Raw genomic sequence first — 135,933 nt, forward strand, 5'->3', positions numbered from 1 at the left:
TGTTACCTGTTGCTTACATTAAACAAACAATAGCAATGAATTTAAAAAAAAGTATGTTCTTGACAACTTAGCATTGCAGCTACAGTAATTTGGACATAAGGGCAAAAACTTAAACAGTCTTGCTTTGCAACCCTGTCACTGTAATTAGATTAATATTAAAATAAGATAAATAAAATGATGGGTTTATTCAGCAATATTTTTTGTTTTTACGATCTTTAATGTAACAAGGTTGACAGTGGACAAGCGAGACACCGCTGAACAGATAGAATATCTTGTAAAAAGTGATTTGTTTATGGTTGAACCGGACAAATCCCATATAATGGTTTATTATAGAAGCCTGTAATAAAACATGAGTTTTGTCCGGTTGACAATTTTCATTTTTTTTTTCTCCCCATAACTGCAGCTTGTAATTTAAGCCCGTCGCTACAGATGGAAGTGGCCCTTTCTACTATTGTATATAGAAGAACATTTTACCTAGAAGAAAAAGAATGCTATCATTCACTGGAGAAAACATTTGAAACAAGCGAATGTATGGTCTTGAGCATTTATTGAATACATATGAGCATCAACCAGGTTTGTAGTGAACAGGGTGGCAGGAGAGAAGAACAAGAAGGCAATGTGTGTTGTGTTGTAAGTACTGGATTTTGTAGCTCAAGTCCACAGGGTCAAAGGTAAAAAGTTTAATTGAAAGGTCGGCCCTGATCTTAGTCCTCTCGTCAAAAGGCCACCCAGCGAGGAAGCACAAACACATTCAAACTCACCTTTGGGTTTGTCATGCTAAGAGATAAGACTTCATTCCAGTTATATATATTGTCTGTCTCGAGGGTTAAGCTTTTATGCATGTTATTATTTTTATAATTCCATTTTATTTTTTTTTATACTTGGCACAGTTTCAGAAAAAACAAATGCGAGATTATGGACTTTTTAAAATATTGTTTGTATACATTCGTGTGCATATGTTTATACACGTTTTAACGTTCCTGTTTAATTTTCTCAGCGTTATTTTATATAGTTTCATTCTTTCAACACAAAGTTTGGGTCATGGCATTTTCCTATGAAACCATCCTAGGCAAGATGGTGGATGTTTATATGTATATATCGAATTTAATTATTCTATTAATATCGTAACACAAATTAAACAGTTTTTAAAATGCTTTTGGGGCTCAGAATTTTCGGGCACATTTCTGTAAAAACATTAACGTCGACATAGTTACTGGTTGTATTACAGCAATGTCCCCCGCCCCCGTTGAGATCTCCATGTATATGTAAAAAAAATAAAACATTTTAATGTTTGAAAAATTCTGCGATGCACTGAACCCGCTATAAACGAACCGCGAAGTAGCGAGGGATCACTGTACTACGAGGTCGCGCCTATTCTCAAATCCCTCGACTCGTTACCAATCCAGTTCAGAAGACGCCATAATCGTTGCCTTCAGACTCACCCTCCGCACAAGCTACTTGAACTCTCCGCTCCACCTCCTCCATGTACTCAACCTAGAACCAAACTCTCCACCATGGGCGACGACAGGGCTTTCCAAACAGTCGCCCCACGGCTGTGGAATGCCACACTAGAGACCGTGAGGGTTCCACAAAATGTGGAGGTCTTTAGGAAAGGCCTCAAGACATTTCTTTTTCAAAATACCTATTGGATCTCTTAATGACGATTTCAAAGTTGATTTTTAAGGTGCTTGTCTAGATTATTTTTTAAACTATTTTTCTTTAGTCTTTATTGTTGCAAAGTTATATTTTAAGCGCCACGTTTTACCGGAATTGTCTTTTCTCCTGTGTTGCGCCATGCAAATTGTCGTTTTTTTTCTTCCCCCCACCAAAACCTCATGCGCCCAAGCAGCATTGGACAGTCCTTAGGTGTTGACATTTTCTTGGGGTCAGCGGGTCCACTTGCTTGAGGGAATGGGGGGGACGAGTTGAATTTAGTCTACTTTTAAAGGCGTGAAGAGCTCAAACAAATACATGAATAAATCCCCATTTGCTGGTTTCTTTCTTCCCGTTCATCTCCATCTTGGAATGAGGGACGGTGCAGGACACGCTTGTCGTGTTCATTCAGTGGAGGAACTGAGCCGCAATTAGCATGCGATTAGGACGCCCCTTCCAGTTTCTCTGGGAGGGTTGTTTAGGTGAGGGGCGGTGACAAAAAGATGTCAATCAACAGTGAATGGGCGGATAATCACCGACACATTCCAGAATGACAGCGTTTAGTCAGCTGTGACCTGGACTGCATGGCTGGGAGTTGGGAGGGGGGTCGATGTGTTACCCCAGGGCGAATTGCAATGGGGGTTTGGACATGACATCTAGAGTAAATATGCAGCAAACACCTTCAATAACCTTTAGCGACTATTCTGGCAATGTGGTGACATGTTGAAACATTTTTGTTTTCACGTTTGTAAATAAGGTAATGAAATTAATCTATGGATGTACCGTAGGGTAAATATTTTGTTGTATGCACTTTTACATACGTTTTCATTTACTTGTTTGTTTTTTTTTTCAGTTAAACAAATTTTTTGGTTTCAATATTTTGGACATCAAAAACTCGATGATGGCGAGAAAATTGTACAATGGTCCATTGAGGTACGTTTCACATGAGGTTTTCGAAATACTGTACAGTGAACTCAACCCACTTCACAAGAAGCTGTAGTTTGGCACATAGTGAACAATTCTTCAAAAAGAGAACGTTCTGATTTATTACCACTCCCAGTTGAAGAATACATTCTATATTTGATATTGCAATACATGCATACAACTTTGCCATTTACCTTGATTGATATAGTTAAACTAGTGTACGTCAACATCAGCTTCTAATGCAAATGGAATAAGCTGCTAACAGAACTCAGGAAAGCACCAAGTGTAAATGCTTTTAAATTCAGGTTAAAAACTGTTGTTTTACCCCCGCCATACCCATGGTGAAGGTGTTTTAGAGTACAGTATTTCGAAAATCAATTTTTCCTAAATCATGTTAGTGCGCTGTAATTTTAGTATACTTTTTATTTATTTACTCTGCTTTTAACAAATTGTTTAGTCTTTAAATGTTGTTTTCCAAGTACAGTATGTGAACCACATTGAGTTACCGTGTATATAAGATACCTTGCCCTAATAAATAAGATTTTCTTGATTACTCTGTGATGTTATTAACTCCCAAAACACCAGTATGGCATCAAAGGAATAATTCTGCAAAACTGTGTGCAGGAGAATGTGTGCAGTTTAGTTGTTGAATGTTAAGGTGGAGGTCATAGTTGAGCTAACTCTGCTCTGGTATGTGTATGTCAATATGAAACGGCACACTGACAAGGCTCGCATTCAGCAGCACATCTCAACGAAATGTTTAGTGAGTTTGTGCGTGGGTGCGCGTGCCCGCGTGTGTGTGCGCGTTTGTGATGCCACCACCGAAGTATACGTGTGATGGCAAAAAGGACTTATAATACCACTGAACAAAAAAAAGGATTTACTCATTTTCTTCGGAAAGCATCCGAATGCAGAGTACAATTTGGAGCAGTACAACACTGAGCAATGCTGTTCCATTCCAGTACTGTAGGTGGCAGTAATGTAATTGTCCAAATCTTCAGAATTTCACCCATTGAACAGTTAATGTTGTAAATATCTGTGGTCCTTCATGAAAGGAGAATGTTTATTCATTCATCTTCCGAGCCGCTTGATCCTCACGAGGGTCGCGGGGGGCGCTGGAGCCTATCCCAGCTGTCTTCGGGCAGTAGGCGGGGTACACCCTGAATCGGTTGCCAGCATTTGCGTTTAATCAAAATAACACATTTTCAAGCATCTGTTTTCACTTTGGAAAACAAAGATTTCCCCCCTTTATTTTCAGCTATTTTACAGACCAAACCAGTCACCGAATCATAATTAATGTTTGCCCATTTTCTGAACCATCCAATTTAAGTTATTTGGCCCGTTTTTTAATTGTTAGTTACAGCCCTATGCCTATGAATGCTTTCAGAAATTCACTGTGATGCTCTCACATCACTTTGATCGTGTGTGTGTTCGGAGAGGCAGAGCACCGACCTCTCCCATTAGTTTCCGTACGCGGCCTGTTATAATCCAAATAGCAGATGATGTTTCAAGTGTTTGCATCTGGATTGCCTGACGTACTGGACGCATTGTGTCCCCAGTCAGTGCGCCACTCTGAATATCCAAATGGTCATAGTGAAGCAGTGATTGCTTTGAGAAAATTCCATCCATCCATTATCTGAACCGCTTTATCCTCATGAGGGTTGCGGGTGAGCTGGAGCCTATTCTCGCTACCTACCATGCATGTCCTTGGAATGTGGGAGGAAACCGGAGTACCCGGAGAAAATCCACGCAGGCACAGGGAGAACATGCAAACTCCACACGGGGAGGCCGGAGCCAAATACGAGCCCATGACCTCTGCACTGTGAGGCCAACGTGCTAACCAGTCAACCACAGTGCTTCCCTATTTAACTGTTGAGTAAGTAACTGACTGCCTCTCTGATTAACTAACTCATGGCCAAGATGGCTGATAAATTACTAACTGACAGACTGACTGACTTACTAAATAAATACCGGATGGGCTAACTAACTGACTACAGTCCAAGAAAAGCCTCTTGCGTTGCAAAATTTGCATCTGCAGTGCCCAACCACATCCAGCAGATAGCTCTGTGCTTCCTGTCTTTCCAATACATGACTATATTACGCACTGGTGTAGTGGTACATGCTGCAGGCTTTCGTGCAAACTGGGGAAAAAGGACGGAGGGTTTCAATTCACGATCCATTGCTGGTCCCAAGCCTGAATGGAAAAAATGTGAGTTTCGTCAGTCATCAGGAAGGTATGAAGCCCCGAATGTGCCATGGAAGGAAGGGGCACCCGGCACACTGAAAGTTGCAACACAGTAGCCTACTTTAGACCTTTATGGAAGACCTGTACGGAGCAGTGACACTCCTGGCTTCTTCCTCCAAGGGCACTGTACCATTACCATGATCCATCCATCCATTATCCAAGCCGGTTATCCTCACAAGGGTCACGAGCATGCTGTAGCCTATCCCATTTGACTTCGGGAAGTAGGCGGGGTACACCATGAACTCGTTGCCAGCCAATCACAGGACACACACAGACAAACAACCAGTCGCTATCCCAATCAAACGTAGCGACAATAAAGAGTGTTCAGTTATGCTACCATGCATGTTTTTGGAATGTGGGAGGAAACTGGAGGAAACCTGGAGAAAATCCACAAAGACATAGGGAGAACAGGTAAACTCCACATAGGAAGACCAGAGTCTGGAATAGAACCCCGGATCTCTGCAGTATAAGGCGGATGTGCAAATCAGTCGACCACTATGCCTTCAACAGGTCATGGAGTGTGTTGGAGCTGAAGTGTGTCTTCTGCTGGAGACTGTGGAGTTGATACAAGCTAAGAATCGGTTTAGGGAGCCACTGAAGTCTCGAGGTCGCACCACAATCTCCGTACCGCCCTTCTGATGATATAAATATGTTGTGTGTCCGTGATGTGGGCGCACTCGGGATCCGCAGCCATTGTCTGGAAACCATGGGTGCCCGGAATATTCTGCAAATAAAACCTTCGAAGGTACTGTTCGACTCCAGCCTGTATTTGGATAACCAACATCCTCATCATCCGAAATCAACGAACACGCGGAGGAAAGAAGGCCACCCTCCTCCAACAGAGCCTAATCCAACAAAAGGCCATTACCACTATGTCTGGCATAAGCCTATTTCTTTTTAGTGTATGGGGCTGTTATGCATGTGCCCTATGAACTCCGCTTGGCAACAACTGACTTGGCAAGAATCCATGTAGCTGTTTTCACTTGTTTATCTTTTGGGCCTTGTGCAAAGCTATCAAAACCTCTATCGTACTCAAAGTACAAATCATAAATTGCAAATCCTTGTCAACCTATGTTCATTGAGGTCAGTGCTTTCAAACACCACAAAGGAAAGTTCTTTAATGCTTGAACTGATGAATGATTTTTATTATTATTTTTTTGCCAGTATTGTCCCATTTGAATTTAGTGCCTGCGACACGTTCCAAAGCTGGGGCAGGGGCAACAAAAGTCGGGGAAAGTTGAGGAATGTAAAGAAAAAACATCTTTGTGAAACATTCCACAGGTGAACAGTTTCATTGGAAACAGGTGTGTGTGATGGGCCATTTTGACTGAAACCATATAAAGAAGTCAAGAATAACAGTTTATTCACCTATTGTTTAGGTTACTGCAATGAGGGGTTTTGTAACAAAAAATGCTGGCAGAATCACTCTTCTTTATTACAAATGAGAATGTCAAATTCTGGTAGAGATTTTTGCAAGTATCATGAAAGTTGACATCTTTGATTTGCTCTCGCAGGCCACATAAAATGATTTGGTGGGCCAGATCTGGCCCCCAGGTCTTGAGTTTGACACCATGATTTAGAGTACATTAGACTGTATTTTTATTTAGAGGAGTTGAATCTGTACTTCGTGTTTTACTGGAGTATGTATGTGCTTCTTCTGAAGTACAAGTGAGACTATTTTTGCGATAATTATTAGTATTTTTTTCATGATAAAGGGCTTCCAAGTTTCCAATTTGACCCCCTTGTCCCCTGCATGACAGCCCCCCAGGCCCATCTCGATTAAAAAGCGGCTGTGTTGAATTTAACTCTCTTTAAGACCCGGCGGCGCGGCAGTAGGGAACCCTCACCCCCTCCCCTCGCCCTTCTCCCTCCCTTGGCTTGGACTCTCCTCTCCAGTCTGGTGTTCCGCGGACCAGGCTGCTCCTGCTAGTTAGTCGTTAGTGAAGAGCCGCCGTGTGGATACTTATCTCAGTGGAGCGCCCTGGAAGCCAATCGCTTCGGAGGAGCCTCCGTCTACTACTGCTACCACAGGAGTGAACTTCCAACTCTCCCATGTGGACATTATTAGAGCTTTGAGGGTAAAGGGGAACTTCCCACTATCACCGCTACCCTCCGTCCGTTTCTCGGTCCTACTCTCTCGTTGTCCCGCTTCGGCCGTCCATGTGAGATCCGTGCTCCACCGAAGTTAGCTGTTTTTATAGGGGGAAGAAAAAGAAGAGGAGGCGGAGGAGGAGGAGAAAAGAAAAGTTAGCGGGGGGAAGATGGTCCGCCTGCTGTGCGTCCTGGCGCTCAGCCTCGGCTTCTTCACGCCGCCGCCGCCGTGCCACGCTCGGATTTACACCAACCATTGGGCGGTCAGGATAGCCGGTGGGGCTGCGGTGGCCGAGCGGATAGCGGAGAAGTACGGCTACAGGAACATGGGACAGGTAGGCGACATTCCTCTCCTTTTCCTTCGCTCGTACCAAGTTGTCAAAGTGTCTCGGAGGCGAAGCCGTCAAACCAAAACCAGTCAAAATGTTTTTGGAAGCGACTAAAAGTCCGCCCCGAGGAAAGCCGCGGTGGGACGAAGCCGGACCGCACAACAGGTGCCTCAGCCTCGCCGGGTCGGGAGAATTCTCATGTGCTTGGCCCCTTTCGCCAACCGGGTTGACGCTTATTGGCCAGATCTTCATGAAGCACATCTATGAAAAACAAAACCATTCTTTTCCTAAAACAAGGATATTATCATGCACGTGTCAAACAAAGTGCGTTACACAGATTGAAGAAGACTACAGTACTTCGAGTTTTTGATTGGAGGCTAAATAGTTGCACTACCTAGATGCGACCTGCGTAGGCGCTCTTGAGTTACCCACAATTAGTTTTCCAGATGAAGAATAACAATATAAGGCAGTTGATCCACGAACGTCTTGAAGCAACTTGAGTGGCCTCTGGCGGCTGTGAACAGACATCCTGTGTTGCCACTGCTTCTGACATCTTCTGTTTGTGTTTCAGTGAAAACACTGTTATCAGTGCGTGCTTTACGCCAGGATCACTGTATGTAGTCATGAGAGCCGCGCAAAGAATTTACTTAAATGTTTGCTTCGACCATTCAGACTATCGAGCGGTCTGACCTTTGTGCTAAAAATAGTAATATAGCCCACAAGCCCATGCGCAGAACCATACTGAGAGTCATCTTTGCCTTTTATTTGCAAATGCCGGCACACTGGTATGTATAAGGTATTTTGGTTAGTTTACACAACAAGAAGTTTTAAGTGGACTTGACAATTTGTAGTTATGGAGAAGTGCTGAAGTGACTTAAGGCTGGCAGGCGATGAATGTATGAGAAATTTGATTTGATTGGCGATTTGGATCCTTGGAAAACAGGAAGGCTGGATTATTGACCTGAAGATACTGCTCAGCGTGATTTATATCGAACTTGTCAGTTATGCACAGTATCCATGTCTCTGCAAAATAGTGAACTGAATGAGTTGTCATTTATCTACGACATTCAAGAGTACAATATCTTAGGGTAGCACTCTTTTCAACCACTTCTTTTAATAAGAGGCAAAAGTTCTTATCTTAAGTTATTAATTTGTCACTCCCAAGTTGTTTAAAACAACTTTCATAAATTAACCAATGATTATCCACTAGCTAAATGCTATCATTCAGTAAAAGATAGACATGCTAACCAAAATTAGCACCAATGTTATGGTAAATTATAAAGCTTCAAACAACACGCAGAGAGGACTCCAATTTGTTGTGTACTTTTCTTTTTCTATCATAAGTTTTAACAAGAATACATGAAACAACAGCATATCTGCATTTAAATGTGATGCTCTCTTCAGAATGCTGATGCTGTTAGCGGGGCTTGACAACCAATATGTCTGCCGCCAATGCATTAATAATCTGAAGACCTTGAAGCACTCTGGATTATCTCAGTCTCGTGAATTGTCACACACAGAGGTTAAGTTTACATTGAACAGAAATTTTTCCCCTCATGGGCTTTGCTTTCATTTGATTGCTCGTTGTTCTAACGTGGGAATAAATAATTAAATAAATAAACAAACAAACAGGGATGTCAAACGATTAAAATATTTAATCTAATTAAAAATGCAACTGCCATAATTAACTCAAATGAACTAAAAAATTAATCGTGATTACTCACATTTTTATATTGTTTCTGAATTTCCTTTTACATTTTTTGTCCTATTTTCCCCCATTTTAATGCTCTCATCAACATGGAATCATGAATCCGTTTTCTATGTGCCAAATGCAAATATTCACTGAAATAACAATTTCGATTTTCAATTTTACATGAACATTTTTCACTTGGAGCAGTTATTCACACATAATCTCTCACACAATATTACTGTCCATCAACAACAGCTGCTTTAACAGCATTTTTTATGAAATCAAAACAGAGCAATGTAACATTATAAAGTGCAGATCTAAGGTAAACTAGTACTCAGCCTATAGAGGATTTAAACCATGGTTTCATACTTCATTTTTCTCAAGTTTGCTTTGAACACAGCAGTCTGTTTCTTTATGTTTGTTGAACAATAACGAGACACCGGACACCAGTGTTCATTATGTGCCGCTGTATTCAAAACTGTCGGCCGTACAAAAAAGCGCAAGGACTTCCCCCGTGCTGCTGGGGCAAACCATTCTGAAAGGGGGGGGGGGGGTTTCACTCCCCCTAACACAGTCAGGCTATGTTGATTGTGTTGGTACATCTTGCGCGGAAGTCTACAGTTTTGTGTAGACATCATTTCGAATGACTACACTTGGTTCGATGACAACACTGGAGACGTTTTATTTTCGCTAGGTCGCTACCACTGCAGCGCACTGTCACTGTCAGACAACACAGAGAAGCTCCACCCGCTCTATTTATATGGACACAAAACACTGTAACCGTCCACACAAAATAGTTCCAAACAAGTAACAATCGCGTCAGTGGCATACATCGCATACCTGTATGATACAGAGAGAGAGAAGAAGAGATAACTTTTGTCTTGTCAGTGGAGCAATCTGGCAACTTTTTAAAAGTAAACTTTCCATTCATAAACTTTTTAAGTATCCGTTTTCGGTGTCTCGTGCTGCCGTGGCTGGCAAAACAAACATGGGCATGGACTTCTGCAGCGTGCTTGTTGTTTTGTTATGGTGTATTTATAGAGCAACGTACAAGCGGGACGTGTGCCGCGTTAATCTCGCAAGAAAAATGTAATGTAATCCCGTTAAAATTCATTTAAATTAATGCCAATAAAAACGCGCTAAACTGACAGCTCTAATATATATATATATATATATATATATATATAATTATTTTTTTAGCAACCAGCCTATATATTATAGGTTGTCCACGATAAAAGGATCCTTTTTTGTTCTCGTCTTTTTTTGCTAGCCGTGTAATGATTTTGTTTTTATTTATTTACTAATTAAAGCCTGAATTTTCAAGGGAACAAGTAGTCATTTTTCAAGAAAATATTTTTTTAAAACATCAAAATCTAATTAGAATTTTGGAGTATTGCTGGAAGGACAGGTCTTGCCATCGCAGGGTGTTGACTGGACATTTCAATTTTTCGACGGCTGACATCTCTATCTTCCTTAGACAGCAAATTAGTTAAGACTGGGCAGTGATATCCATGCAGTGCATTTCATTTTGCCTTTGTCTTTTCAACAACTCGCAACCGAATGATAACTAATGACAAATTTGTTGTAATTGACCCCCTTACTTATGAGCTTTGTGTGCTAGTTGCAGCATGGCCACATTTGGTTTCTTAAATTAGACAAAGTTTGTGACTTTCTTCATCTTGCTTGAGCTGGCCTAAAATGCACGATTTGCTCTCATTCCTAAATGGGTCATTATTTCCAAAAAGATGGACACATTCACATTTTTTCAAGGTTAATTTGGAAAGAGTCCTGTAGTCTATTTGCGCTACCATGTTGACTATTGTCAGTAAAGACCACATTGAGGCATACATCCATAAACAAGAGCTTTTCATTGACAGTGGAGGTGTTGTTGGGTTGCGGGTTGGTGGGAGGGTGGGGGCGTGTTTGGACACAGTTAAAGAGCCTTTCGTGGGGGGTGGGGGAAAAGATATACACCCCTCCAGCGTGGACCTCACACTAACTCCTCACACCAAAATATAGTTCAAGCCCGCACTTGCCGACATTGGGGGGGGGGGGCATTCTGACAGGTTGTTGTGGGGTAGCCTAGTCAACAGCTATTGAACCCCCACTCATTGCCTCCGCTCTTCTACTAGCTCCGCCTTGCCCACCCAGCCCGCCCACCCACTACACTCCCCGAGAGAAGAGCCTTAATGGCCTCGTTTATCCCCCTCTCTCTGATGAGAACTAAACATGTAGAGCCCACCACCTCCCCAGCATCACCACTCACTCACCCATACCCTCGTTCATGTCCTATTCCAGCTCATCATAGGAATTCCCCTGTGGAGTGTAACACCACCCCCAATCCATTCGCCCTCATTTCCATGTCAATATGGTGTGTTCATTGGACATCAACACCTCATAGATGAGCATTTTACTTCTCTTCTTGGTGTGGGCGTTATGCGTGCGTGTGCGTGTGTGTGTGTGGAGGGGGAGGGGTCTCAGGGGTGTAACTCTTTTTGACTCCCACCCACATGGAATCCTCCACTTTGAGTAGCGCTAATGGATCACGACTTTAGATGTATCAATCGAGGTTGTCAGCCATGCTTTCTTTTGTTTATGTTCAACTGGGGAATGTTCTTTTTGCCCGCAGTATAAAATGTCAACATTAAGGACCCGCCACGAAAAATGTAGAACAATTCGACAGGTTGCAGAGGAATGATCAAAAAATTCTGAAACAAAATTATCTGATGAGAATTGTTATATTAATTCAGGGGAAAAAAGTTATGAGACTCATAAGAGAATAAAGTCAGTTTTTCAACCTTTATTTTTGTCAAGATAAATTTATAATGTAGGAAACATTTTTTTTTCTCTGAAAAAAAAAACATTTTTGAGGAAAATATCCCATGATAATTAATTAATTACTTTTATTTTTCATATTTTAAAAAAATCAGTGGTTTAAATATTTTTTTGTTTTTTTAAAACCAACTTATTAGATCAATTATTTATTGATTATTTGATAATTTGTATTTTTTCAACAATAATTATATATTTTCAACAATCATCCTGTGAGAATCAAAGTATTTTTTGTTACGATTTAGTACGAATCTTTTTAAGAAATATTTTTTGTCATGATTTACTGTGGGAGCAAATTTTTGAGACAATGACATCACATTCACCTGACACTATCTAGTATCTACAAGGGCTGAAATAAGTAATTTGGATACCTTGGTTAAAAAAATAATGCTGGAAGCAATTTTTTTCTGTCTCGAGTACCCACTTATGAAAGTATACACTGTCAGGAAGAAGAAGTCAAGCTGACAGCTTATATTACCATCATCATAAGTGGTAGCTCCCAACATCAGCAACACGCTGTCCTGAAATCATGTTCAATCACTAACTGAGGGTGCTGAAAGCAAACAACTTAAACTCTCATGATATTGTCGAGTGCCTATTTTAACTGCAGCCGTTGCTCGGACTTATCGGTTCTCAAGTGCCCCATATAGGGTAGTAAAAGCCAGTGGATGATTTTTCAAAGGCAGTGCCTGTAAATGACTGCACACTTTGATGCTGCCAGCCTGACACAGTTATCGTTCCAACTGTTCATTTTGAACAAACCAGGCTTAAGTTGCTTTTGCCGGCAAAATCGCTGCTGTGGCACTTTGTCTCATAGAACAACATCTACGGGGAGAAATTTGTCCAAAATCTCGCAAATGTTTCTCAAGAGGAAAGAAAATAGTGTGCGGCTATGCAGACATTTAATTTCTGTATTGAATGTTGATTATCTAAAAACTGAAAACCAGTTTGTTGTTCATTACTCAGTGGAAAGGTGTGTTTTTGACTTGGTATTTCATAATTTTTCTGTAACTAATCAAACAACAAAAGTGTTTATTTTTATCCAAATACCAAATGATTCAAAATAATTTTCAGTCATATATCTGATTACCAAAATATTTGATAGCTGCAGCCCTAATATAATTAAAACTGGATGGATGGATGCAACACACGAGACACATAAAAAATGCCAACATTGTTGTTTACCAGAATTCTACAATGTTGTTGCTACTACTTAATTTTTGAGTGACGTTTTTTTCATAATTACAATGCAATTTTTTTAGAATCACCTTATGAGAACAGAGTTGTAGTTTTTGAGGCTTTTTTGGGGGAAAAACTACAAAAAGTTTTCAGAAAAAGTTTGAATCCTATGAAGTCAATTTCAAAAATAATTTTTTTAAGAATATCGTTTGGATTTTTCTTGACTAAGCTCATATTTTGGAAGATCAAAAAAATCATTTTCGAGAATTTCATTATTAAAATAGTCTTTTTTGTTCAGGAAAAATTTACCGGTATTTTGTCCACAAATAGGCCGAAACTTGTTCTCTCTAAAAAGAATAAAAATAAATTGAGTCAATCGTAGCAATCTGGAATGTTGCATCCATTTTTTTGTGTCGCTGTTCTGTAGAAACAACATTGAAATGGAATGAGGAAGTGGGGCAAAGTCATCTCACATATATTCTGCCTTTGGAGGTAGTAAAACAGCTGTATAAAAGAGCTGTAACAGTGGCAGGAATTGCATGGACTCGGGGGTATAAAGTTGAACACTTGGAGGTCACTAAAGTTAACCCGTGATGCTTACTGTATTGAGGTCACAAAGAACAGACCTTGAAGTTGTGCCGGGAAGCAAGATGCAAGTGACGCGATGGTGCTTGTGGGGTCTGGATGGGAAATGTTGACAGAAAGACAAGATGAACTCCGTCACAGGACGAGAAGGGGGCAGCACACACACCGATCTGGCAACTAAAGAATGGAGCGATGGTGGCAAGATGGATGAATGGATGAAAGGAGTTGGCATCCAGAGAGTGAGCACCTTGTTGGGGAATTCTGGGTAATCCACTTAAGCGTGGAGCCCCCTTCCCAGACTAAGACAGTGGCTCAAATGGAGTCTAAATCAGCTGACAAGGTCACGGGCACAATGCACCTTCAAAGTGTTATTTTTGAAGTGCTTGGAGATATGTGGGGGTCTTGGGGAATGGGGGTGTGTGGGGGGGGGGCGTCAGTCCATGGAAAAGTAAACAATGCCAGGTGTTTTTTACCATTAGATTCGATGGTTTGTCATACCTTTTCTTCATTACTTTGTTACTGTTTTTATCATGAAAGATCAAGTTGAAAGTTATCTTTGAATTTTTCATACATATTTTTCAAACTGTCCAGAGATCATGGGTATTTGTTGTCTTGCGTGTCCGAAAACCGCCTCAACCAATTTTTGTTCATATCCAACTGTCACTTCAATGTTAGTATCTTCTTCGATCGCAATAATGCAGAAGCTATGTCACATTACGTCATCCTTGTGCCTCACTCTCTTGGCGTGACCAATCAGTCCAGGCCTAAGCCAACTCTTACATTTGTGTAACACAGGGGTGGGTGACTGGGCCCTTGCTCAAACTTGGAGTGGCTCTCGCTTAATTTTTGAAAATAAACATGTTTACTATAGCTGAGCAACCTTAAGTGTTCAATACTGGGTGGCAATTATTATTATGTCATTTTTAGAGTTGCCTTTCAAGACATATAATAAACAACCTCTAAAACTGATGTGCCGCCCCTTCACTCACACAAAAAGATGTGTTTTTCCCGGTGTGAACCACTGCTCCACTAGACATATAAAAGTTACCATGTCGGGATAGTTTTTGGATGTGATCTTTTTTTTTCTTTTTCATACATTGCCGATGTATTGGATTGGGACTCGGGTACAAAAAAATGTGATTGGGTCATATCTGCTTAATAGTGTTACAAACGGGCCTGAAGTCAGTCTGTTTAGTTTGGCACACGCCTATCATTCTGTTGTATGAATGGCAACGTGTAGGTAAAGAGGCTAATCCATACCATCTGCCATCTAGTTTAGCAACTTTGAGATTATTGTACAGGTTACAATACATTTCTGGCATAAACAGGTGAGAAAAGATATATTATTTGTTGTAAAGAATTAATTTCCAAATTAATTCAGTGAAACTGGACAATTGCCCCCACAGGGGCTGGGAATGACAGTATTCAAGTACAGACCTCCCAGCGAAGCCAAACAATCCTATTTCACATCGTCATCAAACCTTATCAGGTGTCCTAAATTTGAAGAATCGATTCAGTTATTTTTATTCACCAATTCGGCAAAAACAACCTTTTTTGGTGGGGGTATCATGCAAAAAAACATTGTTAAAAGTAAACCTCCATGGTGGAAGTAACAAACAAGATTTGGAAACCGAAAGCACCTTTGGTGGACATACATTAAAATATGGAACAAATGAGTAAACATTCACTTGAACACCATTCCCTTGGTGTAAGTAACCAACGAGAATAGTTTATAACATAACCTTCCGGTGAAGGAAAGGTCATATACACACAATGTCGACAGTATAGCCGTGACTGGTTGTTCATTTAGAATGGAGGCACAGTTACATGTAAAGGCAGACTCTGTGCTTAAAGCGTCAGCGCACTCGTTCAGGCAAATCCCCGACTTGTTGCTCCAGCTCGGAAAGCCTCATTTAAATACACCCAGTGGGAGGTAAGACAAAAGAGAGAGCTTTTTTTTTTTTTTTGCAATTACGGGATTGTGATCAAAGTGACGCATAATCCAGTATCAGCATGAAGGCACGTGATTGACTTCCCAGTGGTGATAGTTGCGACATGGTTCCAAGAAAACAAAGAGTCAGGCTTTGCCTCTGTGGCTCAGTTCAAAAGCACTTTGAGAGATAAACAGCTCAAAATGGCTTCATTTTTCAGCGATGATTAGAGAATTTGAATAAGACCTACTGTTAGAGGTTTTTTTTACTTTGGGGATACCAAGTTCATGAAGTGTGCATTAAGTAAAAATTTGACCTTAATCATTTTTATAAAATGGGAATCTCATGTTCCAAAGTCAAGCCGCAACTGTCATTAAACCTGTTGCTCTGTGAGATTCAGGCTTTAGCGTCAAAGCCCCATTTGAACATATCACACTAATTACAGATTTTAATGCCATTGAGACGCAGGACACTAGGAGTGGAACGATTCGATTTGTTTGAACAACGATCCGATTTGTCTCACAATTCATGGTTGCTAATTCAATTCAAGGATGATATAATTCCAAACGATTCAGTGGATTGAAATTGATTCAGTAACTTTTTAGCTGAAAATACCATCAGCTTGACTTTTGAAATAAATACCTTGTTACTGAGCTGTTCAGGTGAAGTTTCCGAGATTCTTATTTCTTCAATGAAAATGGGTAAAAAAAGTATTGTTTGCATCAAACAAGTAAAGAAAATTATCTGGCAAATGCATTCCTAATTTATTTGAATGAAGTGCAAGCAATGCCTCTTTAGGTTGAATTAACTGTAGGTTTACCTGTTACTTTTTTTATCAAGATAACACAAATACGACATTTGTAAGATGAAAAAAAAGCGCAACCAATTACTCTGCTGGTTAAATGAACAGTGGTGAACAAATTACTGAAAACTCGCCCTGCAGGTAATACGCAGGCTCTTGCACCAGTCGTTGAGAATAAGATGTTTTGGGTTTGTGTTGACATCTAGCCTGAAGCACTCTGTTGAGTGAAAGGTGACAGTGCTCATGAGTTGCTCTGAAATTAGTGTGCTCCTCATACACACAGATGATGCGGCATTCATTTGCAGCAAACTTTTTTTTTAAACCTATGGAGCATTTTTTTTTCTTTTTATGAAATGAATCAACCAAAAATTTGATTTTTTTTTTTTTGGTTATTTGATCCATCGACAGCAGGCTACAGTCAACACCGGGATGTTTATTCCTAACTTTTTCGTAATGACCAGCGATCTTCAGTCGCAGTGATTTCAAACAGAATGACAAAAAAGGTCTCCGTGTAAATCCGACTGTTGACTTTGTGCATACCTCTACAAAGTCTGGCTCTGGTAGAGATGCTTGCAGCATGCCAATCATGAAGAGTTGATTTGGGGTTAGATTCTGGATTGTATTGCATAAAATGTACTGGCACTCCTATACAATTCCCTCAGATTTTTGGACACTTTTTCCTGCGATAAAACTGCCGCGACCTGTTCATGTACATTAAATTAGCATTCAGCCGTGATGATATTTTCTACCCCCCGAACGTTCCTATGTTTCATCCATATTAACAAATGGGGTATTGAAAGACGAGCACATTTTTGATTTGTATTCATTTCAAAACATTACATGAAAATAATCCATTTTTCATTTTAGGATTCATAATTGTATGACAATTGAACGACTGATACAATCGTCATGAACAACTTTTTCCTGTCATGCACGTTATTTAATACTGCAAAGTAAGTCGAGCTGGGCTTATTTCATACATATTTATTTCCCCATCATGATATTGCTGGGAGCCAATGTACCGTACATGATTTGAAGCGAGTAAAATCTAATCATTACAGTAGCTCTCTCAGTGAGGCATTTAATAATGTGTGATTATGTAACTGTAATGGTCAGAACAAAGCACTGGATAAATGACAGATTAAGGGTTGCTTTTTAGATCTAAATAACTAAGACAGAAAAGTTAACAATAACCATAGCAATTAACTAATGTTGACCATAGCCCGCTGTCAGCAACTTCGTATTTTTCTCGTGAGGCCACAAGCTGCCACAGCAGCATTCCAAATTGACCATTGAAAGTTGTTTCACAACCAAAAGTCAGCAGTTGCAAAGAAAACTCCAGAACCTGCAACCAAAATTTCAAAATTTGCAAATTAACCTTCAGAATATGCTAACAAAATGTATAGTTTCATGAGGACTTTTTTTTAAATGTAGAAAACAAAAGTGCAACTTTTTAAAAAGTTTGGAAATAATATTTTTGTTTGCAAATCTTTTTTTTTCTCAAATCCAGAATTTTTGTTTGCAATTATTTTTGTTTGGAAATACTTTTATAGATATTTAAAATTTGGAATCCAATTTTTTTGTTTGACTCCATAAAAAGAAACAAATTTCTCTCCATAGCGCTGCTGCTGTAGCGGGAACACTGCAGGAAGTGCCTGGACTACTGGTGGCATTGTGCGAAAATCCCATGGCGCCTTTAGGTGGTAAGAAGTGTAAATCGTTGGTGTAGATCATATGCAAGTGAAATTTTTTTGTGAATGTTAACGGCTTCAAACATAGACGGAGGGCTTAGCAGTATTGCAGTATGTACATATTTGCCCGCTTTTCTTTTATGTCATGAAATAAATTTAATGAATACAAAACATGCAAATATTATCCCTTAGCAAAACTAAATTGATTAAAAAAAACTAAGATATAATGTAATTTTCGGCCTATCTTTATGTCTATCTGAAAACTCACAAAATTCATCACACTTCGGTCACAAATAGTGTGAAGAAACACAAACAGTATGATGATTTTATAAATTTCTGTCATTAATATGCAGTATACTTTGATAGCTTCTAAGCTAATCGTCATGGTTGACGTAATGGGAACTGATTAATTTTCGGTTTTCGAGCGTGCGCTTACTACAGAGATATTAAGATACGAAGATACGCCTGTATTTGGGATTTTTCTTGTAACTCATGATTTTTTTTTCTTTTTTCCCCGGGGGGATACTGATTATTCATAGTCAAGGAGGCTGATAACGATAAAGCGATATTCAGAGCACAGATTAATTTGTGCTGAAAAGGATAAGATTGGCCTCAAAAGTTTTGAATGATATAAAGTCAACACTGTACAATATTTCACTCAAATTTTTATATTCATGAGAACTTAAAGAAAAAAAGTCCCTCCCTATACTTTTCTACCGTAAATATTTTATCAAATTTCGACTTTCTCATGCTCACAGTTTGCCACTGGCAGATTTGCATATTTGCAGATTTTTTAATAATTTTTTTGGGGGGGTTGTTTCAATATTTTCTCCATAATTTAATGTACCTATTTTCATACTTTTAAGGGAAGTTTCACCCCACATTTATCTATTTATTTGCTTTATTTGTATTTATTCTTGGTGTTTTTTGAAGATTTTTTGTAATTTATATTTTCTTTTTTTCTGTTTCACTATTCACGGGCCGGCCCCGTCCACAGGCACGGCTTCTGGATTTTTCTCTTCTCCCTGGGGTGTGCATCTCTCCACAAAACATGATTCAATGTGATTTTCCATACACTGGTTTCGATTCCAATTCCATGAAGGTTCGATTTGAAAGTGGCATGATTCAATTCGGTTTGACTCAGTGGGATTACGATTCAAGTCAATATGGTACGGCTCAGTTCAAGTGGGTGTGATGCAATTATTTTTTGCTGACATTTTACATACATTTGATTGAACTTGTCACCACTAAATGTGCCGTTTCCTTCAGATATCTATCTCTCCAATAAAAGACGGTTTGATACGTAGCTCAATATATTTCAAAATGGAACGATTTGAGACACCTCTTGAACTACATAACATGCAGCAGTCAAAACACAAGGCATTGTTTTTTTTTCTGTCTTTGTATGGGGCCTTGCTCTTTCCCTTCAGCGCTTCAGCACAATCCGGCCTAGTAGTAGCCACTCCTTTGCCTTGTCGCAATCCCCTCGCTACACCGTCGTATTCCACGATGGCCCTGCAGAAGTGGTGGGCGGCGGTGAGCAGCAACTCATTTGCATGAGACAGTACCACCTTCTCAACCTTCCAAGATCTTTCCTTAGAATCTTACGTTTAATACATTCTTTTTTTTTTTTTTGGCCAAATAATTGAAATTCCAAAGATTGTTGCAGCTCTTATTTGAGTCAAAGAATTGTGTGTTGAATGAGCTGAAAGATGATCTCATGTACCATGTGGGACTGGCCATGGATCAGTGACACACCACAGGAGCCTTGGCAGCCATGACACTCTGATCATGTGAGGGATTGTGTGGTCTTTATCAATTATTAAAACTAATTACCTTCTGAGCAGCTGGCATCCATTTCATTTCCTCCTACTCACTGTGTATATATTATTATTATTATTAATGATCAGCTCAAAGATTGTTCAAGGTCTGAGTCTGTTTAGGAAAAGGCTCCAACTGAGTTTTTTAAATAAGCATCGAGATGAAAATAAGGGGGTATATTAACACAGGTAGATAGGTAAACATGATGATTCATGGTGTGTGTGTGTGTGTGTGTGTGTGTGAGGGGGTGGAGGGTTAAAACAAAAATCTGTTGTTTTTAATGTTAAAGACTCACAGGATCATCATCATTATTACTGTTAATGAATAATACAGTATGGATAGGATTAAATCAATCAAACATTTTTTAACCAACTCTGAGGTCATTAGTTGTCACAATTTGCTAGTATGAAATAATTGGCTCAACAAAACACAGCTTTATGTTTCGCAGGATTGTGTTGTATGGAATTGTGATTTCGTTTCAAAAACGATACATCGTTCAGCCTTATTTTATAGAATCTGTCATTCAAATACGAATTTAAAAAAGTTATTTACCAAGACACTGACTGAAGTCCTGTTCATAAACAGTAACTCAGTGTCCACAATGTTGTTTGTTTGCGTGTATTTGTGCCTGTGTGTATTTTGAATGCGCGTGTCATCGTGCACGTCCGCGCGTATCCATGTTTGTATTCAAAGATTTGATTTGTTCCCCCGGGCTCTCGGGAAATCTCTAGGACAGTCTTTTTATATTTTGTTTTAAGCGATATCTTGTGGTATTACAGATTGGGGATTTGAAAGACCACTACCACTTCTTCCACAGTCGGACCATTAAGAGGTCCACTTTGTCCAGTCGCGGTCGCCACAGTTTCATCTCCATGGAGCCCAAGGTAAGCACATTGTCTTTCTCTGAATGCTCTCAACTACTCTTTTCCAGCGTGTTGTATTGATGCGAATGAGAGTTTTGCCATGGCGGGGGTTGTTGCAAATGTGCCTATAGTTTACCTCATTTTTATACGGCAAAACTCTTCGAGCCTGCAAGCTCTGCTACTCTGTCAAATAGTGCCCTCCTTTTAGTCCCAAAACCTGATTAATCAACAATTGATCCAGTATTTTGTCCACCCCTGTCGCTACCCAGCGTTTTTCCTTTCTGAATTCTGATTGTAATTTCCCCATTGCGGGACAATAAAGGATATCTTAATCTTAAAATCGCACACAAATATGTAAAGTAACAAAGTCAATATTATTGACTACTTAAGTGAGTTACTGGAGCTCATAATTGGCATAGTGAAACCATTGTAGTATTACCTTGCATGTAAATTCAGCGCTTCGTTTATACAACAGCGCATTGCCAAAGCTTTATTGACTTAATGTCTTATTTAAATTTGCTGAAGTCTCTGTTCATTTCTAGCATGCCTAGTGGTAGTTATCACAATTGGTGCAATGAACAACAGCTTTGTGATCAATTCCTCATGATGCAATCCTTCGTTACCACAGCTTTGTGGCTCATTTCGAGGCATTCTGTTCATTTCCATTGTGCAAGGTTACGGCTGTGAAGGCCGGATTAAGCCAAATAAAGGAAAGGTGGCGTGCCGAAGGGTTAGGCGGGCAATGTCTGGCTAATCTGCTGGATCAGCTAGAGGGCGAGTCTGCCACCCCGCTATGACGTCCCACTCTGTGTGAATGAGTCAGATGAGGTGGAGTGGCGCCGTCAACTTGTTGCAGCGCATATAAAGCGCTCCACCTTGGTTACCATGACAAAGTGCCACTTTACAGCACAGGCTTTACGCTGATGTCACCTGCCCCTGTCAGGTCAAAGAGCATTTCTGTGTTGATGAGTGCGGGTTTTTACCCCCATTTAATGACTGTGAGGAATTTATGGTTGGGCTAAGTAACAGAATGTGACAGGCTGTAGGAGTTTAAAAAAAAATACCATGATGGCTACACCCCCCACACCACCCCCCCACCCCCACCATGTTCTTTATGAAAGGTGTCTGAAGTTCATCTTGATACCTACTCAATTTGTGTTGAAAGCAACAGTTGCTTCCCTTGTCATGGCCAAACATGCACTGAAATCTGATATATGCGTAAGCGCCAAAAACTTCTCCATTTGACAAAGCACGCTAAAGCACTTCCTTCCGGCGAGGGTAAATAACGGAACCCTATAGAAGGGAACTGGGACAAAGCACCTGTAGGAATTTGATGTCGACGGTGCCTTTTGTTTTACAAAGTATACAAGATGTCTTCAAGAACTTCCAAAGATAACAGTTTCTGCTTTGTGTTTTAAACACATACTGTATCGTATACCTATAAACAAAAGAGACACATGCACAGTATTTAATTTTTACCTGAAGACACCAGCCATAAAGAAAGCAAAATTATAGCAAGTTCTTGATCAAAACATCATGTTTTGGGGTTAGGATTTTAGCATTCGGTTGTTATGCTAGTAATCGCGGCATGCACAGGAAATATGCAGAACATTTTTTTCCAGGTTTGGACACATGATGTTGGGCACTTACCAGGTTATCCAAATGCATGAAGCTGCAATGACTGTATGAACGTAGACTTCATTTTTTCCCCCCTTCAGTAGTAAAAGGTACCAACATGGAATGCGTGGTTGTCATCAACCTGCAAATTTTCTGGCTTCTGAGGTAGTAAGGCTGTGTGTAGGGAGCCGTGACCTGCTGCCCACGACCTTCTCTGTCGATTTATCTTAACGTAGACGTCACCGACTGAAGGCAAAAGAATCGAAGCGGCATATTGCGAGCAGTCAACCGAGGAACGAAAAAAGGTCTTTCATGGATGATCGTTTTTAAGAAACCGGGGAAAAAGACCCCATAGTACTTTGTAACATTTTGAAACTTGGAGACAACGGTTCCTTCATCGCCGCTCACCAGTCACTGGTCAAATGCTTCATGTTGGATCTGCATTTAATTGTGAAGCCAATAAACGTCATAGATTAGCTACCATGGAGACTAATATTGAAACGTTTCCTTTTAAAACTGCGGTCGTTATTCATGCATAGACATCGATACATTAGAGTTCGTACATGAAGACCTTTCCTGGCATACAGTCCATACGTCCATGTGAAAAGGACTAAAGTTACACAAAGCACTGTTGAACATCCACCACGAATGTTTTTAGGGCAAATTACCGAAAGTAAGCTTTTTTTTAAAAACATGTGAAATTGTGGAGTCTTAAATGGCTGCATTTTTTTAGTTTAATCAAATGTTATTTCATCAAGTTGCAATGTGTTTAATGCATTATCAGATTAATTCTTACCAACAGTTTGTGGTCATTACGTCTTGGCCGCGCGACCTCCTTTTTTTAAAGTCTGTGCACATTCAGGTTTGTGGTGGGTAAAAAAAAACAAACAAACAAACAAAAATCCAATTGGTGATTGTTTTTTGCCGCAGGACATTTGCGTCTCGGAGGGTTTGAGTTGTCAAGACCGAAAGTCATCTAGCATGGTACTACGTGGTTTGCACTTGAATCGTTGCCACCCCACACCTTCAACGCTCTCTTCGTCATAATACAAACACTGAATGCAAACTACTTTAATTTTTCATCAAACCAAATGCGATAATCAAACGTGGAAAGAATGCTCAGAAGGACTCGTGAGCATACGAATAACAGGCAACCTGAAAGGTTGTTGTGTGTAAAACGATAAAAACTCCACCAGAAAAACAACAGTGGCTCAATTTGTCCTTATTTGCTCGACTCGAATGAACTCTTCCCCACTTCCCCCCTGGTTACTGACCCAGGCGAACCACCTGCAATCGTATAGTGTATGCGTGTGCACGTCCGTGCATGTGTGTTATGTTTGGAGGTGGGGGAGGGGGTCTTTTGAGGCAACGCAGACAAGGTAACAAATAAATAAAAGATGACAAAATTGGAGGGAATCGAGCTGACCCAGCGGAAAGGCGTTGCTAGAGTAAAACTAAAACAGAATGAAGCGTCTGCAACGGGCGAGCCAATAAAGGGTTGCTGATACTTGGCTAGGAGACAAGCATAATGTTGTCTTTGCCTTTGAACATGGATTGTGATAACGTGTCGTATCCAAATTGCTATACGTGCTGACTCTTATCGAGGGGGAACAAACCGTGTCATCGCCATACGATACTTTGCTGAAACAGCGGAAGGTTTTTCTCTGCGGCGGATCACCTTTCTGTTTGAGCCGATTGTACCACCGACTGCACCTTTTCGGTGGCCTAAAACCACTCAATAAAGTAAAACAGTTATTAAAGCCTCTCAATGCCTGGAACAGAACAAAATTATTGTAAATAAATATAAAAGCACTTGAACCTGTTGCAAAGGTTTTAAGGTTTATCCAGACTTATCTTGTTGGTGCTGGGGGGGAGGATAATGGCATGAATCCGGTCACGCTCATGAGCCATGATGTTTGTGCTTCCTTTTTCTACCTCTGTTAAGATTCGCTGCCAAAGATGAGGGCTTTCCAAGAAAACAATTGTTGTAACTGCACCCAAAATCTCATTTTCTCGAGTGTACATGACTAGCACCTGAGGAAAGGCCTGTCACCAGAATTACTATATCAACGTATCGCTAGATGATTTGAAAAAAAAAAAAAGACACAAAGTTTTGGGGGGGATGGGTGTTTGTTTACCTTAATTTTTTTTTTAATTAACTCGTGCTGCTCCTCCCCCCTGTTGTCTCTCAACTTGTTCACCGTTGTGGGAGTCGGTAGACTTTACGTATACTTTGTCTTTCCAGCATCTGTAATTCCCAATCGAAAGGCAGGCTGGGTAGCTGACCTCTGCCAAATTAAAACTACTGAGAATAGACTTGAGGTGCTGTCAATTTAGTTTGTGGATGTCGCAGTTGACTATGCTGAAAAAGCGATGCCTTCACTGTCTCCCGGAATTATGGCATAAATAGAAATGAAATGTTAATGTATGCAAATTGCAGTCATATACCCGTGGTTTTAAGTAGACAAGCGAATCTTAATCTATTGTGTTTTTGAGTTGGCTACACAGATGTAGCGTAGCAGCATTAGGCTAATAATGACTATTTGAGTGGGTATTTAATGCTTGTTCCCTCCCTGGTGGCCTCGTCTTCATCTTTTCCCGCATAGAAGGGACCTGAACGCCTCTGTAAAGAGCTACCCAATTGAGTTAAGTCACCCTTATTTATGAAATCAATTCTCTTTCACCAGCTATTTCTTTTCACTCCAGTGGAGACTTCTTTTCTTGGACCCTCCAGGGACTCGTTCTCCTCAAGCCTCCTCTCCTCCCGCCTTTATCTCGTCTCGCCGCCTACCAACCGTCCCGAGATGCCGGCAAATTGTTTCTGTGCATGAAAGCAGATAATCACGCCGCAGTAATTATGTCAGTCTCACACTCGATTCGTATCAACGCGTTGAAAAACGCGGCGGCTTTTTATGCACACATGCATTGTTCGGCAAGAAGACAGTTGTGCTCCCTGGAAATGATTCTCTTTGTAGTCTCAAGTTCTGTGCCAGCTTCATCATTAGATGCCATGACATGCGGCATTGTTGAATTGTTGAGTGAATAAAGATGTGGAAAAATGTTTAAAAAAGAAAGAAAGAAAAAACGGTAACAAAAACATCCCAACAACATCAAGGTTCCTTTTTTGTCTATTGATCTGAGTTGTTTCTACTTATGAACAGGCTTTCCCAAAGGAAATAATGGAAATGAATGTCTGTTGCCATCATTAAAACATTTTGTGCACATTTCAGATTTTAATTAAACCAATTTAAAAAAAGTTAAATGGTATCATTTTTCAGTTCTAATTGATTGACCTTTTAAAAATATTTTCTAAATTAAATATTTTCTAAATTAAATAAGATGTGTGTATTATATCTAGCTCTATCCATCCATCCATCCATCATCTACCGCTTATCCGGGGCCGGGTCGCGGGGGCAACAGCTTTAGCAGGGAAGCCCTATCTAGCTCTATTTTAAACCAATTGGTTAGTTTCACACTTAAAACAAAATCACTTCACCCCTGGAATGAATTGAAAATTTTAGGACGCGAAATCTGTTTCACTTGGCAACATGAAATTTGGTATATGTGTCTATTGTGAGTATACCCACAAAAAAAGTACCTATGCATGAAAAGACTTGGAAATCTTTTGGTTTGGAATGGCATATTTAGGGTCATTTTATCAATTTCCGAGAGACCTTAGAAAGCAAATTTAGCCTTTAGTTTTATAATTATAATAATAATAATAATACATTTCATTTATAAGCTTTTTGTGTAATTTTCATCAAATTTGAAACACAAATATTCAGACAGATGGGCGACCCTAAATTGCAAGAAAATAGACCTTTCACTTATCTTGGGTGACAATTTTTCGGTTTGCGAAGAGAGTCACAGAACGAATGAATTTCTTGAACTGTGGTTATATTCAATGACTTTGCATTCTAATGGAATGTGTTAGGTGGAGTGGATCCAGCAGCAGGTGGTGAAGAGGAGGATCAAGCGGGATTACAAGCAGGCTCCGCCCCTCTCTCTGTCCAGCCACACCCACAGCAGCCTAACCTTCCCCAGCAACATCTTCTACAACGACGCCAAGTGGAGCAGTATGTGGTACATTGTGAGTACACCACGGCCCCCAAACGTTTTTTCCCCTCAGTCAACTGTAATGCTAGTTTGTAGGTCAAAGTTCAGATGTGGTTGTTGGTTTCTGATTAGTGCTGGGTCAGAGGAGCTGAGGGATCTGTTTGTTTTTTTTTTTTGTGAATGGAAGACGAGTAAAGCCGTAGTGTAATGACAGTCGAACACCATTTGCTCCAGGACAGTGGTGGACGTCCCCACAAACAAAAATATTAGGACTTGTTTTTTTGGTGAAGTACACAAATATTAGGAAGAAAAAAACAATAAGCAACTATGCTGTAGTCTTTTCTGCTTTAAATGAGTCACCGTAGGTCGACACAACAGAGATTTGAGCTGCTTATCACAAGTTGTTTGCACACCCCTTCAGATCATTACTCTTTCTCGGCTGTTAGTGGTCCTCAGCTCTGTCAATGGTTAATGTTGTGTAGATAAATGCTAATACTTTGACCATCGCTTTAAATTGTTTTCTGGCTTTTGAACAGAACTCCCTGAACTGAATTGTGTGGGGGTAAAAACCTTCCATACACATTTTGATGCTAAAAAATGCGTGGTTTAATGGTTAGACTTTTTCGGTTCATTCAAAAATATTTTTATGTTCGCATACTGTGTGTGTTACAATAAAAACTCCAAAATATACCTCACACAAAAGTTCTCGGTGTACCTTACTTGAGCATTTAGCTTTTTCTTTGGCTTTTTTTTTTGTCGCATGCTGAAAGGAGCAGCCTCAACATGAAGCGGAGTGACATTCTCACTAGGGCTTTGTGATTATGGGTAGAAATTGTGATCATGATTGATATTGAATTCCTGATTAATAAAAATGTATATTAATTGTTCCAAAAGTTCTATTTTTTTCAACTGCCAAAACTTAACTACCCAATACTTTACAACACTTTATTCTTTAACTTTCTTTCTTTTTGTCAAGTACAAAATGACCTTGTAAATATGTCAAATTCAAGCTTTTTGTATTTTCACTCGTTTACACTCACAACTTTGCTGCATTGCATCTCTGTGCACATTCAAACCATGAAAAAGCATCTCCCTCCTATGTCGTTATCGTGTTTATTTTTTCTGACATAGTTCTATTTTTATTTTAACAAGTGTTGGGACTTTCTTGGCTAAACTGGGGCCTTGGGAATCATGTTTTGTGCAGTATTATGTGAACATGTGTGTTTTATATTTATATTTGGATTTTATTTGTATCCTTGACCATTAACACGCAATCATCTTTGATGTATTTTGGCTGCTACAGCACTGCAATGATGATGTGCACAACTGCCAGTCGGACATGAACATCATGGGAGCATGGAAGCGGGGCTATACAGGCAAAGGTGTGGTGGTGACCATCCTGGACGACGGCATCGAGCGCAACCACCCAGACCTCGCTCAGAACTACGTGAGTGTGTATGTATGCTATTTTGTGTGTGTGTGTGTGTGTGTGTGTGTTTGTACGGACAGTTATTTTGCATCAACCCATTCAGAAATATAGACATATCCCTTTTTCCATGAGGAAAAGCCAGGGAGTAACTGTAGTGTTCTCAGTGCGTAGATGCATATCATTGCTGTTATGTACTTCAGGTAGTTCCCGGTTTGAATTCTTTTGCTAACCGAAACAGCATCAACTACCGACGTGTGAAACAGTCCCCTAATGAACTTAAGAACCATTTTTCCTTCTTTTTTTTTTCGTGAAATGTACTTGTGCCTCAACATATGAGTAAAGTTCTGAGCTCCTGATGTCATCTGACCACACCCGTAAAAGGCACACATCAAAACACAAATACTACTCTGCGTGTATTTGCGTGCGTGTACACGCACATACATGCATACATACAGGAGTGTATGTCTAAGAGACAAAATTTTCATTAAATGCGGTTCATAAAATGAGTTTGTCTGTACATTCTCTGATGTTTTATGTTTATAAATGACACCAATATCAATGAATTTGGGACATTGTTGAAAAAGTATATAAAAACAGAATACAATAATAATTTCCAAATTCGTTTCAATCTATACTGACTTGAATACACTAAAAAGATATTGAATGTTCAAACTAATTAAGGTTTTTTTTTTGTTTGTTTGTTTTTTTACAAATATTCTCTCATTGTGGATTTGATGCCTGTTACATGTTCCAAAAACGCTGGGAAAGGGGCAACTAAAGTCTGGGAAAGTTGAGAGATGCTGGAGAACCCCCCCCCCCCCCCCCCCGCCCCAAAAAACAACAAAACACCTACCTGTTTGGAGAATGCCGCATGTGACCAGGTTAATTGGAAACCGATCAGTCTCATGATTGGGTATAAAAGAGCAACTCCGAAAAAGGATTTCATCTCCAATGGTCCATAATGACATAACAAACGTCAGAGAATCTGGAAAAATCTCTCCTTGTAAAGCCGAAAACCACATTTGCCTCTGACCTTGGACGCACATTGAATTATGTAAAGAAAGTTGAAGATGACTAAACAGCGGTAACCCTGGACTGTTGAACACTGAAGCTGTATGTCAAGTAACAATAGCAAAGTCTTCAATCTACAAAGTTTCAACAATTAGTATACTCAGTTCCCAAATGCTTATTGAGTGTTTTTAAAAAGAAAGGTGATGTAAAACAACAGTTAACATGGCCCAATGTGTTTGCGGCATCAAATTGTGTGAATATTTGGGATGAAAAAAGTCCATTAATTTGAACATTTAATATCTTGTCTTTGTTGTGTATTCAATTGACCAAAGGTAAAAAAAGCAAATAATTTCATTCAGTTTTTAATCCGTTTCACACAACGTCCCAACTTCATTGGAATTGTCATTGGAAATTACCTGCAGAGGCTTTTGTAAAACTTGAACTCTTGCAAACTGTGTGTGTGTCTTTATGCATGTGTACATGCGTGCCTTTGTTCCGTTTACCTCGAAAACCTTATTCAATTTATAACAATCTATCTTTGCAAGCAATTGTCTTTGATGATAGTAAACATTCAAATTACAAAGGGAATATATTTCTTTAAGGAGAATTATATGAGAATGGCTCTTGCCAAGGTACAGCTCAGCATTCCTGAATGTATGTGGCAAAGGCAACATAGATTTGAAATAAATATTCATTAAGTTAGGTTTTTATTTTTGAGAGAAATTCATATTTAGCTTGTTTTATTCTTTGAACACAATGATTTTGTGTGCAACTGATGCGTGGTTCATCATGTGCACTCATATAATGGACCTTTGTTTTGAAATTGGAAAAAGGCATTTTGTTTTTCCAAGACCGAAGGGTTCGATGAATGCCACTGTGCCCAGCAAAACAGCAACACCAAAGTGCAGTATGGAAACTGCTATAGTGTCTTACAACATTAATGTGTACCATGCACAATAGTAAAGATAAAGATTTAATATGTTGTGTATAGTATGACGGAATCCTTAATTTATTGGAGAACATGAAGACAAATTATGGATGTCATTAATTGTGTTGTTGGACCTTGGTCCCCAACTGTACCGAATCGGAACCAACTCCTACCTTGAAACCATAACACCCAACACCTCCCCTTTTTTTCCAATGGATAAAATTAACATGGTCAGATTGCTTTATTTTGAATTACAGTAAGTGCCGTCTTACATTACATTCCTCATACTTGTGGGTGTGCAGGTATGTGGCGTTTGCCTCCTCGTGTGCGTCTGTGGTTACGCTGTACGTGCATGTTGAGGTATGCTTAATACACGCGCATACACATTCACACCGACAGGCTCAATCGGAAGTTGTTGGCCCGAGGCTGCAGGTGAGGCGAAAATGATTCATACTCCTGTTTATGAATTTGTTAGGCTAAGCTTTAGTTTGATGCCAACAAAAAGCCGCCTTTTTCGATGACGGCACACGTGCAAATCATTGGTGGAGGCACAGCCTTTTCCTGTTTTTTGTCCTTGTTCTTGTTCTCATTGTTCTTCTTCTCCTTCTGTCCATTTACGCTTTTTCATTTTTTCCTCCTCCTTCTAACCACTGTGTCTCCTTCTCCAGGACCACCAGGCCAGTTTTGACGTGAACGGCAATGACCTGGATCCCATGCCACGCTATGATGCAACCAACGAGAACAAGTAAAGGAAAAAAAGCCCTTTTAATCCCAAATTGAAATCAATATATATTCTGTATTCCACTCATATAGTGTCACTTGCATATTGCTCATTTGCAGCGGTTGCAAGGAGTCTAATGTGGGCTATCTCAATGATAAATAGACACCTCCCTTACTTAGAATAGACCATGCCCAGCTGCAAATAGTGAAAAACTGTGAGTACCGGTAATTGACATGCACCAGACCCCCACCCCTCGTACTGGGTTATACGTGCCTATATAAATGCTCAACTTCTCAAGAATAACTCCCCCCCCCCCCCAAAAAAAAAATCAAGCCAAAATAAAGAGTGAGTATTACACATGCATGAAATTCTCCACATTGTATACTATTACCGGTATCTAGTGGTTTACTTTCATTCCAATATGATGTGTAATGTCTAATGTTACAAGCTGTTATATAAAAACATGATTGTCACTGCTCAGTGCTCACAGAGAATCATGATGGTGACGTGATTTGTGCCAAAGTCGGCTTTTGTGATACTAGTCCCGGAATTTTATGACACTACTTTCCTATTTAGAGAGGGCTTTGGTGCCATCTTGTGGCATCCTACGTCATTACACAAACTGCATACAAATTGAAATGTTCGATTATTTCAAAGATTTTAAAACTGAATGTGGCCTGAAATTAGGTGGTCACCTACAAATTTTACATGCAGGTGAATACCGTACATGTTACACAACTAACCAGTTGCCGTAGAACGTGGGAATTAACTCAGCAGTCTAGATTTCTACTGTGTGTGTGTGTGTGTGTGTGTGTGAGAGAGAGCGCGCGTGTGCGTGCGTGTGTGTGAAGAGACATGCGGCACACAGATGCCACTTTAATTAGCCTGGTTTTATTTTGTGTCTGTGGTGTTTAATGTGCCTAGACAAAATAACTTTGTCTGTGGCTTTACTGTAGTTTCCGCAAGTGAAGGGTTTCCCCCCCCCCCCTTTTTTTACGAGCTCGAGACACTGTAAGATGACACAGCACGGCATAAGAGCGACGTAGCTTGCTGCGATAGGAGTGTGCCTCTTGTTCCACTGACTGTAAATCTATGGCAGCCCCAAACTCCATTCTGGCTTCAGCCATCGAAACAAGTGAGACGCAGATGTGCGGAAAATGGAAAATACGAGCAAAGTACAAAGAGCGAAACGATGGCCAGACTGAAGATTTTATGGATTAGTAAAGTGCAATGAAGTGAGGGAAGACGACTGAAAGCCAGTTTGGCTCATTAAGCACCGCCAAGGAGACTGCTAGTGATTTAAATTTGTTACAAAAATTCTAAACTTTCATTCAAAATAGGCCTCGTGTTCATTTTTCCCTATGCGGACACCAGTGAGTCAACGCGTGACTGCCAGCATGATCAAAGCGACGTCTGCTCGGCAAGCGTCATCGTCGATCGAGTGCAGCATCACGTCTTCCATCCCAGATGCTCAAATGGGAAAAATCAGTGCAGACATGTGGGAAACTTTAATTATTGAGGCCACACATGTATAAAGCAATACCTCGAAGGTGGAACACATTCTGTTTCAGGATGCTGGTTCACCACTGACAAAATTTATTCAGTTCCAGTTCGAGTTGAGGCTTGATTGATTTTTGGCTTTGCGTTTGGGGGAATGGGCAAGCTTCATAAACGCTGCCACTCGAGTGAAGTGAAAAAAATAGCGCAATTACTGAAAGGTGATGTAGTGCTGATGCACGTGGTCAAGTAGAGCTGCAATTGCTGATGCACTTTATTCATTGAACAAGACAAACATCCATACCCACAAACACAACATGCAAAAAGTTGTTGTAGGCCACAAAACTCATACCCAGGTGCTCACTTTACTCCTGATGTCACTTATGAAGCCACATCCCTTCAAGGCACACCTCTAACACATGAATACTAAAGTATCTGCAGTAAATACATTTTACAAAACTTGTTTCTGTCATTACATTCCTTTATATTATGTTTTTGTACAATACAATGCTATTTTTATTGATTGAAAACAAGTAATCCTGGTTAGTGTGCGTGTGTGCTTGTGTGTGTAACAGTGAGCTGGAGCTCAGCGCCGAGTGTGTATACTTCGGCTGGCATTTGGCCATCTTCCACGTCGCTCAGCATTCTGGTTGTCATCTTCTTGCCGGCAAGTGTATGCAAAACGATGGGCTGGATCTACTCAGCGAGTGCGTGCCTCACAGTAGGCTGCATCTCGCTCGCGAGTGTGTGGATTCCGGCCAGCTTTTGGCCATCTCCTCCTCTGCATTGCTCAGAAGGCATTCTGTTCAATGATAACTTCCAGTTGTTCTCGGAAGTACACTACAGATGTTTTATTCATCAAGTGACAGTGTATCACTTTTTTCTTGACTACCTCTGGTGATGTACCTTCAGAATATGATCAGTGGGAAGTTTAACTATTACAGCAGCCATAGCTCTCCCTCTCTAAGTGCACCATCAAAAAGACTTAGCGTAGGTGTGACATTGGGACACAGCATGAAACTGCTCTGGTTGTAGAGTAAGCCATTTTAAACTAAAAAGAAAAACTTTCATAGGTAGGAGGCGTAAGTTCGGTTTGCATGCAGATGTTCTCTGCAGAAGGTGTGTGTGTGTGTGGGGGGGGGGGGTCTAAATGGGATTTCTTTTATTGCTCATTTCTACCTTCAAGGTACTCAAAGCACTTGAGTATTCATTCAACTACTGATGATGCAGCATCAGGAGCAATTGGGGATGGAGCATCTTGTTCAGTGAAACTTCAACATTGTCACAGTGGCTCAAAATGAACAGCAGAATCTTTGCGTTGGGCGATGAGCACTCTGCCACTTGTGCCATGCTACTGTGTGTCTCTGCATCTTGGAAGTAGCGTTTTTATTTGTTTTTAAGGTTGTCTTCCATTGCCATTGCAACATTGACCGGTGGTATGTTACTCTACTGTGTACCTGTGTGTTTTTGTGTCGACATGTTGGCGTGTATGTAGTATTGCAGTTGTATATACACAGTTGGCCTCATGTGACTCGCCGTTTGTGCCATGTGTTAAACGGTGTAATAACTTGCATGTGGTCTCTTCCCCAGACATGGGACACGGTGTGCAGGAGAAGTGGCTGCGTCAGCAAACAACTCGCACTGCATTGTCGGAATTGCCTACAACGCCAGAATAGGAGGTGGGCCTAATAGGGTTTCATATATTTGAATGTCATATTTGTGTTATTCAGCAGAGAGATGTCCTCAATTTTGACAGATATTTTACACCACGGTTGTAGTGAGCAAAATGAGCATGTGATCATTAAAAGGTTGTGTCAGTAATATACTATACAGATAGGTGCAAGTCTCAAATCTTAACCTTGAATTTTCAAGTACCGGTCAGTCCCAAGTTATTGTGGCAAATCTCAAGCAATTCAAGCAAAGTCCTGACTACATTTCAAGGAAGTCGAGTCAGTTCCTCACTTGGGTAAAGCAGGTCATAAGTCAACTCATACAGTCCTGCTGAGTCACACCATATGTATACTATATAACATACATAAATGTATCTTTAGCTATATAGTGTGTATATGCTTGTAGTCACAAGGATTTGTTTGGGTTTGTTTGTTTGCTTTCCTGGTGTCAAATAAAATTGGATCTGTAGCTAACTCGACTAATGGAGAATTACGTTATATTGTAAACATTATCCATGACATAAAAATAAAGCCAACCCAAATTTATGTAACACATTTTAGAAATAATCATAGAGCAGTAAATATGAAAACGATCCTCCATTGTTAGAAAATTACAAACATTCTGTTTCTTATGCTTTGGTGACCATGCTAATACATTTACATAGTACAGTACTTAACTAACGTAATGCACTGTCTGAAAATGTTACTGTGGTTTATTGATAATCATCCCTGCGGTGTGTTGTTCTCTGCGTCAGGTGTGCGCATGCTGGATGGGGACGTGACGGACATGGTGGAGGCCAAGTCACTGAGCTTGCAGCCGCAGCATATTGACATCTACAGTGCCAGCTGGGGGCCCGATGATGATGGCAAGACGGTCGATGGACCCGCAGCTCTGGCCAGGCAGGCCTTTGAGAATGGCATCCGCATGGTGAGGAAATGTTTTTGCAACACCAAATAATGAAAAATATGAAAAGTGCAGCAGTATTAGAAATATGTATTGAATATCTGGGAAAAATGTGCTAACATAAGAAAAAAAATCTAATACGGTGGTAGTTTGACTTTGGGTATAATAAGTGTATTGAGTTGGACTGTACATACTGTGGTAGTCGAAGGTTGGATGTGTGCCTTTTAAGAGCTGGGGCCTTGTCTGCGACATTAGTAGGTAGAGCTACTTGGGCACAATGTCTGATGTTGGTTGAGTCTGACAGCAGCTCCTTGCAAGTGTTCTCAGTTTCTTTTTTTTGTGTTTGACTCGTTCAATAAATGGACAAAGAAGATATATGTATTGCATGTGCTCAAGAATGTTTACATAATATGCATAAATCTGTGCAAACGCAAGAGAGATTCACGCAGAGCTTCTTGAAGTCCGGTGTTAATGCTGTTAGCCACAACTCCTCACATGCCGGTTTAGTGCCGCAAGTACATTATCTGAAAAAAGACCGAATGTTCCCCTTGCTCACAGCCATGAGGGACTGGTAGACATGTCTCCTCCTTGCTCAACTTTCTTTCCCAGCATGACATCCCAGTTTCTTCTTCCTCAGCTCACAGGGAATGCCAGGTCACACTCCAGGAGCCGTTGTAGTGTTAGCAAGGAGTGCTAACAGCTGATCCTGACTGTAAATAAAAGAACCATGGCTCATGATTCACGCTAGTACAGATTAAGATTAAGATATCCTTTGTGCATCCATGTAGAAGAAGCACACTGAGATTCTGAAATACAAACAAAGGCACGAGGTAAAAAAAAATAAAAAAGAGAGAGAAGCCCAAAGTACGCTGCAGTTGCTGAAATATGTTGCCGCTCTCATAGCACTTGTGATCAAAGATTATTTTTATTAAGATTATCATGATTAGACTGCTGGTTACATGCTTTGTGTTGCCACGTTGGTTAGCAAAAGTTAAAATGGGTTTGGCAGTTAACTTTTTAATGTTTCTACCTCAAGAGGATCACTTTGTAAGATCTCAAAATCTCAATTTCCCCGGTAATCAAAATTTCAATATGGGTTGGCGCTGCTTCTCTCTATGGTGCTCCTTTGACAGACAAACGGCACGGGGGAAAAAATCGAGGAAAAATGCCTAACAATGTAAAATGGCTATGTGTATTGCTGGATCTTGGCTCACTTGAGTTAGAGTTGAAAAGAGAATTTCAAATGAAACATGGAGACGATGTTGAATATGGTTTGCGTAATAAATAATGTAAAACAGATGCAAAAGCTTGTCATTAAGAGTCATCTATTATTCACAGGGAAATTAAGGAAAATGTTGAAGATTGCCTGAAGTGTTAACACAAGTGGGGAGAAATCATTAGTGAAGTATTTCTTGCCAAATCCTGCAAAGAAACGTTAAAGGGGCCATATTCTGTGGTTGGGAGTTTAAATCTGGGCGGTGGCCTTCTTCTGTGGAGTTTGCATGTTTTCCCCGTTCTCACGTGTGTTTTCTCCAGATACTCTGGTTTCCTCCAACTTTCCAATCACTTGTGTGTTAGGTTTGTTTAACACTCTAAATTGTACTTAAGCGTGAAGGTTGGTGGGAATGCTTGTTTGTCATGTTCCCAAACATTGGTTAGCCTCGACAAGATGGATGGATGGGTGGGTTGATACAAAGTTCAGTATTAGTGGAATGCCCACCTCTAGTATTTGCATTTGATGATGTATCTGCTGCATGCATCACATGCATGGATCAACTCCACTAATTAACAAGTGGAATTTTGTGTCTCGGTGACAAAGTGCTTTATACACGTGTGAAAATGCAATCCTCGTGTTTATTGTCTTTCTGGGGGTTCACTTATAGCACACTTGGGCAAGGCTTAAAAAATACCATAAAAATTGTGCTTTGATTATTATTGGCATATTTCATGAGAAAGACATCTTGGGACTGTTTTAAGTGATGAAAAAAGCATACTGTCTCCTCTTAATGTAACAATGCTTCCAAATCTCAATGTCTTGGCATATCCAAGAAATAATGTAAGCAGCACAGATGGCAAGTACACATTTTCTGTATCCATCCATCCATCCATCCATCCATCCATCCATCCATCCATCCATCCATCCATTTCCTAATCCACTAATCCTCACAATGGTCGCGGGCATGCTCGAGCCGATCCCAGCTGTTTTTGGGCAGTAGGTGGGGTGCACCCTGGAATGGTTGCTAGCCAATGACAGGGCCCCCCTAGACAAACAACGATCCGCACTCACAGTCACACCTAGGGACAATTTGGAGCGTTCCATTAACCTGCCATGCATGTTTTTAGAATGTGGAATGAAACCGGAGTACCCAGAAAAACCCCACACAGGCATGGGGAGAACATGCAAACTCCACACAGGGAGGCCGGAGCCGGAATCAAACCTTTTACCTATGCACTGTGAGGTGGATGTGCTAACCATTTGACCCACCGTGCTGCCCGGATAATCGATAGTTAAGTAAAAGTACAAGTACTTGTGCAAATAAAAACTGGTAAAAGTACTCATTCAACTTCATTACTTAAATCAAAGTAAAAAAAGTACACTGTCTGAAATGTATTGAAGTACAAAGTACCTGCATTCATACATACGCACACGCACACATACACGTGTGTGTACGACATGTATGTGTAATTGTATGTATGAATATTACCAAACTGGCTAGCATTGGCTTTCGAAATCAGTTACTGAAGCTTTGCTCATGTTTGATTATTTTGAAGGCCAGAAGCTCTCGATTTTTAAGATGCAATTCTTCTTGGCACAGACACAACATCAAACAATTCTCTTAAATCAGGCCACAGATGGGGAACACTCTGTTGCGACTTTGTTGTTGGTTTATGGTGCTTGATGTTTCCCCTGTTTTTTTCCACCTCATGGGACCTTGTTTAATCAAGATCCCACATGTGGTTGACTTTATATTCTCAATATACGTATGTTTTGTTGTGTCATGTCCAAAAGTAAAAGGCCAATTTTGACAAAGTAAGGAGTATCGTGTTTTTAAATGTAGGGTGTGAAAATAAAGTTGTCAGAAAAAATAAACACTTTCGTACAAATGAAAAATACTGCAACCAGACATGTATTTGCTATTTCCCTCAACTGATTCTCAGAGACACTTTTTTTTTTGGTCTCATAAAAAAAATAAAAAATTGAACATTATTTGAACAGCATTTCTTCCAAAGGTGACTCGATAATATATTTTGAGTATTACAGCTGAATTATTTGTTAAACCTACAGGACGTCTTGCCAGCGAAAGTTGCAGACCCCATGAAAAATGCATCCCGCTAACAACAAGCAATTCAAAAACAATCTGCATTGTTGCCCCCCCTTCCAAACCTCACCGGAGAGTTCTGATCTTTCACTTTCAAAAGTCTTTGTAAGACACAGATACCACAAACTACTCCCCGGGGCCTTAAATAGACCCCTGCTCCAGTCTGTCCTACTAACAGTGTCTGTTCTGTCCACGACTGTAATGGGAGGAATGCAGAGATCAAATTTGTGTGTATGTATTTGACAAATGAAGATGATTCTTTTTTTTCTTGATTGCTATTGAGCCAGTAACCTCCCTCTGAGCATCTCTAAAAGAATCCCTAAAAATTGAATGATGAGTAAGCAAGCTTGTTTTTTCAAATCCCCCATTCCTAGGGGAGGAAGGGCCGGGGCTCGATCTTCGTGTGGGCCTCAGGCAACGGCGGCCGAAGCCGCGACCACTGTTCCTGCGATGGCTACACAAACTCTATCTACACCATCTCCATCTCCAGCACGGCTGAGAGCGGGCGCAAGCCCTGGTACCTGGAGGAGTGCTCATCCACGCTCACCACCACCTACAGCAGTGGCGAGAACTACGACCGGAAAATTGTAAGCACGAACCTTGGGCTGGAGGGGTAATGAGGGGCTTTGAAGTCCACCTACTCAGACTTGGTTGTTCACCAAATCAACCAGTAACCATTCAGAGAAAAAAGTGGTCTTTGAATGGTTACAAATGACTGTGGTGAGTCGGGCCCAAATTTACGAGTTTTAGGCATAGGTATCAAATTAGGACCTTGGAATGGGATGTTGACCCATGAATTTTAAACCAGAAATAAATGTATCTTCTAATTAACAAATCTATCGGACTTGTTTTAGTTCACCTAAGTGGATTGAATTTTTTTTCCCCCAAAAAAGGTTGATGGTTGAACTTCTTGAATTGTAGCTCAAAGCTTTAGTCGGAAAAGCTTTGGACCAAAAGGTATTTTTTACTCCACTTGGCTTGACCCACTTCCACCTCATCGTAACTACGGTCCACAGGGATGAAAAATGCAAGTTAGTCTGGCACAGTCCCGCTACATTCCTCGCACTGATGCTACAAGCGGACACACACAGTAACCTGGTTGCTTTCTACAAATGAGCCATTTTTGCGTGTCACTCTAATCTACTCCAAAGACATTCTGTGCTGCAGCACATTTTTAGTGCTTGTGTGTTTGTGTTGGGATAATCCCTCCAAGTTTTCAGTTCAGCAAAGGTCCTTTGATCAGGGCTCAGACGAGGGGCTTGCCAAACTTTCTCTTGGCTTGCAGTCTGCCTTGCTCTAGAAGTCCATATGATTTGGCCAAAGCAGACCATAATCCAACTACAATGAACCCTCGCTTTTCATGGAGGTTAAGGACCAAGACCTGCTGTGAATCGTAACATCCACACTCGGCACTGCATGTAATGCAGCCAAGCCAGCCCTTTATTTCTCGCACAAATTAGTTTGATTTCATAACAATTAAGCCCTGAAAATTTGAGCTCTTCAAGGCCGGATCTCACTGAGTGACGAAAGTTTGCAAGTGTTTGCGCTCATAGTAAAGATTGTTTTTCTTCGGGGATCGGTCAAGGTTCTAAATCCTCGCAAAATGTTTGCCAACAATTTGAATGGTCTCAAGCAGTTCAAAATTTGACAGTGACAAGAAACCGGTTTACAACCATTAAAACTGTTCGGGAATGTATGGCAACATTGAACAGTGAACATTCAACAGTGAACAAACCCTGTCCCAAAAGAAACATTCGCTGTGTGCGCACCCTCTTGGAAACCTTCACCTCTCAATGAGACTGGTTTAAGTGTAGAATTTTTTTTCTTTCCAAAATGTGCTCCAAATGTAAACCCTTGGTGCCTGACACACGCTCATACCTTGGAAGGGCCCTTCTCTTGACCGTAATTTCTGTCTTCACATGACCAAAGAGGCAAATTGAGCCTTATCTGAGAACCACAAATCATCGAGAAATTCCGGGTAGACATGATTATTTTTAAATCACAAAACCAACAACATGACAACTATTATGTTTGATCTGAATTTTGTAAGGCTACATACAAATTTAGGTCCATAATCAGAATTGCCTCAGTGATTCCAGGGGAATGTCTAGCTCCAAATTGACTTCTTAAGGCTTTAAGTGACTGAGTCCTTGACAGCATAAACACTCACAGCCGCCTTAACACTCGAACATCTTCCAGGTTGCACCCCATCCGCTTTAGAGCTCAGGACAATTCCTTTTGTCCTTAACTTGCTCACCCCACTGTAAATCAAAGCTTGCCCGGAAAACAGTTGAAACTGAACTGCCTTTGAAATTTTAACCTGGTCTGAAAATAGGTCTCCAGGCAGAAAGTCCTCGGCTCAATTGTCCAAAACATTTTCAGAAAAAAGCAATCGACAATTCTTTTTGTTATCCTTTCCTTTAGAATAATCTGAAAAATGAGATTGAAAATCATTATTAGCAACAATTTCATCAGCTGTACTTTGGGTTGCAGTCATTGTATTGTTTACTGTCTGGCAGGCCAGCTATCAACTGGTCGCCGTGGCTAGCTACTATTTCCCATCGCACCTTAGAAAGATCTCAGTGTTTGGGCAACATCTTAAAACGTTACAGAAAGAGCACAAAAATACACGACAGGTGTGAATATGTGCACTTTGCAGCAAATTGTTTGTTATAGTCTTCAGAAAAAGTCTCAAGTAGGTGAATATGTGAATGGTGAACCCTGACTCGGCAGCAGTTTACCGTTTTTAGATGCACATTTGCTGTTCACAAATGACAAATTCACTTATTCAGCGCGAGACAAAATTCACATATTCTTATTGTTGGGTTTTTTTTTGGGTGGTCTTTCTGAAAGATCCTAAAATTGCACAGGATGACTGTCTAATGCCAGGTTCAGACCAAACGGAAAATGTTTGCCTTTGCAGAGGTAGTTGCGCCGAGACAGGAAAAATAAGTGTTTTTCAGTGTGTGTGTTTTTGTGAAATGGATTACCGGTAAGTTGGCTTTCGTTTCCGATTGGCTGTCACAATGCAATTTGGATTTTCAAAACGCAAGTGAATGGGCGATCAAGCAAATTTTCGGGTGCTTCGCCACCAATTGTCAAACGTATCCTCCACTCTTCCCAGCACGGATTTGTGCTTATTCGGGCAAACGGCGTTGACTACGGTATATGTAATTGCGCCACGAGAAATGTGCAGCTTGCAGCATTAACTACTGAAGTAGTACAGTATAGATTGGTATCAGTATCATTTGTTGGTGGTGCATCTCTTCTGAAAGCTTAGCTTGGACTGATGGCTTGAATTCTTTGGAGGTATTGGGTCGAGAGAGTCACTGTATCAAAGATAGAATCTGAGGTTTCAGGTGCATCACCATTGTTTCTCCCTCACCATGCAGATCACAACAGACCTGAGGCACCGTTGCACGGACAGTCACACCGGTACGTCGGCCTCTGCTCCCATGGCTGCCGCCATCATCGCTCTGGCTCTGGAAGCCAAGTAAGATCCACTTAACTGCATCCCTTTCGCTTCATTCCTTTTTCACTTTGCTTACATTCTTATGTCTCGCTGATGGAGAGAGGGAGATCATTTGCCCGGAAGTCTTGTGTTGGTCACGGCATCCATTTGAGTTGAAGGATCCATTTGAACCATCCTCCTGCCAGTTGACACCTAGTGTCCAGTCAGCATTTTTCTTGCTAGCCTCATTCGAAAGTTGTGACAATGTGAATATAATGGATAATAATTGGGCTGCCTATGAGACTCCATAATCTCCATTTTAGTCACTACCCTTAGTCTCCTCCTGAATGAAATGTCAATTTACCACGACAAACTGCCAATACTGTTATTCAAAATAAATACCACTTGTTGTTGTTTGTAAAGTAACATCAGTGTAAAATAAAGTAACATTTGTGTCTCCCGTAGCTCTGCTTTGCTAAAGCAATTTTCATCTCCTTGTGGATAAAATCTGACTGGAGAATTCAAGAGACCTTCACTGATGCTCTTTTTTACCGTTTCTTGTTCTGATTTATGCGCTTAATGGGGATATGTTTATTCACAAATTATGAATTGATTAAGCCGGTCCTAGACGACTTCAATTTTCGCCCGTTGTCACGTGCCGAGCTGCTCAATTAGTTGAGGTCATTTAGTTTAACCCGGATAATCTGCTTTTAATCTCCAGCAGTAGAAAATATTCTGGCTTTCCTGGTATAGTGGACTGGGCACGTACTCTAAGCCTGTTTCCTCAACAAGATTATTGACACACGGACTCTCTGCTCGCCTGCCTTTCCTTCCTCCCCTTATCTTTTTTCTTCTTCTCTTCTTCAAATCCACTTGGATAAACTTGCATGCACATGCAGAATAGGAAGCATCAATCGCTTTCAACAGATTCTCTGATAATATCAGCTGGTAACTGATGAACCAATGCCATTGCGGTGAACCAGCTGTTGTGCGGTTTGCTAGTGTGAAAGAGCTTTTCAAAGTTTGGGTGAAACGGAAAAGGCCTCGGGCATAGAGATGAGCTGATTACAAGGTCACAATGACCTCACAAAAACATCTTTTTGTACTCTAATGGTAGACGTATACATCAAACTACTTCAAACTCTGGGTTCCCTCAGCACAACAGCGGTACGGTGCGACTGAATGAACCGCACGATAAAATAATTATCTCAATATTGTGGCAAGTTGGCAAGATGGAAAAGCTCCTGATGCTTTGTAAAAAGTCATGACATTGTAAATAAAAATAAAAGCACAAAATTGTGTTTTGGAACATAACAGCAGTGACAGAGTAACTTTTATTTTCAAATGATCCTATTGGCTCAGCGATGCAAAGTATCATGGTCTATGTATTACGTCTGATAACGTAATAACACTTGAGGCACTTACTTGCTAACGTACTCATACATTGTGAATTGAGTCGATTTGTGGAGGAACTCAAACAGGTTACGTTCCCCTTCATCCGGCGATTAGTGTGGATCTTAAACAGGTGGCCAAAACACGCAAAATTCATATCAAATTGCATGAATACACTAACCTCCAGAGGGTGCTGAAACTGCACAAATGGATCAATAACCTGGCCTATTTAAAAGATGTGGTGCTTTTAATATCGTGACATGATGACGACGATATCGTGGCAATTTTAACATCGCAAAATCACAGATATCGTTCCAACCCTGTCATCTATGTCAGTGTAAGTAATTAAGTTGTTTTTAGCATCCTTAATTTGTGATTGTACATGATTGTTGATATTGGTGGTAACAGTTAGCGAGAGCAATATTATAGACTGGCCACAGCTACAGTCAGGAAGATGATTCAGTCCGTGTGCACACCAAATAAACAGGTTTGTGAGGCGAGGAGTCTTTCGCTTCGAATTTTATTATTTTTAATTAATCAGAATTATTGAACAAAGTAATGAAATGAAAATGTTTTAAACTGTTTGCTTTGCCACCAGTAATTTACTGATTTTCATTATATACAACAAATCAATGTATTATTTCATGAGATAAAGGAATAAAAAAATCAATTAAAATGCATAGATTTGAATGAACCAATTTTAGAATAAAAATAACTACATTTATGCTTGCCTTCTCTGTGCCCACTTTGCCCATCACTACTCTATGCTGTGAAACCTGTTCAATTGATAAAGGTGTGATGTGGCAACAATTTGACCTGGAACTGATTATTTGTTGCTAATCTGCATCACAGGAATATTGTTTGTCTCCCCGCGTATTAGTTAATCATATTTTTTCTTAACTTAATTACCCGTTACCGTAGCTCTAAGGAAGCCACATTAAAACCTTCATAGTTGTTGCCGCTGCCGGTGGTTTAATTACTATTTAGTTGTTAATTACTATTAGGTTGTTTATGAGAGGAACACTGTTGTGACCTAGATAACGATGCCATTCCACTCTTAATTAATGACCATAAAACATTTATGGGGCCATCATTACTCTTTGCCAGCTACTCCGCCCCCACCGCCCCATTAATATTGATCTTTAGCACTCAAATTCATTTGGCCTTCATGGCATCTACTTCTGTTCAGTTAAAGTATACTTGGTATATTTAAAAGGAGTATCCATATATATTTTAAACAGTTCCATGACCAAGCTCATACATTAAATCTATTTACTTGTGTATAAAATCCCATTTTTTGAGCGTGGTCCTCAGAGTTGAATGTTTCTCTCCTAAAAAAATCCCAAACAATTCTATTTCCCCGCTGAAATTAATTGATAAGCCATTAATCTGCTCCTGGATATGTACCTTTAAGGGGCGTGGCTGACTGAGTAACATCAAGAAATTGAATCAGTTTGCGTTAATTGTGGCCTACTTTAGCACTTTGCAAGTGTTCTCATCTTTTATTTGGTTGTTTCATTCAATTAAACGGCTGAAAATGCATCAGCGATGATGGCTCGCCTTACCCATATGTGAGGGTATTAAACTACCCTAATTCGAAAGAATTCGTAAGAATGCTGATGGTGGATTCCAAAGCAAACGCAAACAAAGAAAATTCTTTCAAATCTGCTTTTATAAAAAGAGCATCTAAGGTTGAGGGAAAGGCCAAAAAACAAACGCAACATGACAAAACATCGATGTGATATAAATGACAAGCAAATAAGAGGACAGAGTGCGATGAAAGGAAGACACCAATGCTAACAAAAACACAGTAGTACTTACACAGTAGTACTTGTAAAAAAACAAAACAAAACAAAAAAACCTGGAAAAACAAAATAGCTACTGGGAGAAAACAAGATGAATGCAAAACAAGCACTTCGGTAGCAAAATTGTTTTAAATTCCATTCTATACGAGTTGACTTGATGGCACTCCTAGCCAAAGCGTTTTCTGAACAGAGGACTGGCTTCATTTGGACACTAAGATCTCTTTTTTTTAAACAATGAGGTTTTTTCTTCCTGTTTTTTTGGGGGGGGGGGGTTGGTTTTTTTTGTGCTGTATTATGGGGCCCAATGTCCTCAGGTGTCAGCCCTTTTGTCTCGACTGTCGCAATAACACTTCATTCTCATGAAAAACAATGCTTGGCTGACAAGCGCTCTCGGATGGCGTAGAAGCATCTGGATGACATGCGGATGTGGAAGGGAATCCCAGGAAACACGGTGACCCACTTGCCGGTTCTCCCCCACTATTTAATGTAGTGTTGGGGACATGAAAGAAGTTGTGACACATGGTTGCCTGTCCTGTAATGGATCTCATGTGAGAACACAGAGGCCGGCAAGTGGGTGGGGGCTGCACAGATGAATGAGCCTCAACAAGCTCCAGCCAAGCCTTCCTGTAATTTCCACCTCCATTTTGCGGTTGCATCGTTTTAGTTTCAACCTCTTTTCTCCCTCTTATCGACCATCTTTCCGTCCAGTGCTTTGGGAGGCCTGTTTTTCTGGCACCTGTAAAACTGAATTAATGCTGACATTTAAAAAAAGAGGGTGCATTCTGGAAACAAACGCTGCTAAACATTTTGATATTAAGACCTATTAGAGTCAGGATGTGTGTATTAGCATTTTTTTTTACATTCACCACTTCCTGTTTAGAAACGTGACATCTGTAAAGTTTAATCCATATTGGAATTTAAAGAGAAACAGCAGTACCAAGTCTGTGAACAGTCTCTGAATTAGCAAGTTTGAATTGTGTGGAGATAGCGACTTTAACAACAAAGTCTTACCTGACTTGCGGGCGCTCCAAATTGTGTGCGACCATCCTATGTTTACAAATTAGTTCATGTTTCCCATCTTCTAGTCCTCTTCTGACTTGGAGAGATGTTCAGCACATCATTGTGAAGACATCCCGAGCTGGACACCTCAGCGCTCCCGACTGGAAGACCAATGCAGCTGGTTACAACGGTATTTACACAGCATATTATACTGTACACTGCAATGTCCAATTTGTTGCAACTGCCCGTACTATCCTTTTAGATTAAAATGGTCTCTTAAATGAGGGGATTATTGCACTTGTGTACTTGCACACTTGATGGGTGGGCTGTGCCTCGAGGGACACAAGTGTTTACAGCAATAAAACAATAATGGTCTGTGTGTGTGTGTGTGTCATGACCACAGTTAGCCACTTGTATGGCTTTGGCCTGATGGATGCGGAGGCCATGGTGAAGGAGGCAGAGCGATGGAAGCAGCTACCCTCGCAGCATGTTCCGCCTCAACACGTCTGCGTGGAGAGCGCCGACCGGCAAATCAGGTACATGATCAAAAGCTGGCCATTTTGGGAGCGCAGGCATGGATTTGCTCGTTCTTTGTATTGTGTTTGGTGCACATATTCCATGGCAATAATCAACCAAGGCCTCAAAATAGGCTGTTAAAAGTGGAAGTATGCAGTACTGGTGTTCCTTGACGTAGGAGTGCCCAAATTTGCCAGTTTTGCACGTTACAAGCTGTCACCTGGTCATTTATTTTCCTCCTCGGTGTGAAACAAAAATGTGAAAAATGTTGCTTCCGCCATAATTGAGCCCCTTTATTTTCTCTCTGGGCGCCACGGTGGTCGACTTGTTAGCACATGGGTGGACTGGTTAGCACATCCACCTCACAGTGTATAGGTGCAGGGTTCGATTCTAGCTCCGTCCTTCCTGTGTGGAGTTCTCCCCGTGCTTGCATGGGTTTTCTCCAGAATCGCCTTGATTGTCATTTTATAGCATACAACAAAATTTGGGTGCCACTCCTTAGTGCATTTCGAGAAAAAAAATAGAATACAATAAATACAACACACAACAACAGCAGCAGTAGTGGTAGTGTGGACTGAGGCTTATATTGCACATGAAATGAAATGGCTCAGATATGAAATGAAAGGTACTCTGGTTTCCTCCCTCTTTTCAAAAACATGCATTGCAGGTTAATGGGACACTCTAAATTGTCCCTAGGTGTGAATGTGAGTGCGAATGGTTGAGGTGTGAGTGGTTGTTCGTCTGCGTGCCCTGCGATTGGCTGGCAACCGGTTCAGGGTGTCCCCCCGCCTTTTGCCTGAAGACAGCTGGGATAGGCTCCAGCATGCCCGCGACCCTCGTGAGGATAAGCGGATTAGAAAATTGAGGGATGGATCCCCCCCCCCCCTTTTTTTTCCCCCTCTATTCACCAGCCGTCATGTGTTTGAGAATGTGCTTGTGCAAGCTTGTACATTGATAGGGGCCAAGCATTAGTTCCGGCAGGGTGGTTCTCACATAAGACTTTTACTAAACACACACACACGCGCACGCACGCATGCGCGCACGCACACGCACAGACACAGACACACACACACACACACACACACACACACACACACAGGAAGCCAGGGCTTCAAAGCTTGTTATCCTTGATGCAGCTGGAAGCCCAAGCACTGTTACCGGTGCAAGGCTCAACTGGAGCCAAGCGTTCGATTGTGAGGGGCTCACTAGGCAGCACCCACCACTGCTCCCCCTCACCCACCTCCTCCTCATCATCATCACCACCGTCCTGTCTGTTCTGCTCTGATGCACAAATCAGCCAATATCAGGATTTTGTAGTTGTGCCTGCTGACAGTGTGATATGGTTGTATTTGACTCTATTGTTGAACGAATGAGTAAAGTGAGTTACCTCTCCAGTTTTGAAGGCAGGGAATCTTGAACATGGACCTCATACAGTGGTGACATTTTTCTCAGGACCCCATTTTAATGTGACACACAACGACTATCAAACCTAACTATGCACTCTAACCCTAAATGATTTAAAAAAAAAAACAATTTTCAAGGGGGAGGAATATCTATACATTTTTAATATCATTAGAATTAAATTGTATTTTTACAAGAAATAAAAGAACAAGAACAAAGATGCATTATGTTGCCATAAAGTCAATATATACTGTGTAAAAAAAAAAAATCCTAATCTCACCCCTCAGTGGTGTCCGTCCCTCATTCAGCTCGGGTCCTCTACCAGAGGCCAGGAAGCTTGAGGATTCTGCGCAGTATCCTTGCTGTTCCCAGCACTTCACATTTCTGGACTGAGATGTCCGATGTTGTTCCCGGGATCTGTTGCAACCACTCATCTCGTTTGGGGGTCACTGCCCCGAGTGCTCCGACCACCACAGGCACGACTGTCACCCTTACCTTCCAGGCTCTCTCCAGCTCCTCTCTGAGCCCTTGGTATTTCTCGAGTTTCTCATGTTCCTTCTTCCTGATGTTTCCATCACTTGGGACCGCTACATCCACTACAACGGCTTTCCTCTGCCCTTTATCTATGATCACGATGTCTGGTTGGTTCGCCATTACCATCTTGTCAGTCTGGATCTGGAAGTCCCACAGGATCTTCGCTCTGTCATTCTCCACCACCTTCGGAGGTGTTTCCCATTTTGACCTTGGGGTTTCCAGTCCATACTCCGCACAGATGTTTCGGTAGACTATGCCAGCCGCCTAGTTATGGCGTTCCATGTAGGCTTTCCCTGCCAGCATCTTACACCCTGCAGTTATGTGTTGGATCGTCTCAGGTGCCTCTTTGCACAACCTACACCTTGGGTCTTGTCTGGTGTGGTATATCTGGGCCTCGATGGCTCTGGTGCTCAAGGCCTGCTCCTGAGCAGCCAGGATGAGTGCCTCTGTGCTGTCCTCCAGGCCAGCCCTCTCTAGCCACTGATAGGACTTCTTGAGATCAGCCACTTCAGTTATGGTCCGGTGGTACATCCCGTGTAGGGGCTTGTCCTCCCATGATGGTCCCTCTTCCAGCGCCTCATCTTCTGCTCTCCATTGTCTGAGACATTCTCTGAGTACGTCATCCGTTGGAGCCTTCTCCTTGATGTATTCATGGAGCTTGGATGTTTCATCCTGGACAGTGGCTCTCACACTCACTAGTCCCCGGCCGCCTTCCTTTCGGCTTACGTACAGTCTCAGGGTGCTGGATTTGGGATGGAACCCTCCATGCATGGTTAAGAGCTTTCGGGTCTTAACGTCCGTGGTCTGAATCTCTTCCTTTGGCCACCTTATTATTCCTGCAGGGTATCTGATCACTGGCAGGGCATAGCTGTTTATTGCCCGGGTCTTATTCTTGCCATTGAGCTGGCTTCTTAGGACTTGCCTCACTCGCTGGAGGTATTTGGCCGTAGCCGCTTTCCTTGTTGCCAGTTCGAGGTTGCCATTGGCTTGTGGTATACCAAGGTACTTGTAGCTGTCCTCAATGTCTGCTATTGTTCCTTCAGGGAGTGAGACCCCTTCAGTGCGGACTACCTTTCCTCTCTTAGTCACCATCCGACTACATTTCTCAAGCCCTATATATATATATATATATATTTTTTTTTTCAAGATTAAGTTTGTAGATGGCACTGAAGTCATGGTCTAACAAGGGGTAAGGTCAAATTTTAAAAAGTAAATTTCAAATATACAACTTCATTCTGGTAAGGTTAACTTCACAGTGTTGTATGTAACGTATGTGGTCTGTCTAATCTGTTTGGTTAATTGCTGTTTCTCCATAATAGTTTACTTTGTTGTAAACTCCACTTTCATTTACCATGAATTGTCATACCAATAACCTGTTTAAATTTATTCCAAAAATATGTTCAGTATGCGCTGGTGTGTGTTGTCAGTACCGTGTTTCCACATACACTTTGACTGGCTTTTTGGACTGCATTCGCTAATGTCTGTGTGGAATACTGCACACGTTTATGCTTTTGTATGCATGCACACACTCATGACTTTGTTCAGTCTGGCTGCCAGTAATCAGCTGCGCGTCCACTGGGGGTTCTGTTGTCTGTGTTCTATCACGGTTGCGTTGCGATATCAGCAACCCCCCCCCCCCCCCCCCCCCCCTCACCACCCCTCTTGGCCAGCCGCCGCTTACGCAACCGTGATTGTTTTCCACATGCCTTTCTTTACTTACTTGCATTCATACATTTTTTTTTTAAATCGGCCGGCATCTTGCTGCTTTGTTAATTACTTCAATTAACTTGTGTTTATCCCTTCCTCTGGAAGACACCCCAGCCTGCTGTCGCTATTATTTGTACAGTCAATGCTTGTCATATTTCTAGTTGCAGGCAGTCCATTCGGTACCTTGGCCTTCAAAAAAGGTTTACCTGACTTGGAAGCCATCAATGCTATGTAAAAATGCCATAAACAGTCTGCAAGTGTACCACCTAAATCATCTTGAGCAGATCAGAACTAAAAGAATGACAACATTAAAAAAATATATATACAATACTTGACCTCTGATGATGAAATGCGTGCAAATTGCCACAATTTTTTTTTTTTTGCTTAGCCAAGTTAAATGGGACAAGTTTTGTTCTGGTGAACTGATCAGAAGACAGAAAAATGCTTATGTCATTGAGCTCTGGCCTTGTAAGGATGAATGGTGTATCTGCCATGGAAGGGGTAGGACCTCCAGCAAAAAAATATTGAAGCGGCCTGTGTATGTCCTGGACATAAAGGAACCAGCATTTGGGAGGCAGCATTTGTTTAAGAGATGCGCCATCCCTGTCTTGTTTAAGTGGAGCGAGTGTTTGGGAGAGAAAACAAATGCAACAGATATCACGCACAGATATCACACACAGATATCAGCACAAAATGGTCTCTCACCCATATCCCAAAAGACAGACGAAGTCTGCCATTTCTATTGGACGTCACAATTTTGGGGACATTTTGACCATTTCTAGGGATCCTTCAAAAAGGTATCCCTTTCAACATTTGTTGAACACATATACCAAATCCCCCCCACCCCCATTCTAGTTTTACCGTGGTACAGTACAGTATGTTTGCAGAACATGGCAGTAAACTTGAACAAATCAATGAATGACACAAAGGCCAGACATTTTGACCTCTTCACCCCCCGCCCCCCTTTGTAATGAGAAATGTGGTTGGCATGTCTATTATGTCTACAACCCCCAACAACTGGTGCCCGAAAAAATACTCAGTCTGCCATATTAGGATCATTTCTCAAGATTTTTCAAAGATAGACTTGTCCAAAAGATTTTGTCTGATTGATGCATTAAACAGTCTGTAATAGTTGTAATTATCCGTGTAAGCCAAGCTTTTAAGCTCAAGTTCTATTGTGACAGCAGTGTTGAAGGAAGCAGGAAATCAAGTTGAAAATCGAGTCTTGCGGGCCAGTCTGGAGGCTGTTCCGGCACACAAGGACTACTAGTACACACGTTAAAGTCATTAAGTGCAACAATCATAAGAACATCTGGCATTGTAAGGCGATATGTATGTGACAAGCAAAACAGAGCAGGTTCACCCTTTTTTTTTTGAGGTGGGGGGTTCTTCCGACGCTGAAGAAACACTTGGTCAGATACTCGGGTAAATTCGTAGCTTGGAATTGCCTTGAGCAATTTCCCCCTCAATGGTAAACATCTGCATTGGCTATATGTCCTCAAAAAGAGCCGGCGCTTTCTTGGGTTCAGGGAAAATAGGCTGTAATAAAGCAAATTAGAGCATCAGTCCGTGTTTTTTCCAGCCGTCCTGACACACACCAAGTGTTTTCCAGCAAGTGTAACTCCGCCGCTTTTCTATGAAAGATATGCAAAATTGGCTCAGCTGTTACTCCAACGCTGACAAGATGGTCTTGATTATCACAGCGTTTCATGAGCGCATGGTTTCACGGCCTCTTTCTTGACTGCTTTGCCTCTGACGCTGGTGAATTTGTTTGACGTGCGATGGAGCTGCACGCCTGCCCAACATCACACTTTGCTATTACGATGCGCTCTCACTTTTAAGACGCACTCGAAACAACTGATGGACGTTTGTTTCGTGACCAGTCACTTCAGTCATGTCGGGATAACAACCTCACACCAAATAGAACAAAAGTAACAGTCTCTTAAAATATAAAAATGAGTCAAAAATAGTCATTAAAAAATGACTGAGCTATTAGACACAAAAAGATCATATTAGTAAAAATATCCTTTGTAACAATATTAGAAAAACATTCCATACCCATAAACAGTATAACAATCATCCCTCATCAATTGACTATAACAGGCTCCACCCACCACCCATTGACTCTCCCACGATAACCCCACTGGACTACAAGTTTATCATTTGTGCCATAATGCTGCTGATGGTGCATTATAAGCAATGCTTTTACTCTTTTATTCATGCTTATTTGTGCTTGCGCCTACTCATTATAACGATTACATTTATTTCATACTGTGAGCTTAGATACTGGAGTTTCATTTAATATGTTTATTCATTGACAATAATAAATAATAAAATAACGCCAGTCTAGTCTAGGGCTAAATACTGTATGTGAAGACCCCACTCTTAATCACAGACAAAAAATACTCGGTCTTTCGACACAAGCAGATGCAATCCTTTGGAGCTGACTGAAATTAGTCTATTGAGATGCGCTGTCATTGTGCTTTTTGACATTTCTATGTGGACAATATATATAAACCACATTTATTTTCTTTGTACATCAGTGCAATCTAACAAACTAATGATCCTTGTGCTCCAGGACAATCCGCCCAGAGCATGTGGTGCGTTCGGTGTACAAGGCGACGGGCTGCACCGACAACCCCAACCACCATGTGATCTACCTGGAGCACGTGGTGGTACGCATCACCATCACGCACCCACGACGAGGAGACCTGTCAATTAACCTGACCTCACCATCGGGGACCAAATCTCAGTTGCTGGCCAACAGGTAGAAAAAAATGTGCTGTGGAAGATTTTGTGAAAATTATTGCGTATTATCGGTAATGAAAATACAAATAATCAGAAGTTACATGTCAATACAAATAATAAGAAATTACCTATCAATTGAATCTCATAATTGTTCTTTTTAAATTAAAAAAATATACTACCAAATCTTTTTGCCATTGTGTTAAAAAGGTAAAAATATTAATTCCATGCAAACACAATATGATTTTTTTTATTTTAAGGTGAATACGATCTAATCCCATTTTTTTCCCCAAGTCTAGTCTTCCTGCGTGGAGTTTGCATGTTCTCCCCATGCCCACGTTCGTTTTCTCTGGGTACTCCGGTTTCCTCCCACATTCCAAAAACATGCGTAGCGGGTTAATGTAAGACTCTAAATTGTCATTCGGTGTGATTGTGAGCACGAATGGGTGTTTGTCTGTATGCCGTGCGATTGACTGGCAACCATTTCTGGGCGCACCCCGCCTGCTGCCCAAAGACAGCTGTGTTTGGCTCCAGCACGCCTGCGACCCTCATTTGAGGATAAGTGGTTCAGATAATGGATGGATAATACAGAAGAAAGTCATTTTGGGAAAAAGTACCATAGCAACATTCATAAATCAAGGAAGGAAGCTATAGTAAATGCGGTTGGTCTAAAAATGCACAAATAGAACTTCAGAGTGGCTGTGCTCTTGCAAAATAACAAATGTGTTAGAAGAGATGTGCGAGGACACAAAGTGCATGAGTCCTGACCTCATCTGATGTAATAATACATAATAATACATTCTTTCTACATACATTCTTGCTGCTGGAGGCTGTAAATTTCCCCAGTGTGGGATGAATAAAGGATATCTTATCTTATCTTAATTTACAGCCTTTGTGTCTTTGATTGTACTCGACATGCAGGTTGTTTGATCACTCCATGGAGGGGTTTAAGAACTGGGAGTTCATGACCACCCACTGCTGGGGAGAGAAGGCAGCGGGTGACTGGGTACTGGAGATTTATGATTCCCCCTCTCAGCTGCGCAGCCAAAAAGTTCCTGGTATGGAAACACTGCTATAGAAGACACAAGTGAATATTTTACTGCATATTATTAATGTGTGTGCATGTGCGTGTGTGGCTCGGAATTTTTAAATTCCTAGAGCCTTTTCAAGCAATCTTATTGGCCAGAAGTACTTCACATTGTACCATGTTTGTTCTCTGGTCAAACGGGTGCCATTGCAATACTTTAAACATTTTTTGTCTTATGTCATAATACTTTGATACTTGATAAAATGATACTTTATTGTAGAATTACTGTTGCATTACATCACAATATAGAATGATGTATGATGTGCTATCTTGGCATGATACTGTGTTATAAGAGGTCACGATATGCCATCACTTTATATTCTTAAAGTTAAACCGCAGCATTATTTTGAGTCCCATTGAAGTTTTAGGCAGGACACACCCTGGTGCAATATGATTGGTTATTGCATTGCTGGAGCGCAGGCTACGCAAATGACATGTTCTCACTCTCCTGTTTGGAACTCAAGTGGGAATCATAACAATACGCAGCCGATCCGTGTGCGCAACTATCTTTGCTAGCATTAGTGCTACTAAGGGCTGGGCTATATATCTAAATCAAACCTTTAAGATATGAACATTTGTATTATGACGATATCAGTCAAATAACCTTGCCACGCTTGTGATACATATAAAGCTCAGTCCAACCAACCACATTTCCTCCTTTTAAGTTTGACATTTATCGACATCTAAAGCCAGACATTGACAATCATTTTGCGGAGGAAGGTAGGTAGCAATGGAGGCACTGAGGGAGACATGAGCAGCCACTCCTGGACATCACACAGGCGAGAAATCACCACTTCAGTGTTGGCGACAGTTGTGAGACAGCCATGTGCTGTTGAGCCACATATATTTTGTCCGAAAACATTATGTGACCATATTCATAATTTCACAATTACTGGTGGATAAAATAGTAGAGCTTGTAAAAATGCACGAGCGGCCTGCATCACACTAGTCCAATGAATTGAACCGAAGCGAGCCTCACCTTTCAATCTACTGACACTTTCCTCATGATTATCGCTCACTAACTTCTGCTGCAACGCGCATCTACCTTGACTGCCACTATCGTTTTGTGCATTAAAACAAGTCATGCAATGCAACATAATATACTGTATGGCGCCTCAAAACGCAAAGTTCATATCGCTGGGAGTCCACACTAAACATCGGGTGAGTGGTCAACTCTTATTTTCTCCCCAAAAGTCTAAGGAAGCGTTGTGTCCTGTGTGGCGGGCCTTAGTAGTAAAGTTATGTAATGCGTCAATGGCATGGACAAATTGCAAGAGAACACACCTTGTTGTAGATAAAACACACACACGCAAAGAAAACAAATGCTTATGTTGTAGCATAAAATTATTTCTCATTGAAGCACAGCTGCAGTACAATGTGAATTTAGTTCTTGTTTTATGCGTTGTCAACTTTGTTAATGTTGATGGCTGTGAGTAAGTTCTTTTGTTTTTTTTTCTTTAAAAAAGCATAGTTCTCACCGAACCAAGAGTACTATCGCTATTGCATTGATATCGAGATATCTGGCAAAAATAGCGACATGTTATTCTGTCCATATTGCACACCCCTAACGTTACTTTACAGTATGTCACGATTACTTAACCATACTGCATTTTCAAACATATCAACATGATAATCCACGATATCAATACTTTATTGGAACAGATACCAATACAATGTCAAAGTAGCTAAACTCTCTTGTGAAAGACAGGGTCTAAGATGAATTATGGGTGCATTAAAAGAGTTAACGGTTAGTATGATAAGTAACAATATTAGATAAAAACAGAACATGATTTCAAATTGTGGTCACCGTCATTTAAACTATAAGCTGCTATACATCACAATATTGATATTGTGTTGTGAGACTTAATGATGCAATACATCATGATAATTTTGAAATGTAAGGAATTAGTTTGTCACTATTTACACAGAATTGAAAGGGACCACAATAAGTTGCTACCACTTGTGAATTGTAAGAGCTAACAATCTGATATATGTCAAAGCATCCTGGCAGTGCGCAATAAGATGGTGTTGTTGTGTTCTTAGGCAAGCTGAAGGAGTGGTCACTGGTGCTGTACGGGACCTCAGTACACCCATACTCGTCCTTACGCAGCATGTCTGTTGAGACCAGATCGACTGACGCTGTGGCGCCCACCGATGAAGAGTTCACAGAAGAGTACAATGGTAGGTAAACTTTGAATATTTATTACATTGCATTGAATTGTAATTGGTTGTGTGTGTTTCTCGGCAGGTCCTTGTGATTCCGAATGCAATGAGCATGGCTGCGAAGGGCCCGGCCCACATCACTGTATTAACTGTCTGCACTACTTCCTCAAGTTCAAGAACAACACCAGGTCTGAATACTCACTCTCATTAAGATTACAGGAAGTGTTTGTCTTGTATAGATGGAAAAAACACAGCAACACAAAATAGGATACTGTCATGTATTGTCACCATACAGCAAATACTCAAACATGGGAGAAAAAATACGTAAAAATGAGAAATTAAGCTTGTGTGATGTCTTTGCTCTTAGGCAAGGAAAGCCACAGTTGATTATGCCCTTTTAACTATTTATTGCAAGGGACAAACAATCAAACACCCATAACAAAATGATGACATTCGCAAGCAGCAGCTGTAGGCCACAACTCAGACTAACCGGCCAACTCGAGCCCACCTTGTGATGTCAATCACTGAGCTGCACCTATATATAGGACATCAAAACAGTTTCTTTACGTTTTCTTTTATTGTTTTATTTTGTATGGGCTACAGTCCTAGTTTTCCTTATGAAAGCATGTAACAAAATAATTGGTGGCTGGAACAGATTAATGGCATCTTTGCAAATGTTATTGAGGAAAATTGATTTGATATACTAGTAAATTGAGGTACGGCCAAGGACACAGAACAAATTAAACTCAAGTTACCACGATAGTGCCGTGTGCGTGCGTGTGTGTGTGTGTGAATTTTTTTCAGTGTTCATATTGATGCAACTTTAGCATCCCTTCTGGATGAAAGTGTGAGCTAATTGCCATTGTGTCAGCTGGGCTCTGCTGTCATAAAAGGTAGAAAAGCTAGAATGAGGGTGCATGGTGTGCCGCCCCACCGTCAGCCTGCCCTGGAGGGGCGGTGCCCTTCTGCACCACTGCAGGGAGTGCTTGATGAGCCCTCATTAGTGGTGTGAGTGGGTGAGTGAGTGACTGCATGAATGAAAAACTCATCAGTACTAGCAATGATGGTTCTAGATCAGTAGTGGTCCATTTTCAGGGAATTTTGGGGGAAAATTACTGTTTTTAAGAAAAAAGAATTGTGCGGGTAATGTTTTTATTATGCTATTCATTATTTAGGTTGCATACCAATTCCCTGATAAAACATTTCAAATGTATATAAATTTTTTTCATAAAAAATGATAATTTAAAATAGATCAATTAATATGCTGTTAAAAAATTGCATCTCAAATTGTTTAAAATCAACTAAATGTTGAATGAGCTAAACTAATAAAATAAATATGCATACTTACCTCAAACAATTTGAGGAAGAAACAGCTGTGCAACATATATCTGGACTCTTGGTAATGTAAATGCTCGGTGGGGAGGTTGAAGATTGCAGCAGGTTGTAAGTGGCCTCCTGGCTGAAGTTTTCCCGCTCTTGTTGAAAACAAGAAATGATTACTTTTACTGTCTCTCCCACATGTAGCGCAACACTTGCTGTCGGTTTTAGCTCGTGTGTGTTCGCTAGTTAAATGGCATGTTTAGCGGTGCATTGTGCTTTTTACACATGCCATACCTGTATGTGATTCTTGGCAACGAGCACAAAAAATATGTGAAGAAGGCTGCTGTGTGATCCTGATGATGTCCTGAAGAGAGAAGGGAAATGAGGTGGTGACTGAGTTTTATCAAGTTATCTAGCAGATGTTCAACATATACAGTAACAGTCCTTCTCAAATAGTAGTCATTGCCCCACTTCATGTGGCGCGGTTGGATGGCAGAGTGTTCAGTCAACCTACAGTGATGCTCTTCAAATCTTTTCTGTGACAGACTTGTTAACATGAGTTATTCTTTGTTGTGGGTTGATCTCTATTTCGTTCTTTTTGATTATTTCTGGTCACGGTGGAGGGTTGGGTGGGCCGTGAAATGTTAAAATATTTGAGAAGCACGACCTTATCCACACAGCATGCACACACTCGGACACAATCTAGGGTGAGATAGCTACTCTTTCGAGGATGGAAAAAAACTTTTTCTAACGTGACTTTTTTTTTCCCAGGATGTGCGTGTCAGAGTGCCCCAGCGGCTTCTTTCGCGATGATAAGAAGCGCTGCAAGAAGTGCTCATCGTTGTGTGAAACCTGCATGGGCAGCCGCAGTGACCAGTGCACCACGTGCAAGCCCGGATTCCACCTCAACGAGGGCTCCCACACCTGTGTGGCTTCCTGTGGCGATGCTTTTTACCTCGACCACGGTAAGCGTGCGCCAGAAGCTACGGAAAAGGCAAAACACACCTGTACAATTAAACGGAACGAATCATACCTTCATACCTCACGTCATGCTACACTCTGCCCCCTTCCACTTTCAGCGCTGCATGTATTTGTGTATAACGTAAGAGGTAATGCTCTATTTATTACAACGATATCAATATGAGATTGAAACAGTAACAGTAGAATACTTCATGATATTGGTACGTTTTCATTTGCATTCACAATGCTATTCATCACAATTTAAGATGTAGGTGAAATTTAGTTTGACATGTGAACAAGACAATTCTTCATTTTATTTTGAATATGGGGCTGGGGTTGACAGGGGGCATGTAATGAGCCAAATCTTCAGAGAGAATGCTTGGGTTTCTTGTGTTTGTTGACAGATTGGTTTTACATTGTGAGTTGAGTATGTCTTTCAAACTTGTCGTCTATATACCTGCTGGATTAGCCTGCATTGACCCAAAACGAGATGGACTAACTGCGATAAAAGTGGAGCAGCCAGACCAAAAAGGATCATGCAATAATTTGCTCCATTTATTGGTCTGCTGCCGATCCAGCATCCTGGCAGCAGATGTGCCGCCTTCGTGTCCAAGTTCAATCATAACATTCCTCGGGCCAAAGATTTTGTAGATACTTTCCCTCTTTTTCCCCCCCGCACTGTCTTGCAGTAAATGACTTTATTTGCTTTGTCAGGCTGACCACAGTGTTGGACAGGGCCTTCCTTGAGGAAGGCTGTTCAAATATGTTAATTCGAAAAAGAAAAAGCATCAAATTTAGTTGTAGTGATCCGTGAATATCACATTTGTTACTGACTTATCTGAGGGTGGAGAGGGCGGGGGGCATTGGTGGGGGGTTATGTGGTTTGGGTGGACGGGTGAGGTCCGTAGTTCATGGCAAATTATCAAAGTTTGCTGCCAGGCAAAATGTTTCACAGAATAGGTTATTTATTGCTTGTTGTGCAGTTTGTCATAATGAACACATGTCGGGTTTTGTGTTTATCGAATACACTGTTGATGCCAAATCGTAATACCGGTATATTATAACACTGCAAGGGGGGCTTTTCAGTTTCGGAGCGCAGCGTCTGTGAATTTGGACTCAGTCTCTCTCGAAGTCCACCTGTCACGTGCACACGTCGGACAACATTGCTCTTAATAATCGCTCTTAATAATAATAAAAAAAATACAAATAAAAGAATTACAACAATGGTATATATAATTTCAAATATTTTGAAAATAAATTATATTTAGACATTGCTTCAATAAACTTAAGTTGAAATATGCTGACTGACTGATTAAAAGCCTGAATACACCTGTGATACTAGAGTGCACAGCTTGCTTAAACATGTTCTTATGGTCAAATTATTTTCATTTCTAGCGGTAACCATTATTTTTGTCCAGTCCTGTTTGTTATTAGAATTTTTAATTTCATGAACAGTGGGGTACCACCAAATGTGTTTAAGAGTCGCTCTCTCTGATGAATTCAAAAGCTCCAAATCAACCTGTTTATAGTTTCGGGGTGTGCGGGGACTATTGATGTGTTTTCGTGTTGCTACTGTGTATCGTGGTTCGAGTGTCTGTACCATCTTTTTAAACGCTGGATTTTCTAAAATGTGGTACGGTCAATGGTCATTGCACACATGTACATGGTCAGAGACTTATTTTCTGTGCGCAAACAGAGCTTGGTGGAAGCTTACAGGCAAATGTACAAGCAAATCCAAAATGAACCTAAACAAGTAAAGTAGAAAACTCTCACGTCTGGTTGCTGCTGCTGGCTTTTGTCACCATGTTGTGTTTGGTTGAACGTGACTTCTGTCCATACAATGCGAATGACATGCTAAGAGGACCTATGTCCTATTCACCCTTTTTTTTTTTTAAATCACTTTGTGCACTTTGTTAGTGGTAGTGAATACGAAACACTTGCTGAGATACAGACAATAAATTGCTTCGACGATTTAAAGTCCTGTCAGCTACATTTTGTTTTATCTGAGGGCGTAGCAATGGAATGTGTTTGCTAGCTCGCAAAATAACTAGTGTCTAGTCTTGAAACTTAGTGATGCTTGATTTTTGAGATATGAACAGTTGCTATGAGTTTCAATTAATGAACTGTCACACACTGCTGAAATTGATCCTTTCATTGTATTTGCTACTCGGGGAACCCTTTCTTCGATGAGCTAACAAATTTCAGCAAAAAAATCCACTAATCCTTAATTTGTAAATAAACTCATTAGAGCGGACAATCTAAGGTGTCCTCCAAGTGGACTCCTTAAAATTACAACGATGTTTCAAATGGCGTCACTTGCCATAAAAACTGGACTCGAGTTTCGCAAAGTGAACATTATTCGTGAGAAGAGCAGTGTGGGAGTAGAATAAGTCATGGGCTTTTGTCATCAATTGTGTTTTCATGGCTTTATTTGTTATGGGGGATTTTAGAGGTACCGGTATTTGAAATGCTCATTACATCATTTTTAGAACATTCCACCAAGATGGCGGCCACATTACTAGATTTATATTTTATAACTTGAAAAGTTTGTTTGGACTTTTAGGGCGGTTTAATATTCTTGCCCTGCTGTTGGGATAGCAGAGCAGCTCTAATGTTTTATGAATGCGTCTTGGAGGAGAGTGTGTATGACAAAGTTTGTCCGCGCCTTTTTAGTCTTTCCTCAGCTGCGTTCCCATCCTCCCAATGCTGAGGTCGTCATTGTCGTTCCCCAGCTGTTGCGCCTCTTTACTTTTCCACCCCCCCATCCTGACTCTTCCTGCTGTTTTGCTCATTTGCTGCTTCCTTCACTCCCCCCATGAAATATTATTTATCTGTGTGTGTGTGTGCATGCGTGCATTTGTGTCTGTATGTGTCTCTGTGACGTTCTTGTCTGGTTTCTTGCAGATTCCAACATTTGCAGGAGATGTCCGGAGAACTGCAAGAAATGCACCACCTCCAATTTCTGCACAGAATGTAAACAGGGAACCAGGTGAGCTACTCAAACTTAACGGAACAGTAATCAACTGCATATTCACAGTTCAATATTCACAAATTCGCCTATTTGCGTTTTGCTTGTGAACTCACCCATTGGTGTGGTGTGGGGGTTTGTCTTTCTGAAACACCCTAAAATTTCCCACAATGCCACCAAAGCTCGGTTTAAATAGGAACGTGTCCAGGAAGTATTTTAAAGAGATTAGTTACATTTTGACCGAGAGACGAACTTAATACGTCGGTGGGGAGGAGCTAAGTTTAGCCTGGGTTGTTAGTGGAAGTTCATGAAGGGACTTCATGATATGGCCACACAGACTTTTGGTGCAGTTTTTCGTGATCAAGTCTTCGATAAGAATTTTTTAAAGGTTAATATTGTAAGATTAGTGTTTTGGGATCTTAGTTTGAATTTTTAAAAATAACAGAGGGAGTCAATTACTTACTTTGGAATGGTTTCTAGAAACCTTGTTGGATCTAGAACAGGGGGTTACCAATGTGGTGACCACCTGGTAGCCCCCAAGGACCACTTGAGTAGCCTGCAAGCCTGTTCTAAAATGAGTTTACCAATGATGGGGCATTGTGATTGTCTAGGAATGTTGTAGATGTGATGATTTGGAAATGTGAACATTGGCAGAGATTTATAAAAATTAAGTGCTCCATCATAATATTTATACATTTCCTAATTATTGTGAAAATAATTAAGATGATCCGTGTCTTCACATAAGTTAACATGATGAATTATTAATATTAAATGTAATAACATCCTCATTAAAGGTAATTTGAGTATTTTTTTCTTGGAAGCGTGGGTCAAACTGGTAGTCCTTTGTACCTATCAGTAGCCAATAAGTAGCTCTCAGGTTCAAAAATGTTGGTGACCCCTGGCCCAGACTGTCTGCTCACCCTGCGAGTGTAAAATAAATTAGCCCTTTCATTTCTCCTTTATTCACTGCTGTCTTTATTCAAGACTCAGCACACAGTTCAGATTACATTCTTAAAATCACACAACTCAACTTTCCCTCTAATTTCTTCTTCACCTCTGATCTATTTTTACATTGTGCCCCTGGTGTCCAGACAGACACCACAGTCAGATAAACCAGGGCATTCAGAGCAATCTGACAAATTTGCGTTCCCTACAAACCCCAATCCCACTTAAGATGGGATGTCATGTAAAACTTAAATAAAAACAGAATTCAAATTTGTCTACCTATATTCAACTGAATACACCAGGAAAACAAGTTATTTAATATTAATAAACTTTGTTTTTGCTGCCCACAACATAGCCAACTAGCACCAGCCATGTTAATTAGCAATACATTTTACATAAATGTTTTGACAAGAGGAAGCATTTTATTTTCACATTGTATGTAAAGAAAAACATATTCCTATTATTTCTGTGGAAGTTGACGCAAGTTAATTCTGTGGAAAACTGTTTCAATGAAGACTCCGGGGAGCTGTTTAAAATTGGGAAAAGACATTGTCAGCAGCGGCTGGGGCGTCTCTATTAAGTGGACTGTCTTTCACCCTATGTCTCAGCAAGTATTAAAAGCCACATCAAGCCCGGACCCACACACCAAGCTGAGCCACTTTGTGTTGTGCCCGTGGCTCTTTTGAAGACGCTCTCATCGCTTAAGCCGTTTAAGTTAGCCACGCGGACTAAGGAGCCGTCATTTCCCCCAGTCCGACACATTCACACACACATATGCACACATACACACTATGTCGGAAAGTCTCGGCGAAGGGGGCGAAGAGGGGTCCAGATGATTTCTTGGAATTCCCGGCTAATGCAGAGCAGCTGTTTTTCAGCTCAGCACGGCGCTGAAAGATGTCCTCACTGCAAACTCACACCAGGCATCACTGGCTAGACTTGCTTCCAAAAGCTGGCCCATATGGCCAAACATTTGTAGCGTTTTTCAAGTGTGGAAATGGAACACCTGCAAAGTTAAACATCATCCAACACAAGAGCTGTTTGACAAGTTCTTTTAAACCTCCTGTTAGTTTCTTTGGTACAATGTGAATGTTTGTGGGTCAGTATGACCTCCTGCTTGCTTTTAAAAAAAGTCAATAAAAACAGCAGCATAGTAATAGCATAGCACCACCTTTATTAGTATATTAAGACAACAGGATGGGCCAGAAATCATGAGTCACTTGTTAAGTGATATTTCAGAATAATGTATTGCCGTAGTGTCCATTTGTCTTGCCTTTAACCTTTTACAAGTGAACACACATGCTGCAAAATGGCTTACCTTGCATGCTGCAATATTGCTCTCCAAAAGTGTCCATTTTGCTACAGGGGTCCTTAGGCTGGTAACTGGTAATATAATTTACCATGTTACCTAAAATGCATTTTGTCCAAAGGTCTCCACCTTAATAGGTGCCCCATTAGTAGACTTCCTCGTGTGCACTTGAGTAAACAGCCCAGAGACACACAAAATATGAATGAGTGTCTCCTTCTTTTTTGTGTCCAGTTTACAAGGCAACAAATGTCAGATGACATGCGACGCTGGTTCCTACTACAATGGCCACCGGAGGACTTGTGAGCCTTGCCACCGCGCTTGTGCCACTTGCGCGGGTAAGGCGTTAAGATTCGCAACTCAGTGAAACACCAATTTGCCAAAACTGCTTTATTTTATTTTTTTGAAGGCACAGGCATCGAGGCATGCACCAAGTGCGCGGATGGCTACCTGCTGGAGGACTGGCGCTGTGTATCCACATGCACTAAGGGCTACTACTTGTCAGAGACGACGACCGACGGAGGCCAAGTGCAGAGGTCCTGTAAGAAGTAAGTTGGGCTCGAGGTCTTTTACACCACAGTGACCGTGTTGCTGCAATGGCCCTTGGTCTCATCTCAAAAAAATCAAACAGACCTGCTATAACATGAGTTGAACGTGTTGTGTAATACACTTGCTTCATTTTGCTAGGATATGCTCCAAGGCATTTGTGACCCTAAGGACAAGCACGATGCAAAATGATGGAAGTTTGAAATACTCTACTACCAAATGTTTATCGTGAGCCATGACATCCACTGGATAGAGGCTGAGCTTTGTTTACAGCACCTGTGTCAAAGTCAAGGCCGGGGAGCCAAATATGGCCCGCCACGTCATTTTATGTGGCCCGCAAAAGCAAATCATCTGTCAACTTCCATGATCCTTGCCTAAACCTGCATCGGAATCTCAAATTGTCATACATAATAAATAACGGTGACATTTTGCAATAATTTTATTGCCCTGTTTTTACCCATTTGAACAATAATTGAACAAATACCTGACTGATTTCAAAACTAGTGCGTGATCATTTTTTTGGTGTACAAGTAATAATATAATGTGTTGATTAAACATTTATTCGGTTAGACTGTCTTAACGGCCCTCCGAGGGAAGACGTAACTCCAAAGTGGCCCGCGAGAAAAATGAGTTTGACACCCCTGGTTTACAGAGTAGTGGACATTTTTTTCCCCTCACTTAATTTTGCATATGGGAATCATGTAATGCTGCGTACGGTTCCACACCTAATGGATGCCACTGTCCAACTGTATTTCCCTCAGTGGGTTTTAAAGTCAATTAGATCTAGAGCGAAGAATCCAAAGTTTAAAGATACTATGGCGTCCCAAGTGAGCACGTTTTTTCCCTGTTCAGGTGTGACCATAGCTGCTACGAATGCTTGGGGCCCGGTGAGAGGAACTGCAGCAGCTGCGTCAGCGGTTACAATCTGGAGGTGGGAGCCTGCGTGGTCAGCACCATCTGCAAAGATGGTGAGTTTTCATCTTTCTCTTATCCCACTCGTCATACGCAAAGCTTCTGCTCGCACCTCCAAAAGGTGTTTAACAAGCTCACTCAAGTGCATGCTTCTAACGGTCAAAAGTGGACCCTTGAAACTCCAAGACTGTTAAAGGAAGATTTTTTTTCCCGGTTCATGTACTTTTTTTCACAATTGAAAACAATTTGTAAGTATCTTAGAACACAATTCAAAACGATTCATTTAGAGACATATTTTGGGAAATGGTTTGCTTTTCTTAGTTTTGTCAACTATTTATAAAAATAAGATCTTAAAAAGTCACTCTTCGACATATAAATAATTTTTATCAATTGACGTTACTTTTTAACTAAGACATTTCAAACATCTTCATTAATTTGTATGCAGATTTATTTATTCAAATGTATTAATATTTTAACAGTTCCAGAGTTTTAAATTTGGTTTGTAAGTGCAGTAGTGATAATGTTAGAATGAGCCTTTTAACTTCGTCACAAACCAAGTGATACAAATAGTGACTGTAATAGAAAACATTTAAAACAGTCAAATGTGCAATTCTTGCCATCGCAGTTGCTTTTTCAGTTTGATTGAAATATATGTAGATTTCAGAATTTTATCTTCTCTCTGGCCATCAAAGCGTTGTAGTTCCGAGGGTCCTGACTAACCAAATACAGCTGCGTTACTTGAAGTGTGAACAGCCATTTATTTTTATTTTTTTGGGTGTGTGTACTCACGTCTTGAATGTCTATCTCCGACATTGCTTGTGTGCCTACAAATATCACTAACATCGCATCCATCACTGACACGTGTTGTGTTGTTATTACTTATATTAAGACAACCACTTCCTGGTACTCATTGATAGTGTCTCGACAAGGGGGACTTATACTGCATCCCTGAAATATGCTTTAACTATTTACTTCTGCTTCTAACTTCTGCCTCACACTTCCACCAAGTAGTTCCATTTTTTTCTGTTAGTTGTCAAAAGGCACTTTTGGGTTACCAAAGCAGCTGAAACACAATGCTAGGTTAATGTTACTAAACCAAGGCAAAGTCTGTTGTACTGTACCGCTTGGTGGAAGCATGGCTTCACTTTCTCTGTGTGTGGTGTTTCTTTTAGATAATATATGTCGTCCCCCCCACCGCCCCTCCCTGTGTTTCTTTTTCTTGATGTTTTCTTAAAAATCAATCTTAGGCTGGATTTACACTACATTGTCAGAAAAAGGTGCTAAACTTTACCTTTATGGGTTGTATGGATGATCACTGGGCCAGTACCTTCAAGGTTACACCGATTGCACACTTTAAACAGGGTACTGATTGGGACTCTTCCGATGTGTACCTTTTGTAGGCATGTATGTACCTTATGGTACATATTACATGTACCTTTGACATATTTTGTTGTCCTTTACGGACCAATCTGTACCCAAGGGTACATATTTGCCTACAAATTGTACTGTCTAGAGTCTAGACCAAGGATGGGCAACATTATAAAATTGTTTTCCCGCTCACCAGAGGAGATTTAAGTCATTCATGTCAATTAGTACCACTTGCTCCTGTTTACGTACAGAAAAAAATCTAGCGATTGACGATCCTGCCAATCTACAAAAGAAGGTGAAGGTTGCACCAGCCATGTCTACCTGTAACTTGTATTTGGATTTAATCCGGAACACAGTACTACACAGTAATAAACTTGTAATTACAGTCTCTCTTTGAATAAGAAATACTTACAGCCCAGAAATATGAAAGAATCAAATGAAAAACAGAGTATGATGCGTGATTGAACATGACCGTTTATAGTTGGGAATGCGGAAGCATCTGATGTGAGACCTACTGTACAGTAGTGTCACTCCAGCCTCAGATCTTGTGTGACATTTTACCTTAAGATCTTAGTACTTGATGCCAAAAGTTGTCAATTTTCTAATTGTGTGACTTTTGTTGTTTGTTTTTTTCCCTCTCCTCTCAAATATTTTTCCCTCTTGCTCCTCCTGGCATTGATTCAATCACTCTACTGGACCTCAACTTCCCATCTCCTGACCAATCACACCTCGTGTGTGTGTGTGCGTGCGTGCGTGTGTGTGTGTGGGTGTATGTGTGTGTGTGTGTGTCTTCCATCTATTGTTTCTTCTTCTCTCTCCTTCCTGGTCTGTGGAAAGCAAATGAAGAATCTTGGGCGGAAGGCAGTTTCTGCGTGCTGGTTAAAAAGAACAATCTCTGCCAGAGGAAAGTTCTGCAGCAGCTGTGCTGCAGAACATGTTCGCAAAAGGGCTGATGGGCCCACCACACAACACCCCCTCGCTCATGCCCCCCACTCATTCACAGTCACATAATTTATAAAGGAATCTGTGCCTCTTAAAGGGACTGCATGGGAGGAGGTGCAAAGACGGGACTACAACACACCTACCTTTTTGTTTTGGGTTGGGTTTTTTTTTGCTCTGTACTCGAATGTTCGGGGTGTACAATGACTGGGAATTTCCTCAACAACAACAAAAAAGTGCAAACAAAACAAAAAAGTGTCAGTTTTTTTGTGACCAAAGCATCAATGCCAAAATAATTGAACATTTTTTGTCTGAGTTTTTTTTTTTGCCAGTATAGCGTGCATCGCTAAAAACCTGTGAATCTCTGAATGCGCCTGTGTGCATCTTTCTCTCTTTTTTCCCAGTGTTAATAATAATGAGCAGATGGAACTAGGAGAGCATTTGTACATACAGTGGCATACGTCAAAGAAAATAAATGATAAAAGTGACATAATGTGAAAATCTTGGCCGTCTGGGCCTGTGAGGGAGCATATATAGGCAACCTACACGCACACGAAATGGCGATGTGCCAACAAAATCAACTTCACCGCGAGTGTATGTTTTCACTAGGGCTAGGCATATGACAATATTAAATGTAAGAGAAAAAAAATCAAGTAAAATGTGATGGAAATTTCTGATTGTTCTAAGCTCCTGTTTCCATGCCAGCGTGTGGAAGTAGCTCATGGCTGCCGACACATCATTTTGTTTTGTAATAAGCAGACATCCATTCGAAATTCAATTCAATGCAAGGGGATTTCAGTACGCTGATTGCGGCATTTTTTTCACTTCACTGGCGAGGAAAAAATACCGAAAAGAAAAAAAAGTGACGGCTTGTCAATTGAAAATCTCATAAATTGGCGCGCTTGTAAATCAAGGTACCACTTTAGTCGCATGGTTGTCTTGTCAGTCAGGAATGTGCTCAAATATATGTTACTCAACAATATTTAAATTCCCGATATTATAAATTCCTTTTTTCTTACAGCCCATCCCATAAATCCCCAATTGTTTCAATGGAAAGTTTAATACTTGTAAAAATTCTCAGAATTTTGGCAACCCTGCAACAATCAGTCCCCCGTGGATTAACCTCATCCCTAACTTGATCTAAGGTGTTAAGGTTGATTAAGGTGTTATGTTCCTGATATCATGTCTAGCGGCACTCGGTCATTAAATCACTTCCTCTCCCGGTCATCTTTTGGAGATCCTGATTGATTACTTTTCCTGCTCAGCCAAGGATGTGGAAATTGTTCGAATAAGTCCCGAAATATTTAACCCCTCAATGTTTTCGACAAATGTTTCCCTCTGCTTCCGAGTAGCTGTCGATTCTTCCACTATCGTCCCTTCCACTGACCTAAATGCATATGAGAACACAGTAATGCATACGAAAATATAATGAGCACAAAATTTTGCTATTGGTGGTCACAACGTGGCATCTCCTTGTTTCACGATGGCCGGCGGATGTTCCTGACTGTGCTGACTCTGGTGCTGGCGTCTAACAAAGAACGGTATAAAATTTAAAGTGTGTGTGTGTGTGTGTGTGTGTGTGTGTGTGTGTGCGCGTGTGCGTGTGTGTTTACAGTATTAGATCGTTGTCCTGGTTCTTGTTGATTTGTAATAAAGACTGATGAATCCCCTTTGGTTTTGCTTCACATAAAGTTGTCATTGTTTAAGATGACACACAAAACATGCACACACACACCCCTGGTATAAAAGCTGTTTGTTTTGTGTACCTGTGACATCTACAATGTATTGCTATTCAGAGCACTAGAATTTTTTTTTTTTTTACTTTTAAATGTTCTTATTAAAATGTTTACTCGATTTGTGTTTTTGTTCATTATGTTGATTTAGTTTCATGTGACAAGCTATGCTGATAAATTGACACTGGTGTTTTCTCGAATATGCTTTATTCTCTTTTTGGTGTGCTTTAAAAAAGCTAGAGAGGAAGACAAATGCCTGGATACTCATACAAACAGCCACTTATGCCTACTTTTGGTTTGCTGGCAGTTAATCATGGACAAGTCATCAAAAAGTATTACAGTCTGTCTGTCCTCAACAGAGATCTGATAGTACTTTGCTCCCTCGCTTAGTTGGGAAAATAATTGTTGACTGCTGATTATGCAAGTTATGGCACCCTCATAGAATGGAGGTTTGTAATTTTCAGTGTTGTTACCATTCAGCTAGGAGATCATCGCTTTAATTTTTTTTAAAAAGTGGCAATACCATATGTCAAACTTAAGATCTGGCTTACCTATCATTTTATGTGGCCCCCAAATCAAACATGTAACTTCTATGATGCTTGCTAAAATCTCAACCAAAATGTAAAATTCTCATGTAATCAATAAGAGATATTGGAAGCATTTTCTTGTTATCAATTCCAGTAACTTAAACGCTAATTGAATTAACTGTTGTTCTTGACTATGTTTTTAAATATGGTTTCAGTCATAACGGCCCTCCAAGGAAAATGGTAACCAAAATGTGGCCCACGACAAAAATGAACTTTACACCCCTGTTCAATACATTTTATTTTTTGTAACATCTGCAATGTCTTTAAAAAAGTGAGTTTGAATGAGTTATTGTTTTTAAAAGATAACTAAATGTATTTTAGACGTGTGTTGGAGTGGGGTAAAACTGCATACATTGTTTTTTTCAATATGGCTTCTCTCTTGCCCTTTTGTGGATTTTCTGTTTTTTTGGGTGGTTCGGTATATATTACACCCTAGTGTTTATATTCAATGACAAAGGTTGTGACTTAAAAAAAAAATTGACGCCTCTTATCGCAGTTTTCCAATTTGGCATAGTTGTTGAATTGGAATTTTGTGCTTTTTTCCACAATGTCAGCATCATCCATCTGGCGAAAAGAGGTGGTCAGATTTGTTAGCAATTGCTAAAACTTTAGCACAAGTCTGTCTTTGAGTGACCCCTACAAATGGCCATCACAAAATATCTTCCTCTGTCTCTTCTAGTACTGGTTTTTGAGACTTTTTGTGGCTCTGATTATGATGGAACCAGATACCAAATTTAATATGGCTGAGTGAAACTCTCTTCGGGCACTGAATTTCCAATAAGTGACAAGATTTATTAGTTTGTGTTTGATCAAACGTTGCCACCATGCTCAGCCCAGACACCAATAAAGCAAACAAGCTTCACAATTTGCCGTCACCCATCTGTCTAGTTCAGGGCTGGGGCTACATGAGAAACTGAAATGGTTGCCAAGGGCCGAACCAGCATGCTGGACTCAACTCTTGTTTATTTAAAATTATATATGATTTTAATGTCTTGGGGAAAAAGCGTATTGTCTTGTTTCAATAAATGTCCATGTTTGCAGATATGTATCATGATAATTAAGAAAAATAATAGGTGATCATTCAAATTACATCTTTACAGTTTAAAAATTGTTACTTTAATTCTGCACACCAGCCGTCGAATCATATTAAATGTTATTAGTCAGGACTCATACATATATAGACAAATGGGAATTACAATGTTATTTCCAGTGGTGTCAATTGTCAACTTTATTGTCATACTGTATATGTTCTATGTGCAACATACAGCACAGATACAATTTCTTTCCTCTCAACCACAGTACAATCACAGGAGAGAGAGGAGCCGCTGCGGGTACCCGTGCCGCCATCAACAGAACAGTTCACATAAAATGACAAAATAATACAACACAACACAGATGGTCATGCAATCTTAACCACTTTTTCTGCATACACTTTGTTGTTTGAAGCAGTTATAGATGAAAGAGGAGAGAATCAAAATGTCCTTTCACCAGTGGATCAGAGACGTCATGCTGAAAATCTGCACGTGTCTGCTACGAGCTAAGTTTGAAAGCAAACAAGAAGCTGTAGCACACATTGATGAAAAAAAAGATTGGCTCACATCTCCTGTCCCATGTAACTCCGCTTCAATTCCAAGCGGCGACACCCAGTTCGACATACACATCTATCTGCGCTCTGCGCTGACGCGCCATTCCTCTCGTCAGCTCCACAAGCCATCCATCAGACTGTCCAACAGCACCGACTTTTCCGTTGAACAAAACGAGGCTGTGAAAAATGCTGTCCATTACAGGCGGAAAAAACACAAGCGTCTCTCCAGCACGGACAGTCAAATGGCGCCGACATTCCTCCCAATCAAAATCAGTGCTGGTATGCACGTGCTGCCGAGAAGGCGCAACCACCAAGCACAGATTCTTCTCTTTTGATGAATGTCGTGGCCAAAAAACGATGAAAACAATCCACATCAGGTTCACACGACGTAACAACTAACACCATGTGACAAAACAATACACAAAAATAACCAAAAAAAGCAAGGCTCTTGAAGAGCATTTGCCAACGGCTGCCTACTCGGGCGCCATCTTGGAATCAAAATATGAACCAATGATGACTTAGATTACACAAAATATGTGCAGTAAATGAAACTAGCTATGCAAACAATATTATCAGGCCAAATCTTCTCTCTAACCTTTTTTTGCGCAGGAAAGAAAAACGTTTAAAAATAATTGCTGGAGGTGTCAAATATCACTACATATAGTGAAAATGTTGCTCTGTTGTAACTCTTGCCTGCTAACTCGCGTCCACATGTGTGCACAGAGAATAAAAGCACAACTTTCAAAATAAAAGCACAATGTATTTTACATTTTACTTTGACTCCATGATGACTGTGAGGGCCGGTCAAAGACTGAGGGCAGGCTGGAAGGTTGCATCAAATCCATTGGCTGACATCCTTTGTCTTTTTGGATACGAGTCTTTTTGGATATGATACACATCCTGACCAAATTACTGTTTGCTTTCGGGGCTGAATTTTCTAAAATGATGAGCACATGCTGACAATACTTTGCTTAAGTGTTTTGGAGGAGTCATCAAACTTTGCCACCCCTCCACCCACCCACAACGCTTCGAGAAAACCTAAAACTTTTAGCAATGTGACATCGCCCATCCGTTTCGTATGCATGGTTCCAATTAGATAGAATTGTTAAAGGAAAATGCTTGAAAATGCTCCAAATTACCGGTACACTAAACTGGCTGCTTCATTTCAAAATGGCAGACTATATATTTTTTGTTTTTGTTATTTTAAACTACGGGCTCTTGAGACCTTTCTGTGGGTCTGCCCTTGGTAGACATTTTTCATTGCTAAGACTGCATTATTTCGAGATTATTTTTTTAAACTGGGTTTGGTGGGTTTGACTTAATAAATCCTGAGTGTCAAAAAGGACAGTGAAAGTTTCTCTTCCCCAAACTTGTTTCCTCCGCCGTCTGTCTGGCTGTAGGTCAAAATGTCCATATGTGTATCCACGCACAAACACACTTCTCCATCCATGAGCCGTGTCTGTCACCTTGGTACAATAAATACACACATGAGCCAAATGTGTTGCTTGTACAAGTGTGCAGAACATGTATAGGCCTACTGTCTGGGCCTGACATTCGAGTTTGGTCCATGTTGTATCTTTTTTTTTTTTTTTTTAATGCTGTTATTTCCAGCTGAGCAGAGCACTATGACATGACACCAGAGTACTTCTTCGTGCCTTTTCTTTTTCTGCTTCTAAGTCATGTTTGTCATTACGCGGGTGGCACCCAGTGTTGAGACTGAGACGCCACAGTTGAAATAAACGCTGGCTTTGGAAAGAGACGGCACACTTGTGCTGCCAAAACGCTGGTTAAATGGTAGGTATTCCTAAGCATTACTTGAAGTACTGTTGTATTCATTTTAATTCTTTGCAGTTCATTGTATTCTCTGAAAAGAAGTACTGAAAAGTACTTGTCCTGGTATCTGTCTGAAAAAGTGGTATTGAACGTCCTTAATAATATGTTGTATGCGCCCCCACTAGTCTAAACACATTATTCTGATTACAATTGCGTTTATCAATTTTAATCCAGACAAATCCACTCATTTTATTTTTATCCATCTGGGAGGGCTGCCATTTTGCTGTCAACTGAAAATGACATTACGGTTGCTCAGGGCTCAGGTAGCAACTGTCGCAGCTCACCTGCTTTCTGGGTTTTGCCCCGCCTAGGCACTGTCATTTCATTTTCCTTTGACACCAAGTGACCAAACGGCTGCCCCCCTGAGATAGAACAAAAGCAGGTGCATTTTGCTGCCCAGAATACTTTCTTTTATGAAATTGTCTCATGAGTCAGCGTTGAGGCAAATCTGTGCACCAGATTGCCCAGGCAGGCGCAACATGGCCTCAAACATGCGAGACTAAACTTGCGTTGGAATGACAATAAAGTTACGCACGTTTTTATGCCGGGCACCTGTCTACCAAAAGGCAGATGGTGTTGGTAGATTCCTTCCAGCGGCATGATTTACTGTCCCTTTGATCCTGAGTTTTTCTTTTTTTTTTTTCTGAGGAATGTCAACATCACTGCATCAAAGGGCATGACTTCTATTGAAAATGAGGCCCAAACTTGTGTGAGTAAGGACATGGATTGATTCGAAGGCTTATTTATGTGCTGTGGTGTCCACATTGCAGGTCAGTACATGGGCGGACATGGCAAATGTCGTTTATGTGATGCCACCTGCCTGGAGTGCACGGGGCCTGAGAGAGAGGACTGCACCAGCTGCCCCTCAACGCGGTGAGAAACCACCGTCCACCCCCACTGTGACATCACGTATAGTTTGTGGAAATTAGCACAGGGCTTTATTGAAGACAAACGACGGGTAGTTGTCACTGTTTCCCTGCTCCATGGCATTTCAATATTTTTGCGCTGGACCACTATATTAAGTAAAAAAAAAAAAGACTGTGTTCTTTCTTACTCTAAAGTCCTCACATGTGGGAAAAGAGCTTCACAGTTGCAACATGTTTTTCACAGACAAGTTCGACTAATGGACATGATCGATGAATTCCATGCAAAGATACTATAAATGGATGCATGGAGAGATCAATAGCAAGAATGGATATAGGTCTGTGGACATTCGTTAGTCTCTATATGAAGAATCATTATGAGGATGAAATAATCAGTCTTTTCTGTCTTTGCGTAAACAAGTTGTAGACCAATGTAGTCATGACTGACTTTCATTGGCATTGTTCCCTGTGCAGGCTTTTCGACGAGGGCGCTTGTGTGATCCGCTGCCAGCGAGGGCGCTACGCCATGGGCAGAGAGTGTCACCGCTGCCACCACACCTGCCACGAATGCACCGACGAAGGCCCTGACAACTGCACCAGCTGCGACACAGGTACAAGCCCTCGGCTGGTCTGGGATCAGCCTGCGGCAGTCCACTCGCACGGTCATTTCGATATCATCAAATTTGTATGAAGTAAGTGTCAACTGACCTCGGGCCAGTGTTGTACTATAAACTCCTCGGGACATAAGAATGAGGGGGCTATCGAGGATATACAGTGGCAGCCCTAGCTTGATTGACATCCTGCGCAAGACCCCCCCCCCCCCCTTGACCCAAAAATCAATAATGATATCATACTTCTTGATAATCACACACATTTTTTAAAAAAATCTTTGATGAGCCCTTAACCCTTTCAGGGACAGCGGTTACTACAGTGGACAGCCGAGCATGTTATCACTTTACAGGTTATCATTATTGGAGCATGAAAGGGTTCAAATGACTTGTGTGAAAGGATTTCAGTTGTGCATGTGGCAGCTTTTTAGAAGCAGAGACGACGGGTAATCCTCAATGACGTCCCTGATGACCTTCATCCATTCATTCCGTTTGCAATGAACGTTATTTGCCTGGGATCAGTGCTACCCACTAAACTTGTGTCTTTCACCTTTTTGGTCTAATCCGTCGCTAAAACCGTCGTATCCCCCCCCCCCCCCTTCCCCATCTTTAGCACAAACAAAAACGAGTGCAGAGGCGTTTAATCTGCGCCACTATTTTTAGGCGCACGCTCAAATTTTACGTTTGTACGATGTGTGGGGGGATGGACTTCGTTTCATGTGTTTCCCTCAACCCGCGACACATCATTGGTGTGTGCAGGTAGAGGAGGCTAATGCCTGGTTATCACTATGGCGCACTGTTAACGCTGTAACTATTTACCCCGCACGCACACAAACGCACGCCCACACAGAATTCAATTATCTGTTCCTTAGCTTTGGATGTTGCAGTTTAATCCTCCACTCTTTGCTTTTCCCCAGTGACCCATCATCTCCGTTTGTGCAGTATATATATTATAAACGGCTTTTCTTCCTTGTCTCCCCCCCAGATATGTTTGATGTGTCCCGCTACCTGTTTGGGAGCGAGTGTCGAGACGTGTGCCCTGAAGCCTTCTTCCACTCTGAGCGCAAACGCTGTGAGCCGTGCGCATCCGACTGTGTTGTGTGCACGTCCGCCAGCAGATGCCTCAGCTGCGGCCCAGGACACAAACTCAGAGAGGGACGATGTTTTCCATTGGAGTGCAGCCCAGGTGAATGATCAAAAATCAATCTGCAATAAACCACATCATGTCATCTATCGTATTTGAAGCCCCTGATGAGTGCTTTCAACCTTTGTAATTACATTTTCAACATCATGTATCACCATTGAGGTCTTTTTAGATCTGCTATTATTTCATGTCTATTACATGTAGAATTTAGTTATGATTTCTGCTTGTAGAAATCTCATTGATACATTTCCTTTGTGGCATATCACCACTGTCAAGTGTTTCTTAACCTGTGCTCTTCAGGTGAGCTTGAAGACCCTGAAGCCTGTCTCCCCTGCGACGACGGCTGCAAAAAGTGTGAGCACAGTGAGTCCAAAGTATTTTCACACACACACACACACACACACACACACACACACACACACACACACACACACACACACACACACACACACACACACACACACACACACAGTCAAGAATGAATGCAAAAACATGTCGCTACATGCGCAAAACAAATTCACACAGGTGGAAGAAAAAGAAAAGGGGCCCTCAGGTGGTATCTAGAGACACGTGTGCGTGTGTGTGTGTGTGTGTGTGTGGGAGGATCAAACGATCTGTCATAGATGGTTAATGGCCCTCGGGCTGCAGGTTGCCAATCTCAGCTATAAAGATACACCATATGATGAATTTAGATTTGTCCAAAATTGTCTCTTCACATTTTGCTTTGATCAGGTCAACTGCCGTGTTATGTTGTGTTAGAGTAGCCCCTGCTGGTGACAAACAACACTACAAGTTATGAGTGGTTGTTTTTGGGTTGTTTAATTCATAATTATATTAATCTGTAATAATCAATAAATCATTTGTACAAATAAGCATATAGCGCTTTGGCAACACGCCAGAATCTAGCAAATAATGGACTATTTGCTAAACTGGCTGTGACAAATTAGCAGCATGCACATGTTGGCATGTACTGGTAGTTAAATTTGGTTATATTTATTAAATACGATATAGATTTTTTTTTTCATTTGCCAGGTGTAAGACCAAAATCATTTTTTTCAAAACAAATGCGCAGCCCCTAAAACACAAACAAAGCTTAAAAATGTGCACATTTATCCAAGTTGATTATTTCTACTTACCCTCTCAAAACGTTTTTTTTTTCCATTGAGTTGTACAGGAGGTTATAAGTCGCATTGCTTGTGGAAAAAGGTTTGAAATGATTTCTCTTGGTCCCATTTTTTTATGACACAGAAACCTAAACAGGGTTGTGGAGACTTTTAATAGCCACTCTATGCGAACATGCTAACCTCAGTATTCCTCACAGAGGACTCCGCACACCCGGACCAGGGAACAATCTGCCTCGAGTGTGAAGATGATTTCTACCGGTGAGTTAACAGTGGACATGCTTTTTGCGCACTTTATTGTGTTGCGGGTTAATGCGTTTTGTGTGTATGTGTGTGTGTGTGTGTGTGTGGCAGACTGGTTTCTGATTGCTACAAGTCTTGCCCAGATGGCACCATTGGTGTTCCCGAGAGCATGACATGCACACCGTGTGAAGACCGGCGCTGTGCCATCTGTGATGAATCACAGTGCTACTGGTGTCAGCGGGGATTCTACCTTTTTGGTACGCCTCCCCACCATTTTTGGAGGCCACATTGAAAGAGCAATGAGACAAACGTGTGTGTGTGTGTGTGTGTGTGTGTGTGTGTGTGTGTGTGTGCGTGCGTGTGTGTGTGTGTGTGTGTGTATAGATGGTAGGTGTGTGGAGAGATGCCAGGAGGGCTTCTTTGTGGATGTGGAGAGTCAGGAGTGTGAGGCCTGTCACAGAGCGTGCAAGACGTGCGGCGGTCCGAGGTTTGACGACTGCGATTCATGCCGGGACAACTTGGTATTGAAAGACGGCGAGTGCGTGAAGGGAACTCAGTTGGGTGCCTGTCCTATTGGACGCTTCAGGAACGGTAGGACAACCAGACGCTCTTATCTTATTGTTATAGCGGTGCCTTGATTTCCGAGTGCGCCAGCAAGTTTTTTTGTTTTGTGTTGTGAACAAAAAAATGGTAACATTAGGGCTTCAGTACAATGAGCAACGCAGCGGAGTTGCACTGAAATACTGGCGCAGTCAAGTCTTGGCTACTGCTTTTGTGGCCATTCAAAATATGAATTGTGGCGATGTTGCAAATTGTAGCCAATGAAAATGCACGGAAGCTTTCACATAAGCAAAAGATCCATTTCCGGGTCCGAAGAAAGGAAGACACAGCCAACCCCCACCAAACTATAGGAATAGAGTATATACCTGTAAAATACACACACAGTACTATATATTGAGTTTTACAACAATACCTCAACGTTTGTACAGCATTTCATATGTACCTGTTTGATGAAATAGTGAAGCTTGTGGTAAAATGTTTGCAATCAGCATTCATCTCATATCTGTTCCATTCTAATGAATGGAACAGATATCCCAAATTGTTGTCTTTTTTCTCACCCACGTCCTTTTTCTGGAGCAACCTGTGTCTTCCTGGAATGACACCCTATTGATACGTGGATTGAAAAAAAGTTGTACAGTACAACATACGATATGAGAAGCCTCTGAACATGATACAGAAGCTGCTGTGGGCCACAACTCATGCCCAGACGCTCACAGGCACACTAATGGGCCAATCCCATTTCAGCTTCAAATTCTCAGCAGCCAGATGTGTGAACGGAGTAGGCTGTATTTGGCCCACCTCTCGTGTACAACTAGTGACCGTGTGGTGCGGTGTGTGTGTGTGTACGCTGCATGTTTCAGCACATGGAGAGTGTGAGGTCTGTCATCCTTCTTGTGAAACCTGCTTTGGTGCACGCAGAGACGACTGCATCAACTGTCACAAAGGTCTGTCTAAATCTTGCGTACATGTTCTGTAATGTGAATTTTTGTGTGCACATTTTTAATTACATGATTCAGCATTACCTCTTGTTTCTCACACGTGCGCACGCACACACACTACTGATATGCTCTTGCATGTACTCATGAAATTCTCTCAAACCACTGCTTCAACACACACTTCTGAAATGTATTTCTCTTGCATACACAACAGTAATTTTTTCATACATACTACTGTATACGCATCTCGATAAGAAAGCCCTTGTGCAGGGTTAGCATGAACACGAATGTGTCCATCTTAACTATTCAAATAATGTATTTATTTTTGGAGGAGCCTTCCTGACGTCCGATCAGGCGTGCGTGACTAACTGCCCCGCGTCCACTTTTGTCAACGTCACGTCTGGACGTTGCGACGACTGCGTCGAGGGCTGCATCGCATGTCACGGCGCCGACGCGTGCCTGCGGTGTCACGCTGAACTCTCTCTGCAACAAGCGGCCTGTGTGCTACAATGTGACAGGTCAGCTCTCTTGCGGTTACGTTCTGTTTGTCTTTTCAAGTTCATTGCGTTGCGAGCCAAATTGGAGGTACGAGTGAGCTATGAGTTAAGTTAAGAGGGCGCTTGAGATACAATGCCGCTCGCCTGAAGTGAAAAAAAAGTATTTTAAAAATGTTTTTACGTATTTGTTTTATTTTAGATTTGTATATTTATTGTACATTTTATTTTTAGTATACATGTTTTTTTCCCCTTAGAAACAATGCACTCAACAGTATTGTACTCTATCACAACATAGTGATAACGTTTGGTCTTCACCGGGAAAATGTGAGCACAAAAGGGGCTATTGTCTATCCTTATCTACTTCTCTGGCGTATTTTGGCAGTTGGAAAACTATATTTATGGCGCATTACCATCCCTACCTGATACTGTCTTGCCACAGCAAGGAAACCAACGTGATTTGGTAGTGGCTCGATGTTGTCAAGTGCGCTACTGTCACCTAGTGGTGGAGTTGTGATGCACACTCATATGTCACACTGCTCATACAAGGCAAAAAAAAAAATTGACCAGGTGGCTCGTATCTTGAAAAAACTTGTCAGTCACTCAAGGCAACACTGCTTTTAGAGCTAATAAAAAAATCTCTACATTTTCCTTAATTACCTATAATTTTTTTTCTTTATTAAAAGCCACAATAAAATGGTGGTGGTTTTCTGGGTGCTAGAAAGGATTAATGGCATCGCAGTTCATTTTCTTCATTGATTTGAAAGAAAAATAAACGCAGTAATGAGCTTGGCCACGGAAGAAATACGTGTAGTTTCCCTCTTGCCCGTTTTCATTTGCAGAGGTTTCCCCGAGGGTGGCACGTGCCGCCCGTGCGTTCCCGAGTGCACGTCCTGTCACGCCAACGCTTCCTTTTGTCTGAGCTGCGAGTCCGACCACTTCCTGTTGGAGCACAGGTGCGTGCGTGGCTGTCCTCCAAGCTACTACAGTAAAGACGCGCAGTGTCTCCGCTGTCCTCCCGACTGTATCCGCTGCAACCAAGACGGACTCTGTAACAGTGAGTACACGTGTAGATCAAATCAAAAGTGGGTGTGGTTGGGTTGGGGTGAGTGAGGACTGACAATGTTTATGGAATGAAGCGAAAGTGAATGTTTGTCCCTCTTTGCTGTCTATGCCCTTTTGCACTGTAATCCACCTATCGCGCAAAGTCCGCTGGGCTTAGCTCCAGCACTCCACGACCCTGAACAAGATAAGCGGTGTAGGGAATAGGTCAATTGATAACATGTACTAAAGAAGGGAGTTTAATTCGCATAATCATTTAATATAGTGCGGCCCAGTGGTTAGCGCGTCAACCTCCCAGTACAGAGGTCGTGGGTTCGATCCTGGCTGCGGCTTTCCTGTGTGGAGTTTGCATGTTCTCCCCGGGCCTGCGTGTGTTTTGTCCGGTACATTCCAAAAACATGCATGGCAGTCTGATTGAACACTCTAAAATTGTCCCTACGTGTGAGTGTGAGCGTGAGCGCAGATGGTTGTTTGTCTGTGTGTACCCTGCAATTGGCTGGCAACCGGTTCAGGGTGTCCCCCGCCTACTGCCCGAAGACAGCTGGGATAGGCTCCAGCACCCCCCGCGACCCTTTTGAGGATGAAGCGGATGGGAACATGAATGGATGGATGGATTAAATATAGTGTGATATGAATGACTTTTGGTATGAAATAAAGAATAAAAACAAAAATTTAATAAATAAGAATCCACGATTTTTCACCGGGAGGTCTGCCAAATCTCTCTTTTTGAGTGGCGTTAAAATCTTTGGATTAAAGGAGAAGTTTGCAGTTTGAAAAACAACGCTTTTTGTCCTATATGTTCAAACTGGTTGTCTGACCTGAGAGTAGATTATTATTAAAAAGATCTTTTGAAAAAACATCCCTTTCTGGCTCAATCTTATGCTCTATATTAGCCTATCAGAGACAGAAGGCATGGCTGAAGAAGTACGTCAATCATTCGGCTGCGCTTAGGACACCCAGCAGCCTTTTCCATTGTACATTCCACAGGAAACCAACATCAAAACGTTCATGCGTTTCAACACGGCAACATGAGTCAATTGTTCGAGCAGTGTCACAGCCGGGTTTTTTGTTGTTGTTTTTCTTTTAAACCCTACACTTAAGTGTGTGTGTGTGTGTGTGTCCTCTTCACCAGAGTGTGCAGATTACTTCTTCCTCCACGCCGACAAGTGCGTGGACAACTGCCCCACTGGCTTTTTCCCCAGCGAACAGCAGCGCGAGTGCGTTCGATGCCACGCCGACTGCGCCTCGTGCGACGGGCCCGACCCCGACGACTGCAGCACGTGCCGCAACCCCAAAGCACGCCGCTACAACGGAGAGTGTCTCCCCCAATGTCCCAGCAACACTTACTACGAGAGCGCTGATGGCGAGTGCAGAGGTATAATTGAAATGTAATATGCATTCAAAATATAAGTAAAAAAAATCAAATGTAATTTTAAAAATAATGAAACATTCAAACTGTAAATAGTGTATAATGAAAAAAATATTTAAAAAATAAAATAAAGTGTATAAAATAAAATAAAAACATATAAAGTCAAAAGTGTGTAAAGACTGACTGTAAATGCAATAAAAATGTAATTTAAAAATGTGACTAAAGTGACACGAATAGACAAAAAAAATTATAAAAAGCACAATTTTTATGCACCGGCCAGGAAGTTCCAAAAATAATACTTTGCATTTGTTTTGATGCCATCATGTCAAAATATTGCTTGGTAATATGTTGATTGTAGCCCCTCAAATCTAAGAATATAGTCAAGGCTCACCCGTTTTCTGGGTTTGGTCAGATGACTTTCAACTCGAGCGCCAGTGGACTTGAATGTCATTTTCAGTCGACAGCAGGGGGCGGTGCTGGACAAAATGTCATCCCCATGAGATGAATGAAAACCTAACTTTGAACCGTGTCATTATTATTCCCTCAACACTATATTCATCGGAATACCACGTTTAGACTAGTGAGTGCACTTGGAACTAATTATCGCAAAGATTTTTTTTTCACTGGAGTTCCCCTTTAAGTCCATTTATATTTAGTTTGGGGGAATTGGTTTTCCAACATGTATTCAAATATAATTTGTATTTGTACATTTTTGGTGCAGCACATTCTACTATGAATTTTTTTTAACAACCGCCTTGTATTGGTGACGACCGACTGTATTTTACTATTGGTCGTGATGTCAGTACTTGGAGAGCTTTGAATTTTCTTTAAAAGTTTGCAAAGCACTGATAATGTCGATCTTGAGTCCATTTGTCATGTGCATCCAGACTGCGATCGCACCTGTCTGACGTGTTCGGGCAACGAGCCATCGGCGTGCCTCAGCTGCGGGTCCACGCGCCGCCTCGATGCCAGCGGCCACTGCGTGTGGTATAGCCAATGCTCTCCGCACACTTACAAGGACGGCGGGGGGCAGTGCCGGCCGTGTCACGCCTCCTGCCGAAGCTGCTCCGGAGGCCCCGGCCCGGACCGCTGCCTCGCCTGCGACCCGCCGCGCTTCCTGCTCAGTGAGTGCTACTCACGCACGCTCCTTTTGTACGAGACACTTGGCGTCGACTTTTTCCTTTTTGTTTATTTTGGCAGATTCCACGTGCGTGCAGCAGTGTCCTGCCGGTTACTATGGCGACGACAAGGAAGAGCGCACCTGTGAGCGCTGCCACGCGAGCTGCGCCTCATGCACCGGACGCCACAGCGTGCAGTGCTTCGCCTGTAGATCGGGTTTCTTCAGGCAGGGCAGCAGCTGTGTACAAACCTGCTTTGAGAGGTCAGTAGTACAATGTTCCCCCGCTATATCGCCTTTCAGTGTTACACCCCGTGTCGCATTTTTTAAGCAATGTTTTTTTTTTCTGTGTGGTAATTAACTTTTCTTATAAGCGGATCGGAAAACGGATGGACGGATGGATAATAGTGCATGTACATACGGTACATGGCGACGTATGTACATGCACTATATGTTATATCTACTAAATATGACAATACAGAATACACATAAAAAAAGAGAGCGCAATAGATTTTAATCGCTTTTTTACAGCATACAGCGAGCACCCACGTATTCGGGGTTCAGCAACCTGTTCTCTGATTTATTTTTATGGAACCTATCTTCCGTTTCTTTTTGCAATTAGACCAAAGCATTGAAAACTGCAACGTTGCTGCATCTTTATGCATCATTTGTGTTTTTCGTCTGCATTCGAGAATCCCTGTTGTATTGGCGCTTCTTGAATAAGCGGTCAAAGTGAGAGTAAAAGTGTGTCTTTGCTTCTATCCTGATGCAGCTACTCCTAGCCATGTAGTATCTTTTGCTGTTACGATTGTTTATAAAACCCAAAAAGGGAGTTTGTGCGTCAGTTTGTCTTAGTGTTTCTTTTACATTGGAATGTACTATGTTAGCCAATTCTATTAATTGTCCTCAAAAGTGGCTTGTTTGTGTTGAATGGTTTACCATCTCATACAGTTGCTTATATAACATGGTTTCATAATGTGTACGTGCTAGATGCACGCATGGTGTTGATGCCTTCCTGATTATTTCTTTGACCGCAATGTCACAGACACAATACATGAAACAATCCAAATGGAATACCAATCTCTTTAAGCTTGAGCACACATCACTGGAACATACCACTCTGAACATAAGAGACATCTTACAAGCCTCTATCCATCCCTTGTTTTTGAAACGGTCTGCCCATTTTAAGGACCTTTTGCTTTCTTGTAGCATCTCATGGTAACTACAATCCCTTTTATGGGGGAGGGGGCAATGAGCATTTGATTCATGGTAAAGACTCAGTCCCTTTCCTCTTCAAATTGTGTTATGGTCAGTGAAAATGATTTTTTTCCCCATCACTGTAGTATACAGGCCAAGACTGTGTGACTCGATTTTTGAGTAATTTGAGACTTGCCTGAAACTTGAATGTTATGGGTTGAGACTTATTATTGACCAGTTCCAACCTCTGCTGTCATTTCTCCTTTTCTAGTCATTTCGGCAACAGCAGTAGCATGGCGTGCGAGCGCTGTGACCCTGCCTGCAGTAGGTGTCGGGGGCCCGCCGACACCGACTGCCTGAGTTGTCGGAGCGGCTTCGTCTACGCGAGGCACCAGAGCCGCTGCATGAAGAATTGCCCGCCGGGATACTATCATCACAGCTGGACCCACACCTGCCTTAAGTGCCACCCCACGTGCAAGACGTGCACAGGTTTGTGATCCGCTCTCGTAAGGATGACTCGGGTAAATAGCGTCGCTTGGGAATGAATGTCCTCAAAAATGAAGCGTTACAGCGGTCACTGAATGGATCCAAATGATTAGTCACAAGAGATTATTTATTTTCTTTCCTGTACAAGAGCTGTCCTAATTTTAGCCCTTATAAACATAATGCTCTCTTTTCATTGACATTGCCAAAGAGCTCGTCAATTAACGGTACGATATCAATCTCCAAAATAAACCAAATAAAAGAAATTCTTAATTTTGAGGTATACATTCATGTGAAGTAACTATGATAAATTCATGAATTAAACCTCAGTTGGGCCTTCCTTTATTTGATCGAATGGAGGGCCACAAATGTTCTATCCCTTTGACGTGAAGAGATAAAACAACTCAAATGTACTGTGCCTTCCTTTGTTTTTAGGAAGGGATCATAAAGCATCAACCATTTTATTCTGTTATTTTATTGCGCGCTGGGTCATAAATCAATTAGCATTTAGGTATTTTTTGTGGACATGAGAAGTCACATTCCCGCCCCCAATCCCAGTGTTGACGGGTCATAAATCAGGATGAATTTTGACATGAGGAGACCATAAAATCCACCTGCACTTTTGTTTGTTTTTAACTCTTTCATTCCACAAGACGTACTTGTACATCTTTTTAAAATTAGGCCCTGCCTACCAAGGACGTACATATACGTCTACGTCTTTTTTTTTTTTGCCTCAGAGGGAGGAGCAGGGTCTGATGCAATCTGTGAATGAGAATAAGCCATTTGCATTGTAAATGTAAAAAGGCGACCAGTAGGTCGGAAGAGAGTCCAAATTTTATTTTGGTAGGCTCCATGTTTATATAGCATTAGAACCAAATATTCTGCGGGCCTTGCAAGATCAGTCAAAATCCGGTAAAACGCTGGGATTGAGGGGGTTGCTCCAGTGAAAATGGCTGCGATTGAATGAGTTAATGGTGGACCATAAATCAATCAACCGTTTTCTTTTTTTGTCGTATACGTTTGGTTCATATCTTAATATGTAAATCATGATATTCCCAGTTAACTTTACACGAGGAGCACATAAAATCTAGTTGGACATTCCTTAATGCTTTAATGAAGGGGCCATAAATCATTTATTTATTTTTGTGGATGGATCATAAATCAATGACCACAATGTTTGTATGTATGTGTGGAGCATAACATAAGTCTTCATTTTAGTGAAGTATATATGAGTGCAGCTAATTGATGACTGTGTATGTCCAGGCGCCGGCGCCATGTCCTGCCAGTCGTGTTACCATGGATACCGTCTGATTGGCTCCAGCATCTGTGATTCCCAGTGTATGATTGGCTTCTACTTAGCCGACCAGGTATTTATCTTTTTCATATATGCTGACCTGCGTCTACGTCAGAACACCAACTTTTTCTTCTTCTCGGTTCCAGGAGCAGTCATCGGAGGGCAACGCGCTCGACTGCCGGCGCTGCGACCCGTCCTGCCTGGGTTGTCGTGGCGGGGGTGCTTGGAACTGCACCGAGTGCCCTGCCTCGCAGATCCTGAGTGACGACGGGCGCTGCCTGAGCTGCTGCCACGAGCGGATGTTGCCCGCCAACCGGCCGGTGGGCTGGAAGTGCTGCGACTGCCACGCCTCGTTGGGTAAGACGAGCAGACACATTATTAGGAACACCACAGTGCAGCAGTTGGAGCAATCATTGATTAAAAAGGAAGGAAAAAAACTAATGCCGTATCTCCAAATTTTGTCCTTTTTTGTCTTTTCGTTTTACCTTAAACCTTTATTTCCTTCAGTAAAAGTTGTAATTTAGTGTGGAATTTTTTTTTAAATTTAAAATGTGTAAATGATGAGAAAATAATGTGACTTTACATGGAAGAAATGTTTCGTAATTTTAAATGAAAAGAGTCCAAAACTATTTTTTAAAATAAAAAATTATGGTAAAAGTTGTAGTTTTGTGTAAGAGGGGAGGGGGGGAGTCGAAATTGTCTGTGGAAAAGTATTTCAGTACTAGTCAAAATTGATTAGAAAAAAAACCCATGAAAAACATTAAGAAAAAGATTTCAGTATTTGACAATTGTAAAAATATTACACAATAATTATGACAAGAAGTACAACAACTAAAATATTTTGAAAAATTATTGAGACAAAAATCAATGGAAACATTTGACAGCAATACAAAAAAATATTTGACTGACAACACACATCAGTATTAGAAAAAATCTTAGAAAAAGGATACACTGAGATGCAAAAACATTTGTTCGGAATAGCTTTTTGTTTGCTTCTTATGCTTCTGTCCCATTCATCATTGTCGAAGCGTATCACCTCAAATACTTCCTTGACACGATTTCTGTTTGATGGATGAGAGGAACTCGCTGTGGCTCGGTTCCACAGGGGAAAAAAATGCAAATACGGGTATTTATGAAGAGTGAAGTGGCCATATGTACAGGAGTAGGCGACTGGATGACGCCTTGCTGGGTAAAGCAGTGATTTCAAACCTCTTCTTCCAGAGGAATGCATCCTGGATGTCAACTTTGTGCTGAAAGATGCTGCCGACTTCGAGCGAGAACACCGAGGCGGGGCCAGACTGACAATGACTATTTGCGTCCTCCTGATCCTATCAGTCGGGGCCGGGGTGTTTGTTTTCCTCAGCGCTCGCTCAAAGTTACGCGCCACGGCCGCAGCCAGCAAGGCCGAAACCAAAAGCGGCGGCTACCAGAAGTTGGACAACAACGAAGGAGTGGTACACGCGGCACAGCAAGCTGTCGCGTCCTCCTTTGAGGAGTATAGCGACAGAATCGTCAGGGCGGAGGATGACGACGACGATGAAGATGACATCGTGTACATGGGACAAGATGGCACTGTGTACAGGAAGTTCAAGTACAACTATTTGGGCGAGCAGGAGGATGACATTGAGCTGGAGTATGACGATGAAAGCTACACCTACACGTGAATACGCACAAGCCAGTGGATATATCACATCTGTCGCTTTATGTTGTCAAAAGAAAACATTTTATGTTCAAAAGGTTATTGGATTTTTTAAAAAATCCAGTCGGAAGCAAATGAAATTTTATGTGGAAAATGTAAACATAACACTTTTAAAATTTGACATCTGACATGATAAAATTATTTTGTGGAGGGAAAAAAAGTTGATTAACTGTATTATAAGACACAAGTGAGATTATATCTTGTATTGAAAATAGACTTTTTTAAAAATGGCCGCCAAATAGCTTTTTTATATTTAACTAGCTAGTCACTAATTATTATAGCTACCTTGCTCGAAAGAAGATGTCTTACTTGTAACTAGGGAGCAACTAATTAGCATTTCTATTATTAGTTAGCTTCATTATAGCTAGCTAGTAACTACTTGTCTTCATTGATATTGAAGCAAGCACATAGCCGTCATGTCGCTAGCTGGTTTGTTGGCGCCACTATTTGGACGGATTTTCAGTCACATTTTTAAATGAAAAATTTGCCAGGGGAAAAGGTCCAGTTTTAACCGGTTAAAAAAAAGTTTTAAACTGTTCAGTCCGATTTTACATGAAGTGTTTTAATTTTGTGATAAGCATTGCACATGGAAGTTATAATTTTGTAATTTTCCCCTTTATTTACATGAAAAGTATTAATTTTACCTAGAAAGGATTTTGTTCTGTCATAATTTTTCATGAAAACAGTTTCTTCCACAAATAATAATTTTAATTTTACGTAGAAGTCGATTTTTTCCAATCCCCAAAAATTGGGATGAAAAACATTGTTCTCCCAATTTGCCTACAGAAACTCAAAATTCTACTTCAAAGTGTTATACTCCTAGCCCTTGGTATTTCTCGAGTTTCTCGTGTTTCTTCTTTCTGATGTTTCCATCATTTGGGACCGCTACATCCACTACAACGGCTTTCCTCTGCCCTTTATCTATGATCACACATTCTTCTCCTCAGTTGCCCCTCACACTATCCAACTGCCCTGTGTCAACCGTCGAGACCTTCAAGTTCCTGGGAATCACAGTCTCCCAGGACATGAAGTGGGAAGTCAACACCATCTCCATCCTGAAAAGGGCCCGGCAGCGGATGTACTTCCTGAGGCTGCTGAGGAAGCATGGCCTGCCACAGGAGGTGCTACGACAGTTCTACACGGCAGTCATCGAATCAATCCTGTGTTCTTCCATCACGGTTTGGTTTGGGGCCGCCACAAAAAAGGACAAAATCCGACTTCAACGGACAGTTAGGACGGCAGAAAAAATCGTTGGCACCGCCCTACCCACTCTTGAGGACTTGCACACTGCAAGAATCAAGACAAGGGCACGGAAAATCCTCCTGGATCCCTCGCACCCTGCCCACCACCTTTTTCAGCCACTCCCCTCAGGCAGACGCTACAGATCCATGCGCACCAAATCCAGTAGACACTTAAACAGCTTCTTCCCTCTAGCCATTAACTCCTTAAACAGTCACTGACATAGTCACTCTTCTTGCACCACAAAATGGTACTACAAAACTACTGGTATACTCTAAAATGGTTCAATGATTTTGTTGTTTACGATGATACTAGTGCAGCGTGTTATACCGGAGACAAATTCCTTGTGTGTTCTACATACTTGGCCAATAAAGATGATTCTGATTCTGATCACGATATCTGGTTGGTTCGCCATTACCATCTTGTCAGTCTGGATCTGGAAGTCTTCGCTCTGTCATTCTCCACCACCTTCAGAGGTGTTTCCCATTTTGACCTTGGGGTTTCCAGTCCATACTCCGCACAGATGTTTCGGTAGACTATGCCAGCCACCTGGTTATGGCGTTCCATGTAGGCTTTCCCTGCCAGCATCTTACACCCTGCAGTTATGTGTTGGATCGTCTCAGGTGCCTCTTTGCACAACCTACACCTTGGGTCTTGTCTGGTGTGGTATATCTGGGCCTCGATGGCTCTGGTGCTCAGGGCCTGCTCCTGAGCAGCCAGGATGAGTGCCTATGTGCTGTCCTTCAGGCCAGCCCTCTCTAGCCACTGATAGGACTTCTTGAGATCGGCCACTTCAGTTATGATCCGGTGGTACATCCCGTGTTTATTGAAGCTTGATGGTCCCTCTTCTAGCGCCTCATTGTCTGGAACATTCTTTGAGTACGTCATCAGCTGGAGCCTTCTCCTTGATGTATTCATGGAGCTTGGATGTTTCTCACACTCACTTGTCCCCGATCTCCTTCCTTTATACACACACACACACACACACACACACACACACACACACACACACACACACACCTGAAATGTTCATTTCATCCCCCCAAAAATACTCTAACTCAAAGAATATATTTTTGGAGAATTGTTCAGGATTTATTGGATGATCTGGAAAAAAATGGAAGAAGTGTTTCGCGTTGAGCACTAAATTCTGGTCAGAGAGAGCTTCTACGGGGTGTCCATAAAGTCTGGATACATGGAAAACCGCCCCCACATTTAAAATTTTTTTAATTGCAATGGTGATAAATATTCTCAACATGATTTCCATAATTTTCAATGCATAATTTGAAGCGCTTTGCAAAATCCAAGTGACTCCAGGTAATGCGTCTCGTGGTTTAGAATCTGTAATGGTCATCAAGTGCATTTATCTCAGAAAAACAAGTCAAGGGGAGAAAGGTCTGTTGACCGTGAAATCGGTTTTGTACCCAGACTTTGTGGACACCCTCGAGTTCCAGTTCTCTTTTTTTATACAAAAGTTTGAAGAACACAAGACAGTAAAATCTGAACATTATATTCACAAGTCCTTTACACATACAGTGTATATATATATATATATATATATACATACAGTGTATATATATATATTTTTTTATTATATAATTTAACATCTGACAGTATACAGACAAAAATGAATTGAGAACATATATGTAGCAATAGGAGGGAAAAGTGTGTGTTTGTGCCGAGTGAGTGGACTTTGAGCTTCCAACAATGTTGCGGTTATGTGCAAAGAAAAGTTCAAGCTCCTGGCTAAACTTCAACTCTACACTTTAACTTCCATTTGTTATGTAATAGTGGCCTTGGTAAGAGCTGTGTTGTAATAGTGGCCCCAAATGCTGAAATATAAAAAGGGGAAACGTAATTTTACATAGTTAAAAAAAAAAAGCCATTTAATTGTAAAAAGATGTGAAAGTTATTTCACATGAGAAAGTTGTATTTTTGTTAAAAAATAAGACAGATGAGAATAATTAAATATTTTTAAATGACATACATAAGTTGTGGAACAAAATATGAACTTATGAAAATATGAAAGATTTTACATTAAACAAAAAAAAGTTCATTTCAATTGACAAATCTTTTGGGGGAAAAAGTCCAAATTTTGCATTGGAAAAAAAAGAGACGTTGGGAAACAAGTGCACTTTTGTGTGTAAAAACAGAAAGGATAATTTTGTACACAGAAGGAAAAACAAAATGTACTTGAGATGAGATTGAGATGAGATGATATTTGATGTAAACATTGAGATGTTTACATCAAATACATAATATATATCAAATATTGTCACACAAAACGGAGAAAAATAACTTGAAAAAAATCTGCAGTGGAAAAAAAGTTAAGCTTTACACAAGAGTTGGAGTTTTGGAAGAAAATTATCCCAATTAAGTTGTATGTCATCAATGTTACAATTGGTCTTTTTTTCCCAAGAAATGTGGAATATTACAAAGATAAAGTTGATGCTTAACAAGAATCAAGTTGGATCATTTGGAGTGAAATATTATGAAGATATTAAAGATCTTTTCCAAACGCATTGTTGTAATGTCGGTATGTGACAAATGTGCACCGAGGAAAGAAATAGAGAAGATGTCCCTTTATTTTAATATTAATAAAGAGTCAAACGGATACCAAGACCACCATTCAAGTAGATTCGAGATTTGAAAAATATGAAGGAAACAAAACAACAGAGTTAGCCTGTAGTGATTCAATCTTTTCTTAGTCCAAGGTCATTCTGCATAGCGTCGCTTGACACACACACACGCTCCTACACTGGCTTATTGAATGTGTTTTTGCATGCGCAAATGTACACGTGTGTGTGCGTGCGTGTGTGTGTACCCAAAGACAGAAGACTGAAAACAAGACAGCTGCTACAAAACAATTCAAACTAACGAGGTTTCACCCAGGTGTCGCCATGGCAACAGGCCGGCCGGCCATGCGCCGCCGCTTGGCGTCAGTGGCCGTTGATGAAAGTCTTTGAGGAGGAGGCGGCTGAAGTGGAGGTGGAATGGCTGATGAAGAAGTTGTCCTCCCGCAGCTTGACGTGCTCGGGCCTCTCCAGCTGCACCTTGGCCTCCGAGATGTCGCCGTTGATGGCGGCGATCAGCGCCTCTGTAGGATGGACACACGGGTACGTCCACACACACACACACACACACACACACACACACACACACACACATACACACACACACACACACGCGCACGTTGAGATACATGTACAAGTAGAGACCATCTCAAATACAAATTTAGGGCGCCAGTCAAATTTTAAACGCAGCCTGTGTTGACAGAAGCAAACATGTTTCGGTTGGATGACATTTCCGCATCTTACTCGCAAAACAGGTTTTATCTTAATATATAATGGCGCACCTTAACCAGAATCCTCCATTGCATTGTGGCCAAAGGTACAACAACGCTGGTCCGTTATTGCGCCTTCTGTTACCATAATCCGATCGCCTTAAATTTGAACTCTGCGTTGTCAACATGTCTTGAGCAAGGAGCCATTTTGGTCGAAATATTACCGTAATGACCATACACAAGGCGCATCAGATTTTAAGCCGCGCTTTGAGTAAAATTGAAGGCTTTTAGGTGCGGCTTTTAGTGCGGAAAATACGGTATTTTAAGAAATGACACCCATATGGCACACTCGGATATGAGGTGCATTCTCTTTGTGAAGCATGCTGTGACAAATCGTTTATTCTAATTGTACCCTAGTGTTTATTTGATCGATTTGGCGCTTTTATGCTGGGTTCAGACCAGACACAAAATCACGGGTAGCACGGCGTGTGTGCGTTGGCTTTACCGAGCGAGTCATAGCTTCTCTCCGGGCGAATGTATCCCACCATGACGACGCTGAGGATCTCGCCGTAGAAGTCCTCTTTGAACTTGTGGATCACATGAGTCTCCTGGAACAAGCGAAGCACACATGCGTTGATGACAGCGTGGCGCTCAAGATAACCCGCTTTTCCACCACCGTGCTAATCGGGCATCTCAGCTCCAGGCCATGCGCTACGTTTCATTTCATTCCGGCTAACATCAATGTTCTCTTTTAGTTTTTTTGTCTCCTGCTGAGCATCAATGGCTGCTCTTTCTGCCTCCATGCATGCAAGTTTTCATAAGTCACCGATTACATCAGCTTATGACATCCTTGCATCATATATCGGCATTTTCGCTTTTTTCCCCCTGCATGTTAACTTCCACTCGTATTATTCTTGAGTACCAGTACCTGTATGTGATTAGACGTATGGTACTTATATACCCCAGCGCTCTCCTTTTGTCTCATGATGCACTTTTAACCTAAAAAGGTCAGTTTTTACATAACAATTTTGACATTTGCGCAAAGAATGTTACCATTTTGTGAAGAAAGGTCATTTTTACACAATGACTCAATTTTACACATACACACAGCCAATCACACTCTTTGATGATCGGTAACGGCAGCTTAAAACCCTGATCGGAAGACTCCTCATTCACTGTATGAGTTGCCAGCTGGCGTCCATTTATTTGGTACCCACCATGGACTTCTTTGTGTTCTTGTAATATGGGTTCCAGCCAATACTCATCACCATCTTGTGCACGTCGCCGTTTCCTACGCAGGCCCAACCGTAGTAGATGCCCGTGCAAATATCACCAGGAAGGTGCTCCACCACACAGTCAGGGAAGTTGGCTGAAATTGACATTGAGAAAATCTGATAAGAACCACAAGACCGTAAATGGAACTTAATGACTGTGCCAGGTATGACATCAGCAACATGAAAGAGGAATGCTATAAATAAATACATGCGCATTATGAGGTGACAATACGACTCTGCAAACACAATCCTGATTCCTCTCCGTTACATGTCTCTCAAAAGGTTAAAGAACAGTTTCAAGGACAGAGGGGACCACACGTGGCTCACGGGCCATAGTTTGCCCACCTCTGGTCTTGAAGTTATTTAAAAGCTAATTAAATTAAAAGGTAAAGATAAAGGTAGCCACAAAGGTCCAAATGAGTTGCCTACAGGTCTGCTGTAAAAATAGCCTCTGATGGGATATTGTGATTTCATGGGGGAATGTTGTCAAATCGATCATTTGAAAACGTAAATACCTATCAAGATTGAAATACATGATTAGTTTTTCTTCTTGTTAAATCATTGTTGATAATTATTGCGAGAAATTGTTACCATGTTCAGTGTCCTCTCATGTACTAGCGGGCTGAAGTACGGACGCACAAACACAGACAACTTGTACCTTTTACTGGTTGTCTTTATTAGTAAAATTTAAGTTATTTTTTTAAGTTAATTTAAATTTATAGATAACATGTCATTCGAACTCATTTGAGCAGTTTTCATATTTAAGTGTTTATCAAACTGGCGGCCCTTAGAGGAAATTAGTACCCAATAGGTAGCTTTCAGTTTCATCAAGGCTGGTGACCGCAGAAGACGGAAGTCCACGTCTGTGAAACCATACAAGACCAAAAAAACAAAGACGCATAGCCAGGAAAAAACAAACGATAAAGAGGCGTACCGGTCGGTATTCCCAGTTCTTTGCTGCCTCTTCCGAAGCCCCGAACGACCTCTCCCCGGCAGAAGTACGGCAAGCTCTTCATTCCTTCCGGGGGGTTTGATAAAGAGCTCAAGTGCGCGGGTGACCTCGAACGCCTCAAGCCAGGAACACGTCCAGAAGACGTCCCGACACGGTAAAAAAATAAAATTAAAAAAACACAAAACAGCCGAGATGAGGGATCGCGTTGACAGCCACTGAAAAGGTCCGAATGTCCTTCGTTATCTAACGCTGTATAGAAATGAAGAGGACAGCGACAAGTATTTGGTCGCAGCCGAATGGCATAAGTTCACCTGCTACGCGAGCTAGGGTAGTTAGCATTAGCGCGTAAGCCCATAAAATGAATAGTGAATAAAAACAAATATAGAATTATTTAAACAGTAGGGTTTGGTTCCGGTGAGTTCCCGGAGTCAAGACTGTTCTACTGTTGATGTTCAGTTGGTTGCAATCCGACGATCTTTAAGCGGAGAACACCGGAACGTGTTCACGTCGGACGTTGGTCCGTTTTTTTTCACGTCCTACGTGTTGACGTCATCACTCGTCACCGAGGAGGGAGTCACTCGGTGCCTTCAGTCATGTCGGAAAAGTGAGAATTAACCACAACCATGAGGAATTCAGAATGAGTCAAAGGACGAACTAATTTCGTTGTTTTAATAGCAGTCGCTGATTGTGTAGTGGTACTTGCCTGACTTGTGTGCGGGCAGAGACGGTGTGAATGTTGGTGTGTCTGGTTATTTGTCTCGATGTGCCTCGATCTTCTTACTTTTTCTTTTCTGATTGATATAAAAATGATTTAGTAGATATAAACACATAACGGGGTAGGACTAGATACGTTTTTTACTTCACCCTACTCCCTTGAACATAATAACTGTGTTGAATGAAGACTGCTTTTTTTTTACTTTCTACCTTATTTTCTGTCAAATTATTACTGTATATGTTTTATGTTCAATAAATAAAGGGGAAAAAAATGTGTGCCCAGTGACTGGCGACCAGTTCATAAGTTATACCGCCTTTTCGCCCTAAATCAGATGACATAGGCTCCAGCAATTCCCGTGACCCTCTTCAGGATAAGCGATGTTGAAAATGGATGGATGGATGTTTGAATGACTGTAAAAAAATTCTGTCAGGGGGCCCAAGTCTAGATCTACAATACTTCACATGTACAGCCTTAATAAACCTTTCACACGATCTTTTTTTTTTTTACATAGAAGGAACTTAGTTGTCTATTTTACGATATATGAAAACTATCTTTGTTTTGGCAGTTAAAATGTCCATCTATCCATCCATTATCTGATCCGCTTATCCTCACGAGGATTGTAGCAATGCTGGAGCTTTTCCAGCATGTTAAAATGTCCATCTATCCATCCATTATCTGATCCGCTTATCCTCACGAGGGTCGTGGCCATGCTGGAGCTTTTTCCAACTGTCTCAGGGTACACCCTGAACTGGTTGCCAATCAATCACAAGGTACAAACAGACAAACAACCATTCACGTTTACACTCACACCTTGGGCCAATTTAGAGCGCTCACTCAACCTACCATACATGTTTTCGGAATGTTGGAGGAAACTGGAGTACCCGGAGAAAACCCACGCAAGCACAGGGAGAACATGCAAACGCCACACAGGAAAGCTGGAAACCATGCCCTCTGCACTGTGAGGCAGACGGGCAAACCACCCATTTTCGTGCCACCCCAATTAAAATGTAATTAACTTAAAACACTTAAAATATTGCATTCCAAAGTCTAACAATGGTTAAGTAATTACTTTTCCATCTCAGAATCCTTGGTTATTACAACATCCATGTTTTAAAGATCCCAAGAGTGGACATGTACCGTACCAAACAAAGGAATAATAAGCCTTTTGATGATGAAGTGGAGGAGGATAATGATCCGTTTGATGTTTCTTTCTCATTTATCTTGATCTTACGCTTTTAAATGGGGACACTCCCGACTCGCTCCTGATGCAATTCCAGGCTTGAGCAAAAGTAAGCATACAGTTATAAAAGAGAGAGAGACAGAACACATACAATACTTATTGTGTTTATTATACAAACATAACTACATTCATTCATGTATGTCACTAATAATTCACTGATGTGATACTACTGTGTACCTACTTTTACACCCTTCTGTATTATCAGGAGTCACTGTCTCCGTCCATGACCTAGAAGTGCTGTTTCGGAGATAGCATTACATTTGGATTCATTCAACCACCTAACATAGGCCTATGTACAGTATTATGTGCTTTAACGCCATCTAGTGGTTTTGCTAAAAAAAAAAAACAGTAATTTGTTTCCCTTCTTATTTTTCCCTTTTGCCTCGCTATACAAGTAAAAAACGATAGAACAGAATCTCAACAAAATATAAAGATGATTCATATTACTGTACAGTTCTCGTTTATTTACTTATAATATGCCGTTGACGATGACCGTTACACAGTTTCAACTGTTTCAACTGTTTCACCGTTATCACATTTTTTTGATCTAACATACACCGGTAAATCGAAAATCCTTTTCACACGGGTCAAATTTGACCTGGAACTGCTTCAGTGTAGGCAAAGTGTAGTATTCGCTGCTTTCAACTTTTGAAATTGTTGTGTATTTTGTATTACGTGAAGAAATCTCGTCCAATTGTGAAGTGAAACAATGGCAGTTGAAGCATATTATTGCTGTCCAATATCAAAAGGGGTCAAGCTTGACCTGAACAGGTTGTAAATGTTAAATAGCAATAACTACATTCAAACATAATTATTGCATTACGTATTCTAGGCGCATAAGTGATACGGCTATCGAATAAAATCACATTTTGGTGTTGATACTAGAGTATTAATACTTATTCTGTCCTCCTTGTCCGTGTCCGAACGTGAACAGATAGACAGATAGCGAACAACGAAAAAAGACCAAGGATCCACAATGTTGAGATGGAGCTTTAGTTTCATTTTATTTAGATTTTTATAAAACTATACAGAGAAATAGAAACACAAAAAGGGGGAAGTTTCACACCGTTCAAATTAAATGTGTCCGTGTCATCACTCTACATTGTAATGTTAACTTGTCAAAACGCAATATAAGCTTGGAACAGAAATAACCAAAATATGCACGGTTAGCATTGAAAATAGCCGCAACTAGCATGCAGTAGCCCATACGCTAATATGGATAGCCCAAGCGCTAATGTAGCATAGCAAAAACGGACGGAAAATCGTTCTTAATATTGCACAATTCCAATGCAAAAACTGAAGAAACGGTTTGGTAGACATCATAAAAGTGCAGTCTAAACAGGGTTCGACTTACAGACGATGCTTTCCAAGACATATACTCATTCAAGCTGCCAAAATTAAAGTGCCGTAGAATCAACCCAAAAACGGTACTTGACAAGGTACTTCCGGTTTGTTTTGCCAAAATTAAAAAGTCCCCTCGAATCTAACTACAAACGGAACATGACAGTACTGTATTATAATTTAGCTGCCAGAATATCATATCGCCTGTTAAATGTTGACCATTGTGCTCTTCATCAATAGTACCACAAGAGGCCGCTGCCTGCAAAGATTGTGCAGACCACTTCGTCACATTTTCTGACCAATTACATAGAAACCGAATATAATTAGCAATTTGTCAATATATATTGAAAACATCTTGTAATATAATGATACCAACATATTGGGTTGGATTGGATTGGACAAACTTTATTGTCAAATGTACTGTATGTGTAACATACAGCGCAGATGAAATGTCTTCACTCTCAACATAAAACAAGAGGAGCCGCTGCGGGTGTCCGCATATATACATCCCTTGAGCCAAACTTTCAATACATTTCAAGTACATAACATTTATTCATTTTAAATCATGACTGTTTTTCCCGATTCCATTTCAATTAAATTTCTTGTAAGGGAAAACAAAAATGTTTTGGTTTGGATTTTAAATGATTGTATTCCTTTTTTTGCACATTTCTGTCATTCAAATCAGATCAAACAGGAAGTAGGTGTTGGAAAAGAATACCAGCTATGAAAAAATTCGACACACACAAAGCATTCATGGAAGTGACAGAAGGAAGGGCCGGTCCATCTTGTTGGCTGCACACACACACACACACACACACACACACACACACACACACTGAGGCCTTATCTGAACTCATCCACGAGGGAGCGGAGTTCGCTGCAGCAACATACACACATGAACATGTGTTAGAGGGTCTGAACCCCAATTGGTTAGTGTCTCTCCACACCACCAAAGGACTCTCTGTGGGGTCTGCTGCAGCACTCTGCTCCAGGGGCCTGGAAATGCTGGGAGTGAGCCTTTTTCCCTTGATTTCTATTTTTGGCCCAAACATGGGAGGACTTGAGCCTCTCACATTTCCCACTGTTTCTAAACATGCTGCATCACAGTGCAGTGAACCGCTCATGTCCGCTGCATGTGAATACAAACAACACGAAGGCCTGTAAGTCATGGCGGCAATTTGATCCCACTGAGACAAGGATCTTGTGTTAAGCGAGTGAGGAAGGAATACAGAAACTGCTCCTGCTTTTTCTGCAAGGCCCAGTGCTTAGCCAGCCATGTAGACGCTGGCCACAGCTAAAGGAATTTGGAAAAGGGACTCTTCCGCCAGCCCATCCCCCACTCCCCAAACAGGAAGACATGATTTAACCGGTCACCTCCCAAGTGAGCAAGAAATTCACATTCAGAGGTTTGCTGTTTTGGGGAAAATCCAAAGACACTGATGTCACTAAATTAGCTTGGAAGGGAAGATTTTAGGTTCAAGATCTTAAAATACAGTTTTGAAAATAGTCTAGCGTATGTATTTCTTTTGTTACGGCTGTTGTATCTTACGCATGTAAGACATTGATAATGATTAAAAATGTGTTGCACGAAGCCCATATAAAATATAAACCAGTTTGAGATGCAACCTTTTACTCTTTTTGCATCTAAAATATCAACAGTGTAAACTTCTTTTTAGGCATGCCACACACTGAGCGATAAGATGGAAAAGAAAATGACAGTTGTCGTCTCACACCCGCACAGCAAAAAAATCACTACCCAGAATCGGGTTTTGAGGCTCCACATACAGTACAGTATACAGAACTTCATTCTTTTTATCAAACCACAAAAACATGACGTGATTGTCAAGAGAAAGTGGCTTGCCACAAACAGCGAGATTAAAGGAGAGTGTGGGTGTTTTGAAAGTCTGTTGGCAATGATCGATCAGACTGCACCCATGCATTTGTGTGACAGGAAGTTTCCACACTGTGGTTTCTAGGCACAGGTACATATGAAACGATAAATATAGTTAAGTATTATTGTAAAACAGCAGCTAGCTAGCTAGATAGATCGATACATAGCTCGATCCTGATCCATCTCACTCTCTCTCTCTCTCTCTCTCTCTCATAGTCGGCATTCGGTCAAGGTCGCAAACCGTCACAAAGACATTCGGGAGTCGTTCGCTAACAGTTTTTTCTTGTCACCAAGAAATTTTGAATATGTTCCAAATTTCGTGGAAAAATGTTCAAAGAAAGAAAACATTTACTGATAAATGCACTTGTCTTGCAATTACAATTCAAACATACAATAAATAAACAACCATTGACAGAACAAAAAATATTTGAACAAATTACTGTTACACTGTGAATATACAAAAATGTATTTTGTGTGAAAGAAAAGTTGCGTGGAGCAATAAGGGTGGAACATGCAGTTGGGCTGCAAAAAAAAAAAGTACTTTTTGAATATGTTTGTTAAGCCTCCTGTTTCCTTCTGACATTTTAATGATTGATTGCACTTGGTGCAAAGTGCATTATTGAGCAGGGATATGTCATCGCTCCATCCCTCTCCAGTCTCCAGGCATAAGCACACAAATCAGAATAAAACGTTTAACGTTAGTGTAATGGTTGTGTAAGGAATTCCCAGATGAGACCCCAAGTGGAGAGCCGTGCAGCTATGTCAGGTAAAGGTATCCACATTGGAATTCCTATATGTAATGTGTCATATTTATAGATGATATTATGTCCAAATGAAATTACAATATGCTAAACTTGTCTTTGAGCATTTAATACAACAAATCTGAAAAACAAAAACTATGTTAGAGTAGAAACATCAGCACAGGGTCGCATCTCTGTCTCACGTGGGATCAGGATGACAGACGAACACCCCCCATGTGATTGCATTATGCACATGTTGCACATGTAATAATGAAGTTGACTTTATTATTTAATAATCATCAGTTTTATCGAAACAACTGGTGTGTGTGAGTGTTTGTTTCCCCCGGTGTCCAGTGAAAGTGATGTCATTAGAATATGCCTATAGTTGCATTGAGTGGAGAGCTGTGAGTTGTGCCTGAAGAGTGTAATGCTCTGATTGTATTTTCGGAGCAACAGCACTCGCCCAACATAAAGCACGACAGCTAGCGCCGCGTGCACGTTAGTAAAAGCCCTGTGAAGGCACGTAGTCACTGCCATGTTCCACAAATACCGATCCCACAAAATATGATCATACAAACTACAGCTTTTGACGGCACAGTGGATGTTTTTATATAATACTACTTATCACATCGTAATATGATTACAGAGCCCCGCATTAACACAGGAAGGAGTTACATGGGCCTCTCGTGAACGGCGCTATGGGGAGGCGAGGATGGCAGATACTGTATTCATTCTATTGTCAGTTAGAATGATGCTCACAGAGGTATAAGGTGCAAAATGTTTACATAGCAACAACATTTGAACATTTATTTAAGTAATTTCTCTCATACCATTTACAGAATGGTTAAGGGAGTTTATCAATACTGCAGTTTTGTTTTTTCCCAGCCCGGGGCCAGTTTAGTTCTCCACTTTGTACCTATCCTTACACGCCATCCATCCATCCAATTTCCGATCCGCTCTATCCTCACTCGGGTCACGTCACGGGGGTGCTGGAGCCTATCCCAGCTACGTTCGGGCAGTAGGCAGGGGACACCCTGAACCGGTTGTCAGCCAATCGCAGCCATCCTTACAAGCAATACTCTTAAATGCTGTTAGGCCATGGATGGGGAATACCTTGTTTCTCCTAATCTGTCATCATCGTCGTTAATGTTCCCTAGTTTATGTTTGTCCGTGTTGCTGCTGTCCCGTTTTTTTCTGACCTATTGGACCTCAAGATCTGAATCAGTTGACCCGTCTTTGTCTTTTCTTCATTGTGTTGTCATCCACGAATGTTCAAAACAATCCTTTTTAGACACAGGAATCGAAGGCAGAGACAATTATTTTCAAATGTAGAGAGGAAAAGTAGAACATCTGAAAAATTATGATTCAAGATTTGTTATTCTGATATGTGTAGAACTAGAGCTTCATTTTGGCGCAGAGCAAAATGATAATGCGAGCATTGGTCATAATCGAATCTCGCATAGTATAAACAACTTTTTATTGCGTATGACATAAGTACCTTGCAACTCTGTATTGTGTACAATAGAAGTAACTTGCAGAGGAACCATCAATCTCATCAGGGGGAGCTGTTCACCCTCAACCCGCGAGTAAAGCACACGAGTGTATCTGCCCACATTCATAAAAGCGAGGGAGGTCCCTAATTCCACAATAGCCTATAGGGCTTCAGGTTCATGTAAGAACCTGTCAGAGAGAAGACACATGTTTATGAATGAACACGCTGCCTCTGTGCTCACTCCATCGACGACCACTCCACACCGCCGTTTGATGTGCATCACTGCATTGTGGTCGGGATGCATACGTGGTGGATGCATCTCCCAATGGTGGGAACGTGCCCTTCACTTTGAATAGATATTTCATAAGAATTGAGCGTTGTCGATTAACCCGCTTGTTGTGACGATGACAAAAGTGCGTCCCGTGAGGCTGCTCCCTGTGAATGTGATGTTTTTGTCCAAACTGCTCCGGGATGACGGCTACGCCGAATGCCAGCGGGCATTAGAGGAGCGAGCGGCCATCTGCCAGCCTTGCGAACTAGCAACCCCACCAGCTGCAGTCGCAAAACGCCCTAGCAAGCAGGACATGCATGCAGCTTCTGACGTCTGCGGCCACACTGCGCCGCGAAGCCCACAAAGAACCGGGAGCGGAAACAATGCGAATGGAGCCCTCAAACGCCGCATAGGTTCAACGTTTGCCCGAGACGCTGCCCTCCAGAGCACATCGACACACTTCGGATGACTGCTTTGTGCGTCTATTTCCCTGCTGCGTGGAAAAGAACACGCCGAAAGGGGACTCATGCAGGGGCACTTTAATACCCCGACATGGCGACGGCAAGAAACGGAAGGGAGCTTTTTACCATTTTGGAAACGAGCGCGGATACAGAAAGTAGTACGACGTGCGACGGCCAAGAGTACCCGCTAAATCTTTCTGCCGACGTGAAGTGGTTTGAAATTCCGTACAAAAAGCCCGACTCCGACGACGAAGACGGAGCGCGGGGGGAGGAGGAGGAGGACGAAGACGAGGAGGAAGAGGAGGACGGTGTCAGCGGCGGCGCGGGGGAGAATGGGTCCGCGAGCGCGGCGGCGGCGGCGGCCGGCAGCCTTGTGGCCGGGGCAGGCTGCAACATCATTTTGGTGACTGGGAGCAATGGACTCAAGCATGAAGAGGAGGACAACTCGGAGGAGTGCTACTATTCCACCTCCACTAACTGCTCCGACGTCGCCTCGAACGACTCTGACCTCGATTTCTCCGATTTGGAGGAAGAGGAAGAGGAGCGAGCGAGCTTTCTCGGCTACGACGAAGACTTGTTCGAGGACTGCACGTCTCCGGACTTCTGGGGCGAACCGGACCAGGTGATTTCTATCGAGACTTTTAATGCTTCCAGCGGCCCTCAGCACTCGCTGGGGGATGACGCCGAACCCCGTGACTATTTCCGGATACTCTTCCCAGATTCGCTTTTTGAACACATGGTGGAACAAACAAACAACTACGCCCTCTATCGGCAAAGGAGGAGCGGCAAAACAGACTCACATTGGCACCCGACCCACGCCAGGGAGATGAGAGCCTACGTGGGCCTCAACATCCTCATGGGCATCAACCAGCTGCCAGAGAGCGACATGTACTGGGCCAGTGACATTTTCATAGGCAACGCCGGCTTTAAAAAGACCATGACGGCCAGGCGCTTTGAGAAGCTCACCCAGTATTTCCAGCTTTGCGACAGGGAGACCGAGCCCGTGCGAGGCGAGCGCGGCTACGACGGCCTTTTCAAAATCAGGCCTCTCCTGGATGTGCTGGACAACACCATGTGGGACGCGTACACGCCCAACCGCTGCCTGACCATAGACAAGAGCGCCCTTGTCGCCAAGGGGCGTTCTTCGCCCACGCACTCCATGCCCTCCAAACCCCTGAGAAAAGGCTTGAGCGTGTGGATGCTGTGCGACTCGCGCTCGGGCTACTGCCACCGAGCCAAGATTCACGTGGGCCGGCCCAGTGAGGACCGTGCGGTGGTGCTGCAGGGATACAGGGTGGTCACCTCGCTTGTGCGGGGCCTGGAAGGTCAATACCATCACCTCTTCATGGACAGCTTGTTCAACTCGGTGCCTCTCCTCCAGAGACTGCTGAAGGACGGACTTTACGCCTGCGGGCCCACTAATTCAGGACGGAAAGGTTTCCCTGAGGTCCTCCGCCCTCGAAATGTGGGCAAGCTGTCCCAGGGGGAATTTTATCAGTGCCAGCGTGGCAACCTGGTTGCTACGGTGACACGGGACATCAAGGTCATTAGCTGCCTATCCACGAACTCCGCGCCAGGGATTGTGGGTATCAGCCCAGGGGAGCAGCACGGCCGCGAGACGGACGGCGAGGGGGACAGCGACAGCATGGAGAGCTCAGGTTTGTCTTTCGGACAACCAAAGCCACTCCCCTTGCTGCTGTACCAGGAGAACATGAGGGGAGTGGACTTGTGTGACCAGCTGAGGGAGTGCTACCAGGTGGGCCGGCCGTGCAGAAAGTGGTGGCGCTACTTTCTGTGGTTTTACGTCAACGTGTGTATCGTCAACGCCTACGTCCTCCTGAGGGAAAGCAAAGGAGGGGGCGCGTCGCCGGCCGGCCTCAACGGGAAGCAGTTCACCCAGCGCCACTTCCGAGTGCGGCTGGCCCAGCAGCTCATCGGAGACTACCAGGGTGCCAGGGGCATGGAGCGCGCCGCCAGGAAGAGGCACGCCGACTCGCCCATCGAGTACGGACACCGCCTGGAGCGCATGTCGGAACGCTCGCGGCGCTGCAGGAACTGCACCAACAAGGGACTACGGCACGAGAGCGTGTTTGGATGCAAGATATGCAATGTCCACCTATGCAGGGGAGGCTGCTTCTCTGAGTTTCATAAATAAACTCTTTATCAAAATATCTTTTCTCGATAATCATCTCATGTCAAGGGATTCTTCTTCTTTTTTTTAAAAAAAAATTCCAAAGGCGACCACTACAAGTGCACAGTCTAGTCATACACTTTTGAGCTAGTTAGAAGTATTATTGCACGCATAACTAGAGACAATAAACAGAGTACTGTATTTGAATTAGCGTAGAATGTTTGGGGCGTATTGCCTTCTTGTAACACTGACTGAATTGCCTTGTCATCTTTTTATATGTTTTACGGATTTTATATGAAAAAGTAGAACAATTTTCTGCACTCAGATTACATCGGAGACCATGGAACGTTTATCTCTCGTTTTTCAATAAATGCTCATGATGAACGACACCTGATTGAACTGCCCTTCACTTTGTGCATCGAGTCGAAGCTGTCACCATTTCTGATGTATGGTAAAGAAGCGATCCACTCTAAATTCATGACGTTTTGTTGCTTTGAGTATGTAGCTGACATGCTGCAAACAGCTTGGAACAATTAGTGACTGAAAAAAAACAACAACAACAACAACATCTCAATCCTCTCCTTGCCTGAGGCTCAAGGAAGGCCATTGCTGACACGGCGCCACACATGGTCCAAACCCCACCGAAAGTGTTCCTTAGTAGCCAGTGACTGTGAAATGCAGGACGACGGAAGTGCTGTATCTTCGGGAGGATTTGTGTGACATAAGACGTGAATGAGATCAGCGCATCGGCCAGAGCATTTATCTTGACAGACGCTGTCTGAGAGATATTTAGCTTCACAACATTTTGTATTATTTGCATTGGTTTAGACCTGTAACACATAACACTGAAAGTTGTTTCATATTTTATTCCACTCATGTAGTATACATAAATGTAAGTGAAATCTTTGAAACAGGAACAGATGATGCAGTGCAGTTTTACGCCACTCGATGTCATTAAAGAGGTCATAAAATGCTGTCGCTGGTTGGAGTTGGCCATGGAGGCTGTTCTTACTTCGTTTGTTTGCAACTCTCCTTGAGAAACGCTTTTTGGCCAAACGAGTTAAGGAGAAAATTAATTTAAATCTTTCGCCTGGTAATGGTACAGAAAGGAGGTAGAATAATTTAAGAAGTTATTTTTGTTGCGCCATATGGTGATGATGATCACTTTCCCCGCATTCTAATGAACTACGACTGTACTTTCTGTACTGACATACTTGAGAGTGTGGATAATTTGGGACGTGGAACATTTCGTCAAAATTTTAGAATCAAAGCAGAAAACTATTACATGTAGATGTATATTTATCTATTAAAATGTGCATTCATATCTCTCAACACAATGTCTTACGATCTCTTTCCACCAGTTATTTTCCGCTAAAGCAAGCCATTAAATCAACTTTCTCTTCATTTGGGATGATTTTCACACTCAAAAATGTGTTCTCTTTATTTGGGGTGGGGGGGGGGGGAACAATAATTACATTAAAAGAAATCAGATAATTAAATGATCCATTTATGTATTATTCATTGTTATCCACGATTTCATCTAAACTATATATCATGTTAACTAAAATAATCTTGTATGTGTATCAATAGTATCCAAATGTGTGTACAGGGCCAGATTTGGTCAAAGCGAACCTGATCCACATTGCTAGCAAACTAAATTTGAACATCAGGTAATGCATTCATGACACCAGATGTCATTTGTTGCATTTATACTCGAATCTGAACACTCGGCTAGCGAGGCTAATCATTGATATCATAGTTGGCTAATGTTGAAACCTTGGTGGAGGTCCGTACTCTTATTTTCAAGACAGAAGCAGACTAAATGCTACATGCAGGCAAAGATGGGCACTGCCAGATTCGTCTGCACACATTTATACAAACTCGCCTTGCGCGCCGCCCTCTCCTTCCTCCGGCTTTTCCCAGGCTGGGAGAGCGTTAGTCAAACGGACGCCCATCCCGCTGATCTGCGGGAGCCCCATGGGGAATTACCATGGCAACGGCGGCTGGTGAAGACAGGGAGACGCCAGCAGGCCCACATGGTTGTCATGGTGCTAATTCTGGAGGTGGGAGGTGCTAGAAGCTGCGCCGCCTTTCCCATTTTTCCGAAACTAGCCGCTGTGTGTGTGTGTGTGTGAGTGAGTGAGTGAGTGAGTGAGTGAGTGAGTGAGTGAGTGAGTGAGTGAGAGTGAGAGAGAGAGAGAGAGAGAGAGAGAGAGAGAGAGAGAGAGAGAGAGAGAGAGAGAGAGAGAGAGAGAGAGAGAGAGAGAGAGAGAGAGAGAGAGAGAGAGAGAGAGAGAGAGAGAACTGGCCGCCTCCACAGTGTACAAGGAGCCAGTTACCAAGCAGGCTCTACATACTGCTGCCCACCCAATACTCCCACCGTAGTTCCAAAGGCATTTTTGGACGAAATTTTTAGCCGAAAAAAATGACCATGTACAGTAAGGCGTTTTTGGAATAAATTTTTAGCTGAAAAAAACGACCATGTATAGTCAGGCCTTTTTGGACGAAGAAAACGACCATGTATATATAGTAAGGCATTTTTGGACAACATTTTTAGCCGAAAAATACGACCATGTATAGTAAGGCCTTTTTGGACGAAAAAAAAAAGACCATGTATAGTAAGGCATTTTTAGAAAAAAAGTTTAGTAAAAAAAAACGACCATGTATAGTATGGCGTTTTTAGCCGGAAAAAAACGACCATGTATAATAAGGCGTTTTTGGACGAAATTTTTCGCCGAAAAAAACAACCATGTATAGTAAGGCCTTTTTACCCGAAAAAACGAAACGGAAGTTCGTCCAAAAACCCTTACTATACATGGTCGTTTTTTTTGTCCAAAAACGCTTTCTAAAAATGCCTTACTCTACATGGTCGTTTTTTTCTGGCTAAAAATGCCTTACTATAAACATGGTCATTTTTTCGGCAAAAAACGCCTTACTATCGATGGTCGTTTTTTTCGGCTAAAAATTTCGTCCAAAAATGCCTTACTATATATATGGTCGGTTTTTTTTTTGTCCAAAAAGCCTAACTATACATGGTCGTGTTTTTCGGTGAAAAATTGGGTCCAAAAATGCCTTATTATACATGGTCGTTTTTTTCGGGAAAAACGCCTTACTATACATGGTCTTTTTTTTCTGCTAAAAATTTCGTCAAAAAATGCCTTGCAATACATGGTCGTTTTTTTCAGTTAAAAAAGCCTTGGTCATGTTTTTCGGCTAAAAACGCCATGTTCGTTTTTGTTTTTTTTTGTCCAAAAAGGCTTTCTAAAAACGCCTTACTATACATGGTCGATTTTTTTCTGGCTAAAAATGCCTTACTATAAACATGGTCATTTTTGGAGCTAAAAATTTTGTCCAAAAATGCCTTATTAACATGGTTGTTTTTTTCTGGCTAAAAATGCCTTACTTTAAACATAGTCATTTTTTTGGGCTAAAAATTTTGTCCAAAAATGCCTTACTATATACATGGTCGTTTATCGTCCAAAAAGGCCTTACTGTACATGGTCATTTTTTTGGGCTAAAAAGGCCTTACTATACATCATAGGTGTCAAACTCATTTCCTGGAGGGCCGCTGCCCTACATGTTTTCCAAGTCTCCCTGTTGCAACACACCTGATTCAAATGAACAGATTCAATGTCAGGCTTCCACAGAGCTGAGATCTGATGATCTCCAGGACCTGAGTTTGACACCTATGCTATACATGGTCGTTTTTTTCGGCTAAAAATTTTGTCCAAAAATGCCTTACTATGCCATGGTCGTTTTTTTCATCCAAAAAGGCCTTACTATACATGGTCATTTTTTTCCGCGAAAATTTTCATCCAAAAACGCCTTATATACATGTTCGGTTTTTTTTTCGGCTAAAAACGCCTTACTATACATGGTCATTTTTTTTCGGCTAAAAACGTCTGACTATACATGGTCGTTTTTTTTGTTGTCAAAAAACGGATTACTAGACATGGTCGGGTTTGTTTCTGTGAAAAACGCCTTTTTATACCCGGTCGGTTTTTTTTCGTCTAAAAATGCCTTACTATACATGGTCGTTTTTTCCGGCAAAAACGCCTTATTATACATGGTCGTTTTTTTCGGCTAAAAACGCCTTACTATACATCACTGGTGCCAAAGTCACTTCACATGCTGGGCCACATACGGCCTCAGTAGATGTCAAGTGGGCCGAACCATTAACGTGATACCATACTTTGCTATAAACAACCAAAACAATATGTCTTTCCTTTGTTTTGGTATAAAGAAGCACAAGAACATTTGGAAAATGTTGAAATTTAATGAACGTATCTTTTACAAAGCATTTCATTTATCATTCACATATATGCATTACAACTGATCCCATTGATTGTACAAACTTTAACAAGTAATTGGTATTGAAAAATATAGTAATGCACTTTATGATTAAACAAGATTTATAAAGAAAGGAAGTTTTAAACCATTTACACGTGCATATAAAATCTAAATGTAATCCCTGCCTACACCTTACAAACTAAGGAGAGTGCTATTAAATGTGAGAGTGCTATTGATAGTGTCTGCTGTCATGGGTCTGTCTCAGTGATGGACTGAGGCTGTTGTCGTCTTCTCTGGTCAAAACAGCGGATACTAAATGAATTGCACCTTACAAAAAATATTCATTCTGTGTCTATTATGCATTTTTTTCATTTTTAAATTATCCTGCGGGCCTGATTTGACCTCGCGCGTGCGTGTGTGTCTGTGTGTGTGTGTGTGTGTGTGTGTGTGTGTGTGTGTGTGTGTATGAGATGAATGGAATTCCGCATCGGTGTGCAATTGTAAAACAAGGCTGTGTGTTGAAAAAATAAATCTGAAACTGCATTTAAGGGTGGCTCAATACTGGCTGGCCATATACGGGCCGGAGTTGTAAATTAATTTCTGGCCCAAATACTTCACTCCACAACTAGCCCTCATCTGGTTTGCCAGAATCAAGCCAGTGCCTCCTTTGCCACTCCTGGGCCGTGTTCGGCCCACATGCATTATGCCAGTGCCGACTCAAGGCCAGCTGTGCCAGCTTCATGCTGAATCCGGGCCAGATGCCTTTGCTGACTGGGAGTGGGTTGGGGGTGTTGGAGCCTATCCCAGCTGTTTTGGAGTACTGGTTGCCAGCCAATCGCAGAGATACAGGACCGGCATCACAATATATATTTTAAAGCGGAAGTCACGTTTCTTTACAGCAGTGTTCTGTGCGGCTCCAATAGCCCATATGCGATATTCTTATTCATATTGCATTTGCGGAATTTGAAGTGGCAAAATCGATCCCATGGACGATTTTTGGTTTTTGATGATATGGTTGGGAAGAAGCCAGTAGAATGACCAGAGGAAGTTTGATGTCTGGATCTCTTCGCAGTGGCTCACCAAGCGTGAACTGCAACCAAATATAACATTTAGTCTGTGCACTTATTAGCTCATTTTTGCAAATAAAACTCATTCAAATCAAATCAGTGAGAGCAAACAGTTTGGTGCACTTTGGAATGCAAATGAGGTCTGGGTGCTGGGACAGAATTCCAAAAATACAACATAACAACAAAAAAGAACACATTGAGTTAATACGATTACCTTGAGTGTATATTCGAGCTTGATTATGGAGCAGTTGAAGAAGGTGGGGGAGAGCTGCGGTGGGATACGTAGAACATTGCTTATGGTGCGACTGCTGCGAGCCGAAACAGATTCTCCCGTACCGAAGGGGATGTCATTTGTGTGTACAATAGCCTCGGACTGAGCGACAAACATTTGCTTCTCACAAAGGAAGAATTTGGGTGTTACGGTGCGATTAGAGCTGTTGGTGACTTCAACCCATACTTGCATCGTTTCACCTATGAGGAGTGACAAATGTACATCATGTAAGTCATACAGTAGTCACATCCAACATTCATTAGGCACGGCTGCGTAAATGCGTTCACCTTGCGTCAGCCCCATTTTCTCCGAAGTAACCCTCAAAGTAACCTTTCCAGAGCCATGAAATGAAATTTTGGTTGCGCATTGCCGTTCCTATAGCAGCGATGACACAAAGTCAGAAAACAAATTCTCTAACAGGAATATTCTGTGGATTCATTCAATCAATTGCATACTTGAAGTCCGATGATCAACATTTCTGATTTGGAGGCAAAGGGAAACTCAGACTTGGTCAGAAATGGGAACTCAATTTTGCTTTTGTGGATGCTCCAGATTGACAGAGTCAATTGAGCTTGTAAATCGTATGCGATTCTGCCCCATTTTCCATCATACGACGAAGGCATTTCTCTGCAAAGAAATTATCATGAGTGGTAGGGTCTTTATTTGGTGAGGAAATATAGGAACATACGTTTTGGAACACGTGGCCAAACAAGTCAGTTCCCGCAGGATTGTGATGGCTACATAAATTTAAATTATATTTGACAAGATTTCTTGAAGAGACAAGTGGTGACTTCCCACAAATCCCATAATATATTGTATGTCATTAAAACAGTATTACAGTGTACAAACTAAATGTTAATAAACTATTGGTCTACTTACCCTGACCCTCTGCATTGGCAACAGATCAGCTAATCTTTGTGTATTATTTCGCTAATAAAGAGTCACTGACTTTTATTTTTGGCAAAATCAGGACGTAAGATTCACAAAGTACCGGTACTAATAAATCAAATCCAAGCCCCGATCATCTCATTTCTGATTTTCCATTCCAAGACCTTTGTCCACATAAGTGGAGACGAAGAGTACTCACATGTTTGGAATCTCAAAGGTAAAAGGATACCGATTTCTCCCTTGATGAACGATTTCAGATCCTTGTAGGAAAGAAAGCGAAAGTCGAAAAGGATTTGGCACCATCAGCAATCGTGCATGTTTGGAGGAACTTGTCAACTCTATTCTAGAGCATTGCAATGAACTTTACATTTTCCTGATAAGCCCCCCCCCCCACCCCCACTCCCTAAGGGGGAAAAAAATAAACATTTGGCCATTGTGTGAATAATTTATGGCCATGTTATGTAAGTAGCATGCAATAGCCTATCCTACATGTTTGGAAAGGAAAAAAATACAAACCATCTCCTCTATTTTTATCCTGAAGAATAATGTGTTCCAAATAGAAATATTTCTCCTCATCTCGGTGGAGCACTGTCATCTGTCCATCTCGATCAAACCATTTGACCTCAGCCTTTCCTTTCGCGCTGACCATCAAACACTTCACTTTGGTTTCCTTGCTGGCCACCACAGTCACTCTTCCAGAGAGGACATCTCCGGGAGAGAAAGTTCCTCTTTCATTCACTTTATCGTATTCCACAGAGAAAAGCTTTATCGACATGATCAGGTCACATTTCTCACCCCTCTTCTCGGTGATGAGGAGTGGACGGACACAGAGCTGATGCAATCCTGTCAAGCGTCCGATCTCTCTAAAAAACTGGACTTGTATCTGTGTCACAAGTGGTCACGTGATCAAGCCCGGAGGTGTCATATTCACACAGGTAACCCGAGCGGCAGCCTCAATTCGGCTAATTCCGATAAAATACAATGCAAATTAAGACTGAAGTCGGAATTCAATTTATTTCAGTGTGCGCAACACATTATTCAGCTGTATGTACCATTCTTCTCCACTGGCCCTGAACAATATAATTGGGGCCACTCTCAATGATGAGTTGTGAGTTCATGAGTTGTGTGTGTGTGTATACGGTTAATTGCCTAAAACCAATGATATTTCTTGGGGCGGGGGGGGGGGGGGGGGTTGTATTAACATACTGTAATTCGTTACAAATAAAAATAAATAAATAATATATAATTTTAAATATAATATAAAACACATACACACATAAATATGAATACACAACTGTACAATGTACATATCTACATACAGCCATTTTGTTGCAATTTGTTTGCTTGTACTGTACATCCACTTCATTGAATCAATTACAAACGATTGCCACCTATGAGCAACTTTAAAAGGACTTATATACACCATGCTTGGATGAAATCTGTTTATATGATAAGGATTCCATGTCCAAGATAAGCAATATAGAGCAATAGCTTCCCATTTTCATTAGCTCAGAAGTTCATTGGGGTGTCCATAGATCGGGATTTTCGTGGTGGGTTTCCGGCACTCCATATTTGCTGGTGTGGGTTTGGATATAGAGTATCTCCCAAAGTTAACGTCTTCAGAAACTTTTGATGTTGTTTGGCGGAATGCAGACTGGTGGGTAGTACAACTATTGGCATGCTGAGGCAAGTGGAGCTTGAGCCAGTCACACCCAAACAGATCTGGAGAAAATACACAGAAAATAAGATGATTTTTTTTTTCATACAAAATGTCCAGCTCCATCAAAGATGGTAAGATTGGGTCATTTATTTCACAAACAAAAAGTCTGTAGTGTTGTGTACCCCCCCCCCCCCCCCCCCCGAAAAAGGCAAATATAATTTTTCAATTACTTTTCCTTTGATATTTGATGAAAGGTTTCAAACTAGCATAAATTTCCTGTTGACTTTTTGAAGCGCTGAATGGGAGAAGCTGGGAGGAGAACAGTTATTGGAAAATGGTGTTGTCCACAAACCAGGGTCTGAGTAAATTCCCGCGCTTGTTGGGCATACACCAATCTTTAATCGACCAGTCGGGATTTGAGCCCGATGATGTTTTTTTTTTTAACAATAAAAAATGCGTATTCTGACACATGTACTGTATATTGCCTGGTCTGTCTTACCTTCAATATGTACTGAAGTTCGACGGGTGAACCCATCAAGATGGTGGGAGGTATCCCTCTCGGGATGGTGATCACATCCGTTACAGTCCCTTTGCTGTGAGCGCGAAGAGGCTTGTTTTTTTTCTTCACAATCGGATACACTCCAGTTATCCTCCTACCCGGGGAAATCCGACTTTGCTTCCTGTACAATATGTAATTGAGCGTGACTGAACAAGGTGACTGGTTGATGATGTCCACAACGACTTGGATTCCTTCACCGAGAGGATGAGAGAATGATTTTATGAGTCCAGAATGAGTGCAACTTCATTGAAGAAGAACAATGTGTGATGCTCAAAAATCTAAATTACAGTAGACACTAAGAATGATGGATTTTTGCATTTCATGGGTAAAACTCCTCATAAAACCATAATGTACATGCAATTTCAGCAGACTTCAGTATCATGTAATGAACAAAGAAAACATATATATATATATATATATATATGTGTGTGTGTGTGTGTGTGTTTATATACAATATATATATATATATATATATATATATATATATATATATATAAAACTAGATACTGTAGCCACAGTTATCGTTGCAATAGGATTCCTCTCCTAAACACAATGCAGTGCAATTCAATTTGATTTGAAAGTATGATGCAAAGAATTTATGCTATGCAATACGATGAGTTTGTTTATTTATTTGTCTCTTTTTTGGAATGTTGCAATTGAACAACGCCTGGCTCAAACTTTGCAAAAATGAGGCGTGAGGTGCAGTGCAATATTTTTGAAGAAACAATCAACCTTTTCACAACTGCTTGCAAAAAAAAAACAACAACAACAACCCAGAAACAAAAACAAAAAACTAAACAAAAAAAAAATCCATCTCTAATTGGTATTGCTGTAAACAAGTTTTAAAATACTCAAAATACATTTTGTATTTTGTACCTATGCTCCAAGATGTAGACGAGGTATTGGAAGGCCTCGTTTTCCGTGAGACTGTCCTGCTGGATATCTTTTCAGGTAAAGAAGGTTATAGCTGTTAGCTAGTGGCACAAAAAATTTGCACACTAAGCCGTTAACTCTTTGTGAGATATCTATCTATCTATCTATCTATCTATCTATCTATCTATCTATCTATCTATCTATCTATCTATCTATCTATCTATCTATCTATCTATCTATCTACTGTATCTATCTATCTATCTATCTATCTATCTATCTATCTATCTATCTATCTATCTATCTATCTATCTATCTATCTATCTATCTATCTACACACACAGTATCCATCTATCTAGCCATTTAGCCATCTATCTACATACACATATCTATCGCTCTAGCTAGCCATCTCTCTAGCTAGACATCTATCTATCTACAGACACATATTTTTATATCTATCTAGCTTCATACACATTATCCATCAATCTAGCCATTTAGCCATCTATCTATCTACATACACATATCTATCTCTCTATCCATCTATCTATCCATCTATCCATCTATCTATCTGTGTGTCTGTCTGTCTGTCTGGCTAGCTAGCTAGTGTCACTTGGGGTAAGATGCCACCCCCAATCCGGAGAGAGCATTCCAGGGGGCTTGGTATGCCATTCTCCGGAAGCATCCCCCGCAGAGAACTGCCAGAGGGATACCGATGAACGCATTTCGACGACCCTGCGGATGGTGACCATAATCTCGCATATCAAAGCAACTGTAGAATGGTGCTCGTGGGTGGATAGCTAAAGTCAGATTTTTATGGTTTTGTACATCAGACGAATTTTTGCTATTTGCGGGCCATTCCAGTCCTAAGACACTACAAATTGGGGTGTTCCACTGCATGACTTCAAGTTGTAATATCACCGTTCACCACTAGATGGCTGACATGGCTGAATTGCACTTGCATTGAATCTGATGCTGCCCTATACAACAATGCTAGTAGGCCTTTTTGCGGATTTGGAATGACGTGCAGGTTCAACACAGTTCCTCAATAATCTTAATTTTTTTAGTGAATTTAATTTTATGAAAAAATATACACATGACTTCGTGCACTTAATGATGTTTTCTTGTTCAGCGCTTTCCACTAGGTTAAAAAAAACATTGTTTGCTGCAAACCCTTTGTTGTAGAAGAGTGACTATGTTATATATGTATTGAGGAATATGAAAAATGAAATATATTAAGAGCGTGTATTTTGCACATATTTTGTCTCAATTTGAATTTTTTGCTCAAACATTAGGATAATAATAGGGTCATCAAATGTGTCGCCCCAGTAGCACTTATGCAAAATTCTGGGCCCCTCCATCATTTAAGGTGCCCATCCCTGTAGTAGAAATAGAAAGATTAATTGCAATTATTTAGGGAAAATTGTGTGATTAATTAGTATCTTTTGCAATGTCTTCACACACACACACACACACACACACACACACACACACACGCACACACACGCTATACAGCATATGTACTGCAGGGGTGCCCAAACTTTTTTTGACCGAAATCGACTTTTAAAGCAACCAACCTCCCGTGATTGACCCAATCAAACACCCACGCACCCACGCACATACGCACATGCGCACGCAAGCATGTGGGTAAACAACCATGCACGCGCGTGCGTACAAATGCGCGTGAGTGCCACGATGAGCAACAGCAGTAACGGCGGCGAAAATGCACGACACCAAAAATCTACAGACGACACAAATCTTTTTTTGGGCACCCCTGATGTACTGAATGTGAAAACATTACCCGGATTGTAGCCCTTCGATTCAGTGGAAACAACAAATGTTACTGTTCCAGAGCCACGGCATATGACAAATGTCTTGATCCAAGTATGCTGGGGTTCCTGCAAAACAAATTCTTCTTTGAAACAATTGCTCTCATACCAAGACAATTTTGTGATCTTCATTTGTTATGAGCAAAAATATAAGAAAATGTCACCATAATTGGAGCTATATCCATGTCTTCGTTTGGATGGAAAATCTTATTCAACGATTCCTTCTATATTTATTGGATGTTTGAAATCTGGATCTGAGAAAATATGACTAACAAGTTACGCATATCAGTGCGCCCTCAAAATCACACGCTAAAGAGACTGAAGAAAGAACAGTATTTGAAAAACTTTTACAATTCAGAATGGAGATCAATTTGCATTACCTTGGACAAAAAAATCTTTGGTCATCGAAAAAATCTCCTTGTAGGTATATTTTCTCCCGACAATTTGCTCGGCAGTTCACTTGCATTGAAGGTCTTTTCATTTGTGCGCAAAATGAGTCTGTCGCAGGCAACTTCAAAAAAGAAAACCTGTTTAACAACTTGCCATGTAATGTAATCCATTGTCAAATGCTGATGTGTTTTTTTTCCACTAGACTCAATCTACTGTGGAAAGTTTTGTGAAGGGCGGTGTTAAAATTTGCCATGTGAAGCCTCGCATATAAACTCACATTAATTGACGTTGTGTGTTTAAAAATAGCAGTGTTTAAAAATAGCAACGTAAATTAATGGCCTTTTTTTTTAAGTCCCAGAATTCTCTGGTACATTTCCATGAACTTTGTTCAAAACCGAAAATTTCCATGAATTATTTAAAAGTACAAGTTAAAATAGTTAGAGAATGAATAATGTCATTATCAGAATATGGATATATGTATATATAAAATCTGGAAAAAAAATCAATTCCCTTTGTTTGCATGTTTTGAAAGAAAACAAAAGGTTTTTAAAAAAAGTTCAGCATTAGGCTAGCCTGCAACTTTTCATTATCACCTTTAATTGCCGGGAATATTCTTAGAGGCAATGAGAATGCAAATTTGTTTATGGGGAGAAAGCACGGCCCGAGATACGATGCATGATCATGAGAAATGTGGCCAGTATGGCATGTTCTCATTCGATACAAATTGTTGAGTGACAAAGCTCGAGCATGTCAAAACCAAATGGTAAGCGGAGCTGCAGTGTTAACGCAAACATACAGTACATCGGCATAACATTTTGTTTACCAGCATTAGCTTCTGCTAATAATGTTCCAATAATCCTCGGCTAAGTGGTCTACTTGGAGTTAGGCTATTTGTTTTATTTATTTATTTTTTTTTGGGGGGGGTGTTTGTAGGTGTCATAAGTCACACCGCTACACTATTTGACAAGTGCATCCGTGTGTGTAAAAATGTCATGGACTTTCTCTTTGCACCGAGTTTAGATGCTTAAATTTAACAGTTGTGGTTTTGCCCAAGGCAAGGCAGACCTGATTTTTTTAATTGACTTTGCAAATTACTGCTACAGAAAACAGTTAACTTCTGATAAACAGCACTTACTTGAATGCACTGTAAATATTTTATTCTAGACCTTGAGGTATTTTTGATTTAAAAAAACACGTTTCAGACAATGTATGTTGCGATGTCAACCGTGAACCGTTTTAAATGATAGATTTATTTATTTATTTATTTTGCATCATGTGTCTCCTTTTGAGCGTGCAGCGTTGGCAGTGGCCAAAACGCAAACACGATTATGGGCAGGAGTTTTAGGCCCGATTTTCTAGGTACCGGTAAACTGTCCAAGGCGTCACGATGGAGAAGACGGGGTGCCAAGGCCAAGGTCTCAGAAATAGACTGAAAAGTCCAGAGTGACAGGTCTTTGTGGGTTGATGAATTTCAGCGGCAATACCGCAATACACCACTTGATGTTGCTCTCTCTACAACAATCTTTTTTTTGGATTTTCAGTTTGCTTAGTTGAGTTACTCGAGGAAATGTCTGTTTTGAGCCATTGAAAGGACAGGTGGTGGTTTGAGACAGCGAAGTCTGGGCATCCATGTGAAAACTGCTCTCTCAACAACCTGAACGTGGAGGAAAATAGATGGAGGGGTGGACGTAACTTCTATTTCTCATCTGTAGATGGAATTAACATGATTCCATTTCTTTTTTTTTTTAATCTAAGGATTTATATGATGCAAATGAAAGTACAGTATATCTTTTTCTTGTCATTATTTCAACTGAGATTTCACTTCACCTTGACCAATAATGACTGCACTCAAAACATGAATTTACAAAACCAAACAGAACAAAAACTTTTGGCATTATAAATTTGGGAATAAAAACCCAAACAACCCCCCCCCCCCCCCCAAAAAAAACTAACTACGCATATTACAATGAAAAGATAATAAATTGTCATCATTATATATCCTTTATTCAAATTGTTATGTTAGTAAAGTTTAACCATAACACAAGTGTTCAAAATTCACTTGACTATTACCACATCCAACAATAATTACAGTAAAACAACAACAACAATCATAATTATGGGCTCCTTTCACATATCGTCATATCCTTTGTGAATAATATGGTTGACTCTTTTCTGGTTGTATTATAGGTTGGAATAATCAGCTCAATATAGCGATGTGCCCAACTGTGCCGAGGCGCCGTTGCGTGTGCCGAGTAAACCGGGAAAAAAAAATCTACGAAGCGCGCATCGAGACATGTGTTGATTACGCTTGTGGCCACGCCCGAAGCCTCGGAACGCACGTTCCTACGTCCGAAGCCTCGCGAGACGGGCTTCCACGTCATTGCCAAAACATAGTGTCGCGGGTGATTCGAAATAAAACGGCGCATCGAGACGACAATGACCTGACAGGTGACACTGACACACCCAACTCGCATCTCCAAACCTCAATTCAATCGGATTCGTTTTTCAATGGACGCACCCCACCATCCACAACGAAAAAGAAAGAGAACATCCCCTGTCTGGGATCATTTTGAGCAGATCGCTCCCAAAAAGGGACAAATTATAATAACCAGTGTGAATATATATTGTAAATTATTGTGACAACACAATGTATCCCTAGTTTTAATGTATTTTATCTACTTGCTGATATTTCAAAAGGTGAAGTGTAAACTTTTTTGGGGGTACCAAGAAAACACTTAATCTATGTTGAGACAATATCGGGCCCTGCATGAAAATAAGGAGACAACTCAAATAGAACCACGACCAGGTAAGCCATTTTAACACGCAATGAAAAAAACAGTCTACCCAAACCTCTACAAACTAGCAAAAACCTATCGAAAAAAAACGTTTTAATTAAAAAACATTGGAAATGCTAGTTTTCCTGAATAAAAACGAATGAAAGGTGTGTCTTGTTCCTTGGTTACATGTCAATGTCTAAAATAAGGCAATCATTCTTGCAAGTAACACACGCACATTCATTCACATCAAATCCAAGGTATCATTTTAATCACTCTGTCTGTCATGACATTTATTTTCCACATGATGGCGGAATATAACAAATGAAGCCTCATGATGCTTCGGCCCAGGAGCGAACCAGTTGGATGCAAAGACTCATTGCGTCATGATGCTTCAGTTTACCATCACGAGCTAAATACGATTCATTAAAACCCCCCAAAGTTCTGGTGAAAAGCAACACCATGTAAACATTGTTGTGTCACAGTGCGCACATCGTCATACAAAATGAAACAACCTTGAAGCGTACTTTGGGTTTCCCAGCAATGTTTTAACTCCCTTATGATTTAATCTATTGCTCTGTCCCAGATCCTGCTTTCCTGGATGCCTCAGTGAATGAAGACAAGAAATTAAAATGAGAAAAAGACATTTACAAATTTGATGCGTAAACAAAAAACTATATGTACTTCTACATTTGGATGATAAAAATTTGAGGATATGATGATATCAGTGAGAAGATCCGGTCTGTGTTTGTGAGGAGGCTGTTCCCCACAATCTTGTGAACAGCCTCGACTATCTTTTGACGAGCCTTCTTTTCTGCAGCCGCTTTGCAATGTCGTGATGCTGGTGAAGAATGGTTAATTTGGGCAAGTTTTGTAACACCACAAAAAAAAAAAAAAAAGAACACCACCATTTTTCAAAACCACAGAGGACAGCCCCTTGACTTAGAAATACTCAGGTTGACGGTTCATTCCATTATTCATTAACGCCAGTTGTGCAAGTGTTTGTGGGACAAGCTCAGAATTGTCACGGAAGACAAGTATTCTCTGTTCTGCGAACTTACGAGTCGGTTTCAAACAGACCTGCAATAAAGACAAAAAAAAAATCAGCGATCACATCAAACAACATATAGTTGTGTATATTAAAATATTTGGAATATATTTCTTAAACATGTTCTTCTGCGTTTATGCCAAATTGACAAAGGTGCAGTGATATAGCGTTGGATTGGGATATTGCCCAATGACGATGAGAGCACAGCAATGTGAATATGCAGACAAGGGACGGACGGGTGAGGCAGGAGGAGGGACGAGGACTTAAGTTGGTCCTTTATTTTCTTTTAGTCCCTATCAATTTGGATCGGTACAGCAATGTACCAAGTCACGTGAAATCAAATGATAGCATGTTCTGGTTTCATAGCACATCTTTCTAAATTGCTGACTTTCCATAGGGGTGTTCACACGGCACACATTTGCTCCGGCGCTGCACCGAAGTATTTTGTTGCGCAGTAATTGTGTGGAGCGTTCACACGTACAAAGCCGCTGAGCGTGTCAGGTGCACATCGTCGGTGCAGCCCCACTTGCGTTCACACGGCAGTTTCTGCAGCGGAGCAAAACGACAGAAAACAAATGAGCTGTCGTGTTGGTTCTCTTTAAAACGTATACGCAACTCAAGCGACTACTGGACAGGCCTTCTCCTTCTCGGTCTTCGTGCCTTCTGCTCGGGAGTGACCGCCCCCGAAAACATAAATCAACGATGACTTCAATGACACTCGGAAAAGCAAACACATAATGCGCCAAACAGAAAATCAAGAGAGGAAATCACAAAATAAATTATATGGGAGTGGGGGAGGGAGGGGGTGAACACACAACAAAGGAACAAACTACACCAACAACTCCGAGACAGTCCAGTCTCCTACAAAAGGAAAGATGTTACCAGCCAAGTCTTGTGTCGTGATTAAACAAACACATGACGGAAGTTCGACAGCACGAAAGCAACGCATTCTCGCCGTACGTAAACTCTTCGCAAGCATTTGCTCTGGAGCAAATTTAACCCAGTTGCGTTCACATGTGCAAATTTACATCGGTGCTGCTTCGCAAACGAGCATTTGCTTCGGAGCAAAATTTTTAAACCACCTCACTGAGATCTCACATTACTTTGCGAGATCTCGCAAAGTACTATGCGAGATCTCGCAATACTTTGGAATACTTTGCGAGATCTCGCAAATTATTATTTTTTCCTTCCATGGGGCTCCGTTGTTTTCCGGGGCTACGCCGGAGCTAATTTGCACGTGTGATCGCTCTACTGGAGCAGCCCCTGGCGTAGCACCGGACCAAATCTTGCCGTTTGAACACCCCTCATGTTGCACATGGAGACCGCAGAGCAGAACACATCAGTGTGATGATGTCACTTCTTGACAAGCTTTGACAAGCTTCTCCACGCAGGCTGAAGATACATTTCTGACTTTTAAGCGAGTGAGTTGTAACATCGTATTTCTTTCATAAATATGACAACAAAGTGGTACAATCCCTCCGAATCATTGTAGAAATCAATTCATTGAAGGAATTATAATCATGATCATTTCAAACAGATTTTTTTTAACAGCACCCGCCTGACCACGCGACACAACTATGGGTGGTGGTGGTGTTGGGGGCGTGGCTTGTTAGACACTGATCTACCATCTCCAAATGTTCAGCCACAGCGGCCAATTTGACATCATCCGCAAGTGGATCCAGTTCTTTTAAATGTACTTTGCGTGCGCTGAGCTTTTGCATCTACATGCCATAAAGACCGCGTGACTCTCTCTGCACTGAATTTAAAAAGAATAATGGGATCCGCTTCCCCAGGCTGAGAGTTAGCTGTGTTCCCTCCCACAACGGTGCCAGTGCCCTGTTCTACCTGCGGTAGTCCAGCAAAATAGCCAAGAGGAAAAAAAAAACCTCCACATGCTCGCCATCAGGAATTTCGGGAAAATGGGTTGATTTTCCCCAATGGCTGGTCTAAATTCTGGGCTGGTCAAACCGGGTGACGGCTGCCCCTCTGTGCCTTGTCGCCAACTTGCTTTTGGAGTGTAATGCCTGCTGTATGACCCTCCCCATTTCCCCGGCCGTCGAACAATATTCCCCAGACAAATTTTGGTTCCAGTCTGTCCCGGTTCTAACCCATTCATCAGTGGGGGAAAAAAAAGTTTGCAACAAATTTAGGTTAATGGCAGACCCAGCATCTGATGAGTCTTGGATTGTAGCAACAAGCAAACTTTTTTCCATGTAGAGCAGGCATGTCCAAAGTCCGGCCCGGGGGCCAAATCCGGCCCGCGGTTAAATTTCATCCGGCCCTCGGCCTCTGTCATAAAATCAGTGCCGTCTGGCCCGCAGGTTGGGCGCAATGGAACACGTGTTGTATTGACTGAGGTCTCGTCGACTGGTGAGTGATGTTTCATAGAGTACTGCTTCCCTCTAGTGGCTAAATCAGTAATGGCATTCACTAAATGAGTAATAGCATTTAGACACTAGAGGGCATCACTCACAAGTTAACAAGACATCACTCCGTGTTTATATTGACTGATATGTCATATTTCAAATGATCCTTGCAGTTGTGGATATGTGTATTGCGTGTTCATTTCCCTGTTGTTCGAGTCAAAGGTTTTGTGACTATTGAAAAGTCATGGTGATACATCTTATGTTTCAAATCAATCAATTTGGACTCAGGAGACTTCTGTTTAAGAAAGAGTGAAGTGAATAAGCAGTTGCATGTGATATACCTGTTTCAAATGAACCAAAAGAAATTCTTAAGATTGTTGAAATTAAAATAAAAATGGAAATGTGAAACAGACTGGCTTACTAAAATTTGTTGAACAATATTGTTGTTCAATGTAAAGAATGTCAGCCAAGGTCGCCCTCCCGACATTTTACCACATAAAATCTGGCCCCCTTGGCAAAAAGTTGGGACACCCCTGATGTAGAGTCATATCTCGGTTTTCAACCATCATCCGTTCCAGAAGTCTGTTCGAAAACAGATTTGTTCAAAAATCAAAACCCACACTCTAAAAAAAAAAAAAAACTTTATTGAAGACGCCTGCTCACAATAGAACGCTACTCGAGGAAGAGTCACTTCATCGTGTAAGGAAAGCGGGAGGAGTCAAGTGGCGCATTCAAGTGCGCTCGGTTTGGTCGAGAATCGATATTCGGTCGAAATCCGAGGCATAAAAGACTCGAATTTTTGGTCGAAAACCAATTTGGTCGAGAACAGAGACATTCGAAAACCGAGGTTTGACTGTATATGCAAATGCATACAGTATCTAATATTTGTAACATGAGTAAGTAACACGTGCAGAGTTATTTAATCGTTACATTATTACATTTACATGTTCTTAGAGTTGCATCTGGCCTTTTGAGGACAACTATTATGCTGATCTGTCCCTCGATGAAAATAGTGGCAGTGAAGTGGTTTACCTTGAGTTGATATTCATTCTTGGCTACACCGCAGATGGGACCAGGTAGTTTTTCCAAGGGGATCGTCTTGGTAACAGTCACTCGGCTGTTTGCAGCAATGATGTCAGCCTTGTTTAGATTTTGAAGTACCTTCGAAGTTATGATTATCCTCTGACGCGGAAGCAGTATCTTTTGCTTCCTGTAGATTGTGAATTTGGGCCTCACTGAAACAGTTGACTGGTTGTTGATTTCGACTTTGATATTCAGAGTTTCATCTGTGGGGAGAGAAAGTGTGTATTATGTCATGGGTCAAACAGCAGAACCTCACTGGATTCTTCAATTATCTGTTCCACTGCGAATTCATTTGTTCAATTTTTTTATGGGTGCATGTTTTCGTGTGTACGGTGCTTAAAATAACATTACCTGCTTTGTAGGCCATTTGTTCAGTGTAAACATTCATTGTTACCGTTCCAGAGCCACAGCTTTTGAAATTATGCTCTATGCAAACATGCTGAGGTTCCTGAAACACAAATTAGCTTTTTTTTTCCAATAACTTTGGTTTTCTGCTATTTATTGATGTATACAAACAAAGTGAAAAGTGTCACCATGTGTTGAAACTCATCCGTGTCTTCCTTCTGCTGAAATAGGAATTTGGTTTTAACCTTTTTGTCCCTCTTCCTAGGTTGTTTGAGCTTTGCTTTCAACTGATGGTGAGCCCAATTTGAGGAAGTTGTCATTTCTCTGTAAAAAAGCAAACAAACAAACAAAAACACTCAATACATTGGATTGGAGCTGAGAGGGAAAGATATGAAGATCTGTGACAATGGTGCCAAATACTTGTCAGGAATCTTGAAGGAAAAAGGAAACGTGTGTCTTCCTTCACCAAGTATTTGGGGCCCTGAAAAATGTTTTTATCAAAGTCAAAAATATGAGTTAGTCCATTGTTTAATTACCCCATAGTTACTGCCGTAGGAAAAATGTTAAGAGAATATTTACCTGTTTTCAAGAGATCTTGTTTCACCTTATAGAAAAACTCCACGGTTGGGTAGGAATTTCTACGAGATCCATAGCTTGTTAAGAAAACATCTGTCAGGTGAAAATTTTCATATCCTTTTGCAATTAATGTTAGTGATTTGATTTCAGCTTCCTTCAAAATTTCCACAATGACTCTTCCTTGGATTGTATCTCCATTTGTAAAATGAGTTCCCCCATCTACTTCATCATGTTCAATTAAAAATGTTTTGATGGTCATTTTCAAAACAAAGAAAAAATAACCCACAATCCTGCACGAACACGGTAGTTGGGTCAGGTACGTGCACAGCAGCGGTGCGCTGTCCTTATGACAATCTTTATGGTTCACAGCTGGTTAAATCTGGTTCCTGTTAGCGTGGGGTGTGTTTGCATGGGTGCTGTCATTTTTTTTGCGTGCGCATCATTCCAATGTGATTTGATAGTTACTTTGGATTGCGATGCCTTGTTTACTGATCATTTTAGGATAACAATAGGCATGCCCTGTCCATGGTTAAATTTCTCCCAGTCAAGTTGCAAAGTAAACAGAGGCTTGGCTTTCAATCATACACCAACCAACTTTGTCAAATTAGAAATCAATGCTGATGAATGGATGCAATGAGCTTTAAAATTTGGCTTTGTTTGTGAAATACTGCACTAAGGGTGGCACGTTCCTGGCTGTTTCAATGTTGTTGTTTCAAAGCCCTAACTTTTGGGGATGCGGGGGGGGGGGGGGTGTACTTTTGGTTTTGTGGACGCAATAGTGTTTTTTCCTCATAGGAGCTCACATTCAATGTCAATAAAATAACAAATACTGCGCAGATCACTTTTCTATTTTCGCAGGTTGAAGTTGAGTAGGAATGTGCATGAGAATTTTGGTGACAATCGGTCACCATTTTTGGCCACGAGGAGACAACAGAACGTGACAAACCAAACCGTATTACAATACTTGCCTCCTTCCTTCAGTGTCTGGCTGATGTGTCAAGTCAGTCAAGTAGTCTCCTTCCACTTTTACAACTTGTCCTGAAAATTGTCTCCCAATAAAATCACCATGGCCACGTCATGCAAAAAACTTCAAAACATTTCCGATCTGCTTATCCTCACAAGAATCGCCGGCATGGTGGAGTCTAACCCAGCTGTCTTCGGGCAGTAGGCGGTGGAAACTCATTCTTACGACATAAAAAGAATAAAAACGTTTGTTCTGAAATTGTCAGACTATGCTTAACACATGCCTAAACATCCACACAAAAGCCACATAAATTTTGGTGAGAATTATGGCAACACTTGACAACGCCATTCTGCATTTTTAGAGCATAATAGAGCAGGAAGCAAGTCCAAATGAACAGAAGTGGGTTACAGCATGGAACATGCCCCCAGATTATGTGAATCGGCGAACAATGTCCAATACGGCAGCGTACAGGTTATGTCATTATCCATCCATCCATTCATTGTCTTAAAGACATTTGGTATTTGCACTTTTATTCTTAATTGACTAATCGAATGCTGGAAAATTAATTTTTGAGCCATGTACTCCTTTGAATTTCCTGATGAAGAAATGGTTTGGATTTATTGAGTGTGCGGTTCTATGTATTATTCTTGTTTTGATTTTGTTTGGATCCCGCGACAGGAAAAGGATCTTGCATAAGAACTGCTTGCTTCACGTGCATCATTGATGGATCAGTCATTCTGTCATATAGTGTATTTCCGAAAAGAGGTTAAAACACGCAAAGCCAAATGTAGAAATATAATGAGGTAGCAACTTACAATCATGAAGTAAAAATACAATACAATACATGCTGATTTATATAGATGTAAAAAATAAAAATAAATCAAAACGTAGTACAGATATATATATTATAAATCACCTGGAATTATGATGGCAATTTTTGAACAACAACAAAAACATATATGCAGGGTTTTTTTCTCCCATTTTTATTTGAGATGTTTGATTTATTTCCATCTCTCTACAGGATATTATTTCTTTCTGTGATTTAATGAAAACTTCCATATTTGTCAGAATTACTCAAGGAGGGATACACAGTGTGTGCTCCATATGGGGGAGGGAGATCCGAAGGTTGGGGTGCTTGGTTCCAACTCTGTTGGTTTAAACCCCCGAAATCCTCAAATCCATAGGCAGCAGCACCTGGAGGTTGATTTCTTGCTGGAGTCTCAAAGGCAGGTAGGACAACTATTGGAAGTTTGATTTCAGGGTCTGTTGCATATTTGACATCCAGATAGATCTGTGAAAAGTGTTGGTTAGTTTCTGAAATCGGTTTTAGTCCTCATGCTTTTGGTTTCGTTTTCTGGCACTCTTGTCATTAGCAGTGACTGTATCAAATGGAATGAACCTCAACAGGTGCGATAGAATTTTTGGCTTACCTTCAGCCTGTATTCCAGCTTGATGATGGAGGAGTTCAGAATGGAGGGAGGCACATTACTGGGGAGTGTGATCATCTTCTCCATTACCTCTTTGCTACGGGCATTCATACTCTCAAGTTTATCCTTCACAATAACCTTTGTGTAAACTCTTCTGTGACCTTGAGCAAAGAAACTTTGCTTTTCGTACAATTCAAATTTGGGCGTTAAGTCACGGGATGAATTGTTATGAATTTCAACTTTGACATGCAGAGTTTCACCTGCAGGGGAACACAAAATCACATGTGTAGTTGCATCAGTGGCGAAGTAAATGGATTGCAACTGTAAACTTGCATAAGTTCTCTTTATTTTTATTCCAATAGTGCATAAGTATGAGCATACACATACAATATTTGACACTTTATAGCCAACGTAGAAAGAAAAAAATGGGAAAGAAATTGCAAAATTTACAATCAGCATTCACTTTCACTTACATCAATTTCTTGCATAATGACTTTTACTTGGCTTCTTCCACCTTTCATTTTTATTACTTTTTATCCTGTCTTCGAGCATTAAAGCTTTTCTTTTCTTCACTCCTTGGTCAGTTTTTCGAGCCATTTTAGCAATGCAACGTTGGTGCTGCGTCTGAAACTAACAGTAGCAAATACTTCCTGTACTACTATGCATGTGTAAGCCACTGTGGTGTTTAATGTTGCCGTTTCCGAGCTAAGCAGTAGGAGTCACTTTAGGCTGAGGTTGGATTAAACCAGTGGTCCTCAACTAGAAATGCTGTCGGTCCCCCCCCCCCCTTTTTTTTTTAATAAGACCAAGGTCCGGTCCCATGCACGGTGGTCATGGGGAGCAGGGCTATATGCCCATTTAGTATGGTCAAACTAAGCTTATACAAATCAACACTCCTCACAACCAACCAACAATGGGGTGCATGAAAATAACAATTATTCACTTTGCCAGTACACAGCAAATCATGAGAGGTATGTATTGTGTTGAGGCAGAGGAACTCTTTTATTTTGTTAAGTTGTGCCTGCTTAATAATAGAAATAGCCCTTTTAGGGAAATAAGACATTTTTACTTTAACTTTGTTAAACAGTAGTCGTCTGTTGTTTACCAAAATAAATACTAAACATGAAAACAAAAATATTAATTTCATTTGTACAATTTCCCTTTTCACATCCCCTCTGAAATCACTGAAAAATTTATCAGAAGAGGAGTTAAGAACCATTTTAAATACTGACACAAGGGAGCACAGGAATGTGCAGTGCTGTTCTTCCACTAAAGGTGAATGCAATGTCTGAGGCATGCAAATATTATTTGAGGACGCCATTGGGATGTTCATTTTCCATGTTGCGGTGTTCTGCTGTTAAACAGCTACAAAGATCCCCGGGTAGACGGGAGCAAAACTGCACACATTCGAAACCTCCCGCGATTTGTCTTGTCTAATTGTCTGTGTGCGGCTGTCTGTTTCCTGACACAATCATCCATTTTGAATGCGTGAAGCTGATGTATGGGCACACCTTAGCTTCAGAGGAGCCAATCAGCACATCGTTATCGCCGACATGCCCTGCTCAACCTGCTCGTCTCCAGTTCGTCAAACATTATACACACACAGTCGCGCTGCTGCGTCCTCTGCAATAAATCTGTTTGTGCACGCAAATAATACAACGGATAATTTTAACAAGCGATCGCGGTAATGCGCAGATTAAAGTCCAAAAATAGAAAATGTATAACGGTCCGGTCGTGGATCGCGGTCCGCCAGTTGAGGAAGAGGGGATTAGACTTTTGCGGAAGGCTTGTTTTCCTTGTAGTGAATCTCGTTAGGAGGGAAGGGCAGAGAAAAATATTTTGTATAACGCAACAGGGGGATCTTTCGTTGAAGGGGCAGCAGAAAAGTGGGAATGATTTTTAAGCATGAAGATTTTTTCATACTAGGGGGCATTTTGTATTGGCGCACTATAAGGCGCAAAGGAAAAGCATTTCATTTTCTCAAAAGCCAACAGTGCGCCCTATAATCCGACGCGATTAATATAAATAGACAGTAACTCTCTTTATTCCGCAGTGTCATTTCCCTGTTCGTGTTCCAATGCCATCTAGTGGTGATGATTAACAGGAACCAATTGTAACCCAATAGCATTCTTCTAATTGACATGTGCATTCGCCATCATACACTAAAACAGACAACTACTTTCTGAGCTCCGAGTGGCCATTATGAAAGGAAGATAATACCAAAAGCATAGTTAAGTACTGACTAAACAAAGGAAGAAGGAGACAAGCAAGACTTCTAATGTGTGCCCTTTTATTGAATCAATTGTCTTCAGAACCTTTATATACAGTATTAAAAATAGATGCCTACCTGGTTGGTATGCCATTTTCTTGGTGTAAACATCCATTGCAATGGTTCCAGAACCAAACACTGCAAGTTTTTTATCAGTGCAATCATGCTGAGGTTCCTGAAAGAAACAACTAGATCCATTTCTTCAACATGCACAACCACAACAGTTTTAAACTGCAATGAATTTGTTCCAAATTTCTCACCATAAGTCCAGCTATATCCATATCTGCTTTTGAGACAAATGTGAAGTGGGCCTTTGCTGTTTTGGTCAACTTCATTGATTGTTTAAGCTCCGCTTTAAGTTTATGAACGATTCTACCAGTCGAGGCCTTGAACGACGATGGCATTTTACTGCAGTACAGTTACATGTAAATTAGTTGGCCTGAAAGCATACAAGCTAAAGAATAATAATCAGAGGACTATGCACATTATTTTACCCGTTAGGGACTTTGAAGGAAAAGGGGAACACATGTCTTCCTTGGGCAATGAATTCAGTACCTGGAGGAGTGAAGCATATATATAACGTGTGCATTCATTACAAGGCTCATCACGAACATTGTCTCCTCAAATAATGGATAAAGTGATACATTACCCGCTCTCAAGATATGTTGTTTGATGTCATAATATTGCTCATCAGACCAGTAGTAACGAGTGTGTTTGTGGTGATGTTCAACCCATCGAACCTTTGCGCTCCCTTTTCCGATGAAGGTTAGCGATTGGATTGGCGTTTCTTTTGAGACCTCCACAACGATCCTTCCATTGATGGTGTCTCCGTTTGTGAAGATGTTTTGGCTGTTGATGGCGTCATATTCAATTGAGAAATTTCTGATCGTCATTTTCCAGGAATAAATACAAATGATAACATTACTAAAGAAAAATAAATTAAAATAAAAAGAATACAAGTACAGATGACAGAAGTCTCTGGTAATCTAAGCAGAAACAGACTGTACGGTTGAGCAGACTATTACTAAGAACGAGTGACGGTGCGGGCATAAGGCATAGAAAACCTGTTTTTCTTGTCTGCCCCCCTGAAAAACCAAACAAAAAACAAACAAGGCGGCACTCCCATATACAGTATGCATAACCCAATCCCTACTATTCCGGAGCCAAAGTATTTGACTTTTATTGGGTGTGATAATGCTGAGGCTCCTGAGACACAAAATCCTTCTCTTACCGTGGCCTTCTGCTGGACACCATTTATTGATTAAATTAATAAATCTTATGCCGCTCACTCTGAACAACCCTCTATTCATTTACTGTAAAAAGTGCTTTTAGTTTGCATTTATTCTCCAATGTTTGAGAGCTAAATAGTCTTATGAAGTCAAAGTATCAACAGAAGCTAGTTAGGTGTCTTCGGAGAGATTACTAACGTGAACTTGTGTGCTCTCACACGCAGCCTCACCACAGGGTTCATCGGTGTTTATTCTGCGATCTGCAAAACTGAATATGAAATCCACAAATACTAAAGACATCACTATGACTATGGAAAATTAAACTGCATAACACGACTATCATAATTGAAATGTGAAGAGAGACGGGCATTTGCTAATTGTAGTTCAGTCATTTGACCAATAGATGACAGAAGTGCACTGGGCTCTTTTAGCTTCTTTTGCGAGAGATTGTACAAACTCAGCACAGGCTGCCTGCTGAGTTATTGTGTTTTTACAAGGCAAAGTGTTAACCCCAAAGTGCAAAGATAAGTTGAAGATGTTTATATATGCAACTACACAGGAGCACCGGTACCTCATCCAAGTGTGCTCCCAGAAAAACGCTAACAGACCATTGGACCATTTACATTCCGATTTCTCCTCCAAAGTCAGTCATATGAAGCACACAAGTCAATACGGTCATTCATTGTAACATTTGTTAACCACGATTGAGTCACTTTCGCTAGCTAACAGATGCAGCAACACTTTTCCTCAGAGCCTCTTCCAATCTAGTCCGACCACAAACACACTGACAGACTTTTGCACGCCACTGAAAGTACACGTGATGAAATCACGACAGAGGAAAGAAACAGATGACATGTTGTTCACTGCAGGTGGCTCTTTTGTAAGGACTCAAATAGACATTGACTGTTTTATTTGAAAATAAACTTCAAACAAGCATATTTTATAAAGCGTTCAAAAGTTGTTACAGAAAATAAAATACAATTGTTTGTTCTTTGTAGCAGCTCATTGATTTTTATAAATACAACAGACGATTTTTTTCACAGATACAAAAAGATATATGCAACGTTATCCTCACTTGCCCTAGCCCCTAGGCCGGGGGTCAGCAACACACGGCTCTTGAGCCGCATGCGGCTCTTTAGCGCCCCGCAGTGGCTCCCTAGAACTTTTTCAAAAAGGTTGCCTTACCTAGGCTATGTCCTCAAAGTTAATACTTGATGTTGATGGAGCAGTCAGTAAGACATCAGTTTGATCAAAAAAATTAATTGGATCTTGTATTGTTTATCAAAATAAAAGTACCATTTTGACACATTGTCTAAATGTATTGATGAAGAAATGCATTGGACTTGTGTGTGTGTGTGTGTGTGTGTGTGTGTGTGTGTGTGTGTGTGTGTGTGTGTGTGCGTGCGGTACAAAATATTTTTTCCAATATTTGAATATTGCAACACTAAAAGCCACTTACGTAAGGACCTGTGCCGTTACCAATGCATCAATGGATGCGTAATTCCATCCACCCATCCATTATCTGAACCGCTTATCCTCACGATAAGCCTGAAACTGTCCCTATCCTCTGTCCCTGAAACTCAGTGAGTTTGAAACTCACTGAGTTTCAGGGACAGCGCTTACGACAGTGGACAGCTGATTAAGATATCCTTTATTTGTCCCACACTGGGGAAATTTACAGCCTCCAGCAGCAAGAATGTGGGTAGAAAGAAGAAGAACAAACAAACAAACACTGTTCAATTAAGTGCAATATAAATACAAAATGGATAAATCGCAGTTCTATTTACAATTGTTTTTCACATCACATCATTTAATTATTATTATTATTATTGTTGTTATTTTTATTCAGCAGCCTGACAGCAGTCGGTAGGGACGAGCGTCGGTATCTCTCCTTCTTGCAGCGCGGGTGTAACAGTCTCTGGCTGAAGGAGCTACCAAGTGCTGTCAGGGCGGGCTGGAGGGGGTGGGAGGGACTGGCCATCATAGCTTTTAGCTTAGTTAGCATCCTTCTGTTGCCCACCTCCTCCAGGGTGTCAAGGGAGCAGCCCAGGACAGAACTGGCCTTCCTGACCAGTCGCTCCAGTCTCTTTCTGTCCTGGGCTGAGATGCTGCCTGACCAGCAGATTAGAGTGTTCCATTAACCTGCCATGCATGTTATTGGAATGTGGGAGGAAACGGGTGATAATATCTTTCAGCAATTGGTCATCTTTGATATTTATAATCACTCAAGTAGGGATACTCGGCGTGTGCTCCGTATGGTGGAGGGAGATCTGAAGACTGAGATGCCTTGCTCCAGCTCTGTTTGCGTGATGTCCCAAATTGCTCAAATCTATAGGCAGCAGCAGGACCCGGAGGTTGTTTTCCTGCAGGATCTTCAAAGTCAGGTAGGACAACTATTGGAAGTTTGATTTCTGGGTTTATTGCATATTTGACACCCAGAAAGATCTGCGAAAATGGTAATATGTTAGTTTCTGACATCATTTTAAAGCTTTATGTTACTCTTTTGTTGTGTTTGTGGTTTTAGTACCATAACCAGTTATTGCTTCACATGGATTAACCTTGATAAAAGTGTAACAGAACCTTCAGCCTACCTTCAGTCTGTATTCCAGCTGGATGATGGAGGAGTTCAAAATGGAAGGAGGCAAACTTCTGGGGATTGTGATCACCTTTTTCACTCTCCGGTTACTATGGGGAGCAATACTCTCAAGTGTCTCCTTGAGGATGTTCTGTGTGCAAACGTTCCTCTTTCCTTGAGCAAAGAAACTCTGCTTTTCGTACAATACGAATTTGGGCTTCACGTCACGGGATGATTGGTTATGAATTTCAACTTTGACTTGGAGATCCTCACCTGCATGGGAAGACAAAAATCATGTTTGTCGTTGCACCAGTGAGCAAGTACACGGATCACAGTTGTCAACCAATTTTTTTCATACATTGGGCGCACCGCATTATAAGACGCAATCTACAGTGAATCCACTAGATGGAGCTACACTCAAGGAAACGCCAACAGAACGATCAGATGTCAGTAAAACATATTCGATAAAGCAGCGTCACAGTTCACCTAACCAACAGCAAGTTATAACATTGACTCATTAACGTTGAACTCTCTTGCGGCTGCTCTATTTCAGTGTTGAACTGGGTAACCGATCGACTTAAGTTTGAACTCTGCGTTGCCGGCATGTCTTGAGCAAGGAGCCATTTTGGGGTGGAAATGTTACCGTAATAACAATACACAAAGGTGCACCGTGAGCTTTTAAGAAAATGGCAGGCTTTTAGGTGCACCTTTTAGTGCGGAAAATACGTTATGTACTGTATGTATGTTTACCTGGGTGGTATCCCATCCTTTGGGTGTGAACATCCATTGCAATGATCCCAGAACCAAAGACGGTGATTTTTTTATCCGTGCAATCATGCTGAGGTTCCTGAAAGAAAGAACAGATCAATTTCTTGAATCAATGACGGACTACATACAAGTCCTTTCAAAAGTTCAACCTGGGATCAATTACTGTTGCAAACTTCTCACCATAAGTCCTGGTATGGTCATGTCTGCTTTGGAGACAAATGCGAAGTGGGCTTTTGCTTTTTTTGTCAACTTCATTGATTGTTTAAGCTCCGCTTTAAGCTTATGAACAATTTTACCGACGGACGACTTGAAGGAGGACGGCATTTTCCTGCCAAGTACAATTATAGGTAATTTTAACTGGCTTGAAAGAAAGCGAGCCAAGTAAACAACAGACATGAAAATAAGCAGAGTACAGTACCTGTTAGGGACCTTGAAGGAAAAGGGGAACACATGTCTTCCTTTGGGAATACAATCAGTACCTGGAGGAATGAGATATGTCCGGTAATTTGTGCTTTTAAGAAAAGATTGTGACCAACATTGTGGACCAAAATAATGAATAAAGCTTGCATTACCGGCTCGCAAGATACGTTGCTTGATTTCGTAATATTTCTCATCGGACCAGAAGTAGCCACTGCTATATTGCCCGTAATACTCGTGCCAGCAAACCTTTGCACTTCCTTTTCCTATAAAGGTTAGCGATTGGATTGACGTTTCTTTCGAGGCTTCCACGACGATCCTTCCATTGATGGTATCTCCGTTGGTGAAGATGTTTTGGCTATTGATGGAGTCGTATTCAATTTGGAAATTTTTAATGGTCATTTTCCAGAAATAACTACAAGTGAATAGATGAGCAAACAAAATATGAGCAAGAATTACAAGAGCCTCTGGTCTATCTGAGCAGAAATAAAGAGTCTGGCTCAGGTGACAGAGTGGTGACGAACAGGTGGTGGGGAGGTTACAGATCCAGATACAGACCTGTTTTTCTTGTCTCTCATAACCGGATTGAGAACACACTAAGGAAAAATACAGCAGCAACATGGATGGACACAAGCCAAGCAGCATAAACAACAAAGATACGACCGATTCAGAGAAACTAGATTTTTCCGATGAGTGGGTTTTATTTTAAGAGAAGTGATTGATGTTGTTGGTTCCAAAAACGATTCGTGACAAATTTGTGCCATCCTAAAAATCACCAGCTTGGCTTTGAAAACTGAAATCTAGGGGGAAAAAAGAAAATTCATACTGATAGTGTATTTTTGTTGTTGTTCAAATACAATGCCAAAGCTATGAGGGTCATTCAATAAAAAAGGTGAATTTTTCGGTAGAAGGACTTCTAAGACAGGTAGAAGCTTACGGCTTTTTTTTCCCAACGTAGTCTCCCAGCACTGTCACGCACTTTTCCCATCTGTGCACAAGCTTCCATATTCCCTCAGCGTAAAAAAAAAATTGGACTGATGTCTCAGCCAGTTGCTCACAACACTTTTGACTTCATTGTCACTTTCAAACTTCGTGCGTTTTGTGAATCCTTTTAAGGCACCGACCAGGTGAAAGTCTAAAGAGGCATGGTCTGGGCTGGAAGTGGGATGAGGGAACAGTTCCCAGCCCAGCTCGTTGATGGTCTCCACCGTTTGAGCTGCTGTGTGAGGCCTTGCGTTGTCATGATGCAAGATGACTCTTTCCGACCCCTGCGCTTGTTCTTTACGACTGTCTTAAGCTGGCTCAGCAGTTTACGGTAGTTGGCACAAATTTCGAAAGTGAAGATGAAGTCAAAAGTGTTGTGAGCGTCTGACTGAGACATCAGTCATAAGATTTTTACGTTGAGAGAATGTGGAAGCTTGTGCAAAGAAAAAAAAAACAAAGCTTGTCCGTCTTAGAAGACCTAATACCGAAAAATTCATTTTATTTTTTGAATGACTCTCATGGTATGAAAGAAACAAACAGGTGGTCAAATTTTCGAGAAGTGTGCATCGTCTGTCCGGTGAGTCCACCAGTGAACGACCGTCATGATTTCAGGCTGTCCCAGAGTCCCAAGTTGTCAGCAACAACCAAATGACGTCAAGAACGGACTTGCATACATCCAGGTTGTGCGTACCTGACATGCACCAAAATACAGAAATTCTTTTTTTTTTAAGTGTTGTATATCTTTCAGTGCCAAAGACCTCAATGGCATGTCCCATGTTATTCCCCAATCACCAAAATGTGTGTGTGTGTGTGTGTGTGTGTGTGTGGAGTGTTTGGATGTTTGGGTAATTATGTCATCTACAGAGTGCTCCCGTAATCAAGGTGTGACAGTATCTTTGTCGGCAGAAAACATTTCTCTTGCTATTGCTATACCAGGTGCAAATCTAATCCCGTGGGTTGTTGGCGTCTTGGCAGGTTTGGTCATGGGTGCGTTTGGATTCATCTTGAAAGGCCGCATAAGTAGCATAGCTGAAGGCAAATGTTTGACTTCACTGTGCCAGATGAACTTTTGTCTTGTCATGCGTGCATTTCATTACAACTCTTTGGCAGTGACTTTGTTGGATGCTGCAGGCAGATGAACTTTGTCAGGTCATTTGTGATACTGCCAGTCGTAACATCGTTTTTGAAATCTTGCTTTTTCGTATTGGATAATTTCAGTGTTTCGCACATATTGAGCTTGCCATTTAAGTGACAACAATCTTACAATATGCGCTCTTGTCCAAGCGCAAAAAATTAGGATTCAATATTGGCTTTTTTTTTCTCCCCACCCCGATGACACACACGACAAAGGAAAAATGCGGCCTTGTGCCAGGAACATTATGACGCGGCAGAAGAATGATCGTTAAGAAGAGGCGGTTTTATTCAGTTCAAATCATAGTCACGGCAAGCTGTTTTTCCAAAAATGTGAAGCTCTCTTCG

The 135,933-nt window shown here is 41.2% G+C and overlaps 5 protein-coding genes across 10 annotated transcripts; 1 reads left to right on the top strand and 4 right to left on the bottom strand.

The window, feature by feature from the left end:
* The first annotated feature begins 6,689 nt into the window (after positions 1 to 6,689).
* On the top strand, positions 6,690 to 87,451 carry pcsk5b (proprotein convertase subtilisin/kexin type 5b). Of its 3 annotated transcripts, XM_052067800.1 has the most exons (37): positions 6,690 to 7,248; positions 20,553 to 20,657; positions 26,188 to 26,343; positions 27,613 to 27,756; positions 30,346 to 30,422; positions 33,486 to 33,574; positions 34,321 to 34,493; positions 38,164 to 38,376; positions 41,182 to 41,282; positions 45,523 to 45,626; positions 45,840 to 45,972; positions 52,173 to 52,361; positions 53,261 to 53,397; positions 55,470 to 55,607; positions 55,675 to 55,777; positions 57,681 to 57,874; positions 60,774 to 60,858; positions 63,323 to 63,426; positions 63,498 to 63,636; positions 64,487 to 64,602; positions 73,362 to 73,464; positions 73,929 to 74,065; positions 75,048 to 75,248; positions 75,507 to 75,569; positions 76,528 to 76,588; positions 76,682 to 76,827; positions 76,955 to 77,161; positions 77,992 to 78,075; positions 78,398 to 78,584; positions 79,403 to 79,617; positions 80,755 to 80,997; positions 81,879 to 82,115; positions 82,192 to 82,372; positions 83,577 to 83,794; positions 85,052 to 85,155; positions 85,229 to 85,439; positions 86,304 to 87,451. In XM_052067800.1, the coding sequence occupies exons 1-37, from the start codon at positions 7,084 to 7,086 to the stop codon at positions 86,744 to 86,746; spliced, it is 5,706 nt and encodes a 1,901-aa protein (XP_051923760.1). In that variant the 5' UTR covers positions 6,690 to 7,083; the 3' UTR covers positions 86,747 to 87,451. The 3 variants fall into 3 exon arrangements, with proteins under 3 accessions (XP_051923760.1, XP_051923761.1, XP_051923762.1); XM_052067801.1 differs by lacking the exons at positions 73,362 to 73,464; positions 73,929 to 74,065; positions 75,048 to 75,248; ... (12 more) ...; positions 85,229 to 85,439; positions 86,304 to 87,451 and adding an exon at positions 66,752 to 68,786 and having other exon boundaries at positions 6,698 to 7,248; XM_052067802.1 differs by lacking the exons at positions 73,362 to 73,464; positions 73,929 to 74,065; positions 75,048 to 75,248; ... (12 more) ...; positions 85,229 to 85,439; positions 86,304 to 87,451 and adding an exon at positions 66,761 to 68,786 and having other exon boundaries at positions 6,698 to 7,248.
* A 1,637-nt stretch (positions 87,452 to 89,088) lies between these two features.
* Positions 89,089 to 94,021, bottom strand: rfk (riboflavin kinase). Its single transcript, XM_052067848.1, has 4 exons — positions 93,509 to 94,021; positions 92,518 to 92,669; positions 91,806 to 91,908; positions 89,089 to 91,114 (listed from the first exon to the last, which is right to left on the bottom strand). Exons 1-4 carry the CDS (start codon positions 93,588 to 93,590, stop codon positions 90,957 to 90,959), a joined length of 495 nt encoding a protein of 164 aa, XP_051923808.1. The 5' UTR covers positions 93,591 to 94,021; the 3' UTR covers positions 89,089 to 90,956.
* Positions 94,022 to 108,106: 14,085 nt separating this feature from the next.
* On the bottom strand, positions 108,107 to 112,947 carry LOC127602522 (arrestin domain-containing protein 3-like). The gene is made up of 7 exons (XM_052068690.1): positions 112,484 to 112,947; positions 110,841 to 112,046; positions 110,524 to 110,584; positions 109,892 to 110,063; positions 109,724 to 109,811; positions 109,380 to 109,636; positions 108,107 to 109,188 (listed from the first exon to the last, which is right to left on the bottom strand). Exons 2-7 carry the CDS (start codon positions 111,097 to 111,099, stop codon positions 109,042 to 109,044), a joined length of 984 nt encoding a protein of 327 aa, XP_051924650.1. The 5' UTR covers positions 111,100 to 112,046; positions 112,484 to 112,947; the 3' UTR covers positions 108,107 to 109,041.
* Positions 112,948 to 118,354: 5,407 nt separating this feature from the next.
* Positions 118,355 to 130,258, bottom strand: LOC127602520 (arrestin domain-containing protein 3-like). 3 transcript variants are annotated; one of them, XM_052068687.1, is made up of 6 exons: positions 129,131 to 130,258; positions 128,976 to 129,036; positions 128,742 to 128,889; positions 123,252 to 123,348; positions 122,850 to 123,103; positions 118,355 to 119,483 (listed from the first exon to the last, which is right to left on the bottom strand). In XM_052068687.1, exons 1-6 carry the CDS (start codon positions 129,372 to 129,374, stop codon positions 119,346 to 119,348), a joined length of 942 nt encoding a protein of 313 aa, XP_051924647.1. In that variant the 5' UTR covers positions 129,375 to 130,258; the 3' UTR covers positions 118,355 to 119,345. The 3 variants fall into 3 exon arrangements, with proteins under 3 accessions (XP_051924647.1, XP_051924648.1, XP_051924646.1); XM_052068688.1 differs by lacking the exons at positions 128,742 to 128,889; positions 128,976 to 129,036; positions 129,131 to 130,258 and adding exons at positions 123,434 to 123,569; positions 123,666 to 123,726; positions 123,825 to 124,284; XM_052068686.1 differs by lacking the exons at positions 118,355 to 119,483; positions 122,850 to 123,103; positions 123,252 to 123,348 and adding exons at positions 125,766 to 126,076; positions 126,216 to 126,472; positions 128,560 to 128,656 and having other exon boundaries at positions 129,131 to 129,561.
* Positions 130,259 to 130,603: 345 nt separating this feature from the next.
* LOC127602516 (arrestin domain-containing protein 3-like) lies at positions 130,604 to 134,185 on the bottom strand. Of its 2 annotated transcripts, none has more exons than XM_052068679.1 (6): positions 133,626 to 134,185; positions 133,472 to 133,532; positions 133,234 to 133,381; positions 133,036 to 133,132; positions 132,302 to 132,459; positions 130,604 to 132,155 (listed from the first exon to the last, which is right to left on the bottom strand). In XM_052068679.1, exons 1-6 carry the CDS (start codon positions 134,113 to 134,115, stop codon positions 131,913 to 131,915), a joined length of 1,197 nt encoding a protein of 398 aa, XP_051924639.1. In that variant the 5' UTR covers positions 134,116 to 134,185; the 3' UTR covers positions 130,604 to 131,912. The 2 variants fall into 2 exon arrangements, with proteins under 2 accessions (XP_051924639.1, XP_051924638.1); XM_052068678.1 differs by having other exon boundaries at positions 132,302 to 132,558; positions 133,626 to 134,183.
* Between the last annotated feature and the right edge of the window lie 1,748 nt (positions 134,186 to 135,933).

This window comes from Hippocampus zosterae, chromosome 6, assembly GCF_025434085.1.
Source record: "Hippocampus zosterae strain Florida chromosome 6, ASM2543408v3, whole genome shotgun sequence".
NCBI classification, from domain to species: domain Eukaryota; kingdom Metazoa; phylum Chordata; class Actinopteri; order Syngnathiformes; family Syngnathidae; genus Hippocampus; species Hippocampus zosterae.

Coding starts and splice junctions, on each gene's coding strand:
- pcsk5b (XM_052067800.1), top strand. CDS start 7,084: ATGGTCCGCCTGCTGTGCGTCCTGGCGCTCAGCCTCGGCTTCTTCACG. Junction 55,608..55,674: donor GTTCACAGAAGAGTACAATG/GTAGGTAAACTT, acceptor GTTTCTCGGCAG/GTCCTTGTGATTCCGAATGC. Junction 76,589..76,681: donor TGTGAAGATGATTTCTACCG/GTGAGTTAACAG, acceptor TGTGTGTGGCAG/ACTGGTTTCTGATTGCTACA.
- rfk (XM_052067848.1), bottom strand. CDS start 93,590: ATGAAGAGCTTGCCGTACTTCTGCCGGGGAGAGGTCGTTCGGGGCTTC. Junction 92,670..93,508: donor AGAACTGGGAATACCGACCG/GTACGCCTCTTT, acceptor TGTCAATTTCAG/CCAACTTCCCTGACTGTGTG. Junction 91,115..91,805: donor GAGAAGCTATGACTCGCTCG/GTAAAGCCAACG, acceptor TCCATCCTACAG/AGGCGCTGATCGCCGCCATC.
- LOC127602522 (XM_052068690.1), bottom strand. CDS start 111,099: ATGTCGATAAAGCTTTTCTCTGTGGAATACGATAAAGTGAATGAAAGA. Junction 110,064..110,523: donor ACCTTTGAGATTCCAAACAT/GTGAGTACTCTT, acceptor ATTTCTTTGCAG/AGAAATGCCTTCGTCGTATG. Junction 109,812..109,891: donor TGTTGATCATCGGACTTCAA/GTATGCAATTGA, acceptor TCGCTGCTATAG/GAACGGCAATGCGCAACCAA.
- LOC127602520 (XM_052068686.1), bottom strand. CDS start 129,374: ATGACGATCAGAAATTTCTCAATTGAATATGACGCCATCAACAGCCAA. Junction 129,037..129,130: donor ACAACATATCTTGAGAGCGG/GTAATGTATCAC, acceptor TCACTCCTCCAG/GTACTGAATTCATTGCCCAA. Junction 128,890..128,975: donor TCCTTCAAAGTCCCTAACGG/GTAAAATAATGT, acceptor ACTGTACTGCAG/TAAAATGCCATCGTCGTTCA.
- LOC127602516 (XM_052068678.1), bottom strand. CDS start 134,115: ATGCTGCTTGGCTTGTGTCCATCCATGTTGCTGCTGTATTTTTCCTTA. Junction 133,133..133,233: donor TGACCATACCAGGACTTATG/GTGAGAAGTTTG, acceptor TCTTTCTTTCAG/GAACCTCAGCATGATTGCAC. Junction 132,156..132,301: donor AGCTGGAATACAGACTGAAG/GTAGGCTGAAGG, acceptor CCATTTTCGCAG/ATCTTTCTGGGTGTCAAATA.